The sequence below is a fragment of the Paramormyrops kingsleyae genome, chromosome 16 (genome assembly GCF_048594095.1).
Source record: "Paramormyrops kingsleyae isolate MSU_618 chromosome 16, PKINGS_0.4, whole genome shotgun sequence".
Lineage (NCBI taxonomy): Eukaryota > Metazoa > Chordata > Actinopteri > Osteoglossiformes > Mormyridae > Paramormyrops > Paramormyrops kingsleyae.
The window spans coordinates 6,765,969-6,887,120 of NC_132812.1; the positions used below are offsets into that span (position 1 = coordinate 6,765,969).

The following is a 121,152-nucleotide window of genomic DNA, read 5'->3' on the forward strand; positions in this document are numbered from 1 at the left end:
TTAACAAACTTCTGCAGTCCGTCTTCTGGAAAAGGCTCGATGTCCAATAAATACCAAAACACACTAAATTGGTTGTAATAGGGATGATCTGAGTAGCATTTGCTATTTGAGCTGAATTCCAGCATAAATATTTATTACGTCTTTGTGAGTTGTCGGGTTTAAGGCTTTTCTCCTTTTCAGCTCACACAATCAAAGGCGGGGGGGGGGGGGGGGTTTGTGACAGAAACACTGGTGCAATTGAAAGCGTGTGGTTTAGCACATTTATCCTATGGTTCCTGGTCCTTACGCACTGGGATAGCTTCCTATTCCTACACAGTGTTTGTGATGAGGCTTACTGGTCCAGCCGAGGCTGTTTTCCTTTTCCTTGCAATTTTACAACTGAGCCTGTTTAAAAGAGTTTAATTTAAAATAAATATTGACTTCTGAGGTAGAGCTCTTGCTCAAAAATGTTATGAGACCACCAGCACTTAGGCCTGGGCTCGGGCTGACGTGTACACATGCAGTGTGTATTTTTTAATGGCCGGGTTATTTGTACAAACAGTGTATGCAGGGAGCACACTTCCCTAGGAACATGTTTATCTTAATTATGAAAGCCAACAGACATCTTACAGGAAGAGCCTGCATGTTTTTCCTGCGGTATCTGAGGCATCAGAGGCTAGCTCTCATGCCAAAGCAATCCTGCAGGCTTCTTGAACCCAGGTGATGTTCGGCAGCTGAGCAGAGACTTTCCCAGAATCCTCCGCTGACCTGGCTCTCGCCTCTTTGCCTCCCTTTGTGCTTCTCTTTTGCCCCAGGAAACCCAGGGATATTCATGGCACTGAGGCAAATAATCTGGAATTAAACCTAAATTCTTCAGGCCTTATCCTAGCAACAGGCTCATCACCATCTGTTCGTGGGACAGGGCGGCCATTATCCCCCCCCCCCCCACCACCCTTGTTATTCCATCACCTGTGGGGGGGGCACAGACATGGCCCCCGCATGCTATTTTGTCATTGTCTCCGAGGTGAACGGGCCGTCGGTAAAAGGTGGGACCCCCCCCCCCACCCCCCTGCAATCTGGTTATTCAAACCCAGAAACATGTCTGCGAGGGATTTGACAGTTTCCAATCAGACAGGAAATGCGATTTGCGTTAAGTTCCCTATTTACACTCCGTGGAATTTAAACAAATGTGGCTAAAATGTTTCCCTTTCCCGCCCGATGTATGCTTCCCAAACAAGCGCGTCGTGAAAGGCAGCGCGCATGCATGCATTTCGCCGTCATTATGAGGCGGGCCGGCTTTACCGACTGCCAGCCTATTACGGCTCTTGCTTTAAAATGCCCTCATAATCAGTTTAAATAGCAATTTCGCTCGCAACTCGCATGACTCAATGCAACCTTTGCAGAAAGGTGCTGTAACTCATTTCAGCACAAGGCACCGTTATTTAATCCCTGGGGGGTGGGGAGCTGGCCATTCAGTCTACCCCCCCCCCCCCCGGTAATCACAGGCCACCGGCTCTCATAGCCCCTGCCTCGCGTTATCCTCCCAGGCTGCAGACAGAGCTTATCTTTACATTAAGAGAACAACACCAGAAACACAAACGGTCATTTCACGCAGGCCGCTGAAGCTCCTTGCACAAAACCCTAATTGCGGCTCATAACGCACATGGCTGCGCCAAGTCCTGCGCCGAGTCCTGCGCCGAACTGCGTTATCTACCTGCAGCACTAGCATTGGGAGGCCTAAACTGGATCCTTCCGCAGGAGTGAAAAGAAGCACATTGGCGCTTCCCTGAGACCCATTAAAGCAGAAGTTTTATTCCCAAATTAACTTGAGTGAAAAAGCAGCCCCCCCCCCCCCCCCCCCAAAAAATAAATAAATAAATTAAAACAGTGCCGTTCTTGCGAGGTGACTGGGAGACCCCCTGATACATCATCTTGTTAGGGGCTGGTCTTGAAAGGCCCGTGCTCAGGTGGGGGGAAACCCCCTATCTGTCACTGGGGGGGGGGGGGGGGGGGGGTTTACCTTTAAGAGGCCAGTGTGATTCATTGTACAAGTACAAGTTTGTCTTGGAAGTGTAAAGGAAATGAACAAGCGAACAGATAGCATCTCCTTCAAGCAGGAGCATTACCAGCTGCTCCCTCTCAGGAGAGCGCCTCCTCTGGCTCGTAACTTAAACTGCCGTGAGCCCCATAAGCAAGCCCCCACCCCGCCCAGCGGCCTCCTCACCGAGCACATCACTCCATCATCCAGCACGCGACGTGCCCCATCGCTGTTAACCATCTGCATCTATTCCTGGCCAAGCCTCTCTCACGTCGCTGCGGGCTCGATGGCGCCCCCCCCAAGTTCGGCAGGGAGATAACGCTGTCAGTAGCACTGTGCCAGGAGGCGAGCATGATGCAACCGGATGGGCATGGCAGAGATGAAGGCTACACGGCATCAGATCTGGTGTTTTGCGGTTGCCATGGTGATATTCATGTATTTTTAAAAGAAGGCCTGTTAATGATGACTCGTGTGTAGTATTTAATTAAAAAACATTGTATTGGAATTCATGACATGAAGCACCAAGCTCTTGACCACACGTGTGAACTTGCTACCAAGTATGAAGATCACTACAGGATTAAATGAAATTAGCTGAAAAGATAATCCTAAATGGGTCGAATGTAATGTGTGTGGCCAGTGACAGACCGGCACTGCATTCCACCCAGGGTGTCCCCGTGCCCTTTGCCCCCTCCGAGATAGACGGATGGAGCACTTGCACTCCAAATGAGCATAACAGAGGCAGTGTCTGGGGCCAGACCTCCGGCCCATGACACAAGGAATTAACACAAGGTTGCTATTTAAATGACAGAAATAGACATGGATGCCTTTTTCCATCTGGCGGCCCAGTCAGTTTCCCAGAATCCCATGCAGATGTGATCGAGCTAGGCCGGCTTAGGGCCAGACCCTTACAGCCAGTGAGCCTGAGCAGAGACTGCCCGCTTAGTCGTCACATGACTTAACACAGGCACGGCACAGGAAAGTGGAAAGTTACAGCAACATCGATATTTCTCTGTAATTATTTTTTTTGTTTTGGCACGGATTTGTTAATGCGAATGACTCCACCTTAAACAACAGATTTTATTAGCAGCCCACAGCTAATGCTACAGCTGTGCTTGACAACTGATACAACTAATAGCTGCTATGGTCAAGTGCCTGGCTGCAGCTTATATTACAGTCAGGGGTTAAATGAGAATCAGAGAGGCGGAGGAGCCCTGTCGGGTATGGGGGCGGGGGGGGGGGGCCTGAATGAGACACTCTAATAGTTATCATACGTATTTATTATCACAAACCTAAATATACAGTATGTTCTGTTACCACTTTAAAACAATATAATATGTAGGAATATCTCATCAACTACTAAGTATGTCTTGTAAGGGCTGTTAAAAAGAACATGATTTTTAGTGCAAAACCTGAATCTTTTTACAAAACTTTGTCACAAAGTTTTTGGCACAGTTTTGCTCCACTTTTGCGCTTTGTTGAGGTGTGATTAAGACATGAGGGGGCGGAGCTTGGCTTCAAACCCTGATAACGTTTGTCACATGGCCCCCAACGAGGCTAATGGCTAATGACGATTATTATTCTCAGTTTATTTGCCTTCTGTCAAGTTAATTACTGCTTCCAAGGCCTAGGGGATGTTTGTAAAGAAAAAATATTATATATGAATATTTTGGTATGAACCGTTAATTTAAAAATGCCTTTCAAAACAAAATACTAGTCATTTTGTAAGTGACTGGCTTATACAAATAAATCAATAAACAGTTCTGTTCAAGAGTGCATCTTGTATTAAAACTATGAGTCCAAAGTCGATATAAATCACTGAAAATAAAAGGCAATATTTAATAAGGAAGATACCTTCAGTGAATCGTCGTATCAGATTAAATCAGGTTCATCATTCTTGACCTTCTTAAGTAAACCTGGTTACTAAAGCAGATTAAATAATATGACATTTATATTTTTCTGTCTATTTTTAAAATTCTTTAATAATTAAGCAGCATCATTAAGCATCATTTAAACATTATTGTATGAAACCTCTTTTATGTGAATATATCCTAAATGATTCAAATAATATACAGTTTAAACACTTTAGTATCTCAAAGCAACCGTCCGAACAAATGAGCAGAGTAAGAAAACTGTGGAATTTAAGTGATTAAACAAATAAACAGTTTGGCATAATTCCATATTTGAAACTTTTAAACTCACAAGGTTGCAAAACAAGGTTTAAATGCATTAAGATTTTTTTACTATCAGAATTTACATGACCTCAAATGTCAACTGGGAAAAGGGGGTTTTTATTTACAAGTTAGAAAACAGTTGACAGGATGTTAGTTGATAAAAGGCCTCCAAGTAATATTCATGGTGCAGCAAAGACAGTCTAACTCAAAAGGATTTTACTCAAATATTGACAAATATTACGATTTTCAGTTCATGGTTCAGCTTGCACTGTCTCCATGTCATTGAAAAACCATTAAAATATGATAAAACTTTTTTGTTTTTTTTCAATCGTATATATAAACTGGATGTGAAGCTTGTGGTGTCCAAGCAGTTGCCTGTTTAATCTGAAAAGACAAGCTGCACAACCACAATTAATATTACAACTAATCATAAATGCGAAACAAATAGGAATTTAAAATGTCCGATGCATTGTAGACACTTAAAGTTTCACTTTGTGATGGTTTTGATTTGGGAAAAAAATAATTGTAAATATAATATTTTTTGGCTGCGCCTCCTGACATTTCTCATATCACTTTTCATTTTCATTTCATTTGAGAAAACCTTATTTATCATTGACCCAGAGGTGGATACTTTGATAATCGGTTGTTTGTCATGCATGGTGGAAAAGTAAAATTATGCATTATAATGTTTCCACTAATGAGGATGAATGTTCACCTCAGGCTGTAACAGTTTTTGTTTTTTTTGCTGAATGATACCTAAAATATAATAATATAATGTTTGGTAAATATCTTCTCTCATGAATGTGTATTAGTGTCATAACCCCTGATTAAAGTGCTTAAATGTGCTATTGTTCTTCTGAGTGACATTATTAAAGTCATGCTTTACCTGGGTGGGACTGACCCAGCTCTTTTGGAAGTGCTCCCTAATTAACAAAGTCATGTTTTTGCCATCTTGCTCCCAGATAGTGAGTTTTAGGAAGGATTTAATGTTTTAGATAGGGTCGATTCCTCCCCAAAGCCACGAGGTCCATTGGCCTTATTATCAATTAATGACTCCTCCCCATTCTGGCGAATTAGCGGAGTTATCTGCACTGGAAAGGCGGCCCTGAGCGAAAGTGCATGTCCACTGGAGAAGGCCGCACTGGTGTTACCGTACCCTGAGCAAAAGTGCATGTCCACTGGAGAAGGCCGCACTGGCGTTACTGTACCCTGAGCAAAAGCACATGTCCATTGGAGAAGGCCACACTGGCGTTACCGTATTCTGAGCAAAAGCATTTGTCCACTGGAGAAGGTCGCAGCGGCGTTACTGTACATTAGGTAAAAGGAGAGGTAATATCTGTATTTTTCAGGGGTTTCCTCGGATGCAGAAAAGTGCCACGGTCATGGCAGAATGGGCAGTCCACTGTAGAAGACCCCAGCCTGGAACATTTAAAGATTTCCAAAGTTTTTTTTTTATTGGCATAACTTAGACTTGAGAGAGAAAAATGTAACATCCAGTAATATAACAAATCAATGTAATTAAATAAAGCAAAATGAATGCGCAGTTTTACATCATTTAGGCTGCAGAAACAAAATGAACTAATGCTTTTATCTGTTTAAATGTATCAAATGAAGCAGGATCTTGACTTGTCGTGATGTCAAACATGATCCTTCAGAGAGAGCACTGCCCACCCCACCAGTTTCCCGCCTTGTAAAATATTACGTAGGTAATATTCTTTTAGTGTGTGGAACATTATGTCTGAAGCTTTGTTTTAACCGTAATTACATTACCAGGACATAATAAAATTTTAAACATAGTTTCTATTGGCTAGCCATCTTATACATAACAGAGTGCGTGCCAAGAGATGCTACTTAACTGAATTGTGAATGGTATTTTGGAATACCACACATACTATATGAATTGTGTATGCCTGTATTATTTTCCTCAGAGTCTTTTAACTAGGGCAGAGGCCATAAATTACTCAGACAACAATAATATACATATCAGCATAATTTTGATAAACTCCATTGCTTGTACGTGACGTCACCTTTACAGCTTGAAGTAGATGGTGTCCTTTCGCTGCTCAGAGCTTATGTTTGTCTGCTTACAAAAACGCTACAGATTCCTAATCTTTTGCATCTGGTGGTGTCAGGTGGATTTCCTGGTTAAAATGCATGTCATCACTGCCAAAGGAGAGGTCTGCAGGGTCATGACCACGTAGAAGGCGGCCATGTTGGGGGGGGGGGGCGCATTTCGAACCGGGATGCTGTGCCACGTCCCTGTGTGAGGGTCAGCGCGTGCAGTCAGCCGTACGCTAGAACAGAGGCCACTGGGTGGATCATTACAGGCCGTCTCTGCCGACCTTCAGGCTGGATGGGGCATTTATTTATTACACTGTTTTGTTTTTGGAGTCCGGCCTTTCGCCTCATCGCGGCTGTGTTTTCATCTGCGGCACTGATGTCCGTTTATCTGAGCTTCAGTCTCCGTCTCTCTTACCTAATCATAAACTTGCGCGTCTTTTCGAGTCCACTTACTGTAAATCCTGCAATTTGACGGAAAACAAAATGCATATTTGAAAGGCGTCGTCATAATGTACCCATGTTTTTTTTAAAGTAGTGTTCTTTTTAACTGAAGGATTATGCAACCTTTCAGACACGTTAAGATGGAACAACTGATAGTATTAATCTACATGCCATCAACACAAAGCCTCTTTGATAATCTCTCATCTGAAGGAGCCCTGCTGATTATTTGAGATTGAAGAGGCTCTGTTGTATTTCATTAAAGAATCAGCGTTCATTTGCATTTCAGATGTTGCATTGTTCTTTGAAAAGGAACGTAAAGACTAACACATACAGCATCTTTCTGTTCCTCCGTCCTGCTTCTATCTGGCTATACTTTTACCCAAAATGTAGACGGTAAGTCAGAGACTATTCATATCTTAGTGGACCTAAATTTAGGACTTTGCTGCTCCATAACTCGCTCTCCTTTCTGTGCGATGATTCAGATGCGAATGCAGCGAGTTCCAGCTTCCTGAACACGAGCGCCTCGCTTGCTCAACGCCGCTGTGTTTAGTGGTAACCAAGGTGTGCCTGGTTACACGGATTTGCCCGCCATCATGGGACTGCCGCCACAGCCAACTCAACAGCACTCCGCTCCAAGTGCCTGCTTCATTTCTCAGGGGTTACCACGGCAGCCAGAGGGAGGGGGCAATCCATGAGAAAGGCCACGGGTCCCTGCAAACATGATCTCTCACATGAACCACGCCCCCGGAGGAGCATGACAACATAGCCTTGGCGGGGGGGGCCACCTGGTGCAGTGTGAAAGCCCACGCCACCCGATTTGCTGTCACCTGCTCTGGTAGTGACTCGGGCAAAGTGCTTTTAAGCTGCAACATGGCGCCGATATTTTATTGATATGCCGCGATGGGCCGTTCGTGTCGGGGCTGCGTCTCTGTAGATCACAAGCACTCCTCTCACTCCTGTTTTCCTGCCGCTAAACTAAGTGCATGTCCTGTGTCTGCAGGTAAAAGCAGATCTTCCTCATGGCGCAGCCCCGGACGGCATAAATAATCCAAAGGCTGTCTGCCGGGACAGGTAGAGGAACCAGGAGGCCGCGTCAAAAACGTCTTTCCCAGTCAGGGAGTTGCGTTGCGCAAAGTACTTCCCAGAATGCCCTGCGTCACCCCACTCTGATGAAATATGTAGGCCACTGGTCACAGTGAGAACTCACCACCGAGCTCCTCTGTCCCTACTCTCTCTCATATTCGGCAGGGAGTGGGTGTGCTCCTCCACCCCACCCCCCCCCCCAACCCCTGACCTCCCCAGTTTATGTTCATCGTTGCGGGTGCTGCTATACACCGGCCCTGCGTGGAACGTGTGGAAATAAATGTCAAAGACAGACACGAGATCGCAGGCCACTGTCACATTGCGGAACCATTTTGTGACTCAAATGACACAGATACCTGCATCCGGCCTGCGTCCTGCTTTGACGTCTATCACCTCTGTTTTGTTTTAGAGAAACAGCTAAGCTGCTACTGTCCCTTGGGCTTTTTAAGGGCAGCTCGTGACTACACAGTCCTGCTAACCACAACATCGCAATCGTTAGTTTCATATCTAGTTTTACAGGACAAAGTCACTGCTTCCCATAAAACGGGCACTTTTAATAAACTGGCCTTGTGCCCGGCATGAACGCACGGTAATAAACAAATGTTTGCCGGTGCCCTGTTTATTTTTCCCATTCGTGCTCAGCTCCTCTTAGACTTCCTCTCGGGTCTGAGTGATGACACTTTCATACTGCAGATAATTACACCTGTTTACATGATGTCCTCTCGTACGACGGAGATATATTGGAGACGGCGGCAGGGGCGAGAGGGCTGTATTTGGCCTGAATCACAAGAGCATGTAATTAGAAAGACAATCCGCCCTGATAACGTGTAAATAAACACGTTTGTCTGTCTCTGGTAGAGCTCCTGCTCTCTGAAGGTTAGAAGCGACTGCATGCACATCCCATGTGTGACTAACATGACATGGGGGGGTGGTGTGCCCTTCACGGTGCTGCTGATCTCCCCCCCGGCTCCGGCCGGTGCCTGCGGCCGCACGGATAATTAAGCGAGCACGGGGACAGCTGGGGCAGGTCCGGAGCAGGCCGGACTCCGCCGGACTGGATTAATGGCATGGGCGCCCCGGCCATCTCGCCGTCACCATTAACATTTCATCATTAATTACAGCCCCCCCCCCCTCCGCCCTACGACAGTCACTGTGTGCCAGGGGCACACTGAATCGGGCATTTCAAAGTGTCTCATCACAGTCACGTTTGGACACATTTGTCAGCTCTACCAAAACACAGAAGTGTAGGAGATGCAGTCGTGTTTGTGGTCAGTGCGGGCCCTCCCCCCCCCCAACTCCCCATCCTCCCCTCAATGGTGCCCCCCAGGGACTCTCGGAAGCTCCCAATCTGCAGGATTTAGCCGCATGACCGCCGCTGTTCACACTATCCAGGTAAGTTTAGCTTTCACCCACGTGGGTTTCTGTCGGTATAGATTGAAGAGGGAGGCTCGGAAGGCGTGAGGACACGGTGCCGTCGCCGGGTGTGACGGCCTGAGGCCCCAGAGCTGCAGCCCCCCGCTCCTCTCGCTGCTTCCCACACTCCCTACCCAGCTTTACGCTGCCATTATGTAATCCGACATTGCCTCCCTGCCTATTCAGCTGTGGTGTTCTTGGCAAAGAAGGGCCGTCCGGTGCTTCCGTTTTTAATCCCCCCCCCGGCTGGTTGCTAAATCTTGCCGGCTAACAGGTGCGTGTAATCAACCACCGCGGTCTGTGGTTTAAAAAAACACAGAGCTTCCATGTCTCTTGTTTTAGTTGGTGTTACCATCCACTTTCTTCCTTTCCGCCCCCCCTCGGTGACTCATCACACTTCTCACCATGCCCCCCTTCCCCTATTCCTTCCTCCCAGGACCCGACGATCTCTTAAAATGGCTGCGCCGCGCAGTCAGTGCTGTCCCAGCACTAGCCAGATGCATGGGTCTTATCTGTGAGCTGGGAGGGCATTGCCTTTTCATTTCTGGTAAGGTCAGCTCCGGATAATCTGTAAATGCGGCCCTTTCTGTTTCCTGAGAACATGCCTATGTTGCCGGATGTTGGTGTGTAACTCTTTGGGAGGATCGAGGCGTTCTGTAATACGTCGAAATGTCTGCAGTATAGCGTTGGCGATCTGCTGCCGTGACAATATGAAACCCAGGCTCTGCCGTTCGGTACCAAAGCCCAATAACAGTATCGATCTTTCACGCACCAAACCCCTCAATCTATATGAAAAGACGTGGGTCAAAACATGCACCGACGGGTCCTGGTCTCACATGTGGCAGTCGTCGCATTTTGTTTTGGTCGATAATGTACTTTTCCTCTCGGTCTGAAGCTTGTCCACATCCCAGACTCTACCGAATCTCCAATAAGACCTCAGCGATTATGCAAAGCGCAGCTTGGGTGGGTGGATGCCTCTGTTGGGAGCGCGCGAGGATGCCAATTTGGGTCCCGATTGCGTTAGACTCCACTTGAATTAAACACATTTGTCTTCTCCGTACGAGACGCAGTGGTGGTGGATTAGCAGGGATCCAGTTATGCTCCATTAAAAGCGGACCATTGATCCGCTCCAACTGGTGGACCGGCCAATAATCATGGCCTTGATGACTTCCCAATGGATGACAGCCCCCCCACCCGCCCTTGCCCACCCCCCTGGGAGCTCTCCCCTGCTAAGATCAGCGGATCAGATCTTTGCAGGCCCAGACCTACTCCTCTGACCTGATTTACCTCCATCCTGAAAGACTCTGTAGGGAAACGCCAAACTTTAAAGGCTCAATGCACAGGTGATCATCAGACTTATGCAAATGACTCCGGTGACAAAACTTGCAGACCCCATCCAGTGTAAATTGCATGTTTACGCCAACATCTGCCTGATCCCTAAGGAAAATCCAGACGACAGCTATTCATTTTGCGAATATTCCTCAGAGTCCAGACTCTGGAGAAAAGGACCCTGGGCATTGTGTTCTTATGGCACCGGGTTTGAGTGAATTTCTTCACTGCAGCTACTTTAAATAATACAAAAAAAAAGGTTTCAGTGAAGGAATCCTGAAAAGGTGGATGGAGTTAAGCGGGAGCGGCGGTGGGGGGGGGGGGGGGCTCCCGACGGGCCGCTATGCGAGGTGCCCCCACGCACTTCCCTCTGAAGTGTAAATGCCCAGCGTGGCGAGGGCATCACAACACTGAGCCGCAGCAGGGAGGACGGCACCTTTCCCCAAGCGCCTGCGAGACCCGCAGCCAGTGCCAGTCCCGCAAACAAAAGCCTTCGCCACTCTCCTCTCCTCAAGCCGTGTGCAAATCACAGCCCCAATCTATCTCTCCTCGCACCCGGCACCTCGAGGTTAGCTTGTCTCTAATCATTATTTGATGACAGGAATCTGTCAGCATCGCATCTCGGGGAACAAGAGCACCGTTTCTTAGCAACCAGCCTGTGATATTCAAACAATTTCATTAAACGCGCCACCTCCTTAGCAGGTGGGTGAGCGCGAGTGTTGATAAACATGCGCGGCGAGAGCGGCGACGCTGTTTGCCAACATTACAACTGCGCAATTTTATGAATTTGTTTACAGGCCTGCAGACATCGGCTCTGAATTACAGAAAGGTGTTACGAAACAGCCATTCATGGCGCCATCGCTCTGCCTCCTACTTCATATTCATCATCCTAAGCATGATATTTTGCGGGTTTTGAGTCTTGTTTAAAGGAGTCCAGCTGGTTTCTGACATAGCGATAGGGAACTGGGAATACCATGTTTCTGCATGGTGTCCTAGGGTGTGCACGGCGTTAAGGCCCCGCTTGAAGCTCCTGTCATTTCCATTTCTGTGACAGTTTCTTTGGGATGCTTCATGTCAGAGGTGTGCTGGCACATCGCGGGCTGTTTTCAGGAGTGGAATCGTGGGATTGCTAAATTGCACCACAATCACCGTAGGTGGACAGGGTAGGAGGAAGAGGGAGAGAGAGACAGAGAGAGAGAAAACAGGAAAGGAGGGGGCAGAGAGAAAACCTATTAAATCCAAGGCAAACGAAAACCAACAGTGCTTTTGATTACTATTTGATTGTCCTGGCTACCTGCTACATTTATGGTATATATAAGTTTTCCATTTCTTTCCTTGCGAATTCCTGGGTATAGTAGTATCGTCAAAGGCCACAGGAACTGCCTTTTGAGTGACATTTCTCATGCGTTTTCTGTCATTTAAGAAAAAAAATTTGCACCTCAGTCTGGAGCAGCTATGGAGATTTTCAACAGGCCAATTTCATGCTTCTCAAATCAACAGCTCATTTAGGTTCAAATCATTTCTCCCTGTATGTCAGGAAGGTGCGGTCTTGACCAAAGTGTGTTTCCCCGCTTTCAGGGGACCGGTGGACGAGGAGATCTTGGTCTGCGCAGATGCGGCAGTCCTGCAGTAGAGGTCACCATGAGGTTGTACTTTGTACCTTTCGATCTCCACCCTCTAGGCAGTTTGGGGCTGGGAACAAATTAACAAAGCTGTACATCTACCTGGAACACCTCCTGGAGGTCACTGCCTTCTCAGAGACACACCAGCGTGCCTCTACCCGCTACCACATGATTACCATGGTACGAGATGAGGAGGGGTAACGAGACCGGGCACGGTACCCGTGGGGCAGGAAGCCACTCGGACCTGCACAGGTGGGCGTGTAAACACTGAGTACGAACATCTCAGGAATCTACACTGGTTAACCTGTGCTTTGGTTTAGACTTTAAACAGGTAACAAGTAAATATTCATTAACAGAAAGAGAACAGAATGTAATCATTCAGGTGTGAAGGGCAGTTGGCAAATACAGTCTGATCTTATTTTTAAAGTGTATCCTACTTAAATGGGCTCATATTGTATGCACACACTGAAACATATGTATAAAATTAACAAGATCTACCTTGTCAATAAATGTTGCCATGTTATTGCATGACTGTGGTCCCAACAGGGGGTCATGTGAAATGCAAATAGCGTTAATTTAATTTGAGATAAATTTCAGTTCCCTCATAAGGTTCAGCTGCCTCGCTATGATGGGGAGGCACTATGTGCTACCCAGGTTATTTGAATTTTTATATCAGGGCAAATTCATGAAGAGTGAGAGTCTGTGGACCGTGCCAAATTAGCGCAAGCCCAATCTCTAAGATGCTAAGCTAATGTGAGCATAGGGCTGAGACCCCATGTAGAATAATGACTCTCTTAGTGCTGTTTGTCAGCATGTCAAAGGCGTGTGGAGATGCCCTGTATCTGATACGGGAAACACCGCCATAGCAGCCGAAATAAGCTGCCTGGATAAAAAATGTCATTTGGTAGCTAATTCTGCGTGAGGCTTCTTTTTCCGTTTGCTGAGAGATTAGCAGTGGATAAGTGACGCCGTTAGCGGTCCTGTACGTTAGCCTGGTACGTACACAGACCGTCCCGACGGAGCATGTCGCTGTAAATCGAACCGATCGACCCGACTGCGGGAGCCGGGTTCGGAGTCAGCGGAGTCACAGAGAGGCCTGGAGGGGCGTGTGCCTCGGCAGACGGACGGACCGGCCTCTCGCCTGTCATTCTGGGACGGCGCAGCATTTGGCAGGGAGGCGGCGTGTAGCCTTCTGTCAAAGTTTACAACTTCCCCAAGCGATTGAGTTTCCTGTCGGTAGCTACAATCAGAGGTTGTAGATGTTAGCAAGGACCCCGGGCCTCACTTCCCCTCCTCATTGAGATGCTATCTGGAACTTCCCAGGCCTGCTCCTCCTTTATTATATCTTGATATTTGTAAGCGATAAGGAATGAGCGCTATGCTCCCCCCCCATACTTCCTATTGACTCCTCGATTGACACATCCTTTGCTGCTACGTTACTCATTACCCCCAGATGGTCCATTTCCCCCAGTTTCTCACACTGCATTTTATGGTACTCTTACGTCCTATAAATATTGCTGTTTACGAGTGAAAATAAATAGCCATTATATTCAGAATCATTCCACTGGCCTTTGATGGAGTGGGCGTGGCCACACGTGTGTCCATGGCAACGACGGGATGCCGTGGCATGGGTGTCGCGGGGGGTGAGGGCATGAGGATCTCAAACCTGACGCCACTGTTGAAAGAAGCGGGACATAATGAAGCAGGCAGTCAGCCATTGCATGCCTCGTCCCACGTATCAATTTCGAAGAAAAATTGAAGGGCGGGGCCTGATCCTCAGGAATCGGAAGTGGGCCGGGACACACGCGTGGGGGGTAAAGGTCACTGTGACGTTCCACGGATACGTCCCTCAGCCCTGTGGCGTGTGCCGGCGGGGGCCTCGTCCCGAGTGATTGCTGCGCCTGCATTACTCGGGAAATTAACAGCTGGGATTTATGGAGCGCCTTGCTCGTGCGCCTCGGCCGCTGACTCGCACAAACAAATAATTGAATTGGTAGAAGTGCATAAAGCATTGCAATGGCTAATGTAACAGGTCTAACTGCTTTAACTGGGACAGGGGCACGGAAGGGAGGACCCCCCCCGCCCAGAGACCGCGAAACCTCCTACCATATTGTAGGTGACAGCTTAAGTCAGACTGTGAGCTATATATGTGTATTTTTAAAGTGTATATTACCTGAAAATGGTCTGTAAGTGCTTTTTATCAAAGTGGCCTGAGATTAGTTTGCTTACAGATGTAGTTATAAACTACAAGTGTAATAAAATATTGCAGCGGCCTGGAAGTGTAAGCAGTATACAGGCCTCGCTGAGCTTGACCGCTACTTTAAATACATCTGCTGCCGTTTCAGAGCGTACCATTAGCGCATTCAGTTGCTGAGTTACTTTTAGGTAAATGCTCACCTGTATCGTAAAAGCGTGACCAGCAGAGAGGGAAGAAGCCACTGATCTCTGAAAATCCTGTTTTCTGCTCTCTGGCACAGAGACCTTAGTGTGTCCTGTTCCCCGCTGCATTTGTTGATGGTATGGTCCATGGTCCTGGGCCTTGAAAAGAGTCCAGCTGACAAAATCGATTCGCGACACCAGAGACAGGGCACCAGCTCTTCATACTGAGTGATATCAATAACGTGTCAGTTTTGGAGTTTTGCCGGCTATTTTGTCTGGCACCGTGTTCTGGCACAGCGCCCCCTCCAGAACTGGTGGAAAATCACTACACCACAGAGTTACAGAAAGCCGACGGGCAGGATGGTAGCAGCATATCGACAGGAAACGCACGTCAGAAGCTGTGAGAACAAAGTTTCCCTCCAATATGTTCCGTGGGGTCATTTATTAATGTGCCAGCGGAGGAAACCTGTCAGCGCTATCGATGTCAAATACATGTCACATGAAGCGGAGCCTCCTTTAAAGTTCCTAGATTTTTTTCTGAAATTTCTTACTAGTGTGAGGCTTTGGCCACCGTCGTGTTTGTGAGAACGGTGCCCATTCTGCTTCTCGAGTCGGCGCTGGCCAGCCAAACGGCGCACTGTTTCGCCTGAGGAATGGGGCTTGCCGCTCATTAAATAAACCGAGGCCTGCGAACTTCAATGGATGTCAAATCTATAAATTGTTAGGAGAGTCCTGCAGTATGCTGACGCACCCTCAACCCCCCACCCCCTGTCCCTTGATTATAACTACTGGGACATAAACAGAGAAGTAACAAGAGACTCAAAGCAAAAATGTTGTTTTGATGCTAAGATTAATTTACGAGAGTTTTTTTGAAAAGAAAAGGAGAGATGAGAGGATCTTTTGATATCTACCAAACCGAAGCGTAGCAAAGGACGCGCCGCGGACAACAAATGTGACAATTATCACAGGTTGTGCTTTGACGCTGTTTCCATGGGCAAGTGGCCAATGGACAGCTTCAGTGGAAACATCCCTGCCAACTAACAAACCCCTTCACTTTCACTGGGGGGGGGGAGACGAAAAAACAAGAGGGAAGGAGGGATGAGAGGGGGGTGAAAACAAAGAGGAAGGTTGGGCTACAGCCCACTCCCCAGAGCAGCTAAAGTAACCGGTGATAGCGAGGAGGGGTCACGTAGGGATGATAGCCCCCCCCTCCAAAGGATCCCCTACCTGACAATGGTGCCTAAACTCATTAAATTCCAAAAAGCGCCATTAGCCAATCATCTTCTTTTGGGCAGATACGTCAAGTTTAATTAGGAACCTGTGACGGGTGTGGGGGTGCAGGTAGGTTTCGACATGGTTCAGGTCTATGAGGGCATCGAGGGGGTCTCCTCCCCCCGGACAAAGGGTCTCCATGCCCACCTCCCTGCATTTATGCACCAGCTCTCCGTCAGTCCTTGGCGGGATAGACAGGGCAGCCAAAGTTGCTCCCCCTCCCCCGCCCAACCCCATGACTCACAGGTGCGAAGTTGCCCCCCATGCAGCTCTGTGCTGGCGGCCCAGAGACCTCCCACGCTCCTCAGCAGCCCATCTGTATATTCACACCCCCCCCCCCCCCATCCCGCCTGGCTGTTTCTGCCCCCAAAGGGATAGAGTAACGATTGTGACGAGACGTCACATGATCACATTCCCATTATGTATATAAACATCTGATCTCTGATGGACTCCAGACTCACCGACATGGATGGATGGATGGATGGACGGACGGACGGACAGACGGATGGATGGATGGAGGGATGGACGGATGGCCCACAGTGTGCCACGTCGCTCAGAGGACTGCCCTGCCATCTGTTGTTGGATTTGCTGGTGCTGATGCTGTCGGACCCCGTTTCATTTTGTGATACCATGCCTGTTGCAGGAGGGGCTGCTGGGAATCATCTGCCCTCTCCCACAAAAAGCTGCGGAGACCCGCACATGCCACATGCTCACTGGGGCGGGGGGGCACATGGCTCATTAACGTGTCCGTTTGATGATGGGAGCTCGGCACCTTGTGCAGTGTTGATTGACTTCAGTATGGAGGCATCTTACCCTGCTCCTAGTGGGACATCTGAAAGGGGAGCATTCTGAGTAGGTCAGCCTGGCAGGTTTCAGGTTCCGGCCCAGTCCTGGCCCTCTGTGTGGAGTTTGTATGCTCTGTCCGTGCTTATGTGGGTTTGATTCCCAGTCCTGGCCCTCTGTGTGGAGTTTGTAAAGAGTGTAAGTGTGTAAAGAGTTTAAAGCAAAATGAAGGTCCATCCGTCTGCTGCGGGAGATGCTGGCTGTAACCAGCTTGAATGCAGAGGCTGCAGCTCCTTAATCTGGCCATAATGATCACAGCATTATTTTATGTGTAAGACTCAGGATCAGGGTTTGCCTAATTAAATCTCATATGTGAGGCATGTAAAGTTCAAATCAGCACATGGTTATGATCCTAGTGCCAGTACAAGGTTGTCTGTGGTGTTGGGTGTTTGGGTGAAGTGCCTCTCTGTAAGAAACATCACCCTGTTTAAGGATTAGTGCCTCAAAGTGCCATCACACCTTTTCTGAGCTGACTGTATGACCAGCATTTCAAGCGTTCCAGTGTCTGTGACCTTGCCTCTTGGGGGCGCTCTAACAACCTTGTAGATCTATCCTGGCACACTGTCCTGTCACCATGGCTTCGGATAAAGCATTAGTGACATCTGTATAATCTGTAATCTGCATGACCTCTGCCCCCCCCCCCCCCCCCACTGAAGGATACTCCTCCATCTTGTCCCCGTTTCCCCCCATTCAGCACTGATGACAAAACTACCGATTTCACGTGCGCTTCAGTGAATTTTCCGGAACGTTTTATTCTTCCTTGTTTTGGAGCAAACGTTTGAGTGTTTTCAAGATACTTTGAGCAGGGGCTATCTCAGAACAATCCCTAAGTCAATCAAAGCAGTCTACATCCCCATCACCAAACAACAGGGGCGCAGCCATCCTGTGATCTGACCTTGTGGTGTGGTTTAATTGTAGACGCTCCCTTAGTTGATTAAATTTGCGGACACGTCGCTGGCGTGTCTGTTCAGTGACAGAGGACGGCGGGCTACACCGCGGCTAACTCACCTAGCAGCGCTGTCCCTCACAGGATACCTGTAATTGGCAGCTTTCTCCGTAGCAACACGCTGCACCATCATAACCTGTCTCTTCCCATTTAGTTTAACCTGCAGCCCCCCCAAACCGATTTGCCTGTGTGTGGCTCCCCCCCCCCCCCACCCCATCGCCCTTTATTACTCCACTTGACTCCTGAAATTCTGTTTGCAATTTAAGGCCACAAATGAGAAGCGTAACTCATCTGTTTCCTATAATCCCCCTGTCAGGCCCAGAGCTCGGGTTCGGGACGCTCCCCCGTCCCCTCTGGGTTAGCCTGCCATCTGCCAGCTCCCCCCCCCTCCCCCACCACCCCAAAGTCTCCTTTGGTCTCTATATAAAAAAAATAAAAGCCCCCAAAACTTACCTCCTGATAGTGTAGCAGTCAAACATGTGACACCTATGGTGCCATTTTAAATAGCCCCCTGCCCCCCCCCAAAACAGCCCATCGTACGATGTTCCCTGGGGGATTGTGTGGTGCCCTTTTTTTACACCCCAGGAACACGGTGAAACGCGTTGCCTCTCAAACAATTTATGACTTAATGTATTGCGTTTCTGAAAATCTGTGCAGTACTTTTTCTGCAATTTATATGCCGTGTTCTTTATTGTCTTTATTTCCCTTAGAGGTACATGAGGAACTTTCTTCATTTGCATTGGAAGCCATTCCAGTTTCGGCTCTGCACTGTGGTTTTTAAAGTTGCTGTAAAATCCGCAGACCTTTATCAGCACAAAGACACCTACGGTTGTATTTTTTCACTGCCTTTGAGAATTAAACATAACATCAGAGTACAGCAGCTTCTAATAGCATGAAACGTGCCTTGGACACCTTTTGACACACTATTCTGCTTTAGGTGTGTCCCTGGGTATGACATCAGAGCACGGCCACACTTCTATCTCACATCTATCCGAAATAATGATTAACATATGACTGGCCTCCCTTTTGTAGACTTTTAGTGGGGCTCAAATGATTTATTTTCCAGTTGCGTCGAGTTTGCAGCTTTATTGCTTTGCAAGGGGGATACTGGGGGGAAACAAATACTTGATTTTGACGAAAATCCATTGCTTAAATCAGAAGGCACTCGTAAATAAAATATGCTTCTCACTCACTGATGCAAACAAGCAGAGCCTGGGAGAGCAGGCCAGGGGGCACATGGCATGAGGCGCTGTGTCCGTCTTCGAGGAGCGTACTATTACTAACAGCAGGCCTCTGAATCCTACCTGGGGAGAGTAAACACACATTTCTGGACACGCTTTAACAGCATGGCTCACAAAGGTTTCCATTGCATGCCGCTTTCGATGAACAGTAAGGCTTGGCCCGGCCCTGGAGCTGCCGTTCATGCTGCCTGTGGCCTCCAGTGCTGATGGAGGCAAGACCACACTGCTGGTATGGAAGCAATGTCTAAAAAACTATGTCAGTGATGAGGTGAGGTGACTCTTTGGATCTAGATGGGCCTGTATGTCTGACTAACCCTGACCATAGCCCTAATACAATTCTAGCTCTGTTAGCAATGCTAACCCATATAACGACACTAACCCAAATCCTAATAGCAATGCTAACCCATATGACGATGCTAACCAAAACCTAATAGTAATGCTAACCCATACAATGACACTAATCTAAACCCAAGTAGCAATGCTAACCCATATAATTAACCCAAACCCTAATAGCAATGCTAGCCCATTTAACGATACTAACCCAAACCCTATTAGCAATGCTAGCCCAGATAACAAACCCAGACCCTAATAGCAATGCTAATGCATATAATGACACTAACACAAATCCTAATTCAAATGCTAATTCATATAACAGTGCTAACCCAAACCCTAATGTATTGTTGAGTGTGTGTGCAGGTAGCGTCGGCCCCCATGTTTTATTCAGCATGCGATTGCTAGCTGCTGTCAGACCACCTCCAAAAAGCTTTGATTACACAATCATTTGCGTAAGATTGCGTGCCGAAACGAAGCTGGTGCAGGTCAGCTGCTGTATCACGTGCTGCTGATTAACCACTGATTAAGATTTGCATGTGAATTATGCACGGATGCTTGGGAAATCCACTGAAACAGAATTGAAGCAGTAACAGTGATGCAGGGAAGCAGGGTTTTGCTTCAAGACGGCTGGGGCAGCTGACAGCCATCCAAAAGAACTGCGGTTTGCGTTCAAAGCTTAATGCGAGGTGGACCTTCATAAAAGCTGTGGATGACAAAAGAGCCCCATGCGAGATCATCATCCAGCTAAGCTAATCAGCCTTTTGCGCGTATAAAAATGCCAACAATTATTCAATTTTAATACGCAAACAAGGCAAGACACACTGATAATTCCATATGTTATTATTTCATTCTGATCCGAACAAATTCTTGCCTGTTTCTTTAATTCTTCTTGATGCTATAAATTGGAATTTAGTCATCTGGTTTTGTAGGACTGCACAATTTTCGCAGTCAGGCCACATTGCGACGTCCGTCCTGAGCCCTGGAAGATGCATAGAGGCATTCACCATTCGGTGATGTGTTTACAGGTCCCAAAACAATTGAACAGATGAACACGACAAAACATGCAGCGCCTTTTTAACACACTCAGCGGCAAAACGGCACATGGAGAACTTAGATCTAACAAAAGGAGACTTCGCCACGGTAGCTGCCTTTCTCACGGACATTCGCTCGCTGCTGGCAAGCGCAAGGAGTGAGATGGTTTCTGAAGAAGCCCTGTGAAACGCCTCAGGCAAAACAGGCGTCCGTTTATAGTGACATTTGAGTGGCAGCTTGGGACCAACAGCAGGCATCGTGACTCAGATAAACGATGATTCAAACAGCACAAATAAGATTTATTTAAAAAGCGGGGTTTCGTTTTATTTGTGTGAAAGTTTCACTTCACCAATCCCTCCTTTCAGGCAGATGAGCGTGTTTCACACCTTGGGGAAAGAGTTATATGATCTGGAGATTCTGAGATGACAAGTTAAATCGGGCCATAGCGATTCCTTATACAACCACTCGGTCACTTAACACTTTCCAAAAAGACGTGTTTTTAATCTCTCCGAATGGGAAGGTGAGTTGTGAAACCCCAACTCGATTTTAATATTTCATGTGAACCGGCGGTGTATGATATTGGGCCACGGTGGCCAATATTTCATCTTCCCAGGACAGGCACCCGAGAGCGGTCCGAGAAAGAGCCTGGTTTAGTGGAGATGCCGATCCCACAGACATCATGAAAGGGAATGTGGTTTCGCTTTAATGCGTCTCTCCAAACATTGCGTCAGAAGAGCTGGTGAACACAGAAGTTTACTTTCACAAACAAGCGCACAGCGTTTAACACTGACACGAGGTAACAATGTTAATAACAGCAACGTTAAGGGTGGCGAGTGTGACAATCCCCTCAGGGTTTGGGAATCACAAAGGGACCGTTAAAATGTCACCGCGTCACCGTGCTGAAGAGTTATCAGAAGATCAACACGATGGTGAAAGAACATGATTTATGTGTAATAAGAACATAAGAACATAAGAACTATACAAACGAGAGGAGGCCATTCGGCCCATCGAGCTCGCTTGGGGAGAACTTAACTAATAGCTCAGAGTTGTTAAAATCTTATCTAGCTCTGATTTAAAGGAACCCAAGGATTCAGCTTGCACTACGTTATCAGGAAGACTATTCCATACTCTGACTACACGCTGTGTAAAGAAGTGCTTCCTTAAATCCAGTTTGAAATGTTCTCCCGCTAATTTCCACCTATGGCCACGAGTTCTTGTATTTGAACTAATGCTGAAGTAACTATTCGGTTGAACAGCATCCAAACCTGTTAGAATCTTATAGACCTGGATCATGTCCCCCCTCAGTCTCCTTTGCTTGAGGCTGAACAGATTTAGCTCAAATAACCTTTCCTCGTATGACATTCCTCTAAGACCAGGAATCATTCTTGTGGCCCTACGCTGCACCTTTTCTAAGGCCGCTATGTCCTTTTTAAGATATGGTGACCAAACCTGTACACAATATTCTAGGTGAGGTCTCACCAAGGAATTGTATAATCTTAGCATTACCTCCCTTGACTTAAACTCCACACACCTGGAGATGTACCCCAACATCCTATTGGCCTTTTTTATTGCTTCCCCACACTGGCGAGAATGAGACATGGAAGCATCAACATACACACCAAGGTCTTTCTCATAATCAGCTACCTTTATTTCAGTAGGTCCCATAAAATACCTGTACTTTATATTTCTGCTCCCTACATGGAGTACCTTACATTTGTCTATGTTAAATTTCATCTGCCAGGTGTCAGCCCAGTCACTAATTAAATTAAGATCCCGCTGTAGCTGCTGAGCCGCTAGTTCAGTATCTGCTACACCACCCACCTTGGTGTCATCTGCAAATTTCACCAGTTTACTGTATATATTGGTGTCTATATCATTTATGTAAATTAGGAACAAAAGTGGTCCTAAAATTGAACCCTGCGGTACCCCACTATGAACGCAGGCCCACTGTGACATCGAGCCTCTTATAACTACTCGCTGCTTCCTATCCGTTAACCAGTTATCAATCCAAGTCGCTACAGTTCCTAAAATACCTGTCGCTTTGAGTTTAAGTGAGAGCCTCTTGTGGGGAACAACATCAAAAGCCTTTTGGAAATCTAAATAGATGACATCATAGGCCTTCTTATCATCAACTTCCTGAGTAGCTTCCTCAAAAAACTCCAACAGATTTGTTAAACAGGATCTACCTCTCCTAAATCCATGCTGGCTATCCCTCAAAATGTTATTTGAGTCCAGGTAATCTACCATTTTCTCTTTGATTATAGCCTCCATAACTTTACCAGTTATACAAGTTAGACTGATTGGCCTATAGTTTGACAAATTACTTCTATCCCCTTTTTTGAAAATGGGCGTTATGTTGGCATGCTTCCAATCAGAAGGTACCACACCTTCAGATAAGGATTTTTGAAACAGTAATGTTAAGGGTCGGCAAATAATATCCCTCATCTCTTTTAACACTATAGGTAAGATGCCATCAGGGCCCTGTGATTTATTTATTTTGAGCTTAGCTAGGCTTTGCAAAACATCAGCTTCAGTTATATATATATTAGTTATAGACGATGTTGAATTAGTAATAAGAACACAAGCTAATCTACTCCTATTCTACACCATTTCGCTCTTAAATTGGCCTTGTGGACAAAGTTTATTTTACAACATTATTCTTCAGGAGGGCATGGGTATTAATCTCTAGAACATTTATTCCTGTTGAATTCAAATCTGGCTGAGTAATTCTCAAAACCGTGTTCACAGGAGAAGCAGTGCTGTGCCTGGATGGCTGTGAGGAAAAACGAATATGTGTCACAAAGCACATGAGGTGCTGTGCCTCACTGCCGCCTCAAAGGCGGGACCAGCAGCAGGTCGTGTGAGGTGACCATACAGACAGTCTGTGGCTCGCGAGCGAGATCAAGCCCAGGACAGATAATGGAAGCTGGGCCACGTAAAGGACAAATCAGTCTAGTCGGCACGGGGAAGCTGAAAGCACCACCCTTTATATTTCATTTTAGTTTATTTAGCAGTTACTTTTGTCCAAAGTGACATACAAGTGAGGCGAAGAGCACATTACAAACGTTCATGCTGTCAGGGAGTCGACTAGGCGTACGTGCAGCTAGGCTGAGCTTCCAGTGAAGGTCCAGTATGAGTGTAAGCCGGATAGGAGCAGGAGCTACACAACGTCTTCCAAACAAAGCAAGAACCTAGTAAGAGCAGCATTAAGGCCACTAGGGGAGGGTTGTGGGCCAGGAGAGGTGCTCCTGGACTGGGTGGGTCTTGGGCACCAGCAGGATCCTGGATGCTCCATCATGCTGAAAATCTGGTAGAGCATCTTCACCATCTGGATGCATGAATCTCCCGTTTCCCAGCGGCCCTGCCAGGGATACCCCTTTGCATTATGTCACAATCCTCATGTGGAAATATGAGCTGAACGATAAGATGCATGAGATGGCCATAATCAAATGCTGCCTTTTTCAATGGGACCCTTATGTGCATGGTGTATATGGGGGGCAGCACTGGGGGGGGGGTCACTTCCTGCCCCTGACTGTGTTGTGGAGTTTGTGTGTTCTCCCCCCAGTTTATGCTTATGTCCTGTTCAGTGTGCCCCTGTACCCTGTGATGGACTGGCATCCCATCCAGGGTGTGCCCTGCCCTGTACTCTGTGATGGACTGGCATCCCGTCCAGGGTGTCCCCTGCCCTATGCCCTGTGATGGACTGGCATCCCGTCCAGGGTGTCCACTGCCCTGTGCCCTGTGATGGACTGGCATCCCGTCCAGGGTGTGCCCTGCCCTGTGCCCAGTGATGGACTGGCATCCCGTCCAGGGTGTGCCCTGCCCTGTACTCTGTGGTAAGCTGGTCACCTGTGCTTAGCAGGATAGCCTCTGGATTCTCCATAAGTCTGCAAAATGCAGTATGGAGGATGGATGCAAATGTATCTCTAAACATGTTTCTTGTGAGAAGTGTGAGGTGTAATATTTATATAGATTTTTTTCCCACTTTATTCACATCATATGTCGAGTATGTTAAAGTGAGGAACTGAGTCATAACACTAAAATAACATTCAGCATTGGGTTATTTAACGCTGTTATCCAGAAAAACGTGAGCACTGCCTTCAAGGAATACTCACCTAAAAATAACACGATGTGAGGCCACCCTGAATGTCAGGCCTTTCTCCATGTTACTATTAATAAACAAAGAAAGCCATGTGAGCTGTCACTCAACAACAAAGCTGATAGCTTGTCTAGGCTTCACATATGCTCAACGTCGCAATGCTTTCATCTTTACAAACAGTACTGCCTCACAAAATACACCTTCAGAGTGCATATTTAAGGCTGTTTGGGGTTCGCTTTCCTGAGAGAAAGAAGCTTAATACACGCTCATGTACCAGGAAGCAAAATGTTAGCTAGCTGTGATTAATTACTCTAGGTGAAGGTGAGTTAGGGCTAAATTTATCTCAGTTTTACTCTGGAATGTGAGAAGACTGTTTCTCCAACACCCTCCCAGCTGAAAATACCATTATCCAATCAAATTTTAGGAAAAATACTCCCTAGGTTTGCATTTCATGCTCTGTTATAAGAAAATGGACATGTCAGGGAAGGAAAAATAAAAATAATCCCAATATTGCTGGCTACCTAATATTCTTCCAGAGCCATAATTGTGTTTTGTTTTTAAACCTGAGCATTTGAACCGGAATCCCAAAGCCGCTGATTTTCCATCGGCATTTTTCCATGAGACCCTACAGTTTTTCCTTAAACTGCAGGATATTTTCGAAGCCCATTCTCACCCGGTTAAATGGTTCAAAGTTGCGTGTGGATGCAATGGGAGTGTGACAGTGTAACCTGAAGATGGTGGAGGTCCTGTCGGATGCTGAGCTGTCTGAGGCTAGGGCAATTCCGGATTCTGTAACCGGACCCAACGAGCTACAAGTCTGACCTCAAAAGGGGGGGGATTTGGCAATATCAAGGCAGGGGTGACCTGGCCTACATGCTCGCTGACAGCTTCATGGGCTTTGGAGAAAGGCGGGTGTGTGTGGGGGGGTGTGTGTTCGGAAAGGGCTGGCGGCAGTCCCAGCTTGTCAGGTAACACAGCAGGGTCCGCGCTCGGATTAACCGAAACAAGGTGGTGCCGGGGAGGACGCACCTTGGGCCCACTCGAGCGGAAAAGTGAAGCCAGAGGCGGCCCGGGGAGGGGGGAGGGAGTAAGCGCAGATCGCCCGCTCACCAGACACTGGCATTTATTAGCCTGCATGGCGTAGATGGCGTAAGCGTGTCGTGACCCCGTCACAAACTGGCACTGCTGTGCTGGGCTCCCTGCCGACAGGGAGCATAAGTAAGGCATCCGATGTGGTTACACATAGAGGACCAGCACGGGCTGTCGAAGGTGCCCCCATCCCAGCACACGCCAAGGTCTCTACCGGGAAGGCTGGCCCTGGACCGGCGCGCCGTACATCAGCATCATTTTCTCTCCTCGCCAACTGCAAATGAAACAGAATAGAGGGAGGTTCATCTCGACAAGGGCCTGATCCCTCCCGCCCTTTATGAGAGATAAAGTCCTTTATTGTAATGGGGTGTCTGCCCAAGCCCCTAGAAGGGCCTCATCACACTACATGTAAATGGCCCTGATTCCGATCGCGAAGGGCATCGGGACGCAGCGTCATGCACGGCAGAGTCACCGTGTCATCCCGTTAATCAGCCACAGGACGTGTGCGGCTCCTGTAACAGCATTAAGGTGATACTTGAAATAATTGCTATATTAAAAGAGGTATTCCACACATGACCCCAAGGATCATTGTCCTACATTGTTTTCTTAATTTAAAGTACCGAGAACAGTCTTCACTTCACCCCAGTAATGAAGCAGCAGGGATGATTAGAGACCTCGCCTATTTCTCTGCAGCACTGCCAGGATGATGGTCAAAATGTTGAATATGTCACAAAATGGTTCAAGTCTCTTGTTGGGGTCTTGCTGTTGCAATCAATTTTACCTAAATCTTATGAGCTCCATTGATGGGAGCAGTGTATATCTCAGTAATTTAGGGCACTGTGCGTGTGATCAGAAGGTTGTTGTGTCAAATCCCAGGGTCATCATTGGGCCCTTGAGTATGGCTCTCAACCCTAATTGCTCCAGGGACTGGCTGACCCTATTTTGGATAAAATGAATAAATAAAATGTAATGTGTTGCTCTCTCTTAAGTGGTACTGTTCCGCCATATTGTAGCAATACGCAGACTGCAGGCGGTTTGGCTGTGGACACCAGAGCTTGGAGATATCATGCCGATTAGATACCTGCAGAAATTCAGGTTGGCCTGGCAAGTCTGGTCTAATAATCAGAGTCTCCAAATATGTGGGGAGGTTGCACTCGTACAGAAAGATCTTTCATTAGCAGGGCCTAATGAATGACTTCATATCTAATCTCTTTGACATATGATAGCTGTTATCTCCCGGCCTGTATGGAGTTAACTCTGCTGCCTGGTCTTGGCACTGCGTGGGCGCTGGTTCACGGCAGGAGAGCGACTGGTCAAACGAAACCTTTGCCGGGAAGTGGTCAGGTCTTTTCCCAGAGCGGACCTGGACCAAGCAGCACCGGGTCTGGCCCATCCCGGGGTCGTCCAGGGAACGTTCCGCGGCACGGCTGCCCGGAAAATTCTGGAAGGCCCGCTCTTCTGGTGTACTGTCGGAGCCCACGCCACCCTTTAGAAGTCCGGCCAGCCGGCTGGGGGGGGGGGTTGCGGCCAACGTGGGAGGAAGGAAGACCCCTGAAAATGGTGCCCAGCTGTGTGTGAGGTGGGGGGTGGGAGGGGTCAAGTATGGTGACAATATGGATGTTATTGTAGGCCAGGGACTCTCTGGCACCCGGGGTTAGAGCTTACACCCCAATCTGCAGCCCCCCAGGGAGAAAACACATCTTGTAAGGGCTCAGTGGAATCAGAGAAATACTCTTTTCCACACAGGAAAGTATGAAAAACTGGAACATGCTGCTGTCACTTTAAGTTTATTAATATAATATTAATCGCTCCTGCTTTATTGAGCACACATGATATGTTTCCCTGAAAGAGGGAGCAAGAACAACTACGAGGGGAGCAGAGGAGAATGATGCATTGAGATATGAGGGGCTATTTCTCTCCTTGTAAAATACACACAGATCAGTGCAGGCATCCTGAGTAACACCCATTACATCAGCCGCAGTGCTGGTGTAGTCCTTTGCAGCGTCCTGGAATGTTATCCTATATGAGTCACCGGGCTGGACGGGGAATCTTCTGGAAAGGCACACGTCTCTCCTGCCTCCCTTGCTTCCTGCTATAATTCCGCGGGGCAGTTGGCAGGCCCAGGAAAGCGCTGGGTACGTCCGAGATGGGCCACAGGGGGGCGGTAGGGAGTAGGGTGGAGCTGGGGGGCAGTGTCGTTTTCCTACTTACGTGACTGTTGCCGAGCCATGATTTAGCACTCAAGCATCCCTTTACTTTTCTATGCCATGTGCTCTGCAGGTTCCCTGAAACACTTTATTATTCTTATAATTATTGTTGTCACTCCACTAACGGTTTTATCAGCAATGATTTACGATATCGTACACTGATACGGCCGCACGTTCACTAAAAAGATCCACGTCAAGAGATTCGTTTAGAGATACGGCAGAGACACTCTATCACCTGCAGGTGGCTATAAAAACCAGGGGGGGGAAAAAAAACAGAAACCTTGATGACTGAACTGGCTCGGAAGGGTGCCAGAAAAAAACCGAGTGTAGAAGCATCCCCAGGGCAGGCTAATGCGACAGGGACTGGAGACACATGACGTGTGCATCATCCGCACCTCAAAGACGTCCCCCGCGCTCGACGTGAGACGCTCAGCTCCAGTTCCCTTTTAGACGGCGTCCGATGGAGACGCTGATATTGGCAAAGCCCTCAGATGGCGCTCTTTGTGTCCGCCGTGCGATCGCTTAGGTCTCCTTTGCAGGATGGAAACAGACAGCCCCGCTTTCCTGTCCCCCCACAAGATCCCTGTCACGGCTTCACCCTCACAACACTCTCCTTTCTCATGCCACAGTAATTCTTCAGTTCTTAGACATGCTAAGCTTTGCTTGACAATGATTATTTTTTATTGGTGCTCTTATCCTTCTACTTTTACATTTGGTTTATTTACTTCTTTTCTCTGTGATTTTTCCCCACCACTCGTCACCGTCACCCTACACGGAGAAGCGTACACCGACTCGTTACACCTGAGAGGACTTTCGGTCTAATTCCATTATCTTTGCCCCGAGGTTCACAATACCCCCTGACCATCTACGGAGAATGTCACATGCAAGTCGCGAGGACACGTGTGTATGGCGCGTCTTACAGTCGTGAGGAGCTTTGAGTTATGAGTCCATCACAGGTGGGTGATATGTGTGGATCGTTTGATTGAGTCTTCAAGGCAAAACACCACTGAGGACTACAGGAACCTTTCAGGTTTGCCATGTATGCCATCAAACAGGCTCCATTGGGGGGGGGGGGGATTTCATGTAGCACCCTTGGGCTGAACACAGGGGCACCTGCTGTTCTGATGTCTCCCGGTGTGAAGCGCTTCAGATGGAGCGGACTCTGTGATACCGGGCTGCCAATATGTGCTTGTTTGGCCCACCTGCCCAGCGCGGATCTGCGGGAAGCCGCCAGACCTGGAAGCTCGCCTCAGTAGCCTGGATTTAAAAAAAAAAACCTGAGCAGATCCAAATGGCACGAGAAGCTGGAGGACCATGAAAGTGTCGGGGGCTGCTGTAGCTGTCCGTTTGTCAGATCTGCTTTCTGACTGTCCCGGTGTGATTTCCCATGACCCTCTACTCCGTTCGTCAAATCATCAGATGGATATGCTTACACTGAAATGTGGCTTAAGAAAGTACAGGACTAACGACCATAACAATGAACAAAGTACATTTACACATCCTGCAGATAAATCACGATATTCAAATATCTGTATATATCATTAAAAAAAAAATCAGATGGCTGCTAATGAAGATCTTCAGTGACGCTGGTGACTTGACATCAGAGCGAGACGTCTACAGGCATTTAGAGACCCCAGAGTGCGCTGATAGTGATGGACCCCAACCCATTATAATGTGACAAGCCAATGCACTCGTGGCCCGGAGGAATGTTTCCACACGCTCTGAAAAATAAAACTAAAATGCTATTATGAGCATATTTAATCCACTTGGAACACTCTGTGACCTTTTCAGTGCAGAGAAAGAGTGATTCAGTACTACTGCGGGTGAGCCCGATGCACCCAGACTCAATCCTAATGTGACCGTGACACATATAACAATGCAAATTTGGGAAACAACACCGTTTCCTGTTTACAGTGACCAGAATTTACGAGAGACAAAACTATGTCTTTGAGACTATTAAAAGCAGACTATTGTGGTTTGTAAAATATAGCATTAAATCCCTCCATGTGTCCTGCCCAGCTGTGAAAAAGCCTTCTTTCCTAACAAACCATTTGCTGCATTTCCCCTCTCTGCCAAAACTTTGGTTAACTGGGTGGATAAAGGAAGATGGATCACGTCAACAGGAAGTGACATCACACAACTGAAAGGGACTTCTCTCAGAAGATATTGGCTTGTGTTTCACCTTTTCTAGATCAGGTGCTTTATCTATCAGAAATAAAGACAAGAGAGCTATGATTAAGATATTACTGTATTGTAACATGGTTATATTTATAATAAAAATGTTTCTCCGAATATGATGACTTTCAGAGATTCATCTGGACTGTGCGATTATTCCCATTTCTTGTTGTTATTCTACACTGTCCAGTTTGTACAGTATTATCATCGCATTGTCTGAATGTGGAGAGAGGAAATCTTTGATAATTTAAGCCTGGATCTAACAACCACTGAACTGTCACCTAAGTGCATCCTGCCTGCAGACGCAAACAGTGATGCCGCTCCTCTAGCCCCTTTTGATGACACCAAGACTCCTTAAATGAATACGGGGCCCAAACTGACATGTGCTGCACATAACCACTTTAATCCTGAAAAAGGAAACAGGACGATTTGTTTCATTTTCCTACCACCTTCTGTCTATTTACACGCCTCCAGTCTGAGGAAGACTCAGACACAACGGTGGTTTTTGGTTAGTTTTCCAAACCACCACACAGTTAGAAATTGGACCATCGAGTCGTCGACTCATTGTTATCTGTATTTTTAAGTGGGATGACTCATTCTGGTTCAAGATTAGTTTTTCTCTCTCAAACTTTGCTTCTATTCAAAATAGCCTCCCTTGCTGATTTTGACATATTGGCTCTGAACACCAAAACTAGCATTTCACTCCAAATCCCCATTTCTGTCCTACAGAGGGCTTCGGTGTGTTTTCTGCAGCAGGCTCCCATATCGCTGTTAAAGCCTTTCAGAGGATCTGTGTTAATAGGGTCGGGAAGGTAGTTTATAGCCATCTGTGATGCAACAAGCTGTTTTTTAATGTATAACGTTAAACTGTCATTATGGGCACAGATGCCAAGGGGCCCTCCACCTCATGACGCCCCCCTCACTCTGCCAGCCAGCCAGCCAGCCAGCAAGCCTACAATTGGCCGCACTATTAACTCACCGTCACCCTTGAAGAAGCGGAGGAGCTTCCAGACCTGCCCATCAGCCCTACAAGAGTAAAAGCCAGAGAGCCCCTGTGCTATCCAAGGAAAACACATTCCGCCATACGTCACCTTCCACAGACATATAGTGTTTCTAACCAGCCGGGAACATGTGTCAACATTATCTGTTACGACAGCGGAGTGGGAGGGGGGCAAGGCCTCCGCAGTACCTAGAAAGGGCTTTTCTTTTCTTATCGTCTTTTACTTTTTATTTTCCATTTATTATAATGCAGTCAGATTCCTCATACAGCGCACTCTTCATTTGTTGTGTCAGCAACCTGCTCACCCCTCCCCCCACCCACCCGAGGCACCCAGGTTTGGTCAACCCCCCCCCCCCCACCACTTCCCACTTCTCCTTCTTCTTTCTGTCTACCGTCTGCAGATTGAGAAAGTTTTTTTTTCCCTCTCCTCCACAGTTCTTTTTTTTTTTTCTTCTTTTTCTTTCTCTCAGAGACACCAAGAATAATGTCTCTGAAAAAGGGGAAGAAACAAAACCAGGGGCCTGGTGCCAGCCGATCGAAGGTACTCCCACGTGTGCGCCGCAGGAGGGAGTGCACTTTTCAGAGAGCGCCGCCCTATAGGCAGACAAAATGGAGACAGATTTCAGGGGCACCAGCCCAGCTCAGAGTAAACTTACTGTATAAAAAAGCTCAACAAATAATCTCATCTTTTACATGACATTTATATCCATTAAAAGGGACAGCACTTCACCTATGGGTACATCAGGGCAGATTATATTTAAATCAGAGACTAATACTTATGATCTTATATCTATTTATATGAAACTGGGGTCAGGAAACTGGCAGCTGATTATACAGTCCTTATACTTTTGCAGACCTACAACATCGCCGCTATTAAAGTTAACATAAGGTTGTGTGTTGAAGATCCTTTTTTTGGGAGTCTCTGCTCCCTACTTAAGAGGGCTGATGCAGGAAAATCAGCCAGTCATATCTAAACTGTCCAAAGTAACGATGAGGGTTTGAGTCCTTGCTCTATTTATTTACACGTATCAAAGAGGAGGAGGCGATAAATCTTCTGCATGTTGTTTACCCTTGTGAGCACTTCCAAGACTACCCTGCTTTGCCGGACCGCAAAATATTTTTGGCTGGTTCTTCCTTTCATGGTATGCCATGGTCTTTCAGTTAGCCGAACCCTTGGCTGCGCCACTCGTACCTTGGACTTCTGAGATCTCTTAGCTTAGCATTAGCGCTAGCTTAGCTTATAGCTTTTCTTGTTTCTTGTAGGAGAACTTGGCTCTCGCGGTTTGCTTGCGGGCAACAAAAGCTAGAACTAAGATGACAAGATGCAAACATTCCCTCACAGACTGGCAGTGATGGATGGAGCATGAAAGAGTGAGGTAAAACCTCATGAAGAGCGGGAGAATTAAATACAGCAACAGCTATTATAATAACCTCCATCCATCCATTCACTTAATTGGCATAACAGCCTTTACTGTAGTCTGGGGTCTACGAAGTACATTTCCTGTTATTAATCAGATGCAGTGTGATGTTCACTAGAACACCACATTTAATGCCACATTTAATTAGAAGCTAATCTGTTTCTTATGGTGACAGCAGCCTGTGCTGTTGAAATGCAGAATATTCAGGTCACATGACAAAGGTTTGTGGTCCGCGACAAAATAAATCGATCCCTTTTTTTTCTGATGTCATATCTCCAAGATATCATGTCCAGCTTTCATAATGTTGAGATTTCCATAATCTTTCAGGAACGAAGGGAAAATCTTGACAATGATTTCCAAGGACAGGTTCTGCGGGGTGCCATGGATACGATTATTAGAAACACTAATTTACATGCAGATAGTGAATATGTGCAAAGATGAAAAATATATAAAATGATAAAAGTTGGTTAAATGACACCATTAACATTTGGGATGACATTTAGATAGTAATTGTATTAACCGACTTTTATATTAATTTCAATGCATATAAATAAAGAAAACTGCTAAATGAGTCCATAAACTGGCCAATCTCCCCCATCCCAAAATTAAACAGCTCTCTCAATGTCTAGAGCAGATGACATTGGAACGGATGCCCATACTGGATGTAAAAGAAAACACCTGACCCAAAATGGTGTGTAATTTTAGTCTCCCTGGCATCCCCACCTGTGGTCCGCACTTGTGACATCACATCTTGCCCAATCGTATGGGGCTGAGAATGATGGTCTCTGTCTTTGGACGTCTTCTCCAGATCCGAAAGCTGGCTGGTCGCTGTTCGCTTCAAACGGGGATCTGTGAGATGCTTCCCGGCGCCAGGGAGGACATAAATTACCCCGAAAAGTCAAGTAAATAGCTAACAATGGTGAATCGCTTTCCCATGCAGAGCAGCACGGTGAAAGGGACGTGATATATGCGGCGGATACGCCGAGCTGCCGTAGCTTAATGTGGCACAGGGGGACGTGCTTTACAGCCTGCTTGTAAATGTTGCAAACTGATGTTTTCAATTATAATGACTCAGAATAGGGGCTCTACCCCGATGCCTAAAATAATCAGAGCCCTTTATAAACCGGTGCCCTGAGCTTTAATGACTTTTCGCCAAGTCATAACTCAGACATTATAGGGGAAAAATATGCTTTATGGGGGGACAGTGTGGAGGTGAGCCGCACCGGCGGGTTGGGGGGGGGGGGTGCTTCACACAGCGAAACCGCTTATCAGAGGCTGGTCTCGGCCTACAACATGATATTTGACGGCTAATGCAACCCTTTTAGCTAACAGCTTTAGCCGCAACGACAAGCAGGACCACAGCCCTCAGGCAGCTGTGGCCTTCGCTGTGATGGTGAGCAGCTAGCACGACCCTCTTAGCAACCTTAGCGGTGCAGCTAAAACCTCGGCTTTAGTGGGACCACCGCCCTCAGCCACCCTCCACCTTCGCCATGACGTTTAGCAGCTAGCACAAGAATCTTAGCGGCCTTAGCGGTTTAGCTAACACCTCAGCTTAAGCGGGACCACTGCCCTCAGCCGGTCTCCACCTTCGGCATGACATTTAGTGCCTATCACGGTCCTCTTAGCGGGCTTAGCGGTTTAGCCAACACCTCAGCTTTAGCCGTAATGATGAAGTGGGAGCTGGAGGGGAGTTTGATCTCAGGAAAGCCTCCTGGAGTGGAGCAGCCCCTCTGCTGACTGATTTACACGCCTGCTTAGGGCAGGTGGGCCCTGCCAGCAGGCTCCATGCCGCGCTTACGGGATACACTGGCTGGCCTACAGCAGACAGGCTCTTCCTCGTCACTATGTAAGGAGTGGTTATGGTTGACAGGACAGATTTCTAGGGGAAGTAGGGAAATGCCTAATGTCCCTTGTGCCCCCCCCCCCCTCAATAATGCACCATATTAGAAAGTAAATTCTAGTAGATTTCAGATCCTGACTGTGGCTTGCAGAAGAGGGTAACTCGGGGGAGTCTTTGCCCCCGGTGTGAAAACGGCACGTGCTTGTCACCGTGCTCCAGAGTGACCTGTGCTTACAGCCGCAGCAGCCTTAAGAGTTAGATATTCAGAAGATTCTAAAGTGGGACGCATGGCGTGCAGAAGGGAGTCTGTTTGAGATTTGCTTGGGAAAATTGAAAATTAACTTGAGGTTACATTTGACAGATTAGTCACATTCACAGCTGATGTTACGGGGCGGAGCTGTTTATCTGACCGGAACATTTAGAGCTGTCTTCTGCTGGATGCCATCTTCTGACCTACCTTTAAGAAGCAGCCGTTGGCGCTGAGGAATGTGCTGTCAGGGCAACCGGTGCAAACTTCATAAAAAGCGAAGCGACTGGGGCTGACACTGCCGCGACCTGCCATCCCTCCCTGCTCTCCTACCCAGACTGGATCAACACCTTGGCTTAGTCTCACTGCCCTTTGTCTCCAGCTTCATAATGGAGAGAAGAGGCAAGATCGGTAAACAGCTAACTTTATGGAAATCTTTAAAAATACAGAGCCCTGTGTTCAGTGAGCCTAATTCCGATAGTTATTCTTCTGTGACTAATGAAGGCTTCGTACTGTATCTACAAATAAAAGCTCTACAGACACCTAGCTTGTATTTTTTATTATAATAATGGTAGGGTGGCGACAGGCAGAAAGTATGGCATCGGATAGTTTTCGCTAAGACTGATTTCTCAATACCTTGTTTTAAAAGCGCCACCATCATGTTTTTGCACAACCAGTCAGGGCCTTCGCCTTGACGCTTACCGGCTAGTGTGGCCCCTTCAGCTCACGCTGACTGCGGACACAGACACGTCATACGGGAAAACCACGGGAAAAGTAGCAGAAAAGTCAGAAAGGAGATTGTACCACAAACCGTATAAACACTTTTCTACCCTCTATGATCAGACTGAAAACAAATATGGCTCATGAATTCGAAGTAAGGTTGGCTGAGGAAGTCCGGAAATGCCGGCTTTTATATGATTCCTCGCTATGGGATTATAAAGACTCCCAGATGGCTACAAACTAAAATAAAACACGTTTGCGACTACAACCCCATATACCTGTCTATGTCCTTGCATAAGTATTAATACTTCTTAAATAAATTCTTAAATAAATAAAAGTAAAGGTAATGTAAAAGTCAAATTTTTAATATAGCGACCATGCCACACGTCATGCCGCAACATGACTTAAGAGCAGCACGATATACAGACATTCAGGACCGCAGGTCCACAGCAGGTCTGAAGCCGCCTTAGCGCTGCAGCTAACACCTCTGCTGGGCTCGGCCCTCCACTCGCGGCCCCTTCTTGGCAACTTCATGGGCAAGTTCAGTTTATATCCTCCATAAACCACAAAAAAGTCGAGCGCACGAGGGATCTGCCAGATCTCGAGGGGAATCCGTATCGAGTGGGGGGGGTGCGCTTTCCTTGCGGTTGTGAAGCTGAGCCGCAGTTTGGACAGTCTGCCAATTCGTTTGAGGGGATGTGCCAGCAGACAGGCCAGGTACTCGCGTTTCAGAGCGGGGGGGCTGGCATGGCGACACCGGCCTCTCTGGGATGGTTTCGGGGGGCGGTATGCAGGCTTCTCCATGTGCATCCTGACAGCTGCTGTTTCATCCCGCCCTGGTGTTCACAGTTGACGTTTATTACCCTGGGAGAGACTCTGCAAACAGGAAGTCAGCAGAATTGTGGTCAGGACAGATTTTTGAAGGTAACTGAAAGGGGAGGGGGGTGGAGGGGTTTAGGGGAACTCTTCTTTGACAGACTGGTAACCCCACAATCCCTCCATGCCCCCACCTACCAGCTTATCAGCGTCTCCCAAAAATCTACCTGACAGCCCCGTACAGGTACTGCTAATCCCCTGATTTAATTCTATTTCTTTTCCTGCTGACAGGAAGCCCCCCCCCACCCCCCCCTCACAGGAAGATCAACCTCTTATCCCCTTTCTGTTGTTACTACAGACGCCTTACATCCTTTCAAGCCAGAGGAAGAAAAAAAAACCTGCCGCTGTGATCCACCTTGCGACATGAGCCATCAGAACGAGAAGCGAACGCCGTCCCACCCAAACCGTGTCGCCGTTCAATGCACCTTTGAGGTTTTTTCTCTGAGTAACATGACAGTCGCTCAATAGTAAACAGCAGATGCTTCGTGCTGGGAGTATGTCAGGGTGTTACTTTATTCCCGATTCCTTTCAGGGGAGATTAGGAGCTGAAACTCAGCGTAACGTCAGGGAGACGCCGCAGGGCTCAGATCTTGCACACTCTGCAAGGACACAAAAAGAATTTCAGAGTGGAATAAAACAAAAATGTGTCATTTTTATAAATAAAGATGTGTGTGGCGTGCATGTGTACTGAGGTCTGGTCTCACAACAGCTGATGGACGTAAAGATGGAGATGGCGAGTGCATTAGCTGACATTTTGGCGTTATTTACGGCCGATGGGGGCTGTTACGCTCGATTATCATACCTTGCATTAACTTCCTTCCTGTGTACTGGGATAACTGTCCTCGCATTCTTACAAACTGGCCCCTGAGCCCACGCCAGAAACCTCTCCCCCCCCCCAAACTGAGCCCCAATCCCAACCTGACGGAGAAGCAGCTGGGGGCGGGGGGTGTGTGCACATCTTTTGAGCTGGTGGCTTTTTCTCCGCTCTTCGTGTGAGGCAGGGGTTTGGTGGGGGGGGGGCAGCATCACCTTATCGCTTCCTAGCTGAGATTAGGACCCCGCTTCCTGAGGACGCTGAGGCGAACAGAAGCAGGGCGGGTAGGAGGAGGCTCTGGGGCCACGGGCAGTGACAGGCGGAAAGGAAACTCAGGAATGAGAAAGGAAGAAAGGGAGGTTCACCAGCGCGGTCACCGGGCCACCGGGACGGCCTCTCTCTCTGGCGGGCACGGGGCGCTCCAGGCCACACCTATCTGTGACCTGCAGCTCTAACCATCACGCCCCAGCTGCCGAAATGCACCGTGTTCGACAAAGTGCTGAGTTCATCGGCGCCGCACGTGTCACTGGGACCGTGACAGGAAGGGGCGGGACAGCGCTGTCACTCCAGCCTGACACCTCGGGAACGATGACGAGCCTCCCCCCCACGCCGACCTCTCCATATCAACCTAGGGCAGCTCACACCACCACCACCCCCTTCCTGTCACAGCTGTCACTCTGCCGGGGCGTCCTGCCAGCCGTTATCAGAACCTGAGGGACCTCAGGCGGTTGGGAGGATCTGACAGGTTCTGACCCGAGTGTAAATTTAGCAGTGACGGGCCAGCATCTCCAAACCGCTGGGGTGACAGGGTCCCGCGCTGTCACAGGCACAGTTTGATAATTCCCTGAGACATTTACCAGAAAAGGATGGAGCTCTCAGCCACACACACGCTCTTGATTGTTACTGGCCGGAGCGGGTGCAAATGGCCGATATTTCAAGGAAAAGCACATCGACGGCATCCCCAAAACCCCCAGTGAGAAGCCCCATCAGAGGGACACGTTGCTTTTCTTTAGCTGAATTCCTCTTAGTGGTGCATGAGGAATTCCGTCTCTGGGGGGGTTCCGTCTTCCCAGGTGAGAGTTAGGCTTAGGGGCCCAACCAGGTCACAGAGCCAGCCCCACCCCTCCATCACCCACAGGACTGGTGTCAGTCTCGGGTCAGAAGCCAGTGCAAAGTGTCCATGTCTTGGCAGGCCCCGCCAGGCCTGGAGTGTCCATCAGGCCCTGTGTCTCCATCAGACCCCGAGTGCCAGTCAGGCCCTGTGTCTCCATCGGGCCCCGAGTGCCAGTCAGGCCCTGTGTCTCCATCAGACCCCAAGTGCCAGTCAGGCCCTGTGTCTCCATCAGACCCCGAGTGCCATTAAGGCCCTGTGTCTCAGTCAGGCCCTGTGTCTCCATCGGGCCCCTAGTGCCAGTCAGGCCCTGTGTCTCCATCGTGCCCCGAGTGCCAGTCAGGCCCTGTGTCTCCATCAGACCCCGAGTGCCAGTTAGGCCCTGTGTCTCCATCAGACCCCGAGTGCCAGTTAGGCCCTGTGTCTCCATCAGACCCCGAGTGCCAGTTAGGCCCTGTGTCTCAGTCATGCCCTGTGTCTCCATCGTGCCCCGAGTGCCAGTGAGGCCCTGTGTCTCCATCGGGCCCCTAGTGCCAGTCAGGCCCTGTGTCTCCATCGGGTCCCGAGTGCCAGTCAGGCCGTGTGTCTCCATCGGGCCCCGAGTGCCAGTCAGGTCGTGTGTCTCCATCGGGCCCCGAGTGCCAGTCAGGCCCTGTGTCTCCATCGGGCCCCGAGTGCCAGTCAGGCCCTGTGTCTCCATCGGGCCCCGAGTGCCAGTCAGGCCGTGTGTCTCCATCGGGCCCCGAGTGCCAGTCAGGCCGTGTGTCTCCATCGGGCCCCGAGTGCCAGTCAGGCCCTGTGTCTCCATCGGGCCCCGAGTGCCAGTCAGGCCCTGTGTCTCCATCGGGCCCCGAGTGCCAGTCAGGCCGTGTGTCTCCATCGGGCCCCGAGTGCCAGTCAGGCCCTGTGTCTCCATCGGGCCCCGAGTGCCAGTCAGGCCCTGTGTCTCCATCGGGCCCCGAGTGCCAGTCAGGCCCTGTGTCTCCATCGGGCCCTGAGTCTCTGTTGGGCTCTGTCTCCATTCCATCGGGCCCCTACTCCCCTTCAGGCCCCAGATCACTAGCACTGATGCTAAACTAAAGCTCTAAATCTAAACTCATGACCCCTCCCCCCCAGGCCTGAGCTTACAGTTTAAGCTGATTACTTTTGGTACATTTCTGCACCTAGCAGCTCCTTTGTTTCGAAACCAGGACATTTTATGGTAACTGATACATCACGATCATACAAAGTATCTTATTGCATGCTCATCTGCTGAGAGTCCTTTCAGCGACGTGGCGTTTTAATGTCTGGACTCACCGACACGAGATTGCATGGACCCCTTCGATCCTGCGTGTCGCAGAAAGGAGAGAAATGGGGGCGGACAAATTAGCGTCTTAGTGCGCTGTTACGGCGGTAGATGACGATGATCTAGTTAGCAGAGTTTCAAATTATGCTTAATGGGTTTTCAGTTTAAGTGCTTAAACAGACTTTGCTAGGTTAATGGGATTTGCAGTTAAGGTCTGTGTTCGGAATTAATGCTACCCAGACAATTGCAGCGGGTTTGAGTCGAGTGTTATTAACCTTTAGCCCTTGTGAAGTGACTCTTATGTATTCAGGTGAACGATGCACTGGGAATGTCTGAGAGGGACGCAAAATGAGTGACAGCCGCTTCCCGCTGTGGCCTGGCATTCACCAGGCCAGCCGCTCTGGCTCCGCCCCTCCGGTGACACTGAGGCACACCAGGCGATTAGAAAAGGCCCCCGTCCTCTCGGGGTACAGCCAAGCCTCCAGGGATAATGACCGGAAGCTCTTAGCATGTCAGGGGGCAGTCCTGGCCAAACCGCACTCATCCGAGCATGGGGATGCATGGAGCATGGAGCGTCACATGGGGTATTATGTGGGGAGTCGCATGGGTGTCGATGTCGCATTACATGGGGTGTGGAATGGGGCATCACGTGGGGCGTCGCATGGGGTATTACGTGGGGCTTCGCATGGGGCATTACGTCGGGCGTCGCATGGGGCATCACGTGGGGCGTCGCATGGGGCATCACGTGGGGCGTCGCATGGGGCATCACGTGGGGCTTCGCATGGGGCATCACGTGGGGCGTCGCATGGGGCATCACGTGGGGCGTCGCATGGGGCATCACGTGGGGCTTCGCATGGGGCATCACGTGGGGCGTCGCATGGGGCATCACGTGGGGCGTCGCATGGGGCATCACGTGGGGCGTCGCATGGGGCATCACGTGGGGCTTCGCATGGGGCATCACGTGGGGCGTCGCATGGGGCATCACGTGGGGCGTCGCATGGGGCATCACGTGGGGTTTCGCATGGGGCATCACGTGGGGCGTCGCATGGGGCATCACGTGGGGCGTCGCATGGGGCATTACGTGGGGCGTCGCATGGGTGTCAATTTGGTATTACATGGGGTGTTGCATCGGGAGTGGGACTAATCTAATGCACTAATCTAGCAGCAGGAATGGGACACCTCAGCTGAAATTTCACTGGTGCGGCATTCAGTGCTGGCGTGATGTCACTGGGACTGTCGGCAGATGTGGCACGCGTGAGATCAAACTGAGGAAGATGGGGGTGGGATGGTGGGGGGCAGGAGAGAGGGCCAGGCGAGCGTGTCAGCCACACCATCCGGATGTGGGGAATTACACCACCTGGCACAGCTGGTGGAGCCCCTGACAGAACCGAACAGGTGTGCAGGTACAAATATGTCCCTGACACCCCCTCCCCCCCCCCAAGACCAGGCATACTCCTCTGACAGCTGCAAAAGTTCAAGTTCTGCTGTTTCTCGAGGGACGAACAGAAGCACAGCCCTGGACCTGGCTTGGTGGACCCGGGCCGGGGGGGGGGGGGGGCCTTAATAACCTGCTAGATACCCTGAGCCACCGATTGCAACATTCAGCTCACCTTAATCTGGGGGGGATTATCCTAATCAGTGCAAGGCCCTTGCATATAAACCTTCCCATTAGACTTAGTGTATCGCAGCATAACGCTCCCTGCATCTGCAAGGTACAGGCTGACAATGGGAGCTCTGGGAGCACTGGGGGGGTGGGAGGGTCCGGGGCAGTTGTCGAGGGGCTCTAACAAAGCCAGCTCTGAGGCGTCGACCAGGGCAGAGCATGTGTTGTCATCCTTTGGCTATTTTTCCTCTCAGTGAAGCGCTCTCTGTTCCCTTCTCTCTCTCTGTCGCTGTCTCTCTCTCTATCCCTCTCTCTCTCTTCCTCTCTCTCTCACTTTCTGTCTCTCCAGAGGTGACTGAAAAGCTGATGTCAACAGCAGAGTAAAAACACACACAGTGTAGTACAAAGTAGCCCTTTGTCACCCGAAGGTATGACAGGCTGCACCATATGGCCATAATCCCCCCCCCCCCACCACCCCCGTATCTGCGACCACCTGACAGGAAGTCTCCATGCAGCATGGCATTATACGACGGCTGCCCACCCCCAGGTTAGAGCCGCCTAATGGAGAGGGGCATTCTGGGGGTTTTTTTGGGGGGGGGGGAGATGGGGGTGTGCCCAGAGCCGAGAGGTTTGCGTCGATTTTCCTGAAGCCTGCAAACCATAAATCCGGCTGATTGCTCTGTACTCTTTTGCTTGGCTGAGCCTTTACAACGAGACGCCGACACTAACAATGCAGGCTGATGAATCAAAGCGCCACGGAATTAGTGTCACCTAGCTGGCCCCTTCCCAGAATCCCCGGCTCTTTGTCACCAGCCGTTTGATGAGAAAGACTACTGTCACCCGGTGCACCTATTGATAAACAATGCCGTAATGAGCGGCCCGCAGAATGCCCAAAGAACTTTCTAAGGCTGTGGGGGGGGGGGGGGCTTTGTTCCAGTTGAGTCCCAGGTTAGCATACACGTCACATCCAGACCAGACAGAGCAAAGGAGTGTGGGATTCTATTTAACCGGAAAATAACGGCAGGAGATTAACTTATGTACTTAAAGAAAGTCCTCCACTTTTTACATTGGATTAAATAAAGTTTTAAGCGTTGAACACGTTTCACTTTCATGCGTATAAGAAAAACTATAATGACTTGTGCTTTAATTCTCATGATTGTTTTCCAGAGCTGCGCTGTCATTAATGAATGTACTTTATGCTGCACTGGCCCTGTTATTCTCCCAACATATATTAGTCTTTCAGGATCATATTAACAGGAGTGACACTGAGCCATTCAGAAACATGCAGAGACGGGGAGCTTCAGAGGCTACAGGCCAAGCAGAACCTGGCTGCAGAGCAAACTCGAATTTGCTGTGTTGCCGAACTGTCAGCAGAGAGCGAATGAAAGTGGTCAAAGAATGTATCACCTGCACTTGTTCCCCAGATGCTGTGGTACTTGTTTTGGTTTTAGGTCCGATGCGCTTTTAGATGAGCTGGTCTTTCTGAGCAGGGACAGAAAGCGTTGCAGAAGAAGATCAGGGGTTTTCCTCCTCAGGCGGGTATCGTCAGATCGGTGTGAGACATCAGCTTGCCGGCGGGCTTCCCGCTCTCTGACGTGCAAGACACTCCTCACCGCCGCGTGCCGACACTCTGGAAGGTGGTGGTAGTGGGCATGGCACATGATGCTGATAGAGGAAATAGTGCAGGGGGCATCGTGGTGTACCAGTATGATGTCACGCATGGGGGGGGCGAGCCTCACCCGGCTACACCCCCACAAGTTGCCAATTAAGCATGAATTTGATACCTGGAGGCGGCCGGTCTTGTGTCTGTCTGTGTGGCTCTACTTTTAAGCCAAAATCTGGTAAAATCCACAACGACAGGCACTGCAGGGGTAGTATGGCACAGTTTGGGTAAAAGCTTATGTAATTCAATAATAACGGGAAACGTAACTGCAGATGGCCCTTCTAGAGCAGCCCGGCTGCTCAGGGTTCGACATGAAAGCCGACGAGGTAATGCGATAATCGTGCCGTTTGAAGGACAGAGGTCTCTCGCCTTGTTATACAAACGGAGCGGCGAGGGTTCTGCAGGAAGACGCCGATACAGGAACACACCGCGTGCAGCATAAACACATTCTGTACCCGCAAATCACAAGTCTTTCCAAAGGTACTTCTCTTTTCTGTCCAGTTCCTTGTTTTGTCACCATCTTCTGCCCTCCTGAGTTTTTGTCAACCTCAGACTTTATCTGAAAGGCCACCCACAGGAGATGGTCCCCTGAGACATTAAGTGACCCTGTGCCCCCCCCCCCCCCCACCAGTTCAGGTTTGGGGACTTGAACCTCCCAGACAGCTGTTTTTCATCACAAGTAACAAAAGAGGGGATTCTTAACATCTGACAAATATAACAGACCAGGCTTATGGCTTCCTGTCCGTTATCTACCCTTGATAAGAGCCGCACAAATCCGACAGGCAGGCTAAAAGCCCTCCGTTATTGAATAAGAGCGCTGTCCTGATTCTGATGTATGCTGCCTTATTGTGATGCCCAGCCGCATGTGGGGAGGCGTTGGGATTCAACCTGGGAAAATGAGCATCTGCCCCCCCCCCCCCAGCACAGGATATGTGGGGTCAAGTGCAAGGAAAGATGACACAAACGTTTCGGAAACTCGCTAGCTAGCTGGTCAGCTAACACTCAGATTCACGGAGACTTAGTGTCCGCCTACGTTACACGGCGATGGCGGGAATATGAGTCCCGCCTCATAGTTTTCAACCATAAAGGACTCGGCTGGGAACTGAGACACTTCTAATGTTGATTAAAAAAAGCAAATCGTTACTAAGGAGTGAAGGATGCTAAGGAGGTACCCTGGTAACCAGAGGAAGAAAAATCATTCCCATCGATTTGAAGGCGGCTTGTCTGCTCGCCGTCCGCGTCCCCATCTGCCAGCCTCCCTCCGCCTCCCTCTGTCTCTCGCCGCTCTCTCTTTCCCTCCCTCTGCTTACTCACCTTTACTGCCGCGGGGCAGCTATCGGCCGGGGAGGCGAGGGAGGTGCAGTGACGTGGTCATCAGTGAGAACGTCCCCATGGACGCTGTGGACGGCCGACTCCGAGACGTTAACGCCCAATGTAATGCGCAAAGTCAGTCAACTTTAAATTTATTGCATGAAGGCATGCCTTGGAAAGTATTACGGTACAGAGATTACGTGTCACCAAAATTACGTAATTGCGCATAATACTGCCTATTACCGAGAAAACTGCAGAAAGGAAAATGCCACAACTCCCAAATCTGTGAATGATGCCACCCTGATCACGCGTACAGTAGTGATGCTGTAAAGGGGCGTGGCCTGCAATGCGGCGTGCAACACAGATCCGCAGAGTGCAGTTAGACCGAAAGAGTGAGCTTCTGAAGAATGCCAAAAAGGCGAAAAGGGGGCCGATGTCGGGGCACCGTGTCGATCCAATCCCCCCCCCCCCCCCGGCCTGTCTAAATTGAACCGCCACGGCTTTGTATGCCGCGAAATTCATCGATGTTAATTTCCCGGGATTAGCCGACGCTGTCCAGCACACACTCGCCTTGCCCCCACTTACACGGGCATTACGCAGATTTAGATCAGGGATATGTTTATGTTAACGGGAGAAGCAGGATTAGTTCATTTACAGTGGGGGTCGTAGGGGGAGGGGGGCTCATTGTGAAGGGGGGCATGTCCCCCCCCCAACCCCCAGCCTCCCGAATTCGGACAAAAGACGGGCCCCAACACGTCCCACGCACTTCTTGACGGGCCTGTGTGTGTGTGGCTGTCCATTGTCCTGAGTGCTGGCCAGACAAGCACAGCTGAGCAGTGGAGGAATGAGGAGGACGGGGGGGGGGGGGGTTGGGGGGTGCTAAACAATGGAAATGATACTAGGATACGGGGCAACTGGTATTATCCCATAAACCTGCTGTTAGGTTATAAACCCCCCTCCCACCCCCTTGCAGAGCACCCAGAGGTTGGCCAAGCAATAAAGCAGGTTCGTGACAAAGCTCGGTGTTGGGTTTTAAGGTACGCACAGTGGGGGGGGGTTACCTCTGCTATGTCCTATTCTACTGACGGGGCTGCAAATCAGCATTTTCAATGGACAATAGACACAGCAGCAGCTCAATGATTGCGTGCTTTCAGATGCTAATGGCTATCTCTGCATTCTCGGGCTGCTCCTCCTTACCAAGGAACAAATTACAGTTTACAAAGTGCAGAGAAGTAAAAAAAAAAAATGGAGCTAAATATCTTTTTTTCGGCCCTTTTTTAATTTGGCAAACTGACATGTAAATTACCCTTTAAGTGCTCGTCTGCAGGCTCTGATCATCTCCTAATTGTCGCAGTCAATTGTGGCCAACAGACACTTCAATCGTAAGCTCTCTGACAACAAGTGTGGGATCAAAGTGGAAGGAGCTGCTCTGCATTTACTCCTCTGTGAGGAGACGACGGCGGCAGGCGGGCGGGCACCAGCGGGCAGGAGTGGGCACCGCCGGGCAGGAGCAGGGCAAAGGATAAAATCCTCATAGCCGTCAATCATCCTACTTTCGGAAACATGGAGGACGCGGTCACCTCACTTCTGCTGTGCAAGAGGACATGGACCCTAAAAGGAACTATAGGGAAAATATTTTTTCCCTCTGTGTTGAAAAGTTAGATTATAGGCTGGTTTATATCTATAGGTAAATTTTAGGTGTAGTTATATCTGGTATTATAGAGTTACATTTTATTCTATTAAATGTAACTGTTTAATAACTGTTATTAAATGTAGCTGTTTAAATGCACCGTGTGGCTCAGTGGGCTAAGCCTCTATGCTCGTGATCGGAAGGTCACCTTTTATGGTCCTTGAGCGAGACCCTTAACCTCAACCTGGGCGCTGCTGTGGGTGGCTGCCCTTCATAAGCTAGTTTGCTCTTACCAACAGAGAGTAAGTTGGGGGAGGCATAAAAAGAGAATTCCCCCCCGGGCTCAAGAGAAAAATCAATTATTATTATTATTCAGATGACACGTTTATCTAAAATGACATACATGCATTTGAAAAAGCAGGGTAGTGGGGGTTGAATGCCTCACTGAGGGTCCCAACAGGAATGTCACCTGTGGGTTTTGAACCTGTCACTTTTTTATCACAAGTTAGAGTCTCCATTAATGTCCTTTTTGTATCCCTGAGTCTGACATTGGATCAGTATATATCTTATGCTAGTCATAGCATAGCTATTCTGATCTTCAGTCCTTCAGTGCGGACTCTACACATCTTTCTAATAAACGGGGAAACCTGAAGCTTTAAAAATGATTCATTGATTTATCATGTTTTTCGTTGCTTCCTGCGTGGTGGTTTTTGGTTTGCGCCCCGTCGCCTTCTCTCTGGTTAGGCTGACGGGTTTTTACAGTGTGGAGTGGCCCAAACGGATTGTCAGACACGGGACTGCCTTTAAAATAGCCCATTTGGAAATGCGTATAATCACTTGTGGTCGAGCGTCCGGCACGAGCCAAATCACACGTAAGACATAACTGCTGTTATTAGGGACCCAGCTTCTCCATCCTCAGCCAGGTTCGGGCCTCATGGGCTGGGTCCCAGAAATGATCTGTGTAGGTGTTCGTCTGCGGGGACGCAAATTCCCCCACCGGTTGGGCCTCGTATGTCATTTTGACGGGAGGATAAGTGGGCTGAGCTGGGAAAGAAGAAAATTATGTGTAATGAAAGCAATTTTACTCTTTATTGACTTTCGGAGTAGTCCTTGGCGAGTCGTGCGTTCCTGCGTGGTGGAGCAACCCGCCCTGTGCGGTTCCCCTTCTCGAGGACCCTGATGGTCACTGGTGGCTTTGAGGAGATACTAAGTTGGCAGCGTCAGTCAGCTGTGGGCCATCACCCAGAAGCTGAACGGCTGGTCTTCCTGCTACTCGCTCCCTTACCGGCCAATTGCTGCACGAGGTGACCCCCTCCCCCCACCAGACTGCTTCCTGGTCACAGGCATGATGAGCCCCTCCCTGTGTTGTGTCAGGCCAACCCTGACAGGCACTGTATGCCTCAGTGGCTCCGGCCACCATGTCGGTGATCAGAAGGTTATGGGGTTGAATCCCATGCTTGGCAATCGATCAGGCCTTTGATCGAGGCCCTTAACCACCCCCTCAATGAAGCTGCATAGCTGCTGAATTAATGGCCGCCCTTATGCTCAGAGAACCAAGCTTCACTCCCACCTGTGCGTGCCTTAAACAGGAGAGATATGTGACAACTAACACCTTCCAATGTACGTGTGTGCATGACTAATAAAGCGTGGCTTTGGTACCCAGACAGCGGAGTAGGGATCTCCCCAGGAAACTGGCCCCTCCTGCCCTTTGCACTGCATGCACTCTGCTTTCACCTCGAGTGCGTCGGCTCTGTCGCAGGCATTCGCAATCCGCCAGCTTGCCCAACACCAAAACTTTCCACTAACTCTTCTCACCTTTTAACATTACAGCGATCGCATTTGTTTCTAATAAGCGTGCCCCTCCCTCGCTGCTTTTGCAATCCCTCGCTGTCTCAACCTTGCCTTGGACGCTTCGTGTGCTGGGGGTTGGATTAACTGAACGCTGATGACTTTCCTAAACTGCGGTGACTCAAACTGGCTCACTCCGTACTCCTGTAAAGGGTCGGGAGAGGATCCCTGCATCTCACACGTTTACCCACAATGTGATGTCGGTTGTGCCCTGCAGGAAGCTCTCTCCACGTGTGCCCTTACACAGGAAGCACGGCCAGAGGCTGCCATAGATGCCCCTTAAACGTGGCACCTGTGCCCCTGGTGATTCTTCCTTATCTGACCGCCATGTGCTCACCGGCATCTTCGCAAACAGCGTTAGTTTTACAGCTGATGCCTGGAAAAAAGGGGATCAGCGCTTTCTGCTGGGCGGAGAGGAGCTTGATTTTTCACTAAGAATGCTTCAGATCCAGGCTCAGCCTGCCAATTAGCAGTAAATCATGGCGAGCCCGTGAATGACTATAGACTGGCCGGGCATCCTGGCAACCCTAACCCTGACGCAGGTCACAGACAGACATGCTCCTGTCACATTGCTTTCTAGGGATTTTTTTTATACTGGTATCAGGAAATCAAGATGAGCTTTTGCACTGTGATCCGATGGAATCCAAGACATCTACACACAGGCAACAGCTAAATGGAGATTAACCATGATTCAAAGGTTTCTAGTAAAATCCAGCTGTTTATATATATATATATATATATATATATATATATATATATATATAGAGAGAGAGAGAGAGAGAGAGAGAGAGAGAGAGAGTACATGTTCAACAAGTAGGTAAATATAAATGTAATATGGGGGGGGTGGATATACATTAATAGCATCTTAATGTCCTGTGAATATGAAGCTTCATATATTACACACAAGACATTAAAAGACATATATGTAAATGTGAGTTTAGATCAGACATATGAGGACTGGTGCAATTTGTATTAACAATTCATCATTTTCATCCATCCATCTTCTAACCCCTTATCCTGGACAGGGCTGGTGGTGGGGGGGGGGCAGCACAGAGCACAAGGCTGGGTTCACCCTGGGTGGGGGGGCCGGTCTATCACAGGGCACGGACACTCACATACATAATCATTACAACATCATAACAACTGTGCATTTTTAATTCCTGCACCTAGTGTCGTCTTTTTTCAGATTTCGTTCTGTTTTCCACAGCTTACATATTTCAATATCACGTTGAAAAAGAGAGTGAGTTTGTCAGTGTCAAACACGGGTGGCTGACAAGGCTGCCACACTAAAGCACCAAGGTGCCTCTTTCTGCAAGGCCAGCTTTTCTGAGCTCAGGACTTCCTCTCACGTGGGAGTGGACCCCTTTTCCAAGGAGCACGATCACTCTCGCCGCCAGGTCCAGTGCCAGAACCGGCCAGACGTGTGAGTGCAATTAATAACACGGTCATTCCATTGTGGAGTGGCACTTCTGAATTTAACGAGAGCAATGGAAAGAAAGAGCAAAATCAATAGCTATTTGATGTGAGCATTTGTTTCTCTGCAAAATCTCTCCTCTCTCTCTCTTTTATTTACAGTGAGAAAACATCTGAAGTGTTTTGATTTGAGACACGCCTCAGAAACAAAGTGTTCCTTTGCCTGTTAGGCCTCTAGCAAAATGTGAAGCAAATTAATTTTACAAGTTTGAGGCTCAGGATCAGTCCGGGCTCTTCGCTTATCTGTCTGCCGAGGTGCAGCACTCCTGGCCGCAAAGGGCCGTCTGGGGGTCCGTAGGTGACATAACTACAGTGTTGTCATGTATTTCCAAGGGAACACAGAAAAATAAGGAAGAGATTTAACCCGAGGCCATTCTGAAAAAGTCATCCTGTTTTCCTTTCCAGCTTTTCAGCAAATTTCATGGGAAATCACCTGTCATGAGATAATGGCTTGGGAAGTAGCGTGTATTTTAATCGCTAGATTTTCTTGGCCTGCTCCCCTTTTGTGTGTCAGAGCACAGGCATACCTTGGCCCCAGGGGGGGGGGGGGGGGGCGAGGAAGCCAGAGGGGGTGTTAAGCATGTGCTCAGTGGCAGGAAGTGTCTGTGTCCACTCCAGTCACTCTTATTTAGTTTGGGGATTCCAAGAGCCCCCTTTCCCACCACCTGTGCATCCTCTCACTGATTTTCCGCACAGATGCAAGATTTCTTGGGACCAATATTAGTCTCATGTACATATTTCCCAGTCTCTGAAGAATTCAGGGAAAGATGCAATCCAAAGATAGCTCTCTCCATCTGAAGGCAGCGTGGTGAGAGAAAGTCCACTTCGTCTCTCGTTGGAAAGAGTGGCGACGGAACAGAACGTGGCCCAGTTTATTTCGTTTGTGAAAAGAGCCGTATGTCCATTCCGTCCAGCTTGGAAAGGGGCCTCTCTGTTTTGTGATCAGCTAAACACAGGCCTGGCCGCTCTTGGGTAAAATCCTCAAGGTACAATTCAGAAACGGCCTCTGCAACGTAAGGGGTGCAGCATGGAAAGCGGTGGCTCTGACCATCCCTGGGTGAGCCAGGAGTGTGTATCCGGAGTCAAGGAGCCATTTGCTCAGGGGCCACAGGGCTCGCCGTGTGCGGTAACGGCGGTGCTTACGCTACACGCCCGGTTCCTAATCAGTGTGAGGTACGGTCCCGTCTGCTCAGGGGCCACAGGGCTCGCCGTGTGCGGTAACGGCGGTGCTTACGCTACACGCCCGGTTCCTAATCAGTGTGAGGTACGGTCCCGTCTGCTCAGGGGCCACAGGGCTCGCCGTGTGCGGTAACGGCGGTGCTTACGCTACACGCCCGGTTCCTTATCAGTGTGAGGTACGGTCCCGTCTGCTCAGGGGCCACAGGGCTCGCCGTGTGCGGTAACGGCGGTGCTTACGCTACACGCCCGGTTCCTTATCAGTGTGAGGTACGCTCCCATTTGCTCAGGGGCCACAGGGCTCGCCGTGTGCGGTAACGGCGGTGCTTACGCTACACGCCCGGTTCCTAATCAGTGTGAGGTACGCTCCCATTTGCTCAGGGGCCACAGGGCTCGCCGTGTGCGGTAACGGCGGTGCTCACGCTAAATGCCCAGTTCCTTATCAGTGTGAGGTACGCTCCTATTTTATTCCCGCCCCACCCCCTTCACCAACCCCCATCGACTGCATACATGAGTGAAACAGGACATGGGACTCAGTGTAAAAGCTATTATATGTAATGACATTCACATAACATATTCATTCATCACGAGGGACGTTTCATCAGGAACATAGTCATTCCTCTGCGACATGAAACATCTCCGGTATTACAAACTCTGCGAGTGACGCACGTGCTTCGCCTGAATGTAGTTTTATTATTGCACATGTAAAAACAGCATATCATACGTGGATCACATTAAACTTTAAATAACCAGTGTACGTACAATTACATGTTATACAAAAAGTATACAAAAATACACATACATTCACACAAAACAATATCTATGTCTACTCATCACATTTGCTGGGCTTACTTGTTTTCTCTTCATAAATAGAACGGAGGTGGCGACTTTAATTAAAAATGTAACTATTTGCATTTGTATTGCTGTTTATTCGAGTAGAAATTAATCTTCCTGACTTAAGAAAAATATGCTGTTTTATCTTTGTAACGGCATTATAAAACGCTCCTGGGACGCCCGTGAAACGAACCCAAAGCAAATGACTAATCTGTGTTTCGAGGGTAACATCCCGTTCGAATGAAAGGGCAGCCTTTACTCCAGGTGACATTAGAGACAGTCGCGTGTTTGCAGGTTTACTTTGCGTCGTTCGTTATTAAATTTTTAGCTGCATTTTTATAAATATTCCGGTATATGTTCATATACAATGCCATTTCGGCAATGCACAATATTAAAACGATGGGTGTCAATCACCTGAGAGACGAATTAATACACCCATCACAGATAGTCAGTACCAGTGCTAATCCCTACAGCGAAGAACCCGTTACAGACATCGTGCCTGACCAATATTCTGGCGAATGAAATTAGTCTGAGGAGTACATTTATGATTTCTGTCCTGTGTTGTACTATACAACTTATTTACAAAAAAATCCTGCAAAACCTAATATGAGAAACAAGGAATACTCACCATAAAGTTGCGGTAAGTAATTGACGTTTTATTTAAAATGTCGCAGGACGCCTGCGTAATAATTAGTAGACATATAAGGAAATAGGACAAAATGTGCCGTCATCCTCTTGCAAAATATTTAGAAATAATAATAATAATAATAATAATAATAATAATAAGCCGTTTTACTTTAAAAGCATGGTAAGCATTCCGCATTATTACTAGCCGCTTATTTATTTAAAAAGCAATAAAACACTCAATTCATACAGAACCCCCTAATAATAATAACAATAACAACAATAATAATAATAATAATAATAATAATAATAATAATAATAATAATGTTTTGACCGCAAACACGCTGTTCACATATTATTAAATAAGCATGTCCTCGGGGACACGAGTTCAGTATTGGTTAATAATCTAGAGCCATTGGAAAAATCCTGATTTCCAGATGTTGAACATCTTTCCTTTGCTCTGTGCTTACCCGTCACTTGGAAGCCGATTGGCTTTGAACAAAAGCATCAAATAGTCCAGCCCCTTGATTGATGATTTAATTATCCATACAGTAGATCACTGCATCTAGATGGGGAAAAAACACATTATTTACATAACCAATCAGTGCGTTTCAAAGGTGGAGCCTGCGCTCGGCACGTGTAAACTGAGATAACTCTACTTTTAGAGTAATTAATAGTGGCAAAATAATAAGTTACAACCACACCCGTTAACGTAATAACACGCCCGTTTGCCAGTAACGGTGCTCAGCAATATTTCTCTCAATATTTAACAGTGCACGCGAGGTCACGATGCACATTTTAGATATATTATAAATTAATTTATTTTACATATTTCTATCTCCCCTTACATTCATTTAATTTTTGATTATTTAGATAAAATAATTGCACTATACAGCAATTAACTTAATTAGGCTACCACGGAGCCATTACCTGTCATATGCAGTCAAATTCTGGTATGGCTAATAAAACACAACGCAGCAAAACAAAACACAACAAAACAAAGCAAAGCCAAGCAAAGCAAAACAAAACAAAAAAGTAATCATCAAAATGTGAAACAAGAGAAAAGGGAAATACGTCACATTTAGTTTCAGTTTACAAACAGCGCGAAAATGTAACCCGTTACAAAAAATTAAAATAACAAAATCAACAATAAATATAAATAATTAAACAAACAAATAAATAGGAAAATAAATAAATAAATGCAAGTAAAGGCAAACGAATACAGAGGTACAAGTCGAAACGACGGTGTTACAGTAATTGGTGTGTAATAAAAAACGAAGGTGTTCGTATGAGCGAATGAATAATCACAGAGACGCGCTGGCAGACACTCAGACGTAAGTAAGCAGATATTTCGGCGCTGTGGACGCTGAGGGTCACAAGCCGCTGCGGCACGATTTCCGCTCGATCCCCTTTTGTCGTGACGGCTCTGGAGGCTGGGGCAGGACTGGGGGAGCTCCAACTTCCTCCAAATATTATCCTTGCTTGGATTGCAAGGTAATCCGACTCAGCTCATTTCTCCCGGATCATAAAAAAGAAGAGAGAGAGAGGAAAAAAAAAACTTGATCACGTTTTCCAGAGGATGCTCACGTTTGGTGCGCCTCAATTATCCCTCCCCGTGAAGATAGGTGGCGTGTGATGTAGGGTCTCTCCTCTGTATTACAGAAAAGAAAAAGAAAAAAATGTCATTAGAAGAGGCGTAACACGTCAGTCCGTCCCCAGGTTTGTTTCCTGGAGTGGCTGAAAGAAATCAGTCCTAACCTGCCCAGCAGGAATAACGGTCCTTCTTCCAACTATTTCCAAGGCTTATAATAATCTCGCAAGGATCCTCTTTTCTCGAAATTACTGCTGCTTTGCTCCGGCTTCCTCGAACGAACTATTTTAAAAGCACAAATAATCAGGTAGGTGCGATTTGTTTGCTTTTTCTTCGTTTCGGCGGCGTTTTCGCTGATAAAACGCTTGTCAACTCTCACCATTATTAAAAGGCAGTTTTGAGCGCCGTCTTTTTCACTAAAAACTTTGTCCACCTGCGCAGGTAAAAAAAAAAAAGGTGCGCGTTTGCTGAATCGCAGAAAAAGCCTGTACTGGATCCCACACGCTTTTTTTTTTAATCCTGCGAGGTTTTTTATGCCACACGGTTTTTCGAGCAATTTTCCACTTGATTATTTTGGATCCTCAAACTTCACTGAAAAAAATCGCGTTTTGGGTTTTAATTTGATAACATGCATTTTAGCCACGCTAATTTTCTTGTAATGTTTTAATATACGATGCTTGATAATGTAGAATAAATTATTTAAACACGAGGTTACACGAGGTTTATGAACGTACGTTTTTCAGTTATGGTAAATGTGGCGAAAACTGCATTTGCTTTTTATTTTCTAAAATGCACGCATTTTATAGCAAAAGTTATTAAGTTTGTTTTTAATGGTACCTGTTTCACACCATTACGAGATACGCATCATTTGTTTGTGTTTTCTTAAGTGTTTCTAAGTGTTGCTTTTCTCTCCACGGTTCCTCTCGCATTGTATCATCACAACAAGAAAATTCATTCGCTACCAGGGGCTCATCTGTTTTTTTTTCTCTCGCATACACTTTAATTACATATTGATCCCTTTATCAAGTGTGTCTTTTACCAAACGGAGTCTTAGCAGTGGTAGTGACCGCACGACGAAACTTTTTTCCGCTTCCCAGTTTAGTCGTGCCTGCGTCTAGCACACAAATTATTTTATAAGCTCTATTTAGGCTGATGCTGGTACACATTTGTGAAACCATATCAAATTGCATTCTTTATACTTACATAATAATTATACTCGATCTTGTCATTTGCAGAATATATTAAAACGACTTAAAGCCGTTATGGCCCCACATAACTTTTTATGGCAAAGCTTAACATTGAAATACCTCGTTTGAATGAATGCAACGCCGTGGTGTCATGACACACACTATGTTGTAGTTTCAAGGGACGGTAAGAATAGGACTCCTTTTGAAATATCAGGGACTTTAAGTCGCCCCTTAAGTTCAACTCGCCGGTTTCCTCATTACACGCTGGATCTCTTTTGAGTCCTTCTTGCTTTGCGGTTGAAGGCTGTAAAGCTCAGCTCCGCCATCCCATAAGCAGTCACAGTGAATTAATAGTGAATAATATGAGTCATATCGGAGGTGTCGTGCGCCTATCCTTCTCTGCGCTCTTTGCGCACTTTACTGAAGACAGACGCTGTGCGATCTCTGTATTGAGTCCTTTTGCATTGAGGTTAAAGGCTGCCCCCCCATCCCATAAGCAGTCATAGTGAATTATATGAGTCATATCGGAGGTGTAATGCGCCCTCTCCTTTTCTGCGCTCTTTGCGCACTTACTGAAGACGGACGAGCCGCGTCTCTTTTCTTTTTTGCGCTCCTTACAAACTTGTCCCGTCCGAGGGTCCCGGCTCGTCATTAATACCCCTAAATCCGCCGTGCCGGTGCATTTTCAATGGGGATCGCCCACCACACTGTCGCTGTGTTTGGTTGTTAGATATTGCTGCCGATCCGAGGAGCCGAGTCCATGCGAGCCGTCTGCCATCCGATCCCCTCTTATCAATGAAGCAGCAGCAGATCATGGCGGATGGCCCCAGGTGTAAGAGGCGAAAGCAAGCCAACCCGAGGAGGAAAAACGGTAAGAGCCGTGCCATTTTCTCCAGAAAGGGGCTTTGCGAGTCCGTTTAAATGATAGGCGTGCTGTGTTTTCCTGGGGGGGGACGTCGCTTTATAGCTCCGGGCTCTGTACTACCCCAGCGTTTAATTATTCCGAAAAATCCAGTGCTTTTTATTGCATTTACATTTTTAATCTGTGTCAACGCATGTTAAAAATAAGTTGGAGGCAGTTTAGGGAGGGCTGTGTGGGAATGTGGGGGGTGTTTGAAACTTTAGCAGATAAATGACGCCTCTGTCCCGTAATCTTAGTCTTCGCAAGGTGAAAACCGTTACACGACTTTGTCTCTGTTTTACTTTAGCTTTGTTTGTTGAACAGAAATGAGATACGTGCGCTTACTGTGATCCTTATTCGTGTACAATTGTGGATTTTTCGGTGTATCGTAATGCCCGGATCACTACGTTTGTACGGCGTATTTTTACTTATTTGACGAATAATTTTCATTCATTCACAATAGTAAATAAGTACGTGTGATGCATATCCAGGCAAGTAATCTATGTCATCAAATCTCATTTACATAGGCATAGAAACAACATTGATCCGTGTGCACATATATATATATATTTTCTTTAAACTCGTTTCTTACTGATTCTGAAATTAGTCGGATGACTAATGACTAATTTGAGGGTGGGGATGATTTGTCCTGCACGGACAGACACACACGAGTTGCTGACAGTAAGGGAGGCACTTCCAGGCCGGCCCGTTTATCTGTATAATAACGGGACCATGCCGCCCATGCGGGCGCTCAGTGCGCGTCCCCGCGTCCCGGAGTCACTGAACCGTACGGGGGAGTGACTGCCGGCCCGTTTTTATACAAGCAGCCTTTCGTGTCTGTTTTTCTTTTGTGCCTCGTTTAAAGCGACACTTTCAGGGACGCAAATGCGCAGTGCAACCTACGCTGTCCATCTGTAGAGCTGTTTCGGTGTGAAATACTACCAATTTCAATACACATTTTCTTTTTTATAATTGTCAGTAAGATTAAAAAAACCTCTGGGTCCTGCTTGTATTATAATTATTGTATTTATCTCATGCCCTTATTTGCGATGCGTGAGGACATTAGCAGCCTTGTAGAAACACATTGATTTGCATGCGAAGTGCTTTTCCTGCGCTCGCTTTTAACGGGGCAGATTAAATGCCATATTCCTATTCTTCTTTTATGTCGACTTTCTTTTCTTTATTAAATGCTGGGTATCGATTTGCTAAAATCAATGTCAGCAGTTGAGGGTCTTTTCTGTTAAGAAGTAGCTTGGAGCACGTTGCTGATCTATTGAATAACAAAGGCTTGGACTAAAGTAGCCCTTTTTAAAGAGTGCTGAGCCGAGCTTAAGAGGGCTCTGAAATATAATAAACCAAAATGTAGTCGTTGATGCCGTGCTTTGTTTTGTTTTTAAGTGAAATGTTGAGAGTCAGACGTACAGAAATGTGAAATTCTGTAAATACTGTATAATATGTATAAACTGACGTAGCTGAGATAAAGGATTCTTGTATTTAAACAAGTGCACGCGAAGTGCAAATTATTATTGCTTGCTAGGTACACTGGTTGCAGAAATATTGCCCGTATTTTCATTAAGGTTTTAATTAAACCCACTAGCATGCATGCGTGTGTGTATGAGTGTGTGTGTATTTTTCTTAATTTTTTTTTTGCGGTAGGTTGTGTTTTAATTGCACGGCTGAATAAACACGGCGGTACGTACGTTTGTTCTTCCCTTTTGCCATGTAACGCAATGCATCCAACAGTTTTTCCTCTGGGAATAGCCTGGATTTATCCGAGCTGAGGGATTTTTTTTTCAAGGCTGACTTTGTGTCCTGACCGCTCGTACAAAATATGACAGTGTTTATCGGCCTGATAAAGTAACGCAAAGCGGGAAGCAATATATTTAGACAGAAACCCAAATAAGTTAATCGGTTAACTGCTGCCTTTTTTTGTGAACTCCAAGCAAACTGTGTTTCGGGCCATGGAAAATAATAAGAGACTAACAATTAACGTACATAACGGTCCAGTGACCAAAAGTTTAATCCAGAGTGAGATATTAAAGTAAAATCAAATAAATGCACGTGTATTTTAATATGAACGCAAGCAGAGTCAGTTAGAAAAGCTGATTTTTTTCGAGGTAAATCAGGTCGTGATGCTAGCTTGACTCTCTCAGCAACTCTGTTACTCTTTCACTGGAAAAGGGAAAAGTACATTTTAACTACGGACACCCAAAACACCGGCCTTTCTGTCAGATCAACTTGTGTTACCTGCAGTACATCTATTTAAGTCCTGTTTATTATGACATTTTACTTCATCAATTGAAAAAATGTATTAGGTTATAAATGAAAATATAGGTTATTTAATTTCAATGCAGATGTATGCAAATGACTTATTCATAATCTAAGATTCCTTGTGTGATTCTGAGCATGAGGGCAGCCCATTGACCCGCTTATGGAGGCAGTTAATATTTGATCAGAACAAGCTCTACATTAAGTGCTTTTTATTTTTCCAGACCTATGCATGTTTTATCAATGGCAGTTCATGGGCTGGCCGTCGCCCCGCGTGGGAGATCATGTCTTCCGCACAGAATAATCTCCGCTGCTCTCTTTGATCGGCTGCTATTCTGATTTTGCTGTGGTGGTTGTTGATGACCCCGACGTTGCTGCATGTGTTTCTTGTTTGGTTTTTTAATTAGTCTTTTTTATTTGCCCTCGTTCATGGGTGGGGGGGGGGTCAGATCGATCGGTACACGGCGCCCCCCCGGTACGAATCCTTGCCTCCTTCAGGGCCTGAAGGAGAACACGTATCTCCATCCAGCAACCCCCACACCTGTATGGTTACAGCGCATGTGCTGTGTCTTACACAAGCCTGTATGGGGTCTTGTCTGCGTATTTGTCAGGACAGGAGTCACAGTGCTGTTCAAACCTTATACTTTTAAGCAGTGACATAGAAGAGAGTGTAATATTGTGGGGACACAACTTAGTAATATAAAGGGAAAGGTGTATTTATTGGGGAGTGAATGAAGCCAAATTAAATATTGGGGGGTACATCTCCGTCCCTGACCCCCCTGGTTCCTGCGCCTCTGCTTTTAAGCTGATTATTCGACCCGGATTGGTAGTTCCTTTTGAAAAATGATTGTTTTTTTGATTTTTATTTCTGTGGTATTTAAGGGTACAGTGTCGCTCGCTCCACTGAAACGTTTTTTTGAGTTACGTTAAAAGATGTTCTTCTCACACCGCCCTGTCTGGTCACTCTCGTCATCTGTCTCCCAGCTTTCGTAACAGTCAGAAGCTCTCGGCAACTTCAGCTTCATCGAGCACCCCCCCCCCCCCCCCATTTCTGGAATGCCGAAATTTCACAGACCCCTCGTTTTTATGGCATTAGCAAATTTTGTCTTCTGTTTGACACGCTTTCTTGCTGCAGTTAAAGTTTTTTTTTTTTTTTTTTTTTAAGATTTCCTGTTACACAAAGAGCTATTCGCTTTCAATCAACACAAAGCCATTTAATTATAGATTTTCCCACTAGAATATATTGATTACATAATATAAAGTAAAAGAGAGAGAGAGAGTGAGAGAGGGAGGAAGAGAGAGAGGGATGGATGGAGAGTTAGCTGTTTCTCTCTGGCTCTAGGGGGGGGAGTACAATGCTGGGGATGTGATTGTAAAAGCCCTGAATTCATCCTAGAGGAATCACAGCGGCTTCCTCATTCTCCGGCTTCGGCCTGCCTTTCAGCTGGTAACAATGGCAAGTTTCTTCCAGTCTAAACATTTTGTCCATCTCTATTATTCATTTGCTTTTAAGGTGCATTCGCTCCCCTGCAGAGAGCAAAGACCCCCCCCTTCCCACTCCTACCCTCCTCTCTTTTTTCCTCTCTGCAAATTCAGCCTCCCAAGGTGGACGGCACTCTGAGGCCTGACGGTCCGGGCGGTGAGCGGTTTGCGGCCGGCCGGCCGTGGCGTATACCACGGCACGACCGCGCACCTTTCCGGGGGCCGGTCCCTGTAGCCAGGGAGATGGTGACGCTCCGCTGTGTTTGGAGAAGGATTATTTGGTTTAAGCAACTGAAATAATTAGTGCTGGTGTCACGGGCCGGCGAGGGGTAATCTCTGCCGAACAGCGCCTCCGCCGCCGCGGCCCCCATGCTCCCGCCTTCAGCCCAGGCGCTCAGCGGCTGTGATGCAAACTCCATCCGATTAATCTCCCGCTTCCTGCTTGTGATGATAATGTTTTTATTAGGCCCATAAAGGGGTTCGGCGGCCAGCCTGCCAGATTGCCTCTCCCTGGACCCCCCCACGCTGCATACACCTCTTCCGTGCTGTTTCCTGACAATCCGGCATGTCCCCCCCCACCCCCCCCTTTAAAATTCCTGCTCACTTGATGTTTATTTCTTAGCATGTTGACGTCACTAGCGTACACCTTAGGATGGAGGTAATTAGGGGTAATTTTCCTCTCTGTCACAGCGAACATGACGTCTATGGCTGTCACGTGAGCGGTGCTTTCTTACCAGTTTGAGTTCAGTGTGAGTCTCTGAACAGAATTACTTCCTGGGCGCCTTTCTCAGGTCATGACCCTTCCAGGTACAGGCATGTATTTGGAGCCAGTAGTCCAGAACGTCTCATCTGCTGATTTAATATGAATTAGTTTCAGCATTTCTGGTAAATATTTTTCATGCAACTGTGTGTTCCACTAAGATAATGAGTGTTATGATTTTGCTTACATATAATATATGTATATTTTTTATACTGATTTGTTAATATGAAAGAGTGTTTGGCTGTGTATGTGGTTGCTCAGTGTCCGGGCCGTGACGCTGACGGTGTGCTTTTTGCAACGCCAAACCATGAAACGGTCGCATTTCCCAGCACAGCTCACCACAGCTCATCGCAGTTAGGGCCCTACTGGATCCCGGCTCTAGAAGCGCCGTCCAGATTCCAAAAGTCGGTTGTCAGCGGTCGAACTGGACGCCATGAGCCGATAGGTGCCGGTCCGCTGATCTCCGAGCTTCGGGACGACGTCTCGCGTGGCCGTCATTTTGACGGCAAAGCAACGGTAGTACGCAGATCGTGAAACGCCGGGCGCTTCCTGCCCTAGCAGACACGCACCGGGAGCTCATTTTTGTAAATTGTGGGAGGTGTTTTTTTTCCCTCCATTTTCCCCACTTTTTAAATTTTTTTATTTTTCTCTGCATCGCCTGGCCTGTGAAGATATTTTTGCCTCACGGGGAGAACACACACAGCCCGGCACCGTCAGCAGAAGCCCGGCGTGGCGGCCCGGTCTCCGGGATGCCTTAGGTATGATTTCACTTTCGCTCACATCACCGCTGACCTGAGTGCCTTTCATATCTGATCCGCCGCTCTCCCCCAGTAAACATCCCCCGGGGGCAGAACAAAGACAGGGCTCTTCTTTCTTAATCACAATTCAGCCCTTTCAGCGCCAGCAGGCCGCATTAGCATTCAGCATCAGAAAAGGGCCGAGATGAAAAGGGGAGAGCAAGGGAGGAGAGAAGAAGAGTAAAAGAAGAATAAGGAGGGAGAGTGCGAGAAGGGGTGGGCAGCGAGCAAAATAACTTAGGTGTTTGTGGCTGTTTGTTGAGCGTCCCCTGGTTACAGGCCTTATATAGCTGTCGGTGCCGTGGGGCGCGGCCCTCCTGACTGGCAGATAGTGTTACGAGGTGGCATGTCACTACTATTCATGGGCGCTCGCTCACGCGAAACTCTCGACAGCATACTCTCCGCTCTGCGAAGGATCGCGTCCTCCGCGGGGCCCTAATCGCTCAGGACAGGTGTGTCCAAATAGCCTGCATTGTTTCTGTTTTAAAAAAAAAAAAAAAAATTCCAATTTTGAGTTTTTTTTTTCATTTGTTTTGATATGGGAGAAAAAATGTGTGACTTGATGCTCTCACCCCTGAAGACGATGATGACAATAATAATAATAATAATAATAATATTAATAATAATAATAATTATATGTTTGTCGTCGTTGTTCTCACTCCCTGTAAGAGAGGTCACTTGTTCGTTCACCGCCGCCCCCTGCTGTTTCCTAATGGCCGGCGGTATATCTAGAGCCGGCCGCCGAATGTCCCGTGACCTTTGTGTCTGATTCGGCTCGCAGCCTCACTCTCTCGCTGACTTTCACACTTGTGTCTTTTTCGTTTTTCCCCACGTCTGGCTTTTTCGACCGCATCCTCCAGCCTCTGAAAGTTTTTTTTTTTTCCCTTATTTCCCTGCGATCCGGATTAAACGCGACAGAGTTCCGACGGCAGGCTAAATCCCCTTCTTATCGATTTATAGGCAGACGTCTTCATTGTGTACGTTCATTCAGTCCGTCTGAAATCCCATATGCAAATCTGCCTGCGGCCCTAAAGCCGGCCCAGCTACAACTTTAAATGCATCATGTGATATGAACCCCACCCCCCCACCCCCCCAGCTCCATCACAGCCCCTCCGAACTTTTTGTTAAGAAAAAGGATTATCTGCACACCTTCCCCCCCCAAGCTGTGTGGGATTTACACAGATTTACTTCGGCAAACACCTTTGGACACTGGGCAAAGTCGGGTTTGTTTGCAGAAGGGGCCTTTTGTTCCTGGGGGCTGGTGGGGGGATGGTTTACGAGGCGGCCACGATATTAACCCACCCCAGCAAGGCTGGTTAACTCTTTGTACACACAGTCTCTTTTTTGCTCCTCCTCCAGCGCTCGTCTCGCCTCAGTGCTGCGTGGGTAGGAGAGGGGCAGCTGGCGCTGGCTATATGCGTTCGCCAAGGGGGATAACAGAGCGGGCCGCAGACTGGGCCGAGGGGCACACCGTGACCCTGCCCTTTATGTGTCGGCACCCCAGACCGGGCATCACATTCCTCACGGGTTCTCACTGCCCAATGTCACGGCCGACTGAGTCCACCTCGCGATCCGCAACCCCCAACCCCCCCCCTCGACTGAACCGTCCTGGAAGTACAGGTAGCAGAGCTGGAGTTTTGCCTGCTTTTGTTATGCAGCGTTTCGATTTGTCCGCATATCACCTTACCTGGACATCGCCATTGGTTTCTGAGTCACTGGAAGCTTGACTCAGCCCCTACCCACCCCCGGATGTGGACGCGTCTTTGCTGTCGTTGGAGCGGCGGACCTGTGTGCGTGTTGTCAGAAGTCCCAGTTGCTCTGGCTCTTGGAGTGTGAACGAACAAATGAACGAGCGAATGAACAAACGGGGTGACGGCATTGAAGGCGTGGCTGCACACTGCCTGTCAGACCTTGTGACACAGCCGTGTCTGACCTCCCTGCCCTCCGACTTTCTTTCCTGTTCTTTCTGAAAAAGCCGCTGAAATGTCTGCGGTTTGGTCCTGATCCTGTACGAAATGTGAGCGATTGACGTTTACTGCTCTAACTGTCTCCTTCATTCGAGAAAATTTATCTGGGTGAATTTTCAGAATTACCCCAGTGGTACGTCTGTGTTATCAGTGTCGATGGGCTTGAGCAGCCGCCCCGGTGAGCGTTTTTGTCTTTCGTTTTTCTTCTTTATTCCTAGAAAGGTGAGAGGAGTGCATCGGGTTGGCAGATATTTTCCCCGTATCAGCGCTACTTTTTGGTAGATATAACAAGACAGATGACACACGTGACACGAGGGACATCAGCCACAAACCTCTGTTACCGAAGGGGGGTATAATTGGCTGCTTTTCAAAAGTCTGCGTCCATCGCTACGCGGAAAGCTGCGTCTGTGGGCTCGGCCTGTGAAACATGGCACCGGTGTGAGGAGTAAAGCCATAGGAGCAAGCAGGGAGACCTGTCAGTCACATGAGTGCACCACTGAGTATGCATTTAAAAACAAATACATTAAAATACACAAACACTATGGAGATGGTGAGCCAGTGGTTTATTCAACAAAAGCAAAATCACGTCTCATTTGATAGAGAAGATACACACACATGCACAAACACAGAGACCTGCTTATACACACACAGACACACACACACACACATGCACAAACATAGAGACCTGCATACACACACAGACCTGCTTATACACACACAGATACACACAGATACTACAGAGACACACACAGATACACGCACACAGGCCTGCATACACACATACACAGACACACGGACACACACTGACCTCCATACACACAGACTCACACACAGACTGTGACCTGCACACACACACACACACACACACACACATGGCCTGCTTTGATGTACGTTTGATCACCAGCAGTAAGACCACCCCTGGCAAGGTCAGGGACACAGAAGAATCGATGGTGGATCGGCAGATTTTGGAGGCCTGACATCCAGGACAGCTGGCGGCTTTCGGTGGCTTGCGTGGGGAGTACCTCCCTGCCGCTCTCGCCATTGCCACTCTCTCATATCAGAACCTGTTTTTATTAGTTCATTGTGTTGTTTGGTAGCTGGAACTGTTTCCCATGGGGTGTGGAATTGGAGTCGCTGAGTTACCATCACGCTGACATGTCGTCGACGGGCCCTGAACCCCATTCGCCTGGGTCCCGATTGCCTGAAAATCCCGACTCTCCCTGGCGGGGGCTGCATGAAATCGGGCCGCTCCCCCAGCTCCTGCTGTGCACAGTGCCGGCATGAACCGTGCTGGGGCCTGTCAGGCTTCGTCAGGAGTCAGGGGGCGACTCTCGTGCTAATTGGAGCTGACTGAGGATGAGGGAGGGTGTCACAGAGAATGTCAGACGGACGCCTCCTCGGGAACCATTGGTGGTGTCGTGGTGACGTGCCCTGGTGTCAGAGTCACCATCATAACCCCCGACTCTCCCCTAACCCCACCGGGTTTTGGGGACGTCGTACTGCTGTCTTTCTCAAACTCAGGATCTGCTGCCTTTTCAGCCGAAGCGAAGTCTCGCTCTGTGGTTCTGGCTCGTCCCCGCTCTGTGGTTCTAGCTCGTTCTGGCTCGTCCCCGCTCTGTGGTTCTGGCTCGTTCTGGCTCGTCCCCGCTCTGTGGTTCTGGCTCGTTCTGGCTCCTCCCCGCTCTGTGGTTCTGGCTCGTTCTGGCTCCTCCCCGCTCTGTGGTTCTGGCTCGTTCTGGCTCGTCCCCGTGTCCCCGGGATCTCCCATTATTACGGTTTCCATGTTTTAGTGGGTTGCACTCATAATTAGTTACAGCGGCGCTCGTTTTGAGACAGGTGGAAAGGAGAATTCCTCCGTAATTAAAGTAATGAAATATTCATTTCTGCTACCTTTTCAGTGCCTCACAAATGAGACAGCCATCGTTACTGTCTGCATTGTGATGGCAGCTCGGCACGTCTGCAATTAGTACCTCGTCTGACAGTAACATTTTCGCCTTCGTCTTTAACCTCGCTGTCTGTGGCCCCTCCCTCTGACGCAGAGGTTACCTTATCCTCACGGTGCAAAATCGACCTGACATGATGCCCACCCCCCTGGAGGTGTTTGCCGTCAGATCAGCCCAGTCAGGCTTCAAGTCGAAATTGGCAGCCTGGGGGGGGAGGGGCACGGGCAGCGAGCTGACAGCGGCAGGCCATAAGGGCCACATAGGGCCCTACGAGGGCCACATAGGGCCCTACGGCGGCCAGTTGGGTCAGAGGGGTAATGGCTACAGAGTTAGCAGGACAACCCGCCCCCCCCCACTCCCCTCCCCAGTACAGCTCCAGATCAGACATGTCACTGCTCAGTGTTTCCTGGACAGTGCTGGTCTGTATTATATATCTGTATGGATATATAATTCAACCTCTATTTTAACTACATTAAACATTGAGATCGGGACCTCCTTCACCATATAGCCAAATAAAAACTAAATAATGGCACCAAACTAAAGACACCAAAAAGGAGCCTGTATCCAAACGGGAGGTGGCGTGACACCAGGCACTCCTCTCCAGGAGGTGCTCCTCTCCAGGCGGTGCTCCTCTCGGGACGGTGCTCCTCTCGGGACAGTGCTCCTCTCAGGACGGTGCCCCTCTCCGGTGGCTGGGCCTCCACGGGTCTGAGTGTGAGCAGTTTGGCTGTGTGACCCCTGCTGGATGCATTCACACCTCCGGTGCTGTTATAACTTGTTACGGATTTTCTAATTACAGTAACATATGTTTCCTGGAGTTCGGTGCATGCCTGCTATTTTGGTCAGCAGACGGTTCCAGCTGGACCCGCGTGTGGGACAGAGCAGTGCCCCCCCCACACATGCACAGGCCCCTCACACAGGAGCCCCACACGCGAGAGCCTCACACGCGGGAGCCCCAAACGCGGGAGCCTCACACGCGGGAGCCCCACACGCGGGAGCCCCAAACGCGGGAGCCCCAAACGCGGGAGTCCCACACGCGGGAGCCCCAAACGCGGGAGCCCCACACGTGAGCCTCACACGCGGGAGCCTAACACGCGGGAGCCCCACACGCGGGAGCCCCACACGCGGGAGTCCCAAACGCGGGAGCCCCACACACGGGAGCCCCAAACGCGGGAGCCCCACACAGGAGCCTCACACGCGGGAGCCTCACACGCGGGAGCCCCACACGCGGGAGCCCCACACACGGGAGCCTCACACGCGGGAGCCCCAAACACGGGAGCCTCACACGCGGGAGCCCCAAACGCGGGAGCCCCAAACGCGGGAGCCCCACACGTGAGCCTCACACGCGGGAGCCTAACACGCGGGAGCCCCACACGCGGGAGTCCCAAACGCGGGAGCCCCACACACGGGAGCCCCAAACGCGGGAGCCCCACACAGGAGCCTCACACGCGGGAGCCTCACACGCGGGAGCCCCACACGCGGGAGCCCCACACACGGGAGCCTCACACGCGGGAGCCCCAAACACGGGAGCCTCACACGCGGGAGCCCCAAACGCGGGAGCCTCACACGCGGGAGCCCCAAACGCGGGAGCCTCACACGCGGGAGCCTCACACGCGGGAGCCCCAAACGCGGGAGCCTCACACGCGGGAGCCCCACACGCGGGAGCCTCACACGCGGGAGCCTCACACGCGGGAGCCCCAAACGCGGGAGCCCCACACGCGGGAGCCTCACACGCGGGAGCCCCAAACACGGGAGCCTCACACGCGGGAGCCCCACACGCGGGAGCCTCACACGCGGGAGCCCCAAACGCGGGAGCCCCAAACGCGGGAGCCCCAAACACGGGAGCCTCACACGCGGGAGCCTTACACACTGGACTGTGAGGAGGCCAGTGTGGCCTGCACCCCTCCAGCTGCACAGGAGTGGGATGGCACCCACATCTGTGACATGTGGCCCTCACGGGGACCCCTGACAATGGGCACTACAGTGGAGCAGTCGTCTTAAGTTGTGGCCCTTCGACACCCCTGGGGCCATGATGATAGCCATTTTTACCCCCCACAAACACTCAACCCAGACAACTTGAGTTCAGGAGCGTCTGAGATATTTATAATCAGGGGTCTGGGGTATTATGATACCAGAAGGAAGAGGGGGGGTGGCTATTTATAGGACATACATTACTCGTCTGTTTAGGGGAGGGGGGGGGGGAACGGGGGGGGGCAGGCTCAGGGCCGTCGGGATGAAGCTTCCAGAGTCATCTTCCAAAGCAGCGGCATTTTTATGAGCCTTTAAAGATTATGACTTTGCGCTCCTAGTAGGAGACTGCGATTCCGTGAGCTGAAATAAAGCGCACGAGTCGTCGAAAGGGTCAGCGACTTTGATTTCCTTAAAAGGTTTTACCCAGCACACACTACAGCCAGGTTGGACTCGCTGGACGTGCGGTCAGACGTACTTGTTGTCGGGACGGCGGCTTGACAGAAATCAGCCCCGCAACATATGTGTGCACCAAGTTGAATATGACGCAAGGATGATGGCCGAAATGTAAGGCTGGTGCGCTAACAAACACGAGGTATTCAAGGGCACCGCTGGCTGCTTTTGCACTGGTTCGAGCTCTCCTGCTCGCGGCCTGTGGCGGGGCTACGACTAATACGAGGTAACTGTGCTGTCGGACCCTGGGTGTAATGATCCTCTGAAACGGTGCAGCGCTTTTTAAAGCGAGCGCGGAACTTCAGAGCCCTCATTTTCGACGGGACGCAGCGCAGATGCTCTGAAACGGCTCTGCATTTTACGGGGAGTTCTGCGTCACGTCGGCATGGCTTGTTTATGCATTTGTTTAGACCCGAAACTGCCGCGTTCATTCGCCAGCAAGGTAGAATAAAAAAATCAGAAGAATCACATGCTTGTTGTGCGAAAGGAACTTATTAAATTCATATATAAAACCAATTACAGGGTTAACAAAATTAGGCAATTTGTAAACAGAGGAACTCGAGTCAATCGGAAACATTCCTGGCAAAAATAATTACAGAACTACAGTAGATAGGAATTGTACTTCGCACATATTTATGCAATCAACCTAACGAAGAAACAAAACAGTCTAATGTGGAAAAATCATCATTCATCTGCATTATAATTGCTTCTTTCTCACATCTACGGGGCGGTTAATTAAAATTGTGATTAAATGGGGCTGGGCCGGCGCGAGCGGCTCCCTCTAAACAGGTGGTACACGGTTTAACAGTAAAGAGAAAAACGTAATTAGCATTGGAAATTGAGAAATTGCCTGCGAAAGCCGTGTTAATTTCCGCCTCTGATGAGGCGGAGGCTTTGGGATCGTCCGGTCGCTGTTGCCGCGATCCTCTTCCCGTCCCGTCCCGCCCCCTTTCCATCCCCTTCCCATCCCCATCCCATCCCCTTCCCATCCCCGAAACACAGGTGAGATTGGCAGGTTGGAATGCCAGGTTTGCCAGCGGGAATCTTCACTGCATTTCGTACCATGATGCTCCGTGGAGGGTTTACGAGGGTCTCGTACCTCCCCCCCCCCCTCAGAGGTGCCTCTATATCGTTCCTAAAAACATTTTGGGGAGAAGGCCAGCATACCTTTAAACGCATGGTGCTTTAATTAATATAGTGCTCATTGTGTGCCCCGATTAAGTCAGCGGCAGCGTCAGACGGAGCCAAACGCTCCAGACTTCAAAGAATTTCATTAATGAGTACCAGGATATGTGATCACGCCATTTAAAACGGCATTCTGCTCGCCCCGTGTGTATTAATGGCGTGTCATTTCCTGTTGTGGATATCAAAATATCAAAAATATTCGTGAGACGAAACACTGTTTTACGCAGCGCAAATACAAAGAGCTCTAATCAGCTTTAATTAATCGTGATGAAAATTAAACGGTTAAAAATAAAGGATTTCGTGGGGGAAAAATGTATGTGGTTCAATATTACGCAGTGCAGATGCGTAAAATTATATACATGTATATAATTTTTTTAATTATCTGCAAAGCACAAAATGCTTTGAAATGATTTTCCCCTCTTCCTGCTATTTTCTGTTGGCGATGTATCAGTCGGAATAGTATAGATATCAGATGTGTCACTGGAGAGCCATGCTGGCGTTCAGTGGTGGTTTTGTGTCTCGTCCGGCCACTTAAACTCTCAGGACCCACAGTCGTTTAAAAAAAACATCAGATCCTTGTGTCTGACAGAAGGTAAAAGCCTGGCATTACATGGGCATGTTTTGCTCACCTGCGTCCCCAACACACACACACACACACACACACACACAGCACAAACTCCCCTTACCTGCATTTACAGAGCGTTCTGCTGTGGGATGTGATAAACATATTAAAAAAATCTGAATGTAAGTAAACAGCATGGGGGGTTCAGCTGGAGCCAGTGTTATTCAGTAATTCCCCCCCCCCCTCCTTTACATGCACTGGAGCAAACCTGCCAGGCAACCCCCAAGGCCCAAACGTTTTACAGGTATGTGACAAATTGCCATGTGCCCCCCCTATGCTTGACGTTGGCGCGTCACCATGTCACACACACGTGGGGGGCCTGGGCCTTGTGGGGGGGGGGGGGGCTGTGCTGACTGCCTTTGTGGAGCATGTCAAACATGGTTAAGGTGCAGCCACCGGGTGGGCAGGGGGGAGGGATGCGCAGCTTCATTGTGGGGTGCGCTGGAGTGGAGCTGACCACCCCCCCCCCACACACACACACACCTTCTCGACTCCCCCCCCCTCCCCTCGTTCCAGTGTGTCATTTCATTACTGTTTCATGTTATTGTTTGCCGAGTCACTCTGGTGAGCAGGTTCAGTCGGGCGTGTTTTGGGGGGGGGGGGGGCTTGGGGGTGGGATTACCAAGTGGCTTCTATCCCAGTGGGCCGTGCAGGGGGGGCCGTGCAGGGGGGGCCGTGCCGGCACTGTGGCGGCCTGTAAGGCGGCCCCGGGACGCACTAACCTGCTGGAGCGTAATTTCATTGACAGCGTGCCCCCCCCCCTCCGCCATTCTGGGTGGGTCCGTGTCTCTCCTGTGTGGGTGTCAGAAGCAGCACTTTGGAGTCATATGAGGTTATAGGCATTTATGGAGCAGAGGGAGGTTATCTGGCACCTGAGGGGGGGTGTAGACGGTGGGTGGGGGGCACCTCACAGGCGGGATCAGCTTTGTGTCCGCATCCTGAGATCACCGGCGCAGCAGAAGCAGCCATGTCTGGTTATGTACTCCACACGCGTGTATTCCCGGGGGGGGGGCATCATCACTGTCTCAGGGCCGGTACAGGAGATGCTCAGGTTTGTTTATGACCAGTAATGTGGCCCCCGTGTGCCTGGAAGCCACCGGCAGTGGGGATGTATGCGTGTGTTTCACAGGTAACAGGATTACGTAGGCCGTGAGTGATCCATTGTAGATCGGCGGGGGGGGGGGAGGGGTTGGCAGGACTCTGACAAGGCTCGAGCTTTGGGAATGGAGTTTATGAAACAGGCATTCGTAAATTCAAAGGAATCAATACGTCAATTTTAGTACATCTTCAGACCAGATGGCCTTTAAAGGCCCCACCCTCTGTGTGTGTGTGTGTGTGTGTGTGTGTGTGTGTGACAGAGACAGCCTGCTGCCACAAAGGAACCTTCCAGAGGGTTGGGACTGGGCCGGGGGCCCCAGGTTGACATGAATGTCCATTCAGATGAGCGGGGGCTACATGCCGGCCGCCAGCGTGTTTGTGGCCCTATGATAAGTCAACTCAAAATAAGCGATTTAGCCCAACCCAGGGAGACAATGGGCCATTTCAGGACCCCCCCACGCTGCCTCTTTATAAGAGAGAGGAAACCAGATTAGCGGTGTTCCACATTCCCGTCGCCTAAATATTCACATTTCATTTAAATACGACAGCGGCGCTGCCGAGATTTAATTACCCGACGAGGCTACGATGTAAATGAATTATGCAGTAAATACTGATGCAAACGCATAGAAATAAAAGCAGACCGGGCGGGGGGTTCACGGCAGGTGGGGTAATCTGGGGAGGGGGCGCCTTGTTAGTTGCCATTTGTTGTCGGTGTTCAGCACCACCGCCATTCGGTAATCAGGATCCGGCGGGGGCCACGTTTTTCATCCCGCTGTTCCATTCTCCCAGCCGGCTCGCTGACTGGCATCTGCTATCGACGCTGAGCAGGTGTCCCCATGTAAACACACGTGCCCCGTTCGCCTTTCGCGACCCACGCCACCTCCGCCATGTCACCATGGGCACGTTACCGTAAGGCACCGGGTGAGTGACATCACCGCCGACGTCCACAGCCTGCTACTGAGAAGAGCCGGAACTCCAGTACATAACATAACACATAACAGAAATGATGTGGGGGGGGGGGGGAGGGGGGTCTTTTTTATTTGATTAATCCCGTGAGGCGTCGGACGGAAAACGTGCCCTTGGCCCTAGAGAGCGAGAACCACAGCAGGCTGTAGAAAGCAGAGGTTTTATTTGTTTTGGAGGAAGGGTCTTGAAAACCAAGCCTGCTGAGATGGGCGTGGCATCACAGAAAGATAAAACCAAGAGCATTCGGAAGCACTGTGCATAATGGGCGCGCGGATTCCCCCCCCGGCGGATCGGATGCCGTGGCCTGGCGGCCCTTAAGCACACCAGGGGCACCTCGAGAGCTCAGATGGCTCCTTACCGTAGCGGCCCACCTCTGGCTCCACTGTTTCGCCGTTTCTTTGGTCATCACCACGTCTCCTGTTTCCTGGTGGGTAAGTCAGTGTTGTGCATTACGCGGTGTGACCCCCCCCGCCACCCCCCTCCACCCCCTGCAGGGAAACCTTCCACTCGCTCCGTCCCCCGCGGATACGTGGTAATGAGGCGGGAAGGGCTTGTGTGTGTGTGTGTGTGCGTGTGCGGGGGGGGGGTTGTCGCTGCTGTCCCCGTGTCCGGCATGAACACTGCAGTCTGCCTGGCCCTCTCTGCAGTCAGGGGTCTTTTGCTGCGTTCTTTGTCTCTGAGGAAATCGCCGCAGCACCAGCAGACCTGCTGGATTCGCAGGGCCCGCCCCGCACTCCTCCTTTCACGGGGGGCTGTTGTCCTCCCTGCATTTAGATTACCCCCCTTGTTTACCTCGGCCAGCTGCTGCGAGATGATTTGCGATGCGCGGGGTCACCCCCGGGTGCTTGGGGGGGGCGGTTCACTGAATCAAGGGGCCGATTGTGTCGGGTGCCAGTCGTCCGCAATTAGGGGCGGGATCACGGGGGGGTCGCGGGCTCCCGGCACGTCCATACAAACCAGCTCACCTGAAAGTAATCGTCCCCAAACGGCAGCCCCATGCAAATGAGACCCCGGGGTTACCGTGGGAAACGGGGGCGCCGTGGCGACCATAGGTGACCCGCTGGGTAGGGGGTCTGCCTGCCCCAGGGAAGGTCCTTTGTCTCCATGTCGAAATGGCTGCCCTGCATCTGGGCTTTGCGAGATGAAAAATGATGAAGGAGGAGGCCAGGGTAGAGGAGGTGCCGTTTGGGGCCTGCATAGGCTAAGCACGTCATTCTAGATCATTCCAAAAAGAGGATGATTATTTTTGTCAATATAGGCAGGTGAAATGAAAATCGACTGGCTTATGTTAATATTCTTTGGAGGCAATCATTGTTTCTCTGTGCTGTGTTGAGACCATTGATATATATATATATATTTATATATATATATTGTGTGTGTGTGTGTGTGTGAGATATTTTTGTGTGTGATACTTGCAGGATGGCTGAGTCCCCTTCCAGTCAGAATCTAGGTTAAATGCAAATGTCTTAAATGAGTCAAGCTTTAGCAGACAGAGATAATTATCATGTTACTTATATATGAGCAGCAGAGCAGAAGGAGGCTGTGTGAGCAGTGAGCTTTTTTCACATGTGCTGTCCGAATCGATAGATGTAAAAATAATGACTGTTTGGGTGCTCTGACAGAGGCTTGAGCCCCACCTTTTAGAAATGCCCTAACCCCCTTCCTGTTTAGACTCCGTCTTGGCCGACGGTCACAGAGGCGATGACACATTTTCACTCTTGCGTCGATGTAATTATACATAAACGCATAAATTGCAGCGTGTCACAGGAATGTCTAGCGAATGGCTCGACTGCCGAGATGGACGTAAAACTAACCGGCGTGACGTTTTTCTCTCTCTCTTTACGGTGCGGCTGTCCCTGTCCCTCCTGCGGATGCTTCCGGAAGCAGGTAAGAAGAGTTTTTCTTTTGGATCCTTTAGTGCGCCGGTACGCGGGCGATTTAAAGGCCGATGCCCGTAAAGATGCCCCCTTGCGCAGATGAATAGCCATGTCTTCTGGCCCTGCCGGATGCTGGCCCTGTACATTCTCCCACATCGCTCTCGATTATGAGCGGATTCCTCACATCTCTCTGTGGTCCAAATGAACCGGGACCCGAAATAGCGAGCGGGGGGAGCTTAATTGATGATCTCCATTCACAAGCGCATGAGGTTCTGTGGGGGGGGGTGGGAGGCGGGGGGTGAGATAAGGCCAGGAATTTGAGGGCTGCGTCATCAGAGGAAACTTGATTTTGTTGCGCGACTTCTATCTCAGAGCACAGCTACAAATGTCTGCTGTCTGTCTGAGGGTCTCCATGGGTGGGGGGACAGTAGGCGGGGCAGGAGAGGGCTCCCAGAGGGAGGGGCTGCCCGTCCTGGGGGTCTGGCTGAAGTAATTTTGTCCTAGGCCTGGGAACTATGTGGCACGCCTGGGTGGGGAACATACTTGTTTATTGCGACCTTCAGCCTTCGATCGGAGTCTGCGGCCGGTACATGCCGGAGATGTGGGGGCGTGGTCATAGAAGGAACCCCTCCCTCCACGTTTCTCCTGGCCTGTTTGGCCGCCGCCACTGCACCCCCGTTTCAAACCGTTTCCACAAACAAGAAGGCTTTCTCAGCAGGACGCCCGCTCCCAGCATCCACTCATCAAAGTTTAATCGGAGCGGCGCTGTACTTTTTCGAATAAAGAGCGCTTAAAAAACCTCCAATGCAAATGGCACTGCATTATTCATGATTTAAACATTTCCGAGGCCACCTTGATTCTCGTGATTACCGGCCATGAATTAGGCATTCCCTGCCAACCGCGAGTCCTTAAAGCAGCTCCACGCCCCAATGCCGGATTCTACATCGTACTCAGATGGCACAGACAGCCTACGTAATCCATGAAGAGTGCGGGCAGGCGGCCCTAGGTGGCAGGGAGAGGCTGCGGCCTGGACTCTCTCTGTCTGTCTGTCTGTGTGTCTCTCTCTCTGTCAGTCTGCCTCTCTGTCCCTGTCTTTCTGTCTGTCTGTTTCTCTGTCTGTCTGCTTGTCTGTCTGTCTGTGTGTCTCTCTCTCTGTCAGTCTGCCTCTCTGTCCCTGTCTCTCTGCCTGTATCTGTTTCTCTTTCTGTCTGTGTCTCTCTGTCAGTCTGCCTCTCTGTCCCTGTCTCTCTGACCGTGCCTGTTTCTCTTTCTGTCTGTGTGTGTCTCTCTCTGTGTCAGTCTGCCTCTCTGTCCCTGTCTTTCTGTCTGTCTGTCTGTTTCTCTGTCTGTCTGCTTGTCTGTCCGTGTGTGTGTGTCTCTCTCTCTGTCAGTCTGACTCTGTCCCTGTCTCTTTGCCTGTCTGTCTGTGTTTCTCTGTGTGTCTGTCTCCCTGTCTGTGCCTGTCTCTATGTCTTCTCTGTGTCTGGGCTCTCTCTCTCTCTCTCTCTCTCTCTCTTCCCCCGTAAGTGCTTCACAGTTTATACCCTTAATATCCCTCTCATAACCGCTGACTTTTACTTGGCCTGACATGCAGCAGAGCAGCATGGGAGATGGCTACTCCCCCATTACCTGATTGGCAGGAAACAATCTGTTAAAATAACATTTTGCTTTTGTGCGCCAAGCCCATTAAAGCTGCGTCCGTTTATATACGCCTTCAGTGGGGAGATGGAACATAAAGGCTGAAGCTAAAGTGTGTCTTAAAATGATGAAGGCCTCGGATATCGATAGCGTTTCCAGAGCGCACTCTAATGAATGACTGAGCCCCGGCGAGGCTGCGGTACAGGCGTGAATGCGCGACACAGACAGGATCTAACCCCAGGCTTTGGATGCCTTTAATTAGTCAAACATATTACATTCGATTTGAAAACAAAAAGAGCCTCGTGTCAAGAAAGAAACTTCCGGAAGCCTCTGTAGAAGGCAGCTTTTATGTGTTAGTAAATCTTACTCGGAGGCAGTAAGACCCCCTCTCAGGTGTGTATTGTCCATCACCCCCCACAATAAAGGAAGTTTCTTGGTGGAAAAAAGTTCCAGTTTTTTGTTTTATTTTCTTTTTTTTCCCCAAGAAAAATGACTTTGTTGACACTGCTACTTGATCATCCTGACTACCCGGCAGAAGAATTAATATTTAAACATCCTAATAATGTAGCTTGCCTTGCATGCACTTTTAAGCAAAGCAACAATATTTTTCACCTGGGGTAACGTGCTGATTTCTCCTGCTGAGTGTAATTTCCCTTTATAATGCTCTGCAGAGCTTCCAAGTAGCGTCAAGCAGCCAGGCTTGCATTCATGAGCAGAATTCCATCATTTTTTTTTATTATTGTTCCAAACAAAAAAATGTATTCGTAGAAGTAAATGAAATGTCGAAATGAATTTTTCCATCCACCAGGAAGGGTTCAGACGAGCATCGCGGAGTGCAGAGTGTGTTCCCGGCAGTAAGCGCCGATGATTGGCAAAGTGCAACCTGAGACGAGGGGAATTCAGTGTCATCTGAATAGGCAAAGTCAGAACCTTGTATAGCTCCTTGTAGCCGATATGGACCTCGAATGGAGCGACCTGGGTTTTCAGTAGGATTGAGATGCACCGTTTCTGTAATGGGCAACCCACCATTGGCACAAGAGTACGCAGCCCGGGGGGGGGCTCGCTGTCAGCACTGCAACATGTCAGCACTGCAACATGTCAGCACTGCAACATGTCAGCATAGTTACCCTTAGCCTTTCTGCTACGTGCAGGACTGCAGGGTTGCCATCTTTGGTCAGCTGGCTGACACGAGATTTTTTCAAAACATGTCTGCACACACATGCACATGCCTTTACATGTATGTAATAGTTTTATTACCTACCTTTTATAAACTGCCACAAGGCTTTCGATGAAGCTTATTTTAGGTATATAATGGAATGACATAGATTAGCCGTAAGATTTCTTGCGTGAGCATCCAGCGCTGCTGCTCTGGGCAGTGGGCTTGGCAGGCGTATGCTGTTTGACCTTAGATGTTGCGCGCGTGTCATTAATCGAGAAGATATGTACAGTGAGGCAGGAGAGCCTCGTAGCACTGAAGTGTTAAAGAATCATCATTTAAAAGACGTGACAGTTATACACCTTGGCCACAGGCAGCCGCGTCTATTTTGTACTCATGTGCCAATGAGATGGAGCAAAAGACAAAAAAAAGAGAAGTAAACTCAGAGCTAAAGGCACGTCTGCTGTGGCCCCACAGTGTGAAGGGGGTGTCTGAGGTGTCTGGGGAGGAGCGAGTCGGCACTGCAGAACTGTCTCTGAGAAGAGACCCCGGCGGCGGAATGGGACTGTAGATGTGGGGGGGGGGGTACCCCCTCCCATGCGGAAACTTGGTGACACAGTCTCATGACTTTCATGGGACCCCTTTGACCGTAACGCTGAACGACCCAACTCACGGTGCTTGCTGGATCGTACGGCGCACCCTCTGACCCGTCACTGCTCGGCCCGCATCTGGGAGCACGGCGTGGCACCCTCATCCCGGACTCCCCCACATTTAGCAGGATTCTCGGCGCTGAATCCGCTGACATGCCACAGTAAGACAAGCTGATGCTGAATTGACAGAAGTCGACCGTGTGACTTGTTTAACAGGCACCACGACCGACACCCTCGTGGGACACATGCCATCATGGAATTAAAATGGCATTAGTTGTCAGGTGATGCACTTTTCCTGCGCCTGATTTCATTTGTTATCCTGACATCCCGCCAGGTGAATCCGTTTATCACCGGCTGCCGCGGTGATCGATATGTGTCAGAGGCCTCCGCGATCGTGCCACATCTCACAGCAGCTAATTTCCTGGTAGGTCTCTCTGCAAGGTTTCGACAGTAAGCGGCCAGGTTCCTCGGGGGTGGGGGGGACAGAGGGAGATAAGCTCTGCCCCCGCTGGAAGGCGGCGCTCAGGAATGCAGACGGCAGGCTCCTATTTATGTCGCACCTACGTGTGGTCGACCATCTGGTCTTAATCAATCAGCCCCCTCGTCCCGGTGCATCGCTGCGGCCGCCCAGCTGCAACAACACGAAGCTGCACCCGGGTCCCCGTCCTAAGAGCGGTCCGGCCCAAACTGGGGGGGGGGGGTGGTTGGGGAGATGACCTGGGGCCGCTCGAGGTACCCAGATGTTGGGGACGACAAAACTCTCGACTCCATGTGTCAGGGCGCAGGGTCGCAAAATCAATAAACGCAAACAAGCGCATCGCCAGCGCCACATGCAACACGTTCTTTCTGCCGCATGCTAGCTAAGCGAGTGCAGGGAGAGGTGTGTGTGTGATCATCGCTTGCTCAGCCCGTTTGCTGCGCTTTTGTGCCCGGGCTTCGTGTTGCCCAGCTGCCCTCCTTCCATGGCACTGCTCTTGTTGTGGCCCAGTATTCGATCCTCTTGGCCATCTCGTGTGTAACTCCCTCCTGTGGCCAACGCACTGCACAGACGTGGACGTCCTCAGCCTCACAGACGTCCTCAACCTCACAGACGTTCTCAGCACACGGCACAGGCGAATGATTTTTGACCGTTTGCTTAGATCTAATTGCTTACCCATAATCCCTGTCTGTGTGTTCAGCTGTGAGGAGGTGGGAGGAGCCGGCAAACACAATTAAAGTGGAGAAAGTTGCAGGCATATGGTGCGGACTGTAGGTGATGTGGGGGGGGGGCAGGGTGTCTCCGAGCCTCTCTGGCTCTGTTTGCTTCCCTCCACACCCAGAATGCAACAGTGTTGCGGCCGTTTTACATGGGATAAGTCGTCAGAAATCTCGACAGACGCCTGACTGGGGAGACGCTGGGCCGTTTCAGCGGCAGTGGCTTTTCGCTTGTCGGGGGAGGGGTTCTACCTGTTCGTAAGGCTTGTTTGATCACCCCCCCCCATCCCCAGAGATGCCCCGTGGTACTGCAGGGTCTTGGGCAAATATAGACTGGGTTAGAAATGTAAACGGGGATCGATTTTTTTTATTTTTTTTTTTACCTACATTCTGAGCATCTGTTCAGATCTCACAGGGGGGTGTAAGTGCAGCCAAGGATGCACTATGGTAATATCCCCCCCGGAGTCACTGGAAGTTCCCGAAGAGCAGAACAGGACCCGATAATGCCACCCCCCCCCCCCCCCCATGCCTTCCCCTCACCATTGAGGTCTTCCTCTCTGGGCGGGGCTCCCATTGAGTAGGTAGCCAGCAATTCCAGGAGCAGGAGTGACGTAATTTTTCAAATGGATTGATTTCGAGCAGGTCCCAGTGCGGTCCGACACGCATAGGTGAGATCAAACACGCCCCGCTTTCCTGTCCGTTCTCAGGCCCAAGGCAGGAATCTACTGGAAGCGAAGGGCCCAGGGCAGACAAGCTGTCACACTGCGAGGGAATCGGTGCCCTCTTTGAACTGTCATCTCTATTCTGCCTATGTGTTGACATACATCAAGGGCCGCATGAAGAAAGATTCGGGTGGGGTATGCCACTTTAAGTGTGGTGGGGGGGAGGGTTAACACGAATGTTATCAGGAGGCCGACAGCCATTCATTCCTGTAATAAGCTAATTAAATCCGAGGGCGCGCGGCGCACAGAGGGCATCGTGCCTTCAGATGGCATGCGAGTGCATGTCTGCGCTGTTCTCCCTGCGGTCCATGGCGGGCCACTGGCACCGCCTCAGGAAATAGGGTGACAGCATCCGTTTGACTCAGGATCAAAATGTTGCCGTTTCACCTGTCACTCAGGAATTGAGGCAGCGTCCGTGCACACGGCAGCATTGACCGACTGCACTGCCGGGCCTGTCCTTCCAGGTGCCACGTCCCATGTGCTGAGAAGTCATTGGGCCTGATGTGGTTTGGGAAGGGCCAGACGAGCTGGTAAAAAGAACAAGACAGTATGTGGAGTAGGGGAGCATGGAGTACAGGCCTGTGGAGTACGGGAGCATGGAGTACAGGCCTGTGGAGTACGGGAGCATAGAGTACAGGCCTGTGGAGTACGGGAGCATACATTACAGGCCTGTGGAGTACGGGAGCATGGAGTACGGGCCTGTGGAGTACAGGAGCATAGAATACAGGCCTGTGGGGGACTGGAGCATATAGTACAGACCTGTGGAGTACGGGAGCATAAAGTATGGATGCGTGGAGTACGGGAGCATAGAATACAGGCCTGTGGAATTCAGGAGCATAGAGTACAGGCCTGTGGAATACGGGAGCATAGAGTACAGGCCCGTGGAGTAGGGGAGCATAGAGTACAGGCCCATGGAGTAGGGGAGCATAGAGTACAGGCCTGTGGAATACGGGAACATAGAGTACAGGCCCGTGGAGTAGGGGAGCATAGAGTACAGGCCTGTGGAGTAGGGGAGCATAGAGTACAGGCCCGTGGAGTAGGGGAGCATAGAGTACAGGCCCGTGGAGTAGGGGAGCATAGAGTACAGGCCCGTGGAATACGGGAACATAGAGTACAGGCCCGTGGAGTAGGGGAGCATAGAGTACAGGCCCGTGGAGTAGGGGAGCATAGAGTACAGGCCCGTGGAGTATGGGCGTGTAAAGCAGCCAGGGTGTTTTGACAAAGTGGATCCGAGCCCAACGAGTCATTCTGGTCTGATGTTCACTGCACCTGCGTTCTCGTCAAACCAGACCACAGGGCTCTCGCGTTTTGGGACCCGCTCTTTCCTGGTTAAGTGTGGAGTTCGGTCATCCGTGTCCCTCAGCTTGGAAAGGGACCCTCAGAATGAGGTCCACCTGGACGCCGGAGGGGGACTTGAGCCAAGAGGACTGTGCGGCCTGATAGTGGGAGGGACCCCGCCAGGACAGTGTATTTCTTTGAGTTTTTTTTAAAGAAGTAAAAAAAAATAATGACGCCAGTGGTCATATTAAAAGTGCACCTGTGTCGTGGTGCAATAGCAGAGTTACGCAGACAGGCCCCGCCCCCAGGCCTTGCCAAAAGCAGTGTTTTGCACTCTACGATATTTAGCGTCCATGACGTTAATGTGTTCGTAATTATCGGGGAGGTCGACAGAAATGGCCTCCTAGGGGCCTCGAGTCTGAAGCGAAGGGATAGATCTGGCAGCGGCCCTTAGGGCGTTCCGTGTGCTGAAACACGGCGCAGAGGGAACTCCAAACACAGGCGGGGGCCTGCGTGCCCACCCCCCACAACATATCTCTTCTGAGCGGCACGAAAAAACCCACAATTATTTCACTGACCTTGATTGTCACTTGGTGGGGAAAATATGTAATTTGCGCACGTCGGCGAGGCGAAGCACCTGCGGCAGAAGCCCGCGGTATAATGTCCACTTTCAGGACGCTGCGCCCCGTCACCGGCTGTCACCGAGGAGGGGGAACAAACAGCGATGGTGGAAAACCACAGTGGCATTCTTGAAAAATCTCGGGCTGGCCCCGAGCCGGGCCCGTGCGGAGCGAAGAAGCGGCCATTTAGGGGCCCGCACAATGAAGGCTACATGGCGGTAACACAGCGGCCATTATGCGACGCCCACCGCCAGCCGCTGAGCTCTACTCACTACTGCTCGTCTTTGTTGGGCCACAATGGCGCCCAGGAATTTCTGAAATTCCCTCATTATTCAGATGATTACGGCCGCGCCGACCCGACGGGCCGCCAAAGGGGGCCGGGCTGGATTTATCGTAAGTGAGGGGGTGGCGTCGCGGGGGCCGACCAGGTCGTCTCGGTGGACACTGGACGTTTGCTGCTTTCTGTCGACTGATGCCGTCCTCCACTGGCAGGGCTCTTCGTCTTGTTCTGTTGGCGCGTTGAAGAGCTGGACAGACGTTGACGGGTCATACCCGCCATGTTGGATAAACGAGGAGAGCAACACGTCGGTTTTTATTTCGTTATTGTTCTTCCAGTCTGGCAGAGGGTTGCACAGCCTGAACGACGCAGGAAATGTCCTTAAGACAAACTTAGAAAGGCTGTCTGCTCACCTGTCAGCCGACATTCTCCCCTCAGTCATCCGCCCGTCCCTGCCTGTGGCTGTTCGTGTTTCCTGTAAGCGCTGCTGTTCCCCAAAAGACACGCAGCTCAAATAATGCCTCTGCAGGACAGGGTGTGACCGGGAATCGTAACTCTGCCAACCGGACTTTTGCAAATATTCTTTGAAGGACCTCTGTTTAAGCTGAGCATTAAATCAGAATATCCTGGAAAATAATTAGGGGTGTAAATCGTAAGCTTTGTCGTGAAACAATTCGATGTTAATTTTGCAGGGCAGTGATTCGATATCTGGCAATTTTTGAAATAATACAGTTCAATTTGATTCAGTAATACTTGATCGATATTTTCAATACAGTGAAACATAAGCTGATTTTACAGGAATTTACTTGAATTCAAAAAGACTTAATGTAAATGTTTCATTTTTTATTATATCAACAGTGTATGTTGAAAGAACTATACATGTGTCAAAAACAAAAAAATCTGCACGAGAATCATTCTGCTATTTCTGTATATGTATAGCATACTCTGAAAATGCAGGTGATTACATAAAATGTACTGGTCATGGTATCTATTCTCTAGTAAGGTCTATAGATTGCTTTGTGTGAGAGATCTTTCTTTTCGGCAATATTTCATGATATAAATTGATATTTGTTAATTGAGTAGATTAAATTGTACTCTAGCCTTATCAATCATTATATGGATTAGAATCAATGAATTGTTATACCCCTAATAGTAATTGGGTCACTGAAGAATATTTGTGTCTTCGAGTGCAGATTGCACAGTTAAAAGTTCTTTGGTGCCAGAGTTTTTGCTATGTGACGTGATGACATACATATAAAGAAGAAAAAAATTAATGGGCAATTAAGCGATGCACTTCGTGAAGACGACAAAAGCCATTTGATTACATGGGAGGAGCCTGTCTGTGAGCGACTCTAACGAAGCCCTGATGACTTTTCATCAGCGATATCCAGTCTGCGGATCCACTTGGCTGGAATGTTCTGCCCTGGAGACCTGGTGCAGTCAGCTCCCCTCACCTCAGAGCGCCGTGATCGACGGGGCACCACGCCAGCAGGAGATGACCCGGCAGGAGCTGCCGGCGCTCTCAGGTCACGCGCTGGGGCTCACATCTGCCACATGTTCCATGCCACGGGGGACAGCCGTCCTCCAGGAGTGAACGCACTGCACTGACAGACCAGGGCGCCTATTTTTTTTCCTTGACTCCATTTTTGTTCTCCGACTGCGGTCCTTTTCTTGTCCCCGATCCTGCATGATGTGTTTCTCCTCGCCAATTTTGAGAGGAGACATCTTGTAGGGGTAGAGGGATTCTCACACTCTGAAGGACTGACGCAGTGATTAAGCGAAGGAGTCCCATATGATCTGTCTCCAGGCGAGAGTGCTGTCGTCCACTTCTTCCCACTGGGAGACGATATCGGACCAGCCCACTATGCGTTAGCTTATGCTCTCTTAATGGGGCTGCGGCCTCGTATAACTCCGGCTTGGTTTGGGGTTTTTTGTTACCATGACTCTCCTTTCGGTGGTATCTCAGAGTAACCGCTGAGTAGTGGAAAGTGTGAGGGGATTAACAGAAAAGTAAAAGTGTCTCTGCAAACCTCGACTGTTCAAACAACCCCCATCTGGGCTATGAGGCACTCGTCTTATCTTAGGTAAACACCATGGCGTTGTGATTGGGGCCGTCTCACAGACACTTGGCTGTGATGTTTGCCCAGGCGTATATCGGCGTGGCCTGCGGGACGTACACGCATTCTCGTATTGGCTCGCGGTCAGTGGTTCGAGGGCCGGAGTGGGGCAGCCGTTTTCCGCCACGCATTAGCTGCCCGCCTCACGGATGGGACGAGGCCTCTGAGGCAGGCCAGCCGACAGGCCTTTATTGGGCCTGCTTTCCCTGTAACGCAAAGGTTCTGGCAGAATTTACGGGCCTGGCTTTATACGGGCACGGCACCACTCACAAACGCCATCTTAGGTCTCCGTTGAAATGCCGGGATCTCGAAGCCGGGCAAAAGCACAGATTTTTATGGTATCTTATAAAGCCCAAAGCTTTTTAAAGATGCCGTTAAAAAAAGCGCTTGGACAAGCCTCGCCTGGTTATTTACACGCTGTCACTCACGGCTTGGACATAGGGCACACGACGCAGAGGGGTGTAGCTGGCTGGTCACAGTCCGCAGGCCCCTACCCCTGTAAGGACCCACCAATTCTTCTTCTCGTGTGCATGTGTGACATTCCAGAGATGACCACAAAAACATTTTTGGCCACCGTGCACCTTGGCGTATCACACCGGCGTTAACGCCAGCCCAAGCGCGTCCCGCGAGGTCGATTCGACCTCATCAGCAGAACTCTGGGCCACTTTTGCAGCTATAAAATGTGGCCGGAAACGCACCAGTAGGTGGGCTGAGATGATACAGGCTCATGAGGCACCGTGCCAATCATCCGAGAGGTACGCGAGCTAGGCCGTGCTGTAAATCCACGTGTAGCCACGAGAGTGCGTAGCATGCTATCCTCGTTTTTAAAGCGTATCATTATTAATGTGTATCAGCCGGACCGTATGTGAACTTGGTCTGGTCTTAACGTGTGTCTGTATCGACTGTGTGTATGAGAGCCTTGCGGCCCGAAGGCAGCCAATGAACCCTGTTCTGATCAATAACCATGCGACGTCTTACACGAACCCCTGTCCCAAGTATAACTTTCAAGCACGTCGTCGGCCATCTTCCTCCCGTCCTCCCCCTTCACCGCTGCCATCCGGGTTGCCGTAGAGATTGCACGGGGAGCAGCCATGATACCCCCCCCCCCCCCCCCCCAAGACAGCAGGATGTCACGTGCTGCAGCAGCATCTATCAGATGCGATACTTAATTAGCAGCGGTGCAGCACATTAGGCCCAGAGAGTAGCCAAGCTAAAATATTTATAAGCTTGAGTATATTTATTATCTGTGTCATGAGTCTTCCTCGGCAGATTGCAAATACTACTCTACAACTCCCCCCCCCCCCCTCCCCGCCCACTCCATGCCCATCCCTTGTCCCCATGAGGAAGGTGGAAGGACACTCCCGTGGCCCCGCGTCATAATTTCTCATTTACGAAACAACTTTATTCTATTTCTGTGCTGGGGAGCGCTGCAGCCTCGAGTGCCCGCGAGAGGCTCTTCGGGGAGCCAGCCGCCATCAGCGGTGACCTGGGCGTGATGAAGCCGCGTGGCCCTTTGTTAACCGCCGGGCTCTCGAACGCCGCCACCCTTTGCCTTGGGACAATCTGCCAGGGTCATGTTTATTTAACAAAAAGAAATGCCTGTCCTTGTCCTCAAAATTTCTCGCTTCAAGAGGAAGATGGAGGAGGAGGGAAAGGCCTCCTTTCAGCACTCCAAATTGAAATCACCTTTTTTCTCTTGACAGCAGCTGTTGAAAAAAATAGACCTAATAAATGCAGATTCGAATGGGAATGTGAGACACCAGCACTTACAGCAGATAAGGTCGCGTTTTTTTTTTTTAAGAGCTCAATAGTTCGAAGGAATCTGCCACACTCAGCTAATCAGAGCTACAGATAATCGGAAACTCTGACAGCAGAGATTAAAGTCACCTAAGAGATGAGGAGATACGAAGGTGTACGGCTCACAGCTGTGGCATCTCCACAGACCGGTCGCGATCCCTGGCTAATGCGAGTCACCGTGCTGTTCCTGTTAGCATTAGCGCTGACCGGCTCACCATTGGCCTGAACCTTCTGGAGTTGTTCCCACCTATCCTGGGTCCATGTCCCATATGGGTGGGCCCCAGTACTGCTCCAGATTATTGCTCAACACATCTGGCTCATCGTAGAGCCGAGGCTGCACAGAAATGTCCCGAAAACCCCTCACTGTGAGACATTAATGGCAGCTGTTGCCAGCAGCGTGTGCCAGGCCAGTTGCTGTGATCTCATTCGCTTGCCGTCGGAGGCGGGGCTTAACGGCGCTACGGACACAGGTCGGACCATATGGGACGAGGGGACGCGGAGCGAAGGGGTTTTCCTGGATGCCTCTTGAGGCCAGATACCCAGTTTGTCGGTCATGTTTATTAGGCCTTTCATTTGGGGAACGGGAAATCGCTTGGAACAGAGCGGACACAGAGAGCTTACCTTCCAGAAAACGCTGGAAAACCCCAGACAATCAGGGGGCAGGAGCTACCCGCCGGGGTCGGGCGAGGGGGCGGTAGGCCGCGAGGTTTCTTTTTGGGAGAAAGTTTGCCGGATGTGCGGGCCAGTGTAGGCGGGGGCCGCGGGGGGAGATAGGGGGCTGCACGGTGACCCATTCCAGCGCAGTGGAGCTGGCGTCCGGACAGTGTGCAGTTTCCATGGCCTTGCCGGGGCTGAGGGCCCTGCCCCGCGTTGGTGGAGGAGGTCTGCTGGAGGCCAGATTATTATAGTGTGCGTAGCGCCGACATTGGGGGGGGGGGGGGACTCCCGCTCTAACTATCTTTAGTACTTTTTTTACAGCATCCCTCTTTGTTTACACACTAAGCACAATTAATACCATGTGGTCAGTGTGCGGCTTCCACTGTATTGCAGGTAGTCTGAGCCTTGCACCAACTGCATTGTGATACTTATCCTCTTTGTAATTATTGAGGTCCTTCCTTTCAGAGGTACACAGTAGCACGTGGCTGTCTGTTCCTGGTCACGTGCGATTCTGAGTTGGCCTAATTCTGCACTGGCCCGATTTGTCCATAGGCCTTCTTCTGAGCCGGCCCGGTTCTAGGCTGCCCCGGTTCTACACGGGCCCGGTTCTGAGCCGGCACGCTCAGATAGGGCTGTCCGTCTTGGATTTCGAGCCTGGCTTGTCATTTTATAGGCTGATGTCACTTGTCTGTCCCCTGTACCCCTTGGAGCTCTGTCCTGAAGGGCTGCATCTGTTTGTGGCAGCCGTGGAGACGCCCCCCTCTGCGATGGGGCCCCGGCGGGGGGGCAGGAGGGCCTGAGCCTCGCAAACACACCTGCAGCCGCCTTTGCCCTCCTTTTGCGCTGCAGCAGCACACGGGCAGTGAGTTATCGTAGCGCGTCACCACAGATTTGCGAACGGGAATGTAAGATCCCCTGCTGCATATTGAAAGCTGCGTGGCCGGCAGCGTGTTGACTCAGAATGCCATTTTTACCCGAGTCCGGGCCAGCCTCTCCGTCAGCCACGCAAACCAGCGAGGTACCCGAATGTCAACTTATCCTGTTACCACACTTTCATTTCCACCACATTGGGCTTTTTTTACTTGGACGTTCTTTTATTTTCTTTAACTGTGAATCAGTGCAGCGGAATCTCCATCCTGGGCTGCCGCGGAATTACAGTATATACCTAAATTTAAATTCTGAAAAGTAAATACAAACATCTGTGATGCGCATCGAGAGATGATTTCCTGTTTAAGCAAAGACATTTATAAATCCATCCATCTCCCTGACCGCTTTATCCAGGACGGGGATAACGTGCACGTTTATAAATATCATTTTATTATTTTTAAGGACAGTGTATGAGAGCTAATCCTAATTTTCTCTGCCTTAAATAGCTGGCAGTCTTGGAGAGTTTCCACCTTGGGTTCTGAATTGTACTTCCATTTTGTGTGCAAATGCTAAAACAGCTCCATCCACCTAAGTAACAGCACACATGAATTATTTACATAAACTTGAGAGAATCAGACTGCTCAGGAATCTGCCTGCTGCCTCGACTTCGAGAGTGTGAACCGTTTCATTTGTGTACCAATAATCGAGTAAATGTTTATATAGATGGAGATCTGCTATCAATAAGTAAACGGGCTTTGGGGGGGAAATAAGAATTTGAAAAAACAGCCCCGAAAGTGGCCTGTGATTTACAAGGCCTGAGTCATGTGGGGGGGGGGGGGAATCTGCGGTGTAATAGGCCCTCGTGTATATGGACTCGCAAACGCATGGGTGGGATGTGCACTGGGTCACTGTGGCCTGTACCTGAAGGGGCCTGGACGGGCAGCTTCGTAGCTTCGTGCTAGCGGTGCGACACTGACATGTCTTTTGAAACGACTGACTCATTTCTTTTAGATGTGATATTTTACACGCCTGGCCTACCCCCTTCTCCCTGGCCTACCCCCTTCTCCCTTGCCTTCCCCCTTCTCCCTGGCCTACCCCCTTCTCCCTGGCCTTCCCCCTTCTCCCTGGCCTACCCCCTTCTCCCTGGCCTACCCCCTTCTCCCTGGCCTTCCCCCTTCCCCCTTGCCTTCCCCCTTCTCCCTGGCCTTCCCCCTTCTCCCTGGCCTACCCCCTTCTCCCTGGCCTTCCCCCTTCTCCCTGGCCTTCCCCCTTCTCCCTGGCCTACCCCCTTCCCCCTTGCCTTCCCCCTTCTCCCTGGCCTACCCCCTTCTCCCTGGCCTACCCCCTTCCCCCTTGCCTTCCCCCTTCTCCCTGGCCTACCCCCTTCTCCCTGGCCTTCCCCCTTCTCCCTGGCCTACCCCCTTCTCCCTGGCTTACCCCCTTCTCCCTGGCCTACCCCCTTCTCCCTGGCCTACCCCCTTCCCCCTTGCCTTCCCCCTTCTCCCTGGCCTTCCCCCTTCTCCCTGGCCTACCCCCTTTTCTCCCTGGCCTACCCCCTTCTCCCTGGCCTACCCCTTGTAGATTTGCTCAGCTAGGTTTCCGGGCTTCCGGGCCTTATCAGAAGAAGGCAGCGTTTCGACGATGTTACCCAAAGACATCTGTCTGGGCTGTCGCTGATGTGCAATTAGTAATACAAAACAAAAAAGCTCTCTTTGGCACCTAGCTAAATGCTGAACGAATCTGCAAGGTAAAGCACTAAATGCATTGTAATGTTGGTGAATCACTAATATTGCACTTTTCTTCTCTGGTTCAGTCATTCCCGCAATATGCATAATGATGGCTAACGCAGGGGATTTTTTTTGTTTGTTTAATCTTAAATAACCTTTGCTGATACGGAAGTTTGTTTGGGTGTTACGGAACAAAACGGCGAGGCTCACATGACCGTGTCATCGAGCAACTGTGTACGAAGGTGGCATTTGACACAGTGTGACATGTGAGTCCCACTGAGTCCCCTTAGAGATGGTGGCAGCAGAACACTTGGTGACCTGAGGTGGCGCCGTGGCGCATGCTTCCCGAAGCCCGGGGTCGGGGGGGTCACGGGGTGTCAGGCTTGATGAAGTCAGTCACCCCAGCTAGCGCCACCGAGAGTGAAGGGGAGGTGCGATGTCCCCCACCTGACGGACGTGTGGAATTAAGTGGAGTGCTGCAGCCGCAGCAGAATTGCTTCTCAGGGTGACGGATGATTAGCTGGTATCTCTGGCCGGGTTCGATTCCGACAGAAGCCGAGTCAGGTAGCCGCTCACAGGGCTTTTCACAGGAAATGAAGTCGGCTCCCCAGTCGCGCCAAGACAAAATATAATCCTCTGAGTCACACCGAGGTTTCGGCTTGTCTAACAGGAGATGGAGTTCCCTTGACAGGATTGTTTACTCGCTGACACAGGTGTTTTTTTCATCTGTACTGCCTTTATTCATTATTTTTTTAACAAGTGGAATTAACATTCAGATGCTGGCATGAAAAAGTGTGCGTTGTTCATAAAAACAGAGCTGGCTGCCTTGGAGGAATGAACCAGGCCTTTTGATCACACTTTGATGAGAGAATCTAGACTGCAACGCGACTTCCTCCTGAGAGCGGCGTGACGTGATCTGAGGATGAAAAACATTAAAATATTTGTGAAACGTGAATGCTTCCTGAAAGAACAGCGACGGTGGGATGATATCGATACGATAGCTGTGGCAAAACAAGCTCTGAAGGAGTGCCCTCCAAGGCACATCGCTTGGGGTTTGGACACGTCAACGGAAGCGTCATCTGATGGCGCTTGTTGGGCTATTTTGGCGATGAGAGGCCAGGCTACTCGTGGTTGGCACTCTTCTCGAGCAGCTCAACGTGTAAACGCTTGATTAGCTTTTTTCTGCACTATATTAGCAGCATTCGTGCTGCAACTGTGCCAGAAAGGGGAACTTCTCTCTCAGCTCCTGTCACACCTAACACCCAGACTGATAAGAGCTTAGAAGAAGAAGAAAAAGAGCTACTAAACACGACAGCAAAATATTTGAGCACCTGACTTTCGCAAATGGTCTATGCCTGCCCCTTCCTGCCCAATACCTGGCTGTAATGTTAGAGGACCACCCAGAGGAGTCTCTGGACAGTTCTTCTTTAGGATGCTTTGAAATTGTTCCCAGACAGCCCTTGTTTTTCTACATGCATGGATCCACGTGCTTCTCCTCTGTGAAGCATGTCTGTGATATGTCGAAAGACCTGGACACTATTTGTTGCATCTGTTTAATTTCACAGTGCAATGAAAACAGGACAGATTTATGATTGTGCAAACGTAGTGCAGTGATGTGCTATTGGTCGAAAAGGCAGATGACAGCGAAGATTAGCTTCCTGTCAGTGGGAGCGGGCAGAAGGGTCATTGCGTGCATCCCTGCAAGTGGGCACTGGGTGGGCCTTCGTTGAGGTCGCAAGCATTCATGTGCTTTGGGAGACCAAAAAAAATGTTATTAGAAGTCATTTCTGAAAGTGCTTCAGACATCCTGTTTAGATGATAAGATAGGTGAGAAACCAACATTCCACCTCTCATGATTGGTTCAGTTTGTGGAGGTTGCTTAGCCAAGGATGTGGGGCTTAGCGACAGCCCAAACATCACAGCTAATGCAGTTGGCCGGTGATGATAGCTATGTCGGTAAGGCCAACAAGTAGAACTACCCAGATAGGGCAGATGGCAATGTCTGCAGCTCTGCGGTTAATAACAATGGGTAGAGTGGTTTAGCTGGTGGCAATAGCTACAGAGATAGGCTAAACAATGATCGTTTCTGGGGTAGGATCAGCGATTATAACTAGGGAGATAGGGCTAAAGATGGTAATGGCAAATGTAGGGCCAGTGATGATAGGTACAGGGATAAGACAACTGATAGCTACAGAGATAGGAGAAACAATTATACCTCCGATGATAAGGGGGAGAATGATAGCGGCCCAAAGCGGAGCTGGCAGGAGCTGGCTGTCTCTCTGAAGCCTGCGTTCTCGCTACCAATATGTCTTGTGTATGTTCCAGTGTTCCCTGTGTTCCCATTACATGACCTGTCCATCCTAAGCATTCCCTGTGTTTCCAGTACGTGACCTGTCCATCCTAAGCGTTCCCTGTGTTTCCAGTATGTGACCTGTCCATCCTAAGCGTTCCCTGTGTTTCCAGTACGTGACCTGTCCATCCTAAGCGTTCCCTGTGTTTCCAGTACGTGACCTGTCCATCATAAGCGTTCCCTGTGTTTCCAGTACGTGACCTGTCCATCATAAGCGTTCCCTGTGTTCCCATTACGTGACCTGTCCATCCTAAGCGATCCCTGTGTTTCCAGTACGTGACCTGTCCATCATAAGCCTTCCCTGTGTTTCCAGTACGTGACCTGTCCATCATAAGCCTTCCCTGTGTTTCCAGTACGTGACCTGTCCATCATAAGCGTTCCCTGTGTTCCCATTACGTGACCTGTCCATCCTAAGCGATCCCTGTGTTTCCAGTGCGTGACCTGTCCATCATAAGCCTTCCCTGTGTTTCCAGTACGTGACCTGTCCATCATAAGCCTTCCCTGTGTTTCCAGTACGTGACCTGTCCATCATAAGCGTTCCCTGTGTTCACTCCACCTTTCCTCCACGCTCCTCGTTTTATCGGCAGTGTAGATCTGCGCGCCGCTCAGCCGGAGATGCGCCGCGGCCCTAATTACCTGTTTTAAATTCGAGATAATAGCCAAAGGAAGCAGTTTAGCGAGGATGAAAGGAGCTGTCCTGTGCATGTGAAAGGATAGCGGCCTAAGCCCTGCAGAGGGGACACGTTATCCCGCTCTTTATATAAAGATGGTTGCTCTTTCAGGTAGATAGTTAAAACCAAACGACTTCTCAATCTTGGAAGATGAAAGGTTGTTTTTTTTTCTCAGATTTTCCGGCGAAACGCTAGGCTGGGTTCAGGTTTCCTGGACCCCCCCTCTCCCCTGCCGCTCCGCTCCTCCTCCTGACTCCTCACACATGTCGTCTTGGAGGGGGGAAGGCAGACCCCTATGGCAGTCTGCCGGTGTTAGATTAAATACTGAGATGGCGACAGGAAGCGGGCGGGGAGGGAGAACAGGAGGCCGGCTGGGTGAGGGATGTAGGGAGATTTATCAGGTTGGCTACGGAAACCGCCAGTTTGTCTGACTTCTAATTTTACAGCTAACCAAACAGCCGCCCCCCCCAAAAAAAAAAAATACTGCCCAAAAGAACTGGGCATAGAGTCTGCAAAGCCATTTTGTGACTGTTCCCAATAATTTTGGAGACATTCACAGAAGGCTAAAATATGTATGAAATTATGGCCATCTTTTCGCTTAGCTTGGTGCATGTCTGACTGTACGTTAATAAATGAAATGTTGATATTTGCTGATGTTTGTACGTATAAGAGGCGGATGATTCGGTGCACAGGAGGTGTTAGACGTGGCTCCGCATCGGCTCGTTTGGGCTTGGGGGGGGGGGAGCTAATGGGCTGCCTGGAAGTGTTTCCCTCCACATTTCCGCCGGTTTAAGTTGTGCAAATCATTTTGCCTGGGAGAGCAGTGACATGGTACAGTGAATTAATCTGACTTCCGGTCTGGAAGAGAATTTGATACTTGCTTAGTCACCTCAAGGCGGAGTGGGGGGGGGGGGGGCATTTCTTGACGAGGCTTCCAGCAAGCATTAATGAATCAGTGCTGCTGAGGTGGAGATGGAGCTCTGTATGCGGGGGGTGGGGGGGGTGGTCTGTTTGAGTTTGTGTGTCATTCTGTGGGTGCGTGTGGCCCTGACAGGGAATTCCTCTGAGAGGCTGCTACGCACCACAGCCACTACAGATTAACGTGCCTCTAATTGCCTCCCGTTTAACTTCTGGAGCTGCCGGGGGCCGTGACCATTCTCAGGGCCTCGCCCTGCTCCCTCGCCTCCCCGGCGCCCCGGTGGGTGGACTCCGGTCCCTTTGCAGCACTGGATGGATGGCCCTGTCTCCACACCTTTGTCTCCCCTTAATTCCATTTCCTAAATAAAGGAGAAGCCATTAGTTTATTACTAACATAATTTTTTTTCCATAAATGAGTTTACTGATATTCAGTTGTTAATGAAGCAGTTTATACCCATTGAGTGTGCTCACAGCTGTAAGCTCCTATCTAATAATGGCTTCCTAAAGACAAAAGATTAAGGAAACAAGCAGAGGAATCACAATGCGGCCCAGAGCAGCATGGGCAGCCTCTTTCATCCGCTGCGTTTCCTCCCAATCCCAATCTCTCGTTGTGCCCCTCTGATGGGGCTGTTTTGTTTGTGCTGGACCCCCACAGATAGGGAGTCTCACAGAGGTCGGGAAGGGCACACGGGGGCCGGGGGGGGGGGCACACAGAGGGGAGTCCGGTCCCCTTCCAGAGCAGACGCTGCCTTTTATGAGCGCCTGGGGGACTGACTTCTATCTTCAGTTTTAAAAAGACAGGTGGGTAGGTAGAGCACGGATGTCAGCCAGCAGGGATGGGGAATCAAAAACATGGGGGGTGTGGGGGGGCTGCTTTGTTCCTGTCATAATCAGCACATCAATTAGCTCCAGTGTGCTAATTAGCACCTTTCTGTGCCCCAGGTAACTAAGCGGTTCACAGCCCTGTTATGCTCTTGATCAAAAAAGGAGCAGACTGGCAGAAATGGGGGGGTTCTGACCCCGGGGGCGGGGCTAACAAACACAACAACAATAATAATCATCATCATTATTATTATTATTGTTATTATTATTATTATTGTTGTTGTTGTTGTTGTTATTATTATTATTATTATTATTATTATTATTATTATTATTATAAATGAGGAGGGTCTGAGCAGACTGTGTTCGCTCAGCGTGACTTTCCTTCCCGTCCTCTTCCTCAGGGGTCGCCCTTGTCCCTGTCCCTGTTTTTGGGGACACAAGCTGTGTCTCCTTGGATCGGGCAGGGAGGAAAGCCGGGCCTCCACATGTGTGGTGTGTTGTCATGCTGTATGCACACGCTGGGGGTATTTTTGTGTAATGGCCCCAGGTAATTTTAGCATTTTTCAAAGGTACTGAGGAGGTCCTTTCTGGCATCATCATTAGGATGAACTTGACAGAATGTCAGCAAAACATGATTTGTTTGTGCTCTGCGTTCCCAGTGTGATTTGTTGCTCATGAATCGTATCTGCTCCTGTGTTCCCTGTCCCGGCACCAAGCCGAGGACGTCCACTAGCAGCTTTTAAAGTTTCCCTGAAATGGCCCCCTCCTCTGGGTGGGAGAGAGCACCAACATGCATCCCTGACGAGCCGCTTCCGGTCAGCCCTCCATGCCTCACCCGTTCCTCTGCTCCGGCTGGTGGAAGCAGATTTAAACTCCCGGAAGTGAGTGGGGCTCGTTGGTCTTCAAGTCCTGCAAAGTTGAGGTTGAGTAATGTTCAGGAAGGTGGCATGGACTCATGAAGGGCCCTACAAATGGAAGCCTTAATTAGTTATGGGTCCCGGGTCAGTCGGAGCTCCCCCTGGAGGCCATAGAGGGCAGCTTGCTCACTAATTGGTGAGATGAAAAGGGGGGCCTGTTTCCTGGAGCTCGTTTGGTACCTGGGGGGGGCCCGCCTTTCAGGTGACAGAGATGTGCCCTCTGGGGGAGGAGCAGATGTGATTCACATGCTCGTTAGCATGTGAGTACAGCCCATGGGGTGCTGCTCCTTACCTGAACCCCCCTGCATAGATGTTTACTCAGTATACCCCCCCCCCCCCCCCCACTGGTCACTGGCAGTTTTATGACACTGAGCACTTATTCCGCTACCCGGAGCGCAGATGCTACACTGAAAATATGCCTTCACACACATTTCAGCCTCATTGTGTATAACGTGCATTAGGAAGTCCCCCCCCCCCCCCGTCATGAAGCCGGCCCCCGCTCGCTCACTTGGGCGTTCTCTGAGACACTGTCTCTGATAGCCTCTGGTAAATTCTAACCAGAAGTAGCATTCTTAATGCATTTTTTGTTTGACTCATGTGTCAATAAATCTCCTGTGGGATTTATTTTCACCATTAAATTTATTGGGGGGTCGGACGTGGACGGGAGAGGATGCATTTGACCGTTCTGCTCGATCCAGGATGTCGGGTCAGCTGCCGTGTTGTTCCCATGATTCGGATTTTTACCTTCGGAGGTGCCGCTCGGGCCTGCAGAAGCATGCGAAGCAGCCTTGAGACGATCAAACTGTTTTTGTCAGGCTCTGTTATCTCAGGCTCTGCCGATAGTTTTGGCGAGTCGGAAAGGTGGAAGGAATTTGCGGGAATGTGAGCGGGACGTTTCGCCGAGGTATGGGGACCATTCTCACTGCTTCTTTTGGAGTTTCCCCCTTTTTTCATCTCATGTACCACTTACAGTAAAAATTCAGCGTAACACAACCTCCTTACCGTGTATAATTATAACCCAGGTTCTGCTTAACTAGTACTAACAAAAACACCCGCTAATCTGTTTTGGCAGAGTGGTGTGTTATTGTAGCATTCTAATTAATCATACAGAAAGTGTAATACATTTACGGTGTATATAGATTTATTAATGCTTTTAATCAGTTCTGGCAAAATTAATTTTGCTCTGATTACTTACATTTGAATTTGCATATACTTAGAGCGAGTAATTTATTTTTAAGGATTCTCCTTTATTAAAATGTGGCGTGTGGCCCTTCAGCCACGGAGCTAGCGCTGCTGATTCGCCTCTCAGTGTGTAAAGACGCATCCTTGCTGCAGCAGCTCTTACACTCAGTTTTCCTTTGTGTCAGTGTTAGTGTCAGTGTTAGTGTTAGTGTTTGTGTAAATCCTTTAAAGGAATCCCTCTTGCTGTTGCAGTGACAGGCATGTCGGGTGAAGTTTGATTTTGCAGTTCTCCGCACTGGGCTGTTTTATAAATAAACACGTCTTTGTAAAGGTGTTTATGAAAACATGAAGGACTCATCATTTTAAATACTCAACAACCCCCCCCCCCCCCCCCCCCCCGAGGGACACTCCCTGTTCCTGTCTTTCCTTCGATGGTAATGGCGTGGTTGCTGACCAAGCGCCGTCAGTGTTGTGGGGTTAGGGTTAGGGGGGTTTGGCTCCCCCTCTCACTCTGATGATGCCAGAGGATAAAAATACAGGGGGGGATCCACACCGATACAGTATTCCTGTGGGGGGGCAGCTGATAGTGCCCGTCTGTGCCTGTTTGCACAGCCCCGCCCCTCCCTCTCCTCCCACCTCCTCCTGCCACAGAACCACAGCCCGGCTTGATTGCTGCATCAGCAGATTCCTGTACCTGAAACGCCGTGCTGGCCAGTGTGTGAGCCGATGTGTGTGTGTGTTTTTCTCCATGTGAATTATGTTTATATTACATTGTGGGACCAAATGTCTCCCACAATTTGATAAAAACCTGGTATTTTGATGTTGTGGGGACCATTTTTCAGGTTCCCGCAAAGATCTGTGACTGCAATTGAAAAACTAAAAATAGCCAGAAGTCTTGCATTTTGTTTGGTTACCTATGGTTAAGGTTAGGGCTGGGTAGGGGTTAAGGTTGTCATTGTTGGGTTAGGGTTATGCTGATAGAAGTGAATGGAGAGAAGTACCCACAAAGATATAATTACAAACCTGTGTGTGTGTCTTTATGTGTGTGTGTGTGTGTGTGTGTGTGTGTGTGTGTGTGTGTGTGAGAGGAATCAGGCGGTGGGAGGGGGAGTGGGTCATGCGAGTGCCTTGGCAGCTGGCCAGGGTGCCCCTCTGTGGCAGTTCTTGGGGAGGGGGGCACGGGTGAGGGAGAGCAAGCCCTGATAAGGGTGTCAGCTTACAGCCGACGTGAGGGTGTGTGCGTGCGCATGTTTTAGGGGGGGTAGCATGGGTGTGGTCCCGCTTACGCCATCCCGCAGAGCGTCCCACTAGTGATATCAACAACAACATCACCCAAAAACAATGTGCCATAAGAAAAGGGGGGGCTTCCCCGTCCGCCATCCCGCCGTATCCATAATCCAGGCACCCCAGCATGTTAATATTCAGGCATGCTAAAATGAGCAGCTCCCCTCCTCGTACGCGGAAGGCCTGCTTTACAGGCTGCACCACCACCACCCCCCCCCCCCCCCCGGCCAGGTCGGATGCCTGATCGTAAGGCTCCGTCTGAAACCCCCTTTGATCTTTCATCACGGAACGTCAAATTATTCTTCTGGCCCATTCGAAAAATCGTGAAGTATCTCCCCAGGTCTAAAGGAAATCGACCTGCGGGTGCCCTGAACCCCAGGTCTGCGTTTCTCATTTTGCATCTCGGGGCTGGAACAAAAGGTGTGTGAGACTGATGTGATTTAAGTAGTTTGCTGCCTTCATTGGAGGGCTGACACACACATACACACACACATACACAGACTGAAAGCCTTTTATACCCCAGAAAAATAAGGAATTGTCTCCTTTTGTATGGCGAAAGCAGCAGTTTGACGGCGGCTGCTTGCGGAGCAGTTAGATTCGGGGCCGTTTCGCGTGTATTTGCTTAGTTACAGTAATTATCGGCAGTAACTGACAGGCAGAATCGCGCTGCTCAAAGTCTCAGGCTGTTTTCTCGCGCGAGGGCCCACTGCAGAACATCTGCTGAGAGATTTGCATATTAATTAACCCATATTAACTCTAATTATTCTGGGAAATTATCAAATAAATTAAATTTTCTAATTTTAACCTTTCTTTTGCTTGACGGGTGTCGGGCGGCCGGGTCCTGTGGATGGTTCCGGCCTCACCTGAGCGCGGTAGCGGCGACGGCGGCAGCGCACATGGGGGGGGGGGGTTTATTCCCGTTTTCTGCCCCATTTTGTTTCACCCACCCCTCCCCGTTTTTGTCTTCGCAAGTCCTAAGGGCAGCCCAGGGAACCTTTGTGTGCTTGCTCTTTTCTCCCCCGTGCGACCCCCTCCCCCCCTTTTCTTGGCTTCCGTACACGGCAGGAGGGGGGACGGGGAGCGGGGGGAGCTGAGCATTTGTCGAGAGGCTGCACATGTGTGCTCAGGCGCACAGATGGTGGAACTGTACCGGGGCGCGGAAAGGTGGATCCTCAGGGGGCGGGATGAAATCACCCCCCCACCCCCCACCAGCCCTGCCTGTTGCTCAGCCCCACGCAAATAAATGGGAGTTTAATTCAATTACGGAGGGAGGGGACTGAATGTGACCCCCCCCCCCCCCCCCCCCCCCCTTTCCTGATACACGTGTTGGAAAAACATGCATGCATACGCATACAGACACGGACACCCGAGTGGTTTACACATTGCTGATGTGCCCCCCCACGGCCCCTGCATCCATGCCCTGCTGCCCCCCCAACCCCCCCCCCCCCCGCCACCGGCTCCTTCTGCCTCCCGTACATGGGGCCTCACTGCTAGCCTATCATTATTATTATTTCATTTTCATTTTATCTACCTACAAAACCTGTCAAATCAGTTGGCGTTGTTGCTGCGAGGTGTGCAGACGGATCACTTGTGTTTCCATACAGAGGGAGGCTGATCTCTTAGTGATTGGTTCTTGTTTGTTTGCTCTCCTCCCCACTCATTTTGTTAAATTACTCACTAACGCTCCACGCTGTCTATGAGCGAGTCAAACAGCAAGGACCAAAATGATTATGATTGGCTCTGAAAACACATGCAGAGCTCAGCAGAAGCGGAGGTGGTAAACTTTAGACAGATTTTTAACATACACATACATAGTCTTCAAAAGGAATGATCCTTATAATTGCAAAGTTTGCTAAGTTTTGTTCGTGATGACAGGATATAAACATATTCATGGTCTCTGCGCGGCAAATCTTAGCATGGGGACCCCCACCTCGCTTAGGAAATTTCAAAATACCGGAACTGTTTTGCAAGATAGTGTTGCTTTTGAACATGCTGTTAAAATACCCTGTATCATGGTAAAATGTCTGGATTGTAGGGCGGTCTGAAAAATTAAATACCGCTCAAGCCTAGTCTCAACTCAGCTGAGTATCGCGATCCTTGCAATGTAATAATTGCACATCACGCAGGCCTAGCTACGCCCCCCCCACCACAATCTATATTATGGAGCATGAGGGTGCTTCCCCACAAGCTGAACCAGATTAGCCGTTGTCCGCTAGCCGTCATGCCCTTTGTGGCTGCTGGTGTTTCGATGACGTCCGCGGCGTCCGGGACGCTGTTCAGTGGCACCCGGTACTTCTCCGGGGTCCAGGGTCCATCTGCTCCGAACTCAGAGATACAAACGGGCTGGGATGCAGGAGCCTTTTTCCCGTGAAGGAAGCTGGCCTGGGAGAGTAATGGTGCCCATTCTTCTAGGACGAAATATACTTCCAGAAGCCATTGAACTCTGGCGTCCCTGGAGCCCAAATGGCTTTATGATCATTTTCATTAGTCCTGAAGTGTCACACTTTCTTAAGAAACTCTGCCCCTTTATTTGTTTAAATGTAGAAAGGCCTGATGGGTATTTTATTTTCCCCCTCACCCCCCCCCCCCCTTCATTTCCAGTACATCTGTAGGCATTAAAAAGATGATTCACCCCCCCCCCCCCCATTCTGCAGTCATCCTGGAAGGTGCTACTCGCGGTAATCAATACAATACACATCGTCAGCGACGGCGGCTGCCTTCCTGCGAGCTGACAGTACAGAGTCGAGCAGTGAAAGGCCGAGGTGCGGAGGCATTACGCACCACGTCAGGCGGCCCTCAGCAATTATGAATGCCATCCTAATTATCTCTGGCAGTCAAATAAAAGACGTCCCTTTTATTTACTTGAGACCCAGTGGGGGAGGGGGGGGGGCACATGAAATCAAACAGGTAGCATCAGTCAGAAAATGTCAGCAGTAATTGCCTTTGTTATGTGTGACACTTAAACTAAGGAAGGAAAAATAACACATGTCATCTGGAGAAAGCGTGGCTGCGAAGTAAACATTATCACCCCCCCCCCACCGCCGTCCCGCCACCCCCCGCCTTCCATACTGCACCCCCCCATGCTTGAATGAACACAAAAGATTGATTAGCGATGAGTAGAGCGAACAAAAAACTGGCCCGGTGACATTAGCAGGTTAGAATTACTGTGAAGAGGCAGACAAAGCACAGCGGCCTTGAAAGGCAGCGTCATTCCCGCGGCACAGACCAGCCCCCAGACCGCCCCCCAGACCGCCCCCCAGACCGGCCCGCAGACCGGCCCCCGTCTGTGCCTCGTGCCTCTCGCACCCGTCTCCCTGTCTGCCATGCTCTTTTGATTTTTTACCCGTCCCCTGTTTTTGTCTTCAGCCATCTTACGAGAGATTTCTGTGCGCCGGAATCCAGTCACACGGCAGTGTGCGGACCTGTGACTGAGTGCTGGCTTGGGGGGGAGGGGACAGTCTCTCAGAGTTACGACAGTGAACCACGAGACCATCACAAGTGCCCAAATGAGAGAGGGTGCTGGACGAGCCCCCACCCCTGCCGACTCCGCCACTTTAACATGGTGGCCTCCGTGTCTCAGATACTGAGTTGGTTGCATTTATGGTCCCGGGGGGGGGGGGGGGGCGAGCACCCTCGAACCATGCACCTTTCAAAGACCGCCACCCAGTGCAGACCCCTCCAGCCCGATAGCCAATCACGTGTCCGCTGTGACGGCGAGGTCGTACATTGGCTTACTACCTGGAAGACATTTGGTTAGAGAAATCAGAAAACAGAAGTGCATGAATTCAGGATCATCCTGAGTAGCAGGTGGGCAGAAGCACGGTTGGTCTGGTTAGTAGTGAGTTTTGCTTTGGAATCGTGCAGCCGGGCCCCTCACTGCCAGAGCTGCACGTCCGTAAGTGTTTAGCTGCCTTTCTACCATGTCACTTATTTCCATGGCGTAGATCTTCATGCTGGGGCCTGTTGGCGTCATGGTCACACACGGTCACAGAGGCCTGCCCACTGAAGTTGCTTCTCGACCCCAAACCACAGCTGCCCCAGTTAGTGAGTCTGCCCCCCACCCCCCCATAATGAGGAACAGATTAATGCTCAAGTAGTGTGGAAGGTGATGATATCGCCGCTGACCCGTCCGGCTGTGGCCCCCATGCTCCCCCCCCCGCCAGCTCAGCCTCTCCACTACCTTCCCTCTGCCTTTTAGCTCCCTGATGTTGAAGCGCACTCCCCACCGTTATGGGGGGCAGAGAGGTCCAAAAGGCATGATTTTTAGAATAATGGCCTTTTAAAACCTGTCCAGCCTGAGATAATTTCTTTCAGGCCTTCTGCTCCGCCATTCTTCTCGTCTCGTCCCCAGATCAGTTTTTTGGGAGGGGCGGGGGTGGAGCGCGGGGGGGGACTGATCTCTTCCCAGGCCTCCTGCTCCTTTGTTGTGTCCCCCAGTGAGGACACCTATAGAAAGCCTGTAGAAAGGGGAGTTTTCTCTACGTTGCTAGGAAGTGGTTAAAGCTCTGTAGCTACCGAGGGGGGGGGGGGGCTTTGGGGGCGACGGGACCGAGTGAGAAATTAAAATAAAAGCGCATTATCAATTGTGCCTAGGTATATGTGGACCACACAGCAAGTTGAAATGTCTCACTTTCCCATTTTTTTTTCATCTCGGGGGCATTACCCGGTCTGAACTTGCCCAAAGCCTTGTGGTCACACCTCTTGAAAAAGGTTTTGTTTCCCCCGTCAATTGGTATTCAGCCCAGGTCAGCGGATTGTGCCCCCCCTCCCCCGCCCCCGGCCCCGGGCCGTTCTCATTTTAATTTGCACCTGTTGTGCAGTTGTTCGGAAGGCGAGTGCAGGCCCGTGGATTATACAAAGATCATATTATGGACAGATATGCGCAGTGTAATCTTTTTGTTCCTGGCACAGCCTGAAAAAAAAAATGTCTGGCCTCTTTCTTTTCTTGCCCCTCCCTCCTCTTCCTTGGGAATCTGTCGGGAAAAAATGCAGATACGATGGGGTAGGGTTAATGTCTTTAAGCCGATCAGAGAGGGAGGAAAGAAACATCCCAGGACGATGAGCGGACCGCGGGAACAGAACCCTAGCCGTGCTCTCCCGAGATCAAACTTCCAGAAATTACTTCATTAGGCAGCTCTAAACAAACCTGAGATCTGTTCACACGTTTGTTTGGTTTCTGTTTTTGTTCATTTCCGTATTTCTTTCTTCCTCCCTCGTTCTTTGGATCCTGGTCTGCGTGGACCCTCGTGGCCCCTCGTGAGCTAACGGCCCATCTTTATGACGGTAATGTTTCTGTTGAGCCGGGTTAAAGTAGGAGATAATGTCCCGCACGAGAGGACACGAGGGCGCTCTGGGCTCACTGTTTGCGCGCCTTAGTTAGAGGCCGTCTGCTCCACAGAAACTGGGTGTTCGTCGGATCCCGGAGAGCAAACCGGGGCCCTCGTACCGCGGCCGAGTTCCGGTCGAGGCGTGCTCTCTATGCGCTGTTTTCCCTGGAAAAGGCCAAGGATCTGCTTTAGATCTTAATTAGTGACCGATGCTACAAACCACAAGTTTGTTGTTTTTTTCCTTGGCTAGAAACATCTGGCGCTGGCAAGCCGCCTGGCGTGTCCGGCATGGGACACGCACTCTCAGCTGGGATGCCCGGAAAGGTGCCGCTCATCTGGCATCCGAGGAACTGGGAGCGAGAGGCCTTGTGGGGGGGGGGGCACATTGTTTTAGGCTGGGTCAGCTTGGGAGGGGCTGCGGATTCCAGTCACTCTCAGGCAATGCTGCTGCCCATTGGGGGGGAGGGGGGGCAACTGTGCTGCATAAATGGATGCAACGGTGGCGAACTGCAAGCATAACAATGATCATCGTTTTTCCCACATTGCTCGCAGTGCTGAATTACGAGAACGTGGTGGAGACGGGCTCGGAGACAGACGAGGACGACAGGCCACTCGTCTCTGAGGAGGACGGCCTGCTCAACGGTGACGGGAGCCCAGCAGGCCTGGCCCCCCGCGAGGCCTCGCCGCCGCCCACCAAGGAGGACGACGATGACAACGACGGAAGAGATGGGGGGGCGGAGCATGCGTGGCATAATGGCGACCTGCTGAGAGCATCGCTCAACGGAAATGGTGAGCGTCCCGCCATCCAAACCCCGCCCCCAAATATGGGACCAGCTTCCCAAGAGAAAAGTGCAGCATCCCCCATCCTCTCCAACGCCGACAGCCTCACCCTCTCTGCCATGGAGCCCGAGGGCTGTGGTTCCCCTGGTTCCTCATTCACACGGTGTCGCCACATCACTGGCGTCGGGCCCTCAAGTTTGCTGGTCCCAGTTCTAGCAGCCGGGTCGTGCTTAAGCGAGACGCTGATCGCGAATGATTTTGTCACCGGTCGTATAAAAAAGAAATACTATGAATCACTTCAGGTGAAGGAGTCAGATATGCAGCCACAAGATATTTTGCATGTGGATCTAGTGAATCTGTACAACAGAAAAATTTGCAAATGCAAGCCACCTGACAACAGCCCCCAGCATCATAAACTGTGCTGGAGACGGTCGCTTTCGGTCTGCGTCGGGCGTGACGCTTCGCCAGAGCCGCTGTGCTCCGGGAGGTGAAGCTTTACGGACGTCTTTATGTAACCGTCCCCCCCCCCAAAACACATGGTCCCTGATAGAGAAGGCCAGGATTCGGATGCTTGAAAGATAAATACTTTTAATTAGGGGCAGAGGATAATCATTAAAGGAAGGCCGGCTGCTGCTGAAGTCATTAACAATCTTAAATGAAATTTTTATTTTTATGATGGCCATTTACATGTATAATAAGAGCCGATGATTGTGGGAGCCGTGTGACGGAGATGGAGTGCGCGGAGAGCTCATGTACGACAGGTCATTTAAACGACCCGCGGCCGCCATTCATCCCGGCTAATGAACCAGCCGCACGCGCCGCTGAAGGCGCTCGCTACTTTAAAAATTCAACGCTGTCAAAAGAGAAATGCGCGTTTAGTGAGGGCCGCTTGATTCTGGCCGCCACGGGGGAGCCGCCGAGGGCGATCGGCGCTGGAAAGGGCCGGTTCTGCGAATGTATGGATTTTGGGAGCGTCGGTCTTGAAGCGCGCCGACGTGAGCGGCAGCCGGAGAAGCTCGGGTAGCATTTGCCAGAGGAACCTGCTTTCGGCGTGGTGACACATCGACGGTGTTCTGGGGGGCGGATCGTGTGCCAGTGGGATGCTGGGAAGTTCGCTCCACCTTGTGGGCACCGTGTTTCCCTCCCGTCTCTGCCTGTCTGCCGTGGCACCCCCACACGCAAGCTCTCCGTGCGAGAAACCTCTCCGCACCCCGGCCCCCACCGCCTCCCCCTTCTGCCCGTGGGACTCCCCCCCCAAACCGAGGTTCCCCTCTCGCCACCGGCTTTTCTGGCCCCAGCCCAGGACGTTTTGCCCTGGGAATCATCCCTGACGTTCTTTCGGCCTGCGATGGCGTGAACTCGCAGCAGCGTTATCCTAGGTTTTCGTTTTGATTTCATTTTTATTTATATTTACATTTGCAAGAGCCACGATGATGTCGCCCCGCTAAGCGCCGTATTAAACAGCTTCCGCTTAGGGAAGGCATCCAGCAACCTTCCACATCATTCCCAGCCTGCTAAAGAGACCCAGCAATTTCCAGCGGCAGGTCTGCTCCTCGTTCGTCGGCCGCTTTGCAAACGAGTCCCTGGTGTCTGACAGGGAGGCTCTGCTGCACTGTCCTCAGTGGGAGGCCGGCTTCCTTAATGGAGGACTCACTCTTGCGCTACACTCCTGGCCTCACCTGTCCCCTGACCGGCAGGACTGTGAGGGGGCAGCAAAGGCGAAGCCTGTCTACTTGTGCGACTCGGGTCGTAGTTTTAATACACAGAGCGTAAAATTGGATTACCGTTGGCAAAACCCGATGCTAATTTCCCTGCCGTCTTAGCTTCCTTTCCGATTGCGGTGCAGTGAATTATATGGCAGCTGAACAGTGAGTGTGTGTGTGTGTGTGTGTGTGGGGGGGGGAGGCGGTTCACGTCCCCAGGTGTGAGGGGGGCGGCGGCCGGGATGAAGGGGCCAACATCACCCCCCTCTATGCGTCCATCGGGTCCGGGGTCAAGCCTGGCCGAATCGAGGAATGGCTCCGTACTTAGAGAAGCCGTTTTTTTTTATGCCACTGGATGTTTTTTTTATCTGCTTGATGCAGAAGGTAACTGTTTGGCCTCAAGTGTAGGCCAGCATAAGCCTTCCCAGAATGCCACACAAACAACAAAAGTATTTATAGCCTTCCTTTGTTTTCTCTCTTATGCAAATTTAAAGTCTGCCTTTAAATAACGGCTCAATTCACGCAGAAGAGAGCATCGCGCCGTCCCAAACTGGCTCTGTTCTACTCTTAATACTATGGACTGTTCTTTGATTGAGTCTTTGTAAATAGCAGTATAGACTGTATCACCGTACTGCTTGGAAGTGAAGACTTTATCTTTAACGACTTTTACTTTAAAGGCATCATCAGTGATGAGCAGACTGAGAGACCCCGATGCTCGGGGGAGGGGGATTCGCACAGTCCTGTACTGGGCGAGTGTGCGGGTATTCATAGATGCCGATAGGCTGTATTCATAATCGGGACGTGATCTCCTCCCAGAACGAACGCCCCCTGAGACGGCCTGTGGGCAGCGCCCTGTCCTTTTGTCGGGCCGTCCTGCATGAGCCCCCCCCCCCGCCGCCCGGCGGTGTTACCGCATCTCTCCTTTATTTGTTTGTGACGTGGCCGGCCTGTCCGCTGGGAGTCTCTGTTTACCCGGATCCACATCTCTTCCACGATGCTAGTACAGCTTGCTGGGCACGACAATCACCACGGAAAGGTCATGTGATAAAGGCTCCCTCCACTGTCTGCCCGTGGGGGGGGGGGGCAGCAGGGGCCCTTTGTGCGATCGCTCAGGTGCTCCTTGAATAATTCCCTCTGTTTGCCCCCCCACCCCCCATCCTGGGCTCCCATGTTTAAGGTAAACAAGCCTCTGTCTGCCGCGCATGATAGCATCCATCACCGAGGCGAACAAAGGGGCCGCATGTGCCGCACACAGCGAGCCCTTCATGGCGCTGTACCTTCCCCCGCCGCCGTCATTGTGCCCCCCCGTCCCCGTGCCGCCTGGTACGCTTTCCCCCTCCTCACCCCACTCTGTTTTTCTCTCTAGATGAAATGAAGGACGAGTTTGACACTATGGGACCGGAGGCCGTGCTCCACGCCGTCGGAAACGGCGCAGGTGAGTGCGACCCCCCCGCCCGCCCTGGCTCCCCCCTCCGTATGCCGGGGCCCGGCCAGACCCAGAGGCCCAGGCCCTAGTTGGCATGTTTGACCTGCACAGCTGACATCCCTTGTTGTCCTCTGGGGACCGAGCTTCTCCTCACATGACCCTCCCGACCCCCAGTTGCTGTAAGCCTTCGCGGCCGTCTCTCTTCTAAAGGAGGGAAAGGGTCTGCAAAGGGGCAGACCCTTTCCTCCTTTATTCCTCTGGCCCTGATTGGTTTTTGGTTCGGAACGGCGCGGGTTCACTCCAAAGCATCTCCCTCACCTCGAAGGCTAAGGCCGTTTCACTTTAGACTCTCAGGTGCTGTTGGTCGGCGAAGAAAGACAATTTAAATTCACCAACCAAACACACATATGAATAAAATATAATAATAATGTTGTTAAGTTTAGAAATACAACGTAATAAATATCTGCCTCTTCCAATTACGTTACAGGGTCATAATTTAAGCAGAGTAATCAAATTTTGTTTCATTTAATGAATGATTAGGGAAAGAAGAAGTGAAATCGGCAAGCCAAGCATTTGTGGTATAGCTTACAATACGTTTTAAATAAAAATGTTTATTAAAAGCAATTCCACTGTTCAAGATGATACTTTTCTAAGGTTAAGTCGTCTTTCTTGTTTTGAAGACCATCATGTGACAGGATAGCAGGGTGACTCAGACATATTCTTCCCAAACCGACACGTCTTGCGGGGTGCAGGGGGGAGACAGCTTCATTCACCCGGGTCGCTCGCCCCCCCCCGTCTCCGCAGTGAAGGGCATCGACTGCAGCCCGGAGTTTGAGGACTTCTTCGGCAAGCAGAAGCTGCACGAGGCGGAGAATCACATGGGCAGCATCGCCGAGTTCCTGCACCGCGCCGACACCGCCGTCATCTACCCCGAGGCCCCCGAGGAGCTGTGCCGCCTGAGCACGCCCGAGGTCACCGGGCCCGAGGAAAATGGTAAGAATGCGGGCCGGCCCGGTCGCCCTGGCGACGCCGCCAGCTGTCGGCCACGCGGATTCGCCGGATGCCTCCGCGTTTACCTCCGGGCCCCGGGCCGCAGCTGTCGTGCCTCAGAATCGGATCGCGTACCTTCAGGGCCCGACGATTGAAAAAAAAAAAACGACCGGACTTTTAATATGCGCTCGGTGAGGAATGTGTGGAAAATGTTAGTGAATGCAGGTCCATTTATAACACGGACGGAGCCTGTTACAGTTATTATGGCCCTCGCTTTAGAGGAGGGTTTCAAATACGTATATATAGGTCGGATTCCTTTAAAAGACGCATTCAATTCACGCTCAGATTATTAAAAACACACTGCGCAAAAAAGCCTTCCTTGCTATGTAAAAATATGGAAGTATTTTTGGTTTGAATATGACAGTAATGACCATAACATCAACAACAACACCAACAATAGTACCAGTAGCAGTGAATGCAGTGATACCCCCCTCCCCCCCCCCCACACACACACACAGAAGACCCTTCACTGACACAGGCTTGTAGGATCATGTGACCGCACAGGTGTCAGGGGACATGGATGGCACTCCACATGACAGATTGCGGAGACGTCCCCCGTCCCCCCCAGGCGGCTCGCCCATCGGCTGACCCCTCTCCCCCCACGTCCCCTCTGCAGACCTGCCACCTGGAACCCCAGATGCATTTGCCCAGCTGCTGACGTGCCCGTACTGCGACCGCGGTTACAAGCGGCTGACGTCGCTGAAGGAACACATCAAGTACCGGCACGAGAAGAACGAGGAGAGCTTCTCCTGCCCCCTGTGTAGCTACACGTTCGCCTACCGCACCCAGCTGGAGCGGCACATGGCCACGCACAAACCTGCCCGCGACCAGGTGAGTCCTCTTCCTCGCGGGGCCTCCTCCCCCTCCCTAATGCGCAATAACCCCTTGGAGAAAAGATATCATTTTGATTGGCAATCATTATTAATTTTTGATGGCATTTTGAAGATGCGGCTCTTTTAATGGTAATAGCTTTAATTGAGGCCCAAATGGTTTTTTGATGGTCTCTTCTGATATGATTTAGGTGCCTTGTGTTCACGATCGAATGATTGTGTTAATTTCCAATTTAGGAATTCTATCTGGTCTTTAACTTCAATTTACTCTTAAGCTTTTATGTTTAATACAACTGAACAAAATCAGACTTTCCTTGGCTGCACTGTGCATTGGCTCGCTGTTTGTGAGTCGTCGTTTATTAAAAACGGAAGAGACTGGTTTCGCTTTGTGCCCTGACTGCCTGAGCTCTCTCTGCTGGGAAGAGCAGAGAGATTGCGTGTTACTTTCCGAAGGCTGCTCTGAAGAAATTTCGCACCCACCCCCCCCCACACACACACACACACACATACACACACACTTGCAGAAAGCCATTCCTCACGTGAATCAAATAGAAAGATCAGGACAAAACATGGATAAAAAACTCAGGGAAAATACCATTTTGCCCGAATTGGTGGACCAGCAGCAGTTTACCGTGAGATTTAGGGGCACCTGGGGTGGGGGGGGGGTATGCTCACCGCTGAGCACCACGCAGGCCCTGCAGAGCCTGTTCCCCACGTCTCAGGGGTGCGAAGTAATGGTGTGTCACTCCCCTGCCCTGCGCTGCCCATTTAAGCGCTCGATATTCCTTTTATGTGGCTTTTATCAACATCCCATGGATTTCTTTCTGTAACCAAACAGCCTGCAGGACACATACACACACAGACACACACACACACACAGACACACACACACACACTGACACACATACACACACAGACACACACACACACACAGACACACACACACATACACACACACACACACACACACACACACACACACTGACAAACATACACACACAGACACACACACACACACAGACACACCCTTGCACACACACACACACACACTGACACACATACACATGTTGGTATTAATATAGTTCATATACTATAGTCCATCCATTCATTTCTATGGGAAAACCCTAATCCCAACATGACGACCTTAACCCCTACCCAGCCCTAACCTTAACCATAAGCAACCAAACAAAATACAGGACTTTTGGTCTTTTAGTTTTTTCATTGCAATCAGATTTTCAGTTTCACCTCATGAGGACTGAAAAAAAGGTCCCCACAATGTTACATCACACATGACCCCCACACGCACATTTAATGACCTGCAGTCATCTGCTGCCTCCCCCCCCCACTTTCCCTTTTTTTTTGTGCCTTTCTTCCCTCCTCGGCTTGGTCCCATGATTGCCCCTCATGTGACCGCAATGTGCGCCCCTGATACACCCCCCCCCCCCCCCCCCCCCACCAGTGAAACACGTGGGGGCCAATGCTGGACCACTTCTGCAAAAAGGCAGTTCCTCTGTGGGGTGACTCTTCCCCTCTCTGTGTTGCGTGTGACAGAGGAGGCTCCGACACACTGTCCAGCCTGCTGTGGGATTTTGCTAATTACAGTAAGTTAGCAAAGGGGCAGAATCAGACTCACTCAATCCCAAATGAAAGCCGATGAAAGCACCGGCAGCAGCATTTCGTTGATATGTATTACGTTTCGTAAAGTTAGCTTAATTTGAAATTCTTCCACAGGTATATAAATAGGAATGTATTACGTGCATGTATTGGCGGAGGGTTACCCTGAACATCGGTGGGAGAAATAGCAGAGGGGAGCTGCTGTTTGACCTTTTGAGATGCTAAACCTGCCTGGCTTCAGTGAAACATTCAGCCGTGTATTTAGGCAGAACTGTTAGCCCCTTTGGATGGAAGTGACAGATTTGTAGTAAGTAGGTTAAAATGAAAAAGACAACTGCCCATGTACAAAGGACAGTTAAATAATGTGGCAGGGGAGAGTCCCCCCCCCCCCAGAAAAATCCATTTGCTGGTAGCATCAACAATTAGCAAAGGTAAATGATTGTATCACATTAACAATGGCACAATTAAGGTTTACCGTGATCCTTAGAGGGATGTGTGTTTGTATGGGGGTGAGCGATGGGGGGTAAAACAGCTGTTGCTGTTTGTTTATGCAGCCCAGCAACATGTAAGCAGTCCCCCCCCCCCCCCCACCCGCTGGTGCCAAGCAGCCCCAGCTCCTGCTTGATCTTTGAAGGTTGCTGCTGTTTGAGCAGGTCCTCGCTGTGTCCCCGTCTGAGACCATCTGTCTCCCCAGGAATGTGGGGAGAGTCAGCACACCCCTGCAGTTGTCAGCCTAGGTTGGCTTTTTCGGGGTGGGGGCAGGGGACTCTCCGCGCTGAGGGATCTTTTGTGTCTCCTAGCTGTTTAGTTAGACCGCCTTCCTCCCGCCCCGTCCGCGCGAACCGCGCCATGTCCCGTCTGCCGTCGCTGCGTCTGTTGCGGCCGCTGCCCCCCTGTCACCGTCACAGGGTCTCGTTCGCATTGCAGATGCACTTGCGTGTTTACCTTTGAACAGGAAAGCGGGACCCGGCCCACATTCCGTGTTCTGCGTCTGCTAACGAGTCGTTTGAAGCTGCACTGCTCTGCGGATTTGCTATCCAATTAAGGAATGCCTGATTCACCTAACTGTACCACGTTTTATATATAATTATGTTTATTTTACGTGGGCTAGTACTTGGTGGGGAAGGCTTATAAAATAATAAGAATTACATCCTGGTGATTACCCCAGATTAATGAAAGTAGACCAGACCTGTTTCTAATGAGGGAAAACTTTGAAAAAAAGGGGCCTTTTATTATTTTGTTTCTGCCTGCCAAATTCTAAAGGCATGAGTCCTTGATTTTTCAGCCAGGGAATTAAAAGGTATGTGATTCATTCTGTTATCAGAGACTCACTTCCAATCTTTGGTGCTGGAAGTAGAGCGGCAAGATGGTCCATGGCAGCTCGTGCCATTTGGCTCACGCTAGGCGGACCGATTGTGATTATTCACGGAACTCTTCCCCCCGAAAATGTTTGTGTAGAGCTCACGTAAATGCCGTTTCCTCCGCAGCACCAACTGCTGAACCCCGGAGCTGGCAACCGCAAGTTCAAATGCACAGAATGCGGCAAGGCCTTCAAATACAAACACCATCTGAAGGAGCACCTGCGGATCCACAGCGGTGGGTAGCCAGGGGCCCTTTCGCACTCTCTCTGAATATTCATTACCTAGTTCTGAGATTGTTCGACTTCAGAGAACTTACCGGAATCAATGGGCAATTTTATTCCTCCTGCTGTCAGTGAATGACGGCCTTTCTTAGGACTCTGCCTGCCAGTCGCTTGCTGGTTCAGCTGGATGAATGCTTTAAGAGGCCAAACAATAGAGGAAAGATTATTTATTATTAATGCGAAACGTTTCAGAATAGTGACAAATGTGGCCCTGTACTGGATGAGGGGCTGTAAGATGGATGGATGAATGGACAGGTGTTGTTTTCTCTGTGTTGCGCTGGAGGGCTGGATGTCTCGGTTTGTGACGTTTTCTCGGTCCCTCTGGCAGGCGAGAAGCCGTACGAGTGCCCCAACTGCAAGAAGCGCTTCTCCCACTCCGGCTCCTACAGCTCCCACATCAGTAGCAAGAAGTGCATCGGGCTCATCGCCGTCAACGGGCGTGTGCGCGGCGGCGGCGTCAAGCCGGGCTCCTCCCCTACATCGGCGTCCTCCTCGCCCACTAACTCGGCCATCACGCAGCTGCGGCACAAGCTGGAAAACGGCAAGCCGCTGGGGCTCCCTGATCCGGCGGCCCACATGAACATCAAGACCGAGCCGCTCGACTTCAATGACTACAAGCTGATGTTGGCCTCCCATGGCTTTGGCGGCCCGGGCCCCTTTCTGAATGGCGGGATGGGCAACGGGAGCCCTTTGGGCCTCCACCCCTCAGCTCAGAGCCCCATGCAGCACTTGGGAATGGGGATAGACTCACAACTGCTTGGCTATCCTTCCATCGGGAACAACATGAGCGAGGTGCAGAAGGTCCTCCAGATTGTAGACAACACTGTGTGCAGGCAAAAGATGGACTGTAAGCCAGAGGAGATCTCCAAACTGAAGGCCTACATGAAGGAGCTTGGCGTTCAGGTCGAGGAGCAGAAACAGGGTTTGTCATCTGCGGCGGGCCCCCAGGTCGGTCTCCCTGTCGTTAGCCACAATGGCGCCACTAAAAGTATCATCGACTACACGCTAGAAAAGGTGAACGAAGCCAAAGCTTGCCTCCAGAGCTTGACCACGGACTCAAAGAGACAAATTAGCAATATCAAAAAGGAGAAGATGAATCACATGGCAGACTTAGGTACCGAGGACAGGATGCATGAGAACAACACCGTGTTCGCATCTTTCTCCTGCCAGTACTGCAAGGAAACCTTCCCCGGGCCCATCCCCTTGCACCAACACGAGCGATACCTGTGTAAAATGAACGAGGAAATCAAAGCGGTCCTGCAGCCTAACGAAAACCTCGCACCTAGCAAGCCTGGCATGTTTGTGGAGAAGCATGCCATGCTGCTGTCCTCCATGCTCTCTGATAAGGTTGTGACGAGCCCCATCCACCCCTACAAGGACCACATGTCTGTGCTCAAAGCATACTTCGCCATGAACATGGAGCCCAACTCGGAGGAGCTGCTCAAGATTTCCATAGCGGTGGGCCTCCCTCAGGAATTTGTGAAGGAATGGTTCGAGCAGCGGAAAGTCTACCAGTACAGCAACTCTAGAACCCCACCACTGGAGCGGAACAGTGGGGAGGTGGTGCTGGCTGCCACCAACCACACCCCTGCCAAAGACCCAATGGCGGCTCGGTCCCCGGTGTCCCTGGTGAAGCCGGCCGAGCGCATGACGTCTCCCGCCATAGCTGAGCTCCACAATAGCATCAACAGCTGCGACACCCCCCTCAGGCTTTCAAAAACCGCCCAGTTTGCTGGTGGCAAGCCATCGGGCGAGAAATTGGACCACTCAAGGAGCAACACTCCTTCGCCGCTAAACCTCTCTTCCACGTCTTCAAAAAACTCCCATAGCAGCTCGTACACTCCAAACAGCTTCACTTCAGAGGACCTGCAGGCTGAGCCGTTGGACCTGTCCTTGCCAAAACTGATGAAGGAACCTAAAGGTGTGGTGACAGCAAGGAGCCGGCTGAAACCCGCCAGTGTAACCAATGACCACCACAGCGTTCCCACCCCACGTGAGCACTTGGACGAGCCTTTGAACTTAGCTTATCTCAAGAAGGAATTTTCCGGCTCCAACAATAGCAGTCTTGACAAAAGCACTAGCCACATTTTTGGCATCAACCCCTTCGGTGCCAAGCCCCTGTATACGTCGCTTCCCCCGCAGAGTGCGTTTCCCCCGGCCACTTTCATGCCCCCGATGCAGGCCAGCATCCCGGGCCTGAGGCCGTACCCGGGACTGGATCAGATGAGCTTCCTGCCGCACATGGCCTACACATATGCGGCCGGCGCCGCGACGTTTGCCGAAATGCAGCAAAGGAGGAAATACCAACGGAAACCCGGTTTCCAGGTAAATGAGACACTGGCCCCTTGGAGCTTGCTAGAGGATTTTTGGGGGGTTGCCGATGTGCTGCTGGGCCCCATGCCAGGACATGAACCCATCTCGCTGGCATCTTCTCTCACCCCCCCCCACCCCCCCAGATCAGGTCCCCTGTCTGTGTTTCTGTCTCTGCCGGCCCAGACTCCCATCCAAGTCACATTCTCAGGTGTTGATTAGCGAGGGCGACGACGTCGCATCAAAAACATGGCGGGGGGTTGTTGGGGAATCCAGCGGACCCCCCGCCAAATGCTCTTCACCTCCCCTCCTTCCCCCTCTGCCTTTTACCAAAAGAGAGAAAATCCAAAATGAGTCTGAGCGCGCGGATTAATAATGCAGCCGCCCGGCGTTCATTACCGCCGAATGCTGAAGGCTGTTTAACATAGGGGGAACCATTTTGATAAAAAGTATTAATAATGTTTCCTATTCTAAGTTATTAAATTAGATTTTAAAAATACAGCTACGGGCATTTAGCGCAAATTGATTGCGGGACGATAGCTCCCTGTTCTTAAGAGCGGCTTCAAGGAGGACGCCGGGGCGTCACCGAGGCCACAGCCCCAGCCTCTAATGAGGGCGGCACCTCTGCTTTATTTCAGTCTTTTAACGCACCTCTTGATTTAGTCATTACCAGCTGGAAATGAGGAGACTGGAGAGCGGTGTGCCGGGTGAAGGCTGCCTCTTATTATTACCATCCCCTAATGTAATAATATTTTTCGCCGTTAATTTAAGTTAGCCTATCGGGTTAATCTACCCTGTGAGCGAAAGATCACATAAATATGGAATTACTGGTCTTTCGTGTATAAAATTGAGGCAAATCCGTAAGCAAATAGATGGGAGGCGGAGACATTAGTGATATGGTATTGGTGAGATCTGGATAAGGAAGTGTGTGTGTGTGTGTGTGTGTGTGTGTGTGTGTGTGTGTGTGGATTATGTTTGAGAATGAATAATGCTTTATGGTGATGGAGTAACTGTATGTGAAATGTCTCTTAAAGTTTGGTACTTTTCTCACTGTCCATGTCTGTAATAGCATCAGTTAATTATTTGCGAAGCTGAAAATATCTGTACTTAATGTCATTGGTGAGGCCCCTTAGAAGTGCACACCCTGCTTTTCACACACTCCCGGACAGCAGGAGCACAAGTGGAGTGAAGAAACGCTCGATTCGGCCTCGGAACGAAACAGGCGCAGGATGCCGGCCGGAATGGGGGGGGCGGGGAGGGGGTCGGTCATGGGTGGTGACTATATTTAGGTGGCAGGTGTGGATTGAAAAAATGTGGTTATTTTATAGGGGGAGCTGCTTGACGGCACAGCAGATTATATGTCAGGCCTGGATGACATGACAGACTCTGACTCCTGTCTGTCCCGGAAGAAGATTAAGAAGACAGAAAGTGGTATGTACGCGTGTGACTTGTGCGACAAAACATTCCAGAAGAGCAGTTCCCTCCTAAGACACAAATATGAGCACACAGGTATATATACTGTTCCAGACACTCTTTTACCCCGTGCCTCCTTCATGTTTTGTGTTACTAAACCCTTCCGTTGGTTTGTTTTATTTTACTTATCTCCTCTGTTCTCCCTCAGTTGTACGTGTTAGCTGTAGTTCGAAACCTTAACCTGTTTCTCTCCCATGGACAGAGATAAGCAAATTCCTTTTTTTGTTCCCTGGAAGCGTCCGGTGCGATTCAAGGCTGCCGTGTTTATTTTCCTGGCTGTAAATGACTCTAACCTTGATTTCCCTCGGCTCGACGGGGAATGATATGCTAATGGCCGCCTGCACTCCTGTTAAGTGCGCGTGTCTGAGTGCGTAGGTGCAGGGCGACTGGTGTCACGCCGGCGAACCCCTGCCGTCTCGCGCTCCGGCTTCCTTTTACCGGCCCGGTTTGTTTATTAGAGGCGATGGTGGGGTGGGCAGGGGGGGTGATCTCGGGGGAGCTTGCCCGTTGCCCGGAAACCAATCATCCAATATGGAGGAGCGACCGGCGTTTGGCCGGCCTGTACCCGGTGACGGCGTGGCCGGCCCACCAGCCCGTTGCTGCGCGGCGCTCTTTCACCGCGTTGCATCATCCCCCGCGCGCATTCCTGCGCCGCCCGCCGTAGCCGCTAGCCGGGAGGAATGCGCCGCCTTGGCTATTTTTGAAGCAGCGGGAGCGGGGGGGGGGATGCCTGCGAGCAACCCCGGCTAGGGGCGGCGCCACAGGCATCCGGGTCTCCTTACCACCAGATGTGCCCGGGCTCGGCACGGCCGTAGCGCCCCAAACGTGCCTCGCTGTATTTCCGGATGTGCTGAGTAGTGATTCTATTGGGGGGGGTGGAGGGTCAGCAGGTCCCGCCCCCAGGTATGTGGCATAGGCAGCGCTGAGGCTGAAGGGCATTTGAGCAGAGTTAATTTGGAGGACTGATGTCATGAAGCCGCAGTCCGTCAGGGCGGCCCGCTTTGCTGTACCGGTGCTTGGCATAATGCTCTTATCATCTGATATAGCAGGTTATCATGACCTTTTAGCAGGAAGTCCCAGAATAGTGATTTTTTTTTCTCTTCTTCTTCTCCATCAGGACCTCAATGCCCCTGTCACCTAACGTCATTGTGTGCCCAGTTATTTGTTGCTCCTTTGGTTTGTTTTTGTCACGTTTTCCAGCAGCCCGGCACCCAGGCTATCCTGTTTCCGCCCACTCAGGGCGTCAGGGGGCCTTGGCGGGCGAGTGCACCTGAGTGCAGCCACCGTCTTCCCCTGTCCCCCCGTGTGTGACCTTTCATTTTACTCACAGTCCGCCTTTAACTTGTGTGTCGCCCCCTACAGTTTAGTCTGGAGCTTTTTCCTTTACGCTGCTGTTTTTCCTGCTTCTTCTTTCATTCGGTTCGTAATCATTTCCATTTCTGCATTTCGCGTTTGTGTGTTTGTGTTCTGTCCGTTCCGCTCCTCTTCCTCCTTAACGTGATTGATTTGTGAGAAATGTTGCGAGCCGGCTGAGCGGGCTGCTCTGACGGGGCTCCCCCCTTATCCCCACCCGCCCCCCACCCCCCTCCCGGTCTCCCTGCAGGTAAACGACCGCACCAGTGCCAGATCTGCAAGAAGGCCTTCAAGCACAAGCACCACCTGATCGAGCACTCGCGGCTGCACTCGGGCGAGAAGCCCTACCAGTGCGACAAGTGCGGCAAGCGTTTCTCGCACTCGGGCTCCTACTCGCAGCACATGAACCACCGTTACTCCTACTGCAAGCGGGAGGCCGAGGAGCGCGAGGCGGCCGAGAGGGAGGCGCGGGAGAAGGGCCACCTGGAGGCCACAGAGCTGCTGATGAACCGGGCGTACCTGCAGGGCATGGCACCACAGGGTTACCCCGACCTGGAGGAGCGAGGGGCCATCTTGAGGGACGGCGTGGAGGGCGTCATGAGAGAGCGGCAGGAGGAAGTCGAAGGAACGTATGTGAAGAGGGGCCGGCGGGATGATGAGGAGGAGTTCGAAGAGGAAGAGAGCGAGAACAAGAGCGTGGACACGGACCGGGATACACTGCGGAGCGAGGAGGAGAACGGAGATCACTCCATGGACGACAGCTCGGTAGATGGAAAGACGGAAACCAAATCGGATCACGAGGACAACATGGAAGATGGCATGTAAGGAAAGCACTGCATCCGGAAGCGTCCTGTGCTTTCGTTGTTCTGTTTCCCCAGTAGAGTCGTTAATGCGCTTGATTTCACGACACACTGCTGTGTTGGAGCTGTACATGCACGTGCCTGAGGACTCCGGGGGGCTTGTTTGGATGGACTCAAGGACGGGGAGTTGGGGGGGGGGGGGGGGGGGGGGGTTGTGAACCTTACAGAGACGTTGACTCAAAGTTCGAGTTGGGGGGGGGGGGGGTGTCTATGAAGCTGCATTATGCAAAAAAATAATAATTATTATTATTATTATTATGAAATAAATGGAATACATTTTAAAAGTATTGTACAGTATTAAAAGGCCTAAAAGATGTGTGGTGCTAACATTCTAAAAACCCCAGTGTTTCATAGTATTTATAGCACAAACTAGTACCTTGTAAAAATTGCACTCCGCTTCTGTAATCACTACAAAAATAATAAAAATTATCGCCTATGTATATTTATACAGTGTTTAAATAAGCCGTAGTGTGCTCACTACCCGCCATCAGTATTATTACTTATCTGTCACTTCATGTGTTCTGCCATCCTAGTTTCAGGCCCAACTAACCACACAGTTTTAGGCCCTATGATTTTCTCGACATGAAGCAACTTACCTGATACCTGTGTGATTTTAAGATGTCGAAGTCTTAACGGACCCCATATGTGAGGGTGTGAAGGTCAGACATGATGAAGGAGAGAGCCTTTGTAAGGTCTTTGTTTTTTTTTGATAAGAAAAAGCCTTATATGCAAACTTTTAATATGTGTGTTTCTGCAAGTGCCATCCTTGTACAGTGTAAGGCAGGGGACTGGGTTAACCCTGTACCAGCTTCAGTATTTAAAAGAAAATAGCTCACCTTGGTCTTTGACGCCTCCACCTCAGTATTAAGAGACTAGGCAGCAGTTCCTTAGTTTACATTTGTTTGTGCAATTTCCTGTGTTTTTTTCCATTAACAGTTGTCAGTATTACACCAAACATTTTTTTTCAACAACAAAAATTGCATTCATTTTATTTTTAGGTTGAATAACATTTTATTTATGTGGCTCATTTTATATTTCCTAATTTTATTTATTTCATACTGTAGTGTACAGTATTATAGTTCTTCAATATATAGATATATTTTAGTAAAAAGGAACATGACGTTGATCATTGGGGCAAATTTTACTTAAAGAGAGCATTTATTGTGTTTTGAAACATTAATTGTGAATTGCAAATTTTCAATTTTATTATTTTTAATTGTTCTGTTTCTTTTATTTTCCAGTTACTGGAAATTCCAAATTTGGGAACTTTTGATACAATATTGTGAAAACACTGTATTTTCAACTGAAAAAAAAATTCCACTTTCTTCATCTTGTTTTTTTTAGGTAAACAATGAAAGGGGACTGTTAAAATACAATGTATGATATACCATGACAGAAAAATCTTTCCTGAAATGTCTTTGTAAAAGTATTATTGAATTTTTAATTTGTAATTTCTCTCGGAAATGACCATGCTCGAATAAAGGTAGCCAAATTAAAAAAAAATATTGTTTACCCCCCTGTAATCTCTGTTCATGTTCTCATAAAGTATTATTCATTCTCATTTCTACATAAATCATATTTCTTAGCATTCATACCATTTTTGTTGTGAATTCAGGCACCCAAAGGAAGGTTTACAATAATGTGTTAGGTTATCATGTGTTGTAATCACCTATTAAAATTCACTTTCAGCAATCACTATGCAATTGTTCTTGCAAAAAAAAATCATTAATGAATTTCAAATTGAAGGAATCACTTGTTACAAAATCACAATAGAATCACATACACAGATTACAATTAATACCTTTATAAATGCAGTTCTCAATTTTGTATAGATTGAGAATGGTTTAATAGTAAAATGTTGCATTTCATTATAGGACTATATTTTGTCTGATAAGTACAGCTGTTCCACTTTTTTATCAGCTTACTGGGAATACACAACGGGAATATCAGTTACATTTCAAAGCCAGTACAGATTCCCAGAACATTATTTTCTAAATCTAGAGGTGTATTCAGTATTCTTCCAAGGAGGATTGTTACAATATGTGAACTTCATACAAATTTGTAAGAGACTTTTGTGACAGAAAACAGCACAACTGCAGCATTCAGTCAAATGGATACATTAATCATCAGGTGAAAACTGCAGTGTTTTAATCAGAATGGTTGGGTCTTTATGTTTAACCAAAGCGGAGTTGTGTCAGGTTCACACCGAACACGCAGAGATCAGAGGGATGCCGGCATCTCTCACCATGCCACTTAGCATGTTCACATTTTTACATCGATCCAGCAGCCTTTCGAAAGTTCACCAGAGTCATTTCCTACTTCTGCAGATGAACAAAGAGCGAATGTACATGTCACTTAAACCACATTTATAATTATGCTGGTGTGTTGAGGGTGATGGGGCCACCATGTTCGCACAGCCCAGACCCACAGATCTCAAATGCAGAAGCGACAGAATGAAAGACGCCGTGCAAATACAGTGAATAATAAAGCAGTGCGAGCCGAGGTGTGATAAGAGCAAGTCTGCAGTGCACTTCACACTGGAGGTCAGTGTAGCAGGGAGTTGGAGGTAGGCCCTTGTGCCACTCTCCACACCTAAACTGGCTCTTTATATATATATATATATATATATATATATATATATATATATATATATATATATATATATAGTGAATGCATATATGTGTTTTATATATATATATATATATGCGCATTCACTATATATTGTTTTTTGGGTTATATTACCCAAACCAATGCAGGTTGATTTCAGGCTACATAAAAGCAATGCATTTCATTATTTCGATGATGATGATGATGATGATGATGATGATGATGATGAGACGTTTTTTAAATCCTACATATATGCATGTATAGCATGAAGCGCATGAAGCCAGACACCATTCCATCTGCATGCATGCACACACTAATAATGAGAATACGCGTGCGAACAGCATATAGAAAAGATACCAAGATTTCTGTTCATATTAATTCCCTGCAATGTTTTACCTGATGACAATAATAAAAATGAATAGTATTGATGACTAATCACACTGAAGGCTTCTGGTCCTTGTGGTGCTGTAATTGCATGTTTATATTTAGTGCCAGTCTCTTTTGCATGTGTTGTCTTTCACTATCATGGTAGTTTTTAATGTTTATTAATATTATTAATATTAATAATAATTATTATAATGATAACAATAATAATAGATTCGTAATACAAACATATGATTATTCTTTTATTATTATTACATTGATCATACAACTATATTATTATTATTATTATTATTATTATTATTATTATATAGGATGTTCTTTACCATAGTGCCCTCATGCTTCCGGCCTGCATTTTCATGGAAACTTCGACAAAGTTCCCTGGGCTTATGCGGAGTTCACTGCGCCACCAGGCTCCTGCATGTTACCGTGCGGCAGTTTTTCTTGGCCGGGCCGCCCGTGTGCTTGGAAAGCCTCACCATGGTGACTCATCTCTGGCTTTTTCTGTGGGCTCAGGTTGCATGGAGGACCTGTGCATTTTCACTAAGGGTCAAAACTGCTTCCACAAAGATCTCCAATATTTGAATATGACTTAATATTGGCACTGGTTCTTCCTGAGCCCGCTGGAGCTGCCGACAGGGCAATATCCTGCCTTTGGCACATTTCTGTCGTCACTTTGGCATGAGAACACCCTGACTCGATCCATCATGGCCGACAGCATAGTTCATGCCTTAGAAAGTGAAGAGTAAATATCCAAAACTCACTCAGTCCCCAGGTTGTTTTCAAGAAAATTTAGTTGGTTTTGGAAATATAACGAAAGGTCTTCGTTGAATTAAATGAGGACTGAGTGAGTTTTGGTTCCCAATTCTGCAACATATGCTGATGAAGCCCGACTTTAGGTCACTGGCGATCTGGCGATCTGATCTCACAAATAACAAAAAAGTGGATTGAGTGAGCTTTTGCTCTTAATATACACTTATTAAATACAAACATCCGAAAATATCATTGGATTAATCCTTAAATTATTTAACAAGACGAGTCATGTAAATTGTATGGAGTGCATGTTAACAGAGACGACTCTACAAAATCAGCAGAAGTGTGTATAATCTAAAAGAGGAATCACCAAATGTTCCAGATTCTCTTTAACACCCGGCGACAGTTTCTGGTAACGCTTCATTTGTCCGTTTCTATAGAGGAAAGGGCGGGCGGTTGGGGGGGGGGGGGGGGCTGACTTCTGACCTTATTAAATCATATACATATCCCCATATGCTCCCCATATTATCCGCGGGGCAGGCGGAGGGCGTCCCCATTAAGGAAGCGCAGACTTGGCACCCATTGAGAGAAAATTCAATGACAGGCGAGAAGAGCACAAGTGACCAGCAGGGACGAGCCAAGCAGAGTGTCAGAAAGGCAGCCAGCTGTTCGGTCTGGCCGTAGCGGAGAGGGGGCTGGAGCAGGTGGTATACCGCAATGCCAACGGTGTCTTAAGGAAAAAGAAAACAAAAAAGAAAAAAAGAAAAAACAAAAGAAGATGCACCAGAGCAACAGAAGTTACTCCAAATACGCTCTTCTCTCCTGCTCTAGTGACGGTGTTTTTCGGGCAGTGCTACCCAAACGAACCACTCACCAAGCTCACAGAGCAGACTTTCTTTTGGAGAGGTGTTCAAAGTTCAGAATTAATTTTAAGAAAGGGGGCAGGTGAACTTCTAGGCAGTAGTTAATAGTTTCTACTTTTTGTCCTTGATAATTAAAATCTGCATGCATTCTATTCGTCTTTCTCTATTATTATTTGTACAAAAAAGAAATTGTTATTCTTTTGCGTATAACCGAGTTGTAGTTTTTCTCTCTGTAGCCTATATCAATTTGAACAACTACTATCCGATTTGGAACGTATTTTTAAATTGCAAAAAAAAACCCTCCGCTTAGATGTGCCTTCGTTTTTATAGAGGTTTTAATTATAATCCTTTCTTTGAAGTTTGCCGTCTTTGACTTCAGCTAAATTGGCATCAGTTGCAGATAACCAACTGGTCGACGAACTGTTTCTGATTTTCTCAAGAGCATCGCATCAGTCCCACGACTTAATTAATTAAGCAACATCATTGCAGGGAAACAAAAGTGATGTATACCTCCTGATAATTATGATCGCTTAAAGTCGGCATAGTAAATAGGCCAGATATGTTTTCTTTATTATTATTTTAAGCGCATAAGGATATAATGCACATTTCAAGATGCGCCTTGTTCTCCTGTTTGCGCAGGCTGATACGGGACAGCAATGGCATGTCACCGCTTCGCGCAGGTCTGAGCGCCTGGGAGCGCGCCTGATGAATACAGCAGGTGCAAGGCGGAGAGCAGGCGAGCAGCAAAAGGCACAAAGACAACAATGCTCCCCAAATCTAAGGGGGTTAGCCTTGTGTGAGAAGGGGTCTGCAGAGCTTTTTTTCTCTTCTCCTTCTTGCTTTTATTTATTTTAATTTGATGCAGTCTTAGCGCTTGAAGGTGCACAGCAGATAAGGCGGGATAAGAACAGCTTGTTTCACAGAAGAAATCCCCAGTAGTGTTGGACACTAAAAAGCCTCCCAGTTATGCCCCAGTGTGTCTTGGCTCCTTCATATTTCACCTAAACAACTTTTTTCCTCCTAAGTATTACTAATGGAACAACAA

General features: G+C 49.5%; 1 protein-coding gene and 1 long non-coding RNA gene across 5 annotated transcripts; one reads left to right on the top strand and one right to left on the bottom strand.

Moving 5' to 3' along the window:
• Positions 1-50,441: 50,441 nt before the first annotated feature.
• On the bottom strand, positions 50,442-54,717 carry LOC111846100 (uncharacterized). 2 transcript variants are annotated; one of them, XR_002838811.2, is made up of 2 exons: positions 54,578-54,717; positions 50,442-52,877 (listed from the first exon to the last, which is right to left on the bottom strand). It is a non-coding gene; the product is annotated as an uncharacterized lncRNA (long non-coding RNA). The 2 variants fall into 2 exon arrangements; XR_002838810.2 differs by lacking the exon at positions 54,578-54,717 and adding an exon at positions 54,125-54,264.
• Positions 54,718-54,743: 26 nt separating this feature from the next.
• zeb2b (zinc finger E-box binding homeobox 2b) lies at positions 54,744-115,630 on the top strand. 3 transcript variants are annotated; one of them, XM_023815971.2, is made up of 9 exons: positions 54,744-54,875; positions 101,015-101,251; positions 104,312-104,380; positions 105,176-105,364; positions 106,038-106,252; positions 109,353-109,461; positions 109,836-111,832; positions 113,146-113,326; positions 114,894-115,630. In XM_023815971.2, the coding sequence occupies exons 1-9, from the start codon at positions 54,800-54,802 to the stop codon at positions 115,466-115,468; spliced, it is 3,648 nt and encodes a 1,215-aa protein (XP_023671739.1). In that variant the 5' UTR covers positions 54,744-54,799; the 3' UTR covers positions 115,469-115,630. The 3 variants fall into 3 exon arrangements, with proteins under 3 accessions (XP_023671739.1, XP_023671738.1, XP_023671740.1); XM_023815970.2 differs by having other exon boundaries at positions 54,749-54,873; positions 101,010-101,251; XM_023815972.2 differs by having other exon boundaries at positions 54,749-54,873; positions 101,010-101,251; positions 113,146-113,248.
• The last annotated feature ends 5,522 nt before the right edge of the window (positions 115,631-121,152 follow it).

Coding starts and splice junctions, on each gene's coding strand:
- zeb2b (XM_023815970.2), top strand. CDS start 54,800: ATGAAGCAGCAGCAGATCATGGCGGATGGCCCCAGGTGTAAGAGGCGA. Junction 54,874..101,009: donor GCCAACCCGAGGAGGAAAAA/CGGTAAGAGCCG, acceptor TCCCACATTGCT/CGCAGTGCTGAATTACGAGA. Junction 106,253..109,352: donor ACAAACCTGCCCGCGACCAG/GTGAGTCCTCTT, acceptor TTTCCTCCGCAG/CACCAACTGCTGAACCCCGG.